The following is a 126,250-nucleotide window of genomic DNA, read 5'->3' as shown; positions in this document are numbered from 1 at the left end:
TTGTCCTTCTCTCCCTTTCTGTCCTCTGTCTCTCTCACACCCTTTCTGCATCCCTCTATCTCTGTGTGTCTGTCTCTCCTTGTCTCTATCTCTTTCTGTGATGTCTTTCTCTGTTGTTTTTTTCTCTCCCTCCTTTGCTCTATTTTCTTGTCTCTCTCTCCTTCCCCCACCTCATTCTCCCTCTCATTCCTCCTTTCTCTCTCCCTCTCTCTCCCTTCCTCTCTCTCTCAGCCTTCCCGTTTAAAAGTTGCCTCCCACATCTGCCTTCTGCCAAGGCCTGGGCTCTGACCTGCCATCTGAATGCCTTACTCCAACCACACATCTGTGGGGTAATTGTCTCCTACGACCACAAGGTACTGAGGCAAATTATAGTTATGGGGTGGGGGCCTCCATGTGGGCGAACTGCGTCCACTGGGCTGGGCTCTGCAGGCCTCAGCTGAGTGAGATGGCCAGGGTGTGGCCCTGCTCAAGCCGTGGACATTCATGTCCAGTCGTTTTCCCCCAACAGACCACCCCACAGACCACCCTCTTGCCAGACCTGCATCTTTTATGCCAAAATGAAAATGTATTTTGTGAAAATCAGCAGGGAACTCCAATGTTTGCAAAACCTTGACTCATTCTTCATTCATTCATTCACCCATTCATTCATGGTGTATTACTAAACACATACTCTGTGCCAGGTGCTGTTCCAGGCACTGAGGCCATTCAAAGCAGCAAATGAGACAGACACAAAGCTGAAATGAGACAGACAGCTCCCTCCTGAAGCTGACACTCCACTGGAGGAGACAGGCAAGAAATAGGTACTGGTGACAGGTGCTTTGAAGAAAAATAAAACAATAAAATTGGAAGAACAATTTTAAATAAGGAGAGGACATCTGAGGCAAGACTTGAAGAAGACATGGGACAGAGCTGGGTAGATGTACAGCTCCCTGTAGACTGGCTGTGTGACACTGGACAAGTCACTTACCCTCTCTGAGCTTTAGTTTCTTCCTCTGTAAATGGAGATAATGTCACAGATAATAATAATCACAGCTCAGACCTCATATATCACAATGCAAATTTCTAACCCATAAGAAAATCCCAAATAAATGAATCATAGCTATATCATAGGGGTGAGTTCTATTTACTATGTGTCCATAGGCTCCTAACTGAACTTCTCTGAGACTCAATTTCCCTGTCTGTGAAAGAGGAACAATCAAGATATTGCTCTTGTATTGCACTTGGGAGGACTGCGGTGATAATGTGCTGGGCACTTAGTAGGTACTTGATAAACCATTGCTGTTGGCTGGGTGCCTGTAGCTCAATGGTTAGAGTGCTGCCCCATGCATTGGGGGTGGTGGGTTCGAACCCGGCCAGGGCCTGCTAAACAAACAACCACAACAACAAAAAAAACATTGCTGAGGCAGCGCCTATAGCTCAGTGGGTAGGGCGCCAGCCCCATATACTGACGGTGGCAGGTTCAAACCCGGCCCCAGCCAAACTGCAACAAAAAATAGCTGGGTGTTGTGGTGGGCACCTGTGGTCCCAGCTACTTGGGAGGCGGAGGCAGGAGAATCGCCTAGGCCCAGGAGTTGGAGGTTGCTGTGAGCTGTGATGCTACAAGCACTCTACCAAGAGCGACAAAGTGAGACTCTGTCTCAAAAAAAAAAAAAAAAAAAAAAAACCCACTGCTGCTAATATCAATGATTCAAATAATAGGGTCCAGCCTCCACACTTGCCCTTTATCAATGATCATTGGAGACTATTATGTGCATGGCATAGTCCTGGGTGATGCTGGGGTCCTGGTGAAGGCTCAGACCTAGGTCCTGCCCTCTAGGAGTCCCCAGGCTGGGGGAGGCCAAGCTGGACACAAACACTGTCAATTGCATGTGGTTAGGGCTAGGACCTGTGGCTGGGGGGATGGGGGCATCTTTCTGCCTAGGAAAATGTGGCTGAAAATTCAGGCTTCTCAGGGCAGAAGTTCAGAGTGTGTGATCCAGACAGTGGTGGGGCGTGGCTGGGTGTCTGGCCTTCCTCTCCAATTCCCTCTCTTTCTCACTATCTCTGTCTCTCTAGATCTGTCCCTGTACTTGTCTCCATATCTGTCTCCCTCTGTTTCTGTTTATCTAACTCTTGTTCTCACTCTCAGTAGGGGAAGGAATAGCAGGGTGGAGTTTTGATGGATGCACAAGAGTCCCCAGGTGATGAAAAGAGGACAGGCATACCAGGCAGAGGGCACAGCGCAAGCAAAGGCCCAGAGTTGTGGAAGAATGTGGCGCCATCAGGAATTGATGGTGTAGTGGGGAGATGAGTGGGTGAGTCAGGCCTGGTCCCTATGAGAACTTCTTCTTGGGGGCCATGAAGAGGAGGAAAGGAGGAACCAGTCAGAGCTGTTTAGGGGGCTGGGGGTTGAGCAGAAGCCACACTGTCTCCACCTTCAACTCCAAAAGAATGAACCTTTGGCCTCATTCACATCTATATCTGGTGCTCACTCTCTCCACTTCCCCCCATCCACTCTAAGTAGACAGGATCCAATGCCAGACAGAAAAGCAGAGACCAGAGAATTTCTGGTTAGAGCCTGTCACTGCCATTTCAGAGCTAATGGGCAGTACTTCCCTAGAGAAGTTCTTCTTGTGGTCTATCTTTAGTACTTCCTGTTGTTGGTATGCAGCCAGAACATCCAGCCTGTGCAGACCCATGACCAGCCCCTTCTTATATAGCTTGGGCACACACTCAGCACTCCATAAATGCACAGCGATAATGAGATTGTGAAATGAAAGAACCCCTCACTCCCTGCAGCTTTTTTCTGCTCAGAGGTTGGGGAAAGGAAGGAATAAATGAAATCAAGACATCCCCTTCAGTAGGTTTTGCATCTTATCCCACCCTGGCTTTCATGAGTATTTGCCATTTTCAAGAGAGGGAGACCAGAGAGGACTGGTAATTTTTCCAAGATCACACAGCCAGAACCCATCACCAGTTTTCACCAAAATTATTCCAAATCTAGGGTCTTGCACCCCACCCTTTTCCAGCACACAGAAAGCACATTTCTCATCTCAGCTCTCAGAACCTACCCAGCTGAGGTCAGAGCCCTGCCTGAAGCTAACAGAGGCTTTGGGAGCATGTCCATGAATGGTGGGTGGGCGAAAGGGTTCAGGCGCTGCACATCCCGCCTCCCTCCCTCCCACCCCAGGCAGCCAGGCCCTGCGAGTCTTCCCTAATGGAGGTGGTGGCTGGTGGGTGCAGGGCATGCTGGGCCAGGCTGGAGAAGCCACACTCCTTCCGGATGCTGGGGGTGGGGGGATATTCCCAATCAGAGGCTGAGCCCCATTCACAAATCCATGGCTTGGTCTGCTGATTGCACAAACAGCTGCCACACGTGTGCGCGCGCACACACACACTGCCTGTGACAGCCTCCTCGGGCTGTGGGTGGCCACTTGGTTGAGACTGGCCTAGTGTGTCTCAGATTAACACATCCTTTCCCTTCTCTCTCTCTCTCTGTCTATGCTATCCGGTGCTAAGTGTCCTGGGCACCCTCTTCTGACTCCCCAGAGAAAACTCCCTTGTGTGGCACCATGGAAGCCAGACGCCCTGACCTCCCCCGGAGGTGGCCCGCCCAGCCTAAACTTCGGTCTGAATAAGGCAACCCGGGGCCGCCCTCGCTGGCCGTGCAAGCATGGAGGTGCCGGGGCCCCCGGTGTCCAGCAAGCCCGGAGAGACCTCGATAAAATGGCAACTCTGCTATGACATGACGGCCAAGATGTGGTGGATGGTGAGTGCAGAGGCGCCCGTTGTGGCCCAGGGGCTGGGGCAGAAGGGGGCAGCTGGCAGAGGGGGCTTTTTTCCTGGCCTCTTCAACATGTGGACACCTGAGCATTCCTGCTGAGGGGACCTGCATGGTTTTTGGTGGTGGTGAACTCTCTATAAAGTGGAGAAACATGTTTGGAGATGGTAAAGCCGAGCACAGACAATGCAGAGAAGACCAATTCCGTCATCTCCCTCCTGAGAACGGTCCGAGGCTGCACAGATGCAGCTGAGGGCCTAAATGTTTATAAGGGCCCATGAGGGCACCACAGTGGCTGTTCCCTTGGAAAGTTGTGGAGACGGTTAGCCAGGCCTGGAGACCCTCACGCTGGCCCAGGGGGCCTGTGATGGGCAGGTCTTGGGGGGTTCAGGATCACCCAGGTTAGCTGTCAGGGAGAGTTTGGGCTCCTGTGTGATGCCAGCCAAGGCCCTGCCTGCGACCCCAGAAAGGGGGTGGGCATTCATCTTTCTCACTCCAGCTGGGTGTGGGCTGAGGGCTGTCACCTGGCTCCACTCAGGGAAGTACTACAGCATCACCCTAGGACTGGGTACCCTTCTAGAAGCTTCCATCCCCTGGAGCTGGGATCCACCTGGAGAGGGTGAGAAGAGATTCTAGGGCAGCCCTGGGTGCAAGATGGGGCAAGCAGGTGTGGAGTATGGCTAAAGTCCAATGTCCAGGGCTCTTGAGGTCATCATGAGACCAACATACTTTCTGCCTTTCTGTCTATCCATCCATCCAACCCTCTGAGAGGTGGTCTGCAATTCATAGTTGAATTCTGAAGCCCAGCAATTCATAGTTGAATTCTGAAGCCCACCAACATGGTTCAAGATCACACAGAGCCAGGTTTGAAGCTAAGCTTGCTATGTGACCTTGGGACAATGGCTTACCCTCTCTGGCCTTCAGGGTCTCCTATCAAGGAAATGGTTGGGGCTTGGAGTTCTTGGGGGGATGGTTGTGGCTGGCATTCTCTGGGTCTAAAAGGGGAGCTGAGCCTCAGGCCAGGATATGGCCCCTGGGAAACCGCCTCTCGGGTTCATCTGCCTCAGGTGGGCTGGGGGTGCTGAGATTATTTCTCTGGTCTCTGAGCACCAAGGTCTCAAGGCTCACAAAGACAGGGACCTTTCCAGCATCCCTGGGGAGCATCACGCATTGGTTTCACTTTTCATTCTTCCTTCGGACATTTATTGAGCTCCTTACTGTGTTCTAGGCCCCCCTTCTCCATACAGGGGATACAGCAGTGACCCAAACAGACAACGGTCCTTGCCCTCTTGGAGCAGATGTTCAAGGGTGGGTGGAGAGACAAAGAATTAAAATATCAGTGTTTAAAGTAGGAGTTAATGATGGTCCGGTCGTAGAAGGAAGGGGTGATGAGATGCCGGGGGGCCTGAGAGAGCCAAGGCAACCCGAGAGAAGATGACGTCTGAGCTGAGATCTAGTGGATGACAAGATCCATTAGGAGAAGAGAAAGGGGAAGAGAGCTTCAGGTGGAGGGCACAGCCCATGCAAAGGCCCTGAGGCAGGACTGTGGCCAGAGTGTTGGAAGCACAGTGAGGAGGCCCGTGTGGCTGAAAGAGAGTGAGGTGCGGGAGAGAGTGAGGAGGATAGGGCAGGGAGGGGATGAGGTAGGTCATACAGGGCCTGGTGGGCCTCAGGCCTTGACCCTGAGGGAGGTGGGAGCCATAGAGTGCTGTGGGCAGAGGAGTGATGGATGCTATTTTACATTTTTTGAAACTTCCTTGGGCTTCTGCGGGAAGAAGAGATAGTTGGGGGCTGACGTGGCAACCAGAAATGGTGGGGAGGCCAGGGTGGTGTCCAGGCAAGCAACAATGAGGACCTCCTGGAAGTGGAGGGAAGTGTGCGAGTTTCAGATGGAGAAGGGCTGGGATTTGGCAGTTAAACCGGAATGCTTGAGAAGTAGAGTGACTCGTCCAAAGTCACATAGTGAATGAAACATAGAGCTGCAAGTGGGAGAAGCAGCCTGAGACCAGAGGTCAGAGGTCAGAGGCAAGGGTACCCCAACTCCCATCTCCAGGGTCCTGAGGGAGTCAAGCAAAACTGGCAATTGGAGAAAATATCATTGTTGTGCATCCTTGACATTGTATCAATAGAAGTAGAAACCTCAATACAGGGGAGGTTGTGGACCTAGTAATCAAACAAGGGCAGGTGTCACACTGGAGTATGTCCAGAGGAGGAAAGTGGATGGGATGGGGCTCAGCAGCCTTCAGGGGTAAGATGAAGATTCAGGGCTTCAACACAAGAAAAGAAGATGCTTGGCAGAGGAAGGAATTCAGTTTGATTTACTGAACTCTCTCTGACCCTGAAAGCTGAGTCACCTGGGTCCCCAGTGCAGGATTGTCTCCAGGCTCCCCCCACCAAGGAGCCCCCAAACACAAGAGCTTCAACAGCAGGACCCAAGATGGGTCTTAAGTTCCCTCAGGTGGGGCTGCCTTTGGACAGAGGAAGCTGATGAGGGCACACCACAGCATCCCTAGGGGTTAGTTCCACCTCAGCAAGGACTTGCCCCTTATTGGCTGAGAGAATGAGGGAGGCATTCCTTGCAGAGGGCATCCAAGCCTCCGTGGATGGGAATTCCATCCTCTTAAGTAGAGTAGAGCAGGAGACTTTCAAAAGATACCTTCACACTTGGAGCCTCGAAAGTTCCAAGATGGGTGAAGGGTCCAGGAGGGGTCGGGTGGGCAGAGTGGAGATGGGCAAAGATTTCAGCCTCTGTCCCCAAGCCCCAAGGCAGAGTTAATATCTCCTATAGCTATGGAAGGACTGGTGCCCACGACTCAGGACTCATTCAGGGCCCACAGAAATATTTCAACTTTGATTTCCTTTAAAATCAGAAGAAAATGAGGAAATATAATAATGAATGTATAGTAATGAATTCAGCCTGGATCATATCCATCCGTGTATCAATGCAGCCTAAAAGATCATTTTTAATAATCCTATTTTTTAATAGAGGAAGGTGTCCATTAAGGCAAAAGTACTTGGGCCTATGAATGTCATAATGCAGCTAAATTCATTCATTCATCTGTCCATTCATTCAAAGAACAAATTATGTTACCTCTCTATGCCTCAGTTTTCTCATCTGTAAAAGGACAGTGGGGCGTGCATAATAGAGCCTACTCCCAGTAGGGTCTTTGTGGGTTACTGGATGGTCTAATGACCAGGGAGATGTATTGCAAACTTTAGCATTAAGGACTCTGCCCAGGTGAAGAACTGTGTAATGTTCACAAAGATAAAGCAGGAGAGATTGTGATTAATTCCAGAAGGACTTCCGTGGTTGCTCCATCTATTCCATGAGTGCCTGTTACATGTCCGTGGTGAACCAGAGACTCAACCCTGCCCTTCCTGAGCTCACAGCCCATCAGGAGAAACAGAGAGAAAATGAATAAATGTATCAGATAATCTCAAATTTGGAGGAAGACTGTAAAGAAATTAGAAGAGGAAGCTGGCAGGCAGGAAAGGCATCTCTAAGAAGATGATGCTGCAACCTGAGTGATTTCAAGGGACCAAAGGTCTGAGGGCAGAGGACATAGCCCATCTAAAGGCCCTGGGACAGGACTGTCCCTGGTGTGTTGGAGGCACAGGGAGGAGGCCTGTGCTGGAGCAGAGTGAGGTGGGGGAGAGAGGGAAAAGGGAAATGTAGGGAGGGAACTGGGCAGTTTGTGCAGGGCCTGGTGGGCTGCAGAGAGGATTTGGTGTTTGGAACCATAAGCTCTAGGGAGCCATGGAAGGTTCTAAGCAGGGAGGGCCTCCCCCATCTGCTCAAGTGGTTCCCTGTGCCCGTCTGCAAATGCCATCTGCCACCTCCCCCACAGTGTGCCAGGCACTGGAGTGGGGGTCGGGGGGTGCTCTGTCTCCCCAGCCCCCGGCCTATGCCCGCCCAGCCGCCGCCCACTCTGCCCACATCTGAGGCGTCGAGGAGCCGGACAGTCTGCTGCAAACCACGGAATGTTTCCCGGAGCGCCTGGGCTGGGAATGTCGGCGGTGAGGAGGGGAAGGGCGGGGAGCCCCAGAGAGTCGGGGAGACAGAGAGCAGGGCTGGGGCAGTGGGCACGGCTAGGAAAAGGCCACAAACTTGTCATCACTCTTGACCCAAGAGGAAGGGTGTCACAATGCCCCCACTTTACACATAAGGAAACTGAGTCACAGAGTGATGAGACTTGTCTATATCCATAGAGCTGGAGACAGGCAGAACTGGGACTTGAACCCAGACCACCTAGCTACAGAATGCACGAGCTTAACTACCACTCCCCTCCTCACCACCGGCATTCCCCGGCCAGGTGCTCTGGGAAAAGTTCTGCTGAAGGGGTCAGCAGAATTCCCTCAGTGAATGAATGGATTATGTGAGTGAACCTCCCACATCAGCTTGAAACTAACCAGATCATTGATGAAACACATCTGCCCCCATTCTTCAGTTCTCCTCCCACCATCTGGAAGTCCTTCCTCAATATCAGACCTAGGTCTTTTTTTTTTTTTTTTTTTTTTGAGACACAGTCTTACTTTATCGCCCTCAGCTCCGTAGAGTGCTGTGGTGTCACAGTTCACAGCAACCTCCAACTCCCTGGGCTTAGGCGATTCTCTTGCCTCAGCCTCCCGAGTAGCAGGGACTACAGGCGCCCGCCACAATGTCCAACTATATCTTTGTTGCAGTTTGGCCAGGGCCAGGTTCGAACCCACCACTCTCAGTATATGGGGCCAGCGCCATACCCACTGAGCTATAGGCACCACCCCAGACCTAGGTCTTTCTTTGCTCTTTTCTTCTCCAGGGCAGATAAAGGACAAGGCATTGGTGAGGAGCTTGCTGAGGCTGCCCCTCCAGGAGAAGGGTGGAATCTTGCTCATTCCAGAAATCATCAGAGAAGAGAAAACCACAGCTCAGAGTGGGGCAGCCTCTTCCCTAAGGTCACACACAGCAAACTGCTGTAGACTCAGAGCCCTGAGCATGACCTTGAGATAACGGCTAATTGGAGGCAGAGCCACTATAACAGCCTCCTGTTGTTACATCTCTTTTAATCCTCCCAAGAAGCCTGTGAAGAAGAAACCATTATCATCACAATTTTATGGATGGGGAAACTGAGGCCCAGTGAGGGGCAGCTGCTACAGGAAGTTGCTGGGGAGTGGCCAGGGTAACATGATAGTTCAGAGTTCACCCTCTGGGTCAGACTGATCAGAGGGACACCTGGGAAAGCAGCGATGTGAAACCATGGCTGCTAGGAGTCACATCACCCACCCTGGCCACACACTCGTGTCCACCTTTGCACCTGGTGGTCTGCAAGGCTCCAAGAGCTCCTACCAGGGTTGAGGCACACAGTCCTTTAATAGAAAGCCAGGAGGCATGAAGCAGCCACCAGTTGGGGACTGGGGGCTTTTGGGATAGGTCTGGAAGGATACTCAACACAAAGAGGTAGCAGGGAGGACATTCCTAGCAAAAGGAATTGGTCAGACAAGGGGTACTGGTGGGGATGAGCTAGGTGTAACAGAACTAAAACAGGGGGGTGAAGGAAGATGACAGAGATGTAAGAAGCCAGGTAAAGATGGGCCTCAAATGCTGGGTGGGGAGATGGAACTTTCTCTCCATGGCAACAGGGAGCCATGGGAGGTGTTTGAGCAGCGTGAGACCATGGGGACAAATGGGAGTGAGGAGTTGTTTTTTTTTTATTGTTGGAGAATCATTAAGGGTACAAAGAACCAGGTTACACTACTTGAATTTGTTAGATAAAGTCCCTCTTATAATTGTGCACTAATGGGAGTGGGGATTTAAGGAGAGACAGGCCATGGGGAGGCAGGAAGAGGGAGGCGATGAGGCCAATGCATGGATCCCTACCTCTTGGATGGGGAATGATGGTGGAATTGTCCCTGAGATGGGGACACGGGAGGAGGAGTGGGTTTGAGGAAGAAGATGCTGAGTCTAAGGACCCTGAGAGGTATTCTAGGAAGGTGCTGAGTAAGGTAGAGAGATCTTACACTGAACATCTGTGTTCAGCATCTGCTTGTCAATGGAATGGAAGGAGGGGATGGATGAATGGGGGATGGAAGGATGGCTGGGAGAATGGATGGGTGAGTGAATGAATGGGTGGATGGATGAATGGATGGATGAGTGGATAAATTGCATGGATGGAGGAGGGTAGATGGATGAGTGGGTGGAGGGATGGATGAGAAGATGGGTGGATGGATAAGTGGATGGATAGATAAATGAATGTGTGGATGGATGGATTGATAGAGATGGATGCATGCATGGATGGATGGATGGACGGAGAGATGGATGCATGGATGGTTGGGTGGGTAAATGCATGGATGGAGAGAGAGATTAGGGGATGGTTGAATGGATGGGTGGATGGACAGATAAATGGATAAAGGTATGAAGGGAGAGGTGAGTGGATGATTAGACGAGTAGATGAGTGACTAGGTGGTGGATAGATGAGTGGGTGGAGCCTGAACACAGAAGTGGCTGTCCTGAGTGTGAAGGCAAAGAGCCCAGTGCAGCCCTGGGGAAGTCCCCACATCAGGGCCGACAGAGTGGATTAGGGGGGCAGAGTGCATTCTAGTGGCCCCCATAGCTGCCTCTCAGTGAGGGACTCTCAGTGAGTCCCCTCCTCGCCCCTCCTTCCCTATAAATGACTTTGGGATTTGATGTTCCTCCCCCCGCCACTCCCCACACACAAGGCTCGGCTCTGGGGGGCCCACCGCAGACAAATCAGTGGAAAATTAAAATAGTGCCTGTGTGCTGGTTATCGGCGGCCTTAGCTGGACCACTTAATGACCCCTTTGTGGGGATTGTTACCAGCTGGAGGTGACTGGGGGAAGGGTCCACAGCAGCCTCTCAAGAGAAGATACAGCTGAGGAAGTTGGGCGGTGGCAAGGCTGGTGGGGGTCGGGAGGAATAGGCAGGAACTGTTATGGCCATGGGCACTGGGGTTAGACCCACTGGGGCCCTTGCACCCATGTGGCTCCTTCCTCAGCTCTTTGCCCATGTGATTCCTCCTACCGGGGTGTTTTTTCTCCCCTGATTTGGTTAGATGACTCCAACTCATCTTTTAAATCTCAACTCCAGTGTCACCACCTCCAGGAAGCCCTCCTGGACTAGGTCAAGTCCTCTGAGAAGCACCTGCCCACCCTTATCTATAATCTTACCTAACCCCTTATCATGCACAGGGGTTAAGAGCAAGAGTTGGTACTTTGCCAATCAGCAGCTGTGAGTCCTTGGGCAGGTCAGTTTCCTGCTCTTTGCCTCATTTTCCTCATTAGTAAAATGTGAATAATAACAACACTTCCTCATAAGGTTGCTGGGAGAATTAAATGAGCCATTGAGGGTAAACTGGTATTTACTAATTGTTTACTATATGCCAGACACAGGGCTGAGGTTGATTGCTGAATCCTTGCAATGAGCCTGTGATACTGGCAAGATGTTCATCCTCACTTTAGGGATGAGGTTCCTAGGAGTTAGATAAATGGACCCAATACCATCCTTTTGTGCCTGGACCCTGGTCCCCTGAGCCCTGATCCCAAACGCCAGCCCTCGCACTCTATGGTCTATCCTCCCTACAGCAGCCACCAGAGGGCAGCTGTGAGCACCTGAGTCAGGGCCTGTCCCTCCCTTGCCCATAGCCCTCCATGGCTCCCATCTCCCTCCAGGTCAAAAAGCAAGTCTATCCAATATCCTGTCAGGCCCTGCACAACCTGCCTTGTCCCCTGCCTGCTGTCCTCTCCTTTCTCTCTCTCCCTCCTCACTCTGCTTCAACCATATGGGCCTTCTTTCTGTGCCTCCACCATGCCAGCCCTCATCCTGTCCCAGGGCCTTTGCACTGGCTGTTCCCTCTACCCAAGATGCTCTTCCATCTTCCCTTGGACAAACTGTCTTTGTTTCATCTGTCTGGCCTCAACTCAAATGTCATCTAGGAAACCACTCCCCCAACTTTTAAGTCTCAGCTCCAGTGTCACCACCTCCTGCCATAGGTCCTTTTGTTTAATTCTGCCCTGCCTCTACTCTTCTCATGAATGCAACAAGCACACGTTGCCATTATACTCTGTGTGATTCTGTGGGTACCTCTATACCTGACTTGACTGTAGGAGACCAAAGATTTTGTTCCACCCTTCTCTGGGCCTCCAGTTCTCAGCATCATAGGGCATGGTGCATAATCAGCATGGAATAAATGTTTGTTGAATAAATGAACACATGAATGAATGAACTACCACACAAATAACACACACTGACATGGCTGCATGAACTCTAATCTCTCCAAAGTCAGTTCCTTAATTTTCCCACTGCACTGGCTGACTCAATGATTATTTTTAAATAGTAATTCATAGATTCCACTCTCTTTTTAAAAACTTTCTATTTTAAAGAATTGGTTATATTACTAGACAAGATGGGTTCACAGGACAGAAATAGACTATAACACATTTGAGTGCTTTTCCAGTTAGTGGAGAAATGTCAGATTCTGTAATAAATTTTGGTGAAATAGCTTTAAGAAAAAACTTTACTTTGGGGGGCAGCGCCTGTGGCTCAGTGAGTATGGTGCCAGCCCCATATACCAAGGGTGATGGGTTCAAACCCAGCCCCGGCCAAACTGCAACAACAACAACAACAACAACAAAAAATAGCTGGGCGTTGTGATGGGCACCTGTAGTCCCAGCTACTTGGGAGGTTGAGACAAGAGAATTGCCTAAGCCCAAGAGCTGGAGGTTGCTGTGAACTGTGATGCCATAGCACTCTACCAAGGGCGACAAAATGAGACTCTGTCACTAAAAAAAAAAAACAACTTTACTTTCGAATAATTTTAGATTTAGGGAAAAGTTGCAAAGATAATACAGAGAATCCCTATACACCTTTCATCCAGCTTCTCCTAATATTAACATCCTTCCTAAGAAATTAACAATAGCGTTATTCCATTAACTGAACTCCAGGCTTTGTTTCAACAATTTTTCAATAACATCCTCTCTCTGGTCCATAATCCCACATGGCATTTGGTCATCCTATCTCCTTAGGCTCCTCTGAGATGTGACAGTTTCTCTGCCTGTCTTTGTTTTTGATAACCTTGACAGTCGTGAGGACTGGCTGAATATAATGTAGGATTTCTCCCAATCTGAGTTTCTTTATTGTTTTCCCATAATCGGACTGAGGCTAAGGCACTCCTCACATCCAGTCAGGGATAGATGACACATCCATATCATCCCCTGTAATGTTAATCTTCGCCACGAAGGTGGGGTCCTCAATTTTCCCACAGCCAATTACTATCTTCTTCACCCCGGGTCTCTGGAAGCTTAGTCATTAAGTCCAGCCCACCCTGGAGGAGAGAATTAAGCCACATCTTCAAGAGGAGCAAGTATTTGAAATTCTTCTGTAAGGAATATTTTTCAGTTCTCCATTTATTTATTTGATAATTTATTATTATCAGTATGGATTTATATATATATGTATATATGTGTACATATATATATATACATATATATATAAATTTTTTTTTGCAGTTTTTGGCCGTGGCAGGGTTTGGACCTGCCACCTCCGGCATATGGGGCTGGCGCCCTGCTCCATTGAGCCACAGGTGCCGACCCGGATTTATATATATTAATGTTATACTTGCTTGTCATTGGGTTTTTTTGGTTTATAATCATTGGTTTATAATCCAATATTACATTAGTCATTGTTTTCTCTAATCTTCCCAGCTTTGGAGCTCTGTCAGTTGTCCTCTGTAGGTGAGACAAATTTTTAGGCATCCGAGAAAAGCTTAAATTGCTTCTCAGTGCCATAATTTTCACCAATATACATTACAAAGATATCATTACAAATAACTAAAGATCAAACATAATAGTACTGGAACAAAATATGGGGAAAAATTATAATATTAGAGTGAGGAGGCCTTTCTAAGCAAACACAAAGCCCAGAGACTATAAAAGAAGATTGATAATTTTCATTACATAAAAATTAAAATTTTCTGCATGCAGAAAGGCCAAAAAAACCCAATGACAAGCATTAGAAAAATATTTGCAACATATTTGCAAAAGATTTTTATTAGGCAACAAATATGTAAAGAGTGCCTACAAATAAGAAGAGACCAACCAAAAAATATGCAGAAGACATGAACAGCATCATAGAAAAGACTCAAAAGAAATAAAAAGGATTTAAAATCTATAAGATGTTCAATCTTATTCCTGAGAAATTTAAACTAAAATTGCAGTGAGATTGATATCTACCATCTAGATTGTTAAAGAGCAAAAAATTTCTTCTACACTGTGTTGAATAAGTATATGCCACTTGTTCTCAAGCAGAAGTGATTTTGACTCTCAGAGGTCACTCAGTGATGCCTGGACATACTGTTGATTGTTAAGACTTGTGGAAGGAGGGCTGGGTGCCTGTAGCTAAGTGGTTAAGGTGCCAGCCCATATGCTCCGGGGCTGGAGTGGTTCGAACCCGGCCCCAGCCTCAGCCTGCTAAAAAGAAAAAAAAAAATAGCCGGGCATTGTGGCGGGCACCTGTAGTCCCAGCTACTAGGGAGGCTGAGGCAAAAAAATTGCTTGAGCCCAAGAGTTTAAGGTTGCTGTGAGCTATGACGCCATAGTACTCTACCGAGGGTAACAAAGTTAGAGTCTGTCTCAATTAAAAAAAAAAAAAAAAAAAAAAAAGACTTGTGGAAGGAGTTGCTCCTGGTATGGAGTGGGTGGAGGCCAGGGACGCTGCTCAGCACCCTGCAGTGGCAGTGCCCAGGACAGCCCCACCCCAGAGAATGATCCTCCCAAACATGTCAGTAGGAAAGTAAGCTCTTTGACTTACTATTTGTGACAACCTTAGTCAGTGCACTATCTTTTAGAGGCATTTGGTAACATCCTCCAAAATTTAAATTGCAAATACCTTTAACACAACAATTTCACTTCTCAGAATCTATCCTACACATTTATAAACATATGTGTCTGAATATTCAATGCAGAGCCAGGTGCAGTGGCTCACGCCTGTAATCCCAGCACTTGGGAGGTCGAGGCGGGTGGATTGCCTGAGCTCACCTGAGCTCGCCAGTTTGAGACCTAAGCAAGAGCGAGACCCTGTCTGTAAAAAATAGCTGGGCGAAGGGCCGTGTCTGTGGCTTAAAGGAGTAGGGTGCTGGCCCCATACGCCGGAGGTGGCAGGTTCAAACCCAGCCCTGGCCAAAAACTGCAAAAAATAAATAAATAAGATAAAAATAGCTGGGCATTTTGGCGGGCGCCTGTAGTCCCAGGTACTTGGTAGGCTGAGGAAGAGAACTGCTGGAGCCCAAGAGTTTGAGATTGCTGTGAGCTATGAAGCCACGGCACTCTACCGAGGGCGACAAACTTAGACTCTGTCTCAAACAAAGAAATAAGCATCAAGAAGGACTAATTATTTTTAATGGTACATCAGTGCCATCCATTACTGCAGCGTTTCAAGCTTCAGTGTCAGCTATTCTGATGTGCAAACCATCTCTGAGATACAGCAAATGATAAAGGGCTGCGATGCTTTTAGGTCCCGCTAGAGGGAAGCACATACCCGGGAGACGCTCAATGCTTTGGTCCCGCTGCTTTCAAAATCCTCCAAGGTTTTCTTTCTCCTGTTCCCTCCTTTTTTCTTTTATTTACCTACGTACCTATGTACTTCTATCTCTTTTCCCCATTACCAGAGGCAAACATCTCAACTGTTCAATGTGTGTCTTTATTTATATGCGTTCTTGAAAGACGTATTTGGCACATATACGTCATATATCTCAAAAGGTATTGTGCTTTTGTTTCTTACTTTTTTCACTCATACCTATGGTGTTTGTTTTCTAAGAGATAGAGTCTCACTCTGTTGCCCAGGCTAGAATGCAGTGGCGTCATCACTGCTCAGTGAAGCCTGGAACTCCTGGCTTGAAGCAATCCTCTTGACTCAGCCTCCCACGTAGCTGGGACTACAGGCATGCCTGATTAACTTCTTTTATTTTTGTAGAGAGGGCATCTGGCTGTATTGCCCAGGCCCGGGTCCAGCTACTGGCCTCAAGCAGTCCTCCTGCCTCAGCCTCTCAAAGTGCTTGAATTACAGATGTGAGCCACTGCATCTGTCCACTCATACCTAGGACTTTAACTTTTTTTTTTTTTTGGTAACTGACAAATAATGACTGTCCCTATTCATAAGGCACATGATGATATTTTGATACATATAATGTATAGTGATCAAATCGTGGTAATTAGCATATCAATCAACTCAAACATTTATGTATTTGTGTGGGGAACATTCAATATTCTCCTTCTAGCTATTTGAAACTATGTATTATTGTCAACTAGGGGCACCTTACACTGCTGTAGAACTCTAGGACTTATTCCTTGTCTCTTTAGCTGTAATTTGTATTCTTTAACAAGTTTCTTCCATATGAATTAACTTTCACTAGACATAGTGTACATAGAGGAAAGGGAGTCCAGCATAAATGTAAAGCTTGAAGAATTAGCACAAACCAAACACATTTGTGATCTGAGTAATCAGCAACCCCCCCCAAGAAAAATATTTCTGCTTCCTCCACCTCCTCCAAAGGCACCCTCATCCTCTGCCCTGGTCTCTAGCACTGATCTTATTTCTCTCATCACAAATTAGAATTATTTGCTGTGAACTACATAGAAATGAAATCTCACAAAGTCTGGCTTTTTTAGAAAAATTTCTTTTTCATTTTTCTTCTTTTACAGAGTGACACCGGCAACACAAACCATGATGTCTGGGGGCTTTGTTTTTGTTCTTGTCTTTGTTTGAGACAGTGTCTCACTCTGTCACCTGGGCTAGAGTGCCACAGCCTCAGCCTAGCTCAAAGCAACCTCAGACTCCCGGGTTCAAGCAATCCTCCTGCCTTAGCCTTCTGAATAGCTGGGAGTACAGGTGCCCACCACAATGCTCAGCTAATTTTCTATTTTTAGTAGAGACAAGGGTTTGGCTTTTGCTCGGGCCGGTCTTGAACTCCTGGCTTCAAGCAATCCTCCTGCCTTGGCCTCCCCAAGTGCTAAGATTACATGCCTGGCTCATATATTCTTGTGTTTGACATAAAGTTGGTGAGATTAATCTACTTGGTTGAGTTTTTTTGTAGATTGGCAGTAAGCAAACTTGTTCCGTAAAGGGCTAGATAGTGAATATCGTAGTCTTTACAGGCCAATCTCTGTTGAGACTACTCAAGTTTGCCATTGTAGTGAGAAGGCAACCATAGACAATATGTAAATGAGTGGTGTGGCTGTGTATACCAATAAACCTTTATTATAAAAATAGATGATGAGGCTTGGTGCCTGTGGCTCAAGTGGCTAAGGCGCCAGCCACATACACCTGAGCTGGTGGGTTTGAATCCAGCTCAGGCCCAACTAACAACAATGACAACTACAACCAAAAACATAGCCAGGCGTTGTGGCTGCACCTGTAGTCCCAGATACTTGGGAGGCAGAGGGAGGAGAATTGCTTGAGCCCAGGAGTTGGAAGTTGCTGTGATGCCACAGGACTCTACCCAGCTTGAGGCTCTGTCTCAAAAAAAAAAAATATATATATATATAGTCAAATTAAGCCCCATCTCTGAATAGAAATAGATCAAAATCAAATTAAATAAATTCTAAAACTAGAAAAAAAATAGATGATGAGCTGTGTAATAGAATAAAGAAGGAGTGTGTGTGTGTGTGTGCGTGTGTGTGTGTGTGAGAGAGAAAGCACACACTTACAAAGGAAAGATTGATTTTAAGGAATTGGCTCACTTGATGTGGGACAGACCAGTAGTCTTGTTATGCAGGTAAAAGTCCAAGTTGCAGTCTTGGATCTAAAATCCTTAGGACAGTCCAGGCAGACTGGAAATTGGGCAGAATTTTTATGCTCCAGTCTTGAAGGAAATTTTCTTCTTCTTTGGAAAATCTTGGGTTTGGCTTTTAAGGCTTTCAACTGACTGGATGAGGCGCAGCCTTATTGTGAAGGGTCATCTCCGTTACTTAAGTCAACAGATTGTAGATTACCTTTACAGCAACCTATAGGCGAATGTTTATCCAAATAACTAGGCACATAGCCTCACCAAGTGGACACATTTTTACATGAGTGATAGTTTGACAGTTCTGGTGTGCAGATGCTCCTCAGCTTACAATAGGGTTATGTCTTGACAAACCCAGTGGAAGGGTTTAACACATCCTTTCTCATATTGTTAAGTCAAAAACACATTTAAGGCTGGGCATAGTGCCTCATGGCTATAATCGCAGTATTCTGGGAGGCTGATGCAGGTAGATCACTTGAGCTCTGGAGTTTGAGACCATCCTGAGCAAGAGTAGAGTGAGACCCCATCTCTACTAAAAATAGAAAAAACCTAGCTGGGTGTTGTGGCAGATGGCTCTAATCCCAGCTACTAGGGAGGATGAGGTAAGAGGATTGCTCAAGCCCAAGAGTTTGAGGTTTCTGTGAGCTATGATGCCATGGCACTCTACCCAGGACAACAGAGTGAGACTGTCTCAAAAAAAAAAAAAATACATTTAACACATCTAACCTAGCAAATCTCATAGCTTAGCCTCACTTACCTTAAAAGTCCTCAGAGCACTTACATTTGTCTACAATTGGGCAAAATCACGTAACACAAAGCCTATGTTATAATAAAGTATTGAAGGTTCTATAGACTTGGTCGAATACTAGATTGACAGTGAAAATCAGAATGATTGAATTTGAAATACAGTTTTTACCTAATGCCTTTTACTTTCCCACCATCATAAAGTCGAAAAATTGTAAGTTGGAGACCATCTGTATTAGTTTCCCTTGCTATAACAAAGTGCCACATTGGGCAGCTTAAACAACAGAAATCTATTTTCTCACAGTTCTGGGTGTTGGGAGCCAAATTCAAGGTGTTTTCAGGGTTGATACTTTCTTGAAGACTGTGAGGGAGAATCTGATCCAGGTCTGTCTCCTTTGTTTTTAGGTGGCATTTTCATGTTCGCATGGTGTTCTCCCTGTATGCGTGCCTGTACCTGAATTTCCTCCCATTTAAAAAGTTTTATTTAATTTTTTCAGAGATAGAGTCTTGCTCTGTTGCCCATGCTGAGTGCAGTGATGCAGTCATAGCTCACTGCAGCCTCAAACTCCCAGGCTCAAGCAATCCTCCTGTGTCAGCCTCCTGAGTAGCTGGGACTACAGGTGCTATACCATTGCACCTCAATAACTTTTGTAGACATGGGGTCTTTGTATGTTGCTCAGGCAGCATACAAATTCCTAGCCTCAAGTAATCCTCTAGCCTCAGCCTCCCATAGTTCTGGGATTACAAGCAAGTGCCACCACACCTGGCCATCCCCCTATTTTTATCAGGATACTAGTCATAGTGGATTAGGACCCACTCTGATAACCTCATTTTAATTTGTTTACCTCTGTAAAGGCTATCTCCAAATAAGGTCATGTTTTGAGGTCCTATGAGTTAGGACTTCAATATATGAATTTGGGGTGATACAATTCAACTCATAGTACCCTATTAAAGATGCAAACACTCTTTTTCATTGCTGCATCATACTTCATTATTGCCTCTGATAGATTTAAAGTGATACCTCGCTATCGTGTTAATTTTCCTTGCAGATAGAGCTGAGCATTGCTTGCCATGCCTGGTGGTCTTCGGGCTTTCTTCCTTTGCAAATCGCCTGTTCATGCACATGTCCACTTTGCTCTAGGGGTGCAATATATCTTTTTGTGTTGGTTTTAAGGATTAGGATCACCCTATCGCACACCTTTGAGGCAAACATTCTCATTACAAGCCGGACCGCCTGGAACTCAATTAGACTAGAATGAGAATGACACCATCCACTGTATTCAATGCAGTACCCTGGTTGGGAGCTCCTGTATATCAGCCCTGCTTTTTCTTCTTCCATCTGTCATCTCTCTATTCCCTCTGTTCATGGGTCCTTCACTGGACAGAAATCCTTAATTTTGAGGTAATTGAATTATTCACCTTATGTCTTATGACTTGCACTTTGGAAGTTTTGTTTAACATATCCTTTCTCAACTCCAGGCCACAAAATACTTCTACATTTTCTTCCATTATCTCTCCAAATTTATCCTTCACATTTTTAACAGGTCTTTAATTCAGTTGGCATCCACTTTTGTGCTGATGGTGGGGGGGAAATAACCAGAAGGAGCTAGCCAGTGGGTTCAGTTACTCTCAAGGGTATGGGTTCTGAAGGCTGGGGACAGGTGGCCAACATGGGAGGGAGTGGACTTGGGATGGACCAATACAGGGGCACCTCATGAGACAGTTTCAGGCATACCTGAGGTCAGGGAGCTGCAGGCACCTTACTGGGAACAGAGGGCTTCTGGGTCAGGAGTTGTAGGGGGATGGGAATTCCAGCCATTCGCTTGCCCAGTCCAGCTACAGCTGCTGGCCAAGGCCATGACCTTTCTCCCGGATCTTGGACCTGAGTAATAGTTACCAGAAAAATAAGTCAGCCAAGTGGGTGGCCACAGTCCCATCCCTTCTCCTGGGGGGCTCAGGCTTGGTCTCCAGACCGATTGTGAGAGATGAGGGTGGCAGGGATGGCCATCTGATGGCAATAGTACCATGGCCCCCCATTGGGCCAGACTAAGTCCCTCCCCTCTGCCTCCCTCCACCCCTCCTATGCTATACTTCCCCCTGTACAGGGGCCTGAAGTGCATGCTCACTCCCACACCCTGGCTCCCAGGAAGACCTGACTGGTAAGTGGAGACTCAGTGGCTGCATATTTCCTTGGGCCCTGCTCTCAGAGATACTAAAAGCAATTTGGCAACTCAGCCAGAAAGGAGGCTTTGACAGCAAGGAGGGCTGTGTTCATATCTGAACTCTCACTTTTGTGCAGGGTGACCCAAAGTGGATCATGCCCCTTTCTGAGCCTCAGTTTCCCCCTACTCCCTGCATGGGAAAAAGGGAATAATGAAACACCCTCCTTCCTAGTTTTGTGAGGCTCCAATGAGATACTGCAGTGCTGAGCACACAGCATGGTCCTTACCCAGTGCTCAGCACATGCACGCAGCTCAATTCTCCGTCCTTATAATACAAGCAGGGCACCCGCTGTGGGCCAGGCCCAGTCTTAGGCACTGGAGATACAGCATCAAAACACCAAACAAACAAAAACCCCCAAAGAACCCTGACCTTGAGGAACGGGAAAGAAGACAGATAATAAACAAAAAGCAGCATACAATGTTGAGGAGTAATGAGTATCATAAAGAGAAATGAAACCATCATTAGAGTTTATTAGTGTGGTAACTGCTGCTGTTGCTACCCAGGTGATAGTGTTCATAGCCCTGATTCTGGCTTCCTCAGCCATCCATGGCATGTAATTATTGAGTGCCAACTGCGTACCAGGCTCCAAATTCTAAATACATAACCGTGCAAACTCACTTCCCAGAAGAGAAATTGAGTTCTCAGATTTGTCCAAGGTTGTGAGCTGGTTAGGCAGGCAGAGCCTAGGATTGGACCTGCCAGGTGGCAAGATTCCTGGGCTGTTCCCTCCTCCCCAGTGGAGCTTGGCATGCTCCCAGCTGGACCAGGCCTCACTCCGAGCTTTCTCAACTAGGGATCCAGTAGAGCCAGGCCCCAGGGGGGAGGAAGGTAGTCAGGGCAGCCTTTGGGACAGAGCAAAGAGGGAGCAGGGTGTCCACCACCAACCCCCATGGCTGCTGCCTGAGAAACGCCGAGGCCTAATCCTGGCTCAAGAGGACACGTTGTACCAAAGATTATATAAACCGACCTCTCCCTTTGTTTGTTTAATTCCTTCAGGCTTTTCCCTTCATTTTTCACTCTTTAATTGCCTTGTTCATGGACTGGGGGTGGGGCACTCCCAGCCAGGGATTTTCCAGGAGGGGGGGGTCTGCAGGCCATACCCCGCATATCCCTGCCCATGCCTGCCCCCCTCCTCTCTATTCTGTGCTACACACACCAGGTCCAGCCTGTGGCAGGAGTGCCGGGAGGGACAGGTTAAGGCCCAGGTCACTGGGTTCAGGTTCTGACCCCCATATGACCCCAGAAATGTCACTTCTACACTCTGTGCCTCAGTTTCCGCCCCCCAAAAGTGGGACCCCTGTGGGCTCAACCTCCAAGTTGTTGGAAGATGCCCACACAAGGAGCTGCTACCCCTGAACTAGGCCATGGGTGTTTCCTTCTGTGTTATGGGGAAGCCGACCCAAACCACCCTACCATCTAGGCCTCAGGGCAATCCCCCGTCCCCAGAGAGGCCTGAGTTCAAATCCTGACCCTTCTTTTCTTTACCAGCTATGCCACCCTGCACACTTCATGGCTCCACTCTTCAGTTTTCCCATCTGTAACGTGGGGATTATCATAGAATCCCCCTTCTCCAGAGCCCCAGAGAGGGTTAATCATTGTAATTCTTATGAAGCATTTTGAACAGTATGTACACAATAACATACAAGTGTCTGCAAAATCAAACCAAGTGAAAATGACAACATTGCAAACAAGTAAATAAATAAACTAGGCCCATTGCTCAGATGGGCAAATTGAGGTTGGTGCTCACGAAACATGTCAGAGGCAGGCTTGGGAGTTCAGAAACGAAGTTGGCACCTCCACGGAGTTCAGGAAGGAGGAGGTTGGGGCAATGGAAAAATGGGGTCAGAGTGCCCTGGCCCCAGCAGGCCCAGATTCAAATCCCTGCAGGATGGGCAACCATCCCACTCCGTGCCTGTGTCTCCCTGCTCTGTAAGAGGGGACCAGGTGGCTCAGGATGGGTGGGGATGTTGAGGTGCCCAGCCGCTCCCAGCCCTTGACATAGCCCACAGCAGGGCAGGAAATCTAAGTGCCAACAACTCCCTCCCTCAGTAACCGACTGCCTCCCTCTATAACTGACTTCCTGCCGTTACCCTCCCACCTTGGGTACCAGCCACCCGCTCCCCACCCCTGTCCCTGGGCCCACAGTGGCACAAGGGTCCCATCACTTACCCTGGGGTTTCCTGCCCAAGGAAGGCCCCCCATCTCCACAGGAGGCCCTGTTGTGTGACCTTGGGTTGGCGTCTAGACAGTTCTTGCCTCAGTTTCCCCATCTTGATGTGTCCCTGGTCTGCTGACTGGCTTCTTTCTGCCACTGGCTGAGAGATTGCTTGCTGCTTGCCCTCTACCTGAGGCTGGAGGTCAGAGAGCAAGGGGCAGAGGTCAGGGATCCTCCTTTTCAGATTGAGAGAAGCAGGTGTTCCCCTTATCTTATGACAGGGAAACCTCCAATTTGGCAGAATTTTTCAAAGCAGTGGGCAGGGGCAGACAAGGGGCTGGCCTCAGATCAGCTCTGGAAGAGAATATGGGGAGGAATTTGGGGGAGGGCTCTGGGGAAGCCAGCAAATAATGATGGCCACAATCATGACATGACTGTTCCCATTTCATAGATGGGGAAACTGAAGCACTAAGCAAGGTTGCCACCAGCTGACAGCCACGTGGTCTGTAAGCAGCAGAGCCAGGATTTGAACCTCTGAAGTCCTGGCTGCCACAGTGTTGGAGGAATGCTCAGGGAAGGAGGCTTTATAAGGCTTAGCAGGGAATCACAGGCAATCACAGTGTCTGCAGAGAGGTGGACAATTTTCCCTTCCATGCAATGACCCCTGCCGGGCAGGTTAGCAAGTTTCCTTTGGACAGATGGAGAACCTGACGCCCAGAAAACAGAAGCCACTTGTCCAAGTTCACAAGGATAATGTTCTGGGAAATAGTCTCAGTTGAGTAGCCATGTGGGCAATGTCTCTACATCCCACATCTTTATCGTCCACTCTGAGTGATACTGACAATGTATCTGAAACTCATGTTTCTCCATGTTCAGGGACAAATGCCAGAGGGATGTGAGTAGAACCTTGGAGGCTGCTCCCTGGGGCCCTGCCAGGCCAGGCACAGGAGCCAGCATGTGTGGGCAGGTGCTGGGGTGTCAGGCAATGCCCGTGCGCACACCAGAGTGCCTGTGCCAGGCCTGCTGGGCAGAGGAGCTGGGGTGGAGGGCTGTGAATGACTCTGCTGTCACTCACCACTGTCTTCTTTCTCTCCCGGGCTGGTCAGGCTTGATCCCATGTCCAGACCTTTGCCCAAGTCATGTAGCAAAACCAGGATTGCAACCCAGTTTAGCTATACTCCAAAACCAAGATCTTTCTGCAATTTCTGGAGGGTTACAAAGTATTCAAAGCACCAGCTGAGCAGCCAGGGGTCCCACTGCCCAGCACCTTCCTGAGCCTTAGTTTCCCTGTCTCCTCCATAAGGGCCATCACCCACCTGCTTTTTGCTCTACTCCACTTTCAAGAACATGAAATATGCCCAGAGAAGGATAAAACGTAGGTAAATTTCCTGCTCCACAGAGTTCTGAACCCAAGAAGTACTGCCAGTTGTCTCTCCCTAGTCCCTCTTGCTGCCTTGCTCCCCATTCTCAGCTGCTTGGAAGACTGAGAGAGGAAGGATCCTAGGGCTAGGGATGAGCCTGATGAGGCCCTGAGCCACATTCTGAGCAAGTCTCTCTTCCTGGGAGGATTGGGGTGAGGGGTTGGAGAGTGTGACTCAGCAGAGATACAAACTGTAACCTCTATGCATGAGATTTGGGTCCCACCATGGTCCTGTGCAAGGCCTGGGTACCTGTGTGTTGCATGTGGTCACAAAGCCCTGGAATAGACTTGCTCCTTTCCAGGTCCCAGTTTCCCTATGTGTAAAACGGGACAGTAAAGGCTACCCTTCCACAGACCTACTGTGAGGATCTATGCATCCAAGTGCACCAGGTCTGGCACCCAGCAGGTGCATGATATTGGCTACTGAAATTATTATAATGCAAGTGAGTGAGTCCGTCTACACCACATGCATATGTTGCCCAAAGCATTAAACAATCACCAGAGCCCAGGCTGAATAATGACAATAACACTGTCTGTGGATGCTGGGAATGGGACTCAAGATGTTCAAATGGGTGGCAGTCCATCCCAGGCCAGCAATGGGAAGGGGGTGCTGGACCAAACAACACAGCACAGGGATTCAGTTGCTATCAGGGTTACTCTGCAGAAGACAAGGAGCCCAGGGTCAGGATGGGGGCGTTGAAGTGGAAGGAGCCTGAGTCAACCTTGAACTCAGTATGTGAGCTGGGCCTCAGTTTACACATCTGTAAAATGGGTAAGAAGTTATTGCATTGGAAATCATGAGATGAGACCCACACGTGGAAGTGCAGGTGGTGCCCAGCATGTAGCAGGTGTACAAGCCTGTCATTGTCCCCACCACCCCCCAATGCTATCGTGAGGGTAATTGAAGCTGTCTCTATAACAGCCTGGCCTATGGTAGCAGGTCACTAAATGTTTGAGTAAGTAATAATTAAGCAGTTCCTTCCTTGGAATGATGTCTTCTACTTTGCAAAACTGCCAGATTTCTGTAGCACAGTTTCTCAGCCACACACTGTGGACATCTGGGCAGGCATCCTTGTATTTGGGGATATTGAGCAACACCTCTGGTCTCCACCCACTTGTGCCAGGAGCAAGTCCCCCAACCCCCTGCCCCAAGTGTGACAACCCAAAACTTTCCCAGACTTAGCCAACTGTACCTTGGGGCAGGAGGTGAGAGCAGTACAGAATGACAGAATTGTTCCACTGAGCCTCATTACCACTGGACGTTCCTGTTTAGCAGAAGAGAGAATGAAGACTCAGAGAGGGGCAGGGACTTGCCCAGGGTCACACAGGACATGGAGGCAGAACTAGCAGCTGCTACTGCCTTAGGCACCCACACCAGGCACACCTGCATACCCCCAGCCATACCAGGGTTCCAGGAACTGGCAGAAGGGGCCCAGGGCATGCCACAGTTGCAAAATCAGAGGGAGGCATGCTGGCATGCCTGGGCAGTTGCCACTGCCTGGGCCCTGGGGGTATCGCCAAGAAAGAAAAAGCAACTCGGAACTGGGCACCAGGACAAATGATGGAATCCCAGGCATGAGCTGGAAGGAAGGGCCCAATCAGACACAGTGCCTTGCTGTGTGCAACCTCCTAGAAGGTGGCTGAACATGTTCTAGCCAATAACTGCAACCAAAAAATAGCCGGGCGTTGTGGTGGGTGTCTGTAGTCCCAGCTGCTCGGGGGGGCTGAGGCAGGAGAATCGCAGAAGCCCAAGAGCTAGAGGTTGCTGTGAGTCCTGTGACATCATGGCACTCTACCGAAGGTGGTAAAGTGAGACTCTGTCTCTACAAAAAAAAAAAAAAGAATGTTCCAATGAGGAAGGTCCCACCCTCAAGTGAAGCCCATTGGCTTCAGTGAAAGGGATTAGGGTGGGATCCCTTGGTCCCCAAACTCCAGCACTCTTTGTTGGTTACAGGTGTATTTCTGCTAGTGCCTCCTGATATGGGGATGCTGAAGCCTAATTTGGGAGAGCCTTGGGCTCAGATATGTGTCCCTGGACTGTTCTTGCCTTGAGAGCCAGAATTATCCTTAAAAGTTCAATGAGTCACTCATTAAATATTTATTAAACACCTACCATATCCAGGCGCTGGGAATGTGAAGATGAACAAGGCAGATATAGAGAAAAAGCCACATGGGAGGAAGGGGGTTCCAAGCAGAGGGCACAGCCCATACAAAGACCCTGTGAAAGGACCATGCCTGGAGGGAGGCACAGTGAGGAGGCCTGTGTGGCTGGAGCAGAGAGAGGAGGGGAAGAAAGTGAGGGCAGGGAGGGGACAAGGCAGGTTCTGCAGGGCCCCATGGGACCCCAGGAGGACTTAGGCATTTGGAGGGCAACAGGGAGCCAGAGAGAGCTTTAGACAATGGACAGATGTGCCACCTAAAGACTGTGGGACTTGAGGCAAGGTCCTTTCCCTCTCTGAGCTTCAATCTCCGTATTCATCAAATAGGGAAGTGGAAGTGCCCACCTGGGAGCTGGTGAAAGGTGAATAGAAGGCCCAGCATGGTGTCAGGCACTAAGCAGGTACACAGCTTGCACCAAGGGACAGCTCTACCATCTCCTGCCTATGCTGTTGTAGTCATCTTTGCCTTGGTCCTGCAGCTCTGGCCCATGCTACTCATGGACCGTCCCCACCACCCCACAGCAGACAGAGGGCACCTGTCGTTCCTCTGAGTCAGAACCCATCATTCCTCTGCCCACAGCCCTCCACGGCTCCCACCTTCCTCAGGGTGAAAACCCAAATCTGTCCCTTGGAAGGACTTTTATTTATTTCTTTTTTTTTTTTGAGACAGAGTCTCAAGCTGTCACCCTGGGTAGAGTGCCGTGGTGTCACAGCTCATAGCAACCTTAAACTCTTGGGCTTAAGTGATTCTCTTGCCTCAGCCTCCCAAGTATCTGGGACTATAGGTGCCTGCCACAATGCCTGGCTATTTTTTGGTTGTAGTTGTCATTGTTTGGCAGGCCTGGGCTGGATTTGAACCCGCCAGCTCCGGTGTACATGGCTGGTGCCCTAGCCGCTGAGCTACAGGCGCCAAGCCAGGACTTTTATTTCTGTATTTTACCCTGTCTTCCCCACCAGTTTTCAGCTCCATGAGGACAGGAACTTTGTTTTGTTCCTTGCAGCAGCCGCAGAGCCCAGAGCAGAGCCTGGCATACATGCAGGTTCTCAGTGAATGTTGATGCATAAATTAATGACAGGTGGCTGTAATTATCTTTTTCTCCCTCCATGCTCCAGCTCAGTCCCTGTCTTACTTTCTTAACTTCCAGCCCCCCTCAAGCCCAAGGGTGGTAGTGGCAAACCCCAGGGGTCCACTGAGCTGGAAGAGAGAGAAGCCAGTGAGGCACGACACTTCCAGTGACTGCCAGCCCCCTTGCCACGTTAATAGCCATTTATGTGTTCAAATGATTTGCTTCTCAAATCAGGGTAGGGGCGTTAAACAGGGTATGTTTGTGTTTGTGGGAAAGTTTGAGAGTCCAAGCAAGCCCTTGCCACTCAGGTGGGTTCCTGTGCCTCAGTTCTGGCTGGGGGTCATTCCACAGGGGAGTCTCTTTCTCGGAGATGGCAAGGGTCTACATAGGTGGGTCCCCATCCCACGTAGGGGATGGCTCAGGCCATCTGGGTTGGGGAGGGGGCATAAGGCCCGGTGAGCTCCCTCCCCCCACTTCTGGCCTTGAGTCCTGACTTTAGACTTAGACTCTTTGCCAAGGGATACCCAGCACCTCCAAGGTTTTCAGTGATGAACAGATGATCTCAGGTAGCAGGAGGTTGGGAAATGCTGAGCCTTGGAGGGTCGAGGGTCTCTTCGACAGTCCTGCTATCTGGATCTGAAATAGGATCCCCTCCATGCCCCCGAGCCTGGTCATGGCCATCATCAGAAGGTCCCCAGTTTGGCCATGCCATACTTGGCAAGGACAGCAGGGACCTGGGCTTTCGGCCATGTCAAATTCCTCCTAGTAGCGATGGGGGCAGACAGAGAGTAGTTGCGTGTATGTACACACGCGTGTGCGCAAACACACACACATACACACACCACTCCTCCAACAGAATCAAAAGGAGGGGAGAGTTGTTGGCAGGAGCAGGCATTGGAGCCAAGCCTTGGCTGGGCATGCTCCTGGCTATACTTGGCAGCTGGAGGTGGGAGTGTGGGAGAGGAGAACAGAGGCTTTTCCACCCCCATCCCTGCATTTTGCAGAAGACCAAAGGGGGTGGCCCCTTTACAGGGTATCAGACAGGCCCTGGAGTCCCCGTCAGGCTACTGCAGGCTACTCCACTTAGGCCGTTCCTTCCTCCCAGAACACCCTTCCCATCCGTCTCAGCATCTTCTTGGGCAACCTTGGATCCGGTATTGGGCTCCACTGGACCTATAGGAGGGCCATGTTGGCACATAAGACCAAAAATAACAAACAAAAATATCAGGCCAAGCACAGTGGCTGGCACCTGCAATCCTAGTCTTTGGGAAGCCAAGGCAAAGGATCTCTGGGAGTTCAAGACCAGTCTGAGCAACATAGCAAGACTCCATAAATACAAAAGATAGAAAAATTAGCCAGGTGTGATGGTGCACTTCTGTATTCTCAGCTACTTGGGAGGCTGAGGTTGGAGGATCGCTTGAGCACAGGAGTTTGAGGTTGGAGTGACCTAGGATCTTGCCACTGCATTCTAGCCCGAGTGTCAGAACAAGATTCTGTCTCTATAAAAACAAAATAAAACACAAGGGAGGCATACAACAGTCAAGGAGGGGCGGCGCCTGTGGCTCAGTTGGTAAGGTGCCGGCCCCATATACCGAGGGTGGCGGGTTCAAACCTGGCCCCAGCTGAACTGCAACCAAAAAATAGCCGGGCGTTGTTGGGGGCGCCTGTAGTCCCAGCTACTGGGGAGGCTGAGGCAAGAGAATCGCTGAAGCCCAGGAGTTGGAGGTTGCTGTGAGCTGTGTGATGTCATGGCACCCTACCGAGGGCCATAAAGTGAGACTCTGTCTCTACAAAAAAAAAAAAACAGTCAAGGAATATGCAAATTGGAACTCAGACCCCAAGCCCTGGAGAGAGTCCCCAAACAGGTGAGATCAGAAGCCATGACGGAGGGACCCCCAGGCATGATGAAGTCCAACTGGGCACATCTAACCCTTTTATTGGTCTTTGCTCTGGAAACTTCTGCCTTGAGTTCTCAGGGAATGGCAGGGAGCCTGAGTTCCTCCTAATCCTGGAGCCCACATCTGGGGGCATGACCCCAGCTAATCAAGCCACACAAGCTTGCCTACTCTGTGACCCCAGACAAGTAATTTCCTTCATCTGAGGCCTCTTCTATCAAAAGAGCTAATGAAGCCTCTTCTGCCACCCTCAGGGCTGTTGGTGCATCAAATGGGATAATAGCCGGAAACTGCTGCTTGCACTGTGTAAGCAGTTATTATGGCTTCAGGGCCACCTGTGGGCCTCAATTTCCACATCCATAAAATGGGTTTAATGATACCTGCTCCTAATCACCTCCCAGGACTTCTCAGCATCAAGGGATGATTGAGTGTGCTTTGCAAAGGAAATTTGTGAAGGCTGAACAAACTGCAAAGTTGGGCATAGTAGCTTTTGTTGTGAAGTCTCATGTTGGCCATTGACCTCTTTCCTTCTGGTCTCTTCCCTCCCACCAGTCTTCTTTGCATTCCTGACCTTTTTGTAGAGGGTGGAAGCATCTGGGCACTAAGAAGATGGGTTTTATGAGTCAACTTTCCCAAATTCAAATCCCAGGCTTACCACTTACATAGGTCACCACCAAAGTTTGGAGACAGACCGTGATAATCGTCCATTATTATGCTTAAGAAACTAGTTGAAACTAGTTAAGAAACTAGTTGGCAGCATCCATTCTGATTCACTTGTACAAGTTTCAACTTGCTTGGCTCATTGGTGTTGCTGGGAAGGATTCATTTGTTTCTATCTGCATGCATTTTACTTTTCTTGAGTTTTAGGTATCTCAAAACTTTCATAATGACCCATGCATTGGCTGTGTGACATTGGGCAAGTCCCTCAACCTCTCTGTGCTTCACTTTTCTATCCTGCAAAATGGGCATGATGCTATTACCTTCCACACCCTGAAGGCTGTGGCAACAAGTGAATGCAGAGGGCTGGGTGCCCGTAGCTCAGTGGTTAGGGCCCTGGCCACATGCTCTGGGGCTTGTGGGTTTGAACCTGGCCTGGGCCTGCTAAACAACAACAAAAATAGCCAGGTGTTGTTGGCAGGCACCTGCAGTCCCAGCTACTAGGGAGAATCACTTGAGGTGGAGGTTGCTGTGAGCTATGATGCCATGATACTCTACCGAGGGTGACAAAGTGAGACTCTGTCTCAATTTAAAAAAAGAAAAAAAGTGAATGCAGGGGTCTGCAAACTGCAACCCAAGGGCCACATTTTTTTGTATAATACATGAGTACATTGCAATTGTCTTTACACTTTTAAGTGATTGAAAGAAATCAAAAGGCTACTTTGTGACATGTGTTAAGTATGTGTGGGCGGTGCCTGTGGCTCAGTGGGTAGGGCACTGGCCCCATATACCAAGGGTGGAGGGTTCAAACCTGGCCCAGGCCAAACTGCAACAAAAAAATAGCCAAAGTGAGACTGAATTGCCTAAGCCCAAGAGTTGGAGGTTGGTGTGAGGTGTGACATCGTGGCACTCTACCGAGGGTGACAAGGTGAGATTCTGTCTCAAAAAAAAAAAAAGAAAGAAAAGAAAAGTATGTGTGCCTCCTATTTCAGTGTTTGTAAATAGTTTTATTGCCACACAGCCACACCCATTCATGGACATGCTGTCTATGGTGACTTTGGTGCTACCAGGGCAGAGCTGAATAGGTACAATAGGGATTGTATGGCCCACAAAGCAGAAAATGTTTACTCTCTCTTTACAGAAAAAGTTTGCAGACCCCTGATTTAATTTTAAACAGAGCTGGGCATAAAATATGTTCGTGATTATTATTAAAAGTATGGTTCATATAAGAATCCTAGTTTGGCAGCACCTATGGCTCAAAAGTGTAGGGCGCCGGCCCCATATGCCGGAGGTGTTGGGTTCAAACCCAGCCCCGGCCAAAAACTGCAAAAAGAAAAAAAGAATCCTAGTTTGTCCCCTATAAAGATCATATCGCCAGCGTGTGTCCCACACTACTGACAGTTTTTGGAAGCCTGCCTTCCTTTGTCATCCTGTAAAATTTCCTCAATAATCCTCTGCTGTTGGGCACTGAGGTTGTTTCTAGTTGCTAGGGCAGAGCTGCAGTGGACAGCCTAAGTTCATCTCCATGTAAACACTCTCTTCTATATACACTACTACTACTGTGTGTTAGGTCCTATTTCTAGGCTCTTTGCATATATCAACTTATTTCATCCTCACTACTATTTCCGTGATCCTCCACCCCCATTTAACAAATGGACAAACTGAGCCTCAACAGGTGGAGTGACTTGCCCAAGGTCACACTGCCAAGATGTGAACCCAGGCTGGGCAGCTTCTGTCTGTGTCTTGAGCTTGAGCTGCTCTCCTCATTCTTTAAAGTAGACATGCAGAAGTTGAAACCCTGTGTCAAAGGGGAACAGGGATGGGAAGACTCCAGCTGTCCCCTGGCAATCTGGCCCCACTGGATACATATGGAGACCACTTAGGACAATACAGGGCTTGACGTTAGAGATCCAGTTATAGTGAGGTGGCTCACACCTTATAATCCCAGCACTTTGGGAGGCCAAGGTAGAAGGATCACTTGAAGTCAGGAGTTTGAGACCAATCTAGGCAAAATAGCAAGATCTCTTCTCTACAAAATTTAAAATAAAAGAAAAAAGCTGAGTGTGGTGGCACACACCTGTAGTCCCAGATACTCAGGAGGCTGAGGAGGGAGGATCATTTAAGCCCAAGAGTTTGAGGCTGTAGCAAGCTGTGATAGCATCACCGCACTCTAGCCTAGGCAACAGAGCCAGACAGTGTCTCAAGAAAAAAAAAAAAAAAGTGACAGCATCCTGAGGGCACGGCCTCAACTCTGGGTACTGGCCACCCTGCTAAGTCAGGGAAGTGACAATGCCAGTGGTCTGGAGAAGAGAGGGAGGTCTGGATGTTCTACAACCAAACCTTCCAGAGTCCTAGACAATTTTAGGCAAGGCCTTGCCCTTTTTGGTCTCAGTGTCACAATAAAAACATCCAAGTTGCCCTGTGGTTCTCCCAGGGTTCATTGCAATAAAATTCAAACTCCTGCTACATTTAACCCTCAGCAGGACTGCTCCCTCACCCCCACTGCCATCTGATCAGCCATATCCCCTCACTCTTGGGAGGGGGGATCCAATATTATGCATCTGCTTGTCTCTGTGTTCGATCTCTGCCACCAGGTGCAGAGCAATTGGAGCACTCAGTCCCCTGCCGGTGGGCATGAAAACGGTGGAACCACTTTGGAAAAGAGTCTGACTGTTTCTTAAAACGTTAAACACACACATACAACCATTTTACTCCTAGGTGTTTACCCACGAAAAAATGAAAGCGTATGGTCATACAGAGACTTTTAAAGCAATGCATTCCCTGTATACCTATCTTATTCCCAGACATTTGCCCAAGAGGAACAAAAGCAAATGTTCTTACAAAGCCTTAAACCCGAAGTTTCCTAGTGGCTTTGCCTGTGATAGTCCAGAAATGGAAACTCCTCAGATATCCATCAGCAGGTGAATGGGTAGACAGATGAAAACATAGCCATGCAATGGAGTAGCAGTCAGCAATAAAGGAATGGACGATGGGTACACCACTACATGGATGAACCTCGCAATAATTATGCTGAGTGAAAGAAGCTAGACACAAAAGAATGCTACTGGCACATAGCCATGCCCATTTGTTTATGTATTGCCTATGGTTTCTCTTGTGCTATGGTGGCAGAGTTGTGTAGTAAGTCACTTTGGATAGTTAGAAAGTGACTCTTCAGGCCTCAGTTCTTCAACATGGAACTAAGTATACTCCCTATCTCACAAGGGAGACATCTGTAGTTATAGTGCTATGTGGCTTTGCTTATATTTTTCTTACATAAATGTTACAAGCATGTCTTTATCATTTAGTGATTGGATTTTTTTTTAATTTCTTTTTTAGAGACAGTCTCAGCCGGGCACGGTGGCTCACACCTGTAATCCTAGCACTCTGGGAGGCTGAGGCAGGTGGATCCCTTGAGCTCAGGAGTTCAACCACCCTGAGCAAGAGTGAGACCCCGTCTCTAAAACTAGACCGGATCTTGTGGCAGGTGCCTATAGTCCCAGCTACTTGGGAAGCTGAGGCAAGAGGATCGCTTGAGCCCCCCAGTTTGAGGTTCTGTGAGCTATGATGCCAGAGGCACTCTACCCAGGGTGACAGAGTAAGACTTTGTCTCAAAAACAAACAAATAAACAAACAAACAAAAACACAAAGAGCGTCTCATTCTTTCACCCAGGCTAAAGTGAGATGGCATCATTCCAGCTCACTGCAGCCTCCAACTCCTGGACTCAAGCGATCTTCCTGCCTCTCAGTCTCCTGATTAGCTGGGACCACAGGGGCATGCCACTATGCTTGGCTAATTTTAAAAATTTTTGAGGGTCTTGCTGTGTAGCCCAAGCTTGTCTCAAACTCCTGGCATCAAGCAATCCCCTGCCTTAGCCTCCCAGAGTGCTGGGATTACAGGCATGAACCACTGTTCTTAGGCTTTAAAAAACAAATTATACTCCATAGCAAAATATCCTGGAGATTGGTCCATATCAGTATTGTAGTAGACAAACGCTGATGTATGTGTAAGTGTATATGATTCTTTTAAATATGAAATAGACATATTTTATATAAATATATTATGTATACTATATAATGCATAGTATATATTTAATAGATACATAGTCACAAATATGATTCTTTTAAAATGAGATTTTATAAGGCTTTTGGCCCCTCTGAGACTTTCATATTTATTCAACAAGTATTTATTGAGTACCTACTATGTACCAAGCCCTGTTCTCAGTGGCACAGTGAAAAATTGTTCTCAGTGGAAAACAAACTCCTACTCTATATAGGGCTCCAGTTGACTCTCAGTCTGTTCTTATTTTGAGTTAGTTATTTACCTATTTACCTGGGTGTTAGATGATGAAATGAGTCTCATCTCAGTCTCATTATTTATTCTCATCATTTTTCTATTTATTAATAAATGTATACATTTGCTATTAAATACCTGCCAACTCAACCCCACCAGGATAAATAGAACTTTCACAGTAACCCACACCCCAAAATGTATCTTCCCCATTCTGCTCACTGGGCCCTTCCCCGCAAAGTTTTCCACACTCTTGAATCTGGTATTTGGCCTTTTTCTTGATTAAAAATAATTGTACCTTGGCGGGTGCCTGTAGCTCAGTGAGTAAGGGTGCCAGCCACATACACCGAGGCTGGCAGGTTCAAGCCCATCTGGGTCTGCTAAAAAACAACAATGACAACTCCAACCGAAAAAAAAAAATAGCTGGGCAGCACCTGTGGCTGAAATTAGGGTGCTGGCCCCATATGCTGGAGGTGGTGGGTTCAAACCCAGACCCGGCCAAAAACTGCAAAAAAAAAAAAAAAAAATAGCTGGGCATGTGACTGGCACCTATAGTCCCAGCTAAGCAAGAGAATTGCTTAAACCCAAGAGTTTGAGGTTGCTGTGAGCTGTGACACCACGGCACTCTACCAAGGGTGACACAGTGAGACTCTGTCTCAAAAAAAAAAAATAATTGTACTCAAAAAGAATGCCATTTCATTTTAGCTACTAGAACTTCATCAAGAGGATATGGGGGCTTCTCCACTTGATATTATATCACTAGGTTGGCCCATGTTGTTTGACTGTGGTTGGAGAATGTGACTGCTGACTAATAAGCCATTGGGTGAATTTCCCACAGTGCATTTCCCCATTCTTTCAGAGATGGGCATTTGTGTTGTTTCTGGGGTTTTGCATTTCACAGTACAGTGATGAACATTCTAGGGCATGTTTCCTGTGGCAGTGAGCAAGAGCTTCTTGTGAACTTTGTATCTGGGAGAGCAAAGGCCATGTTATGTGGCACATGAATGTTCAGTGCTGTGGTTAATGTCAGTTTGCTTTCTAAATAGTTTGCAGTGTAGAAGAATCTTGTGTGTCCACAGCTTCTGGCACATTTTATTGCTGGACACTTTCAATTTGGTGGCAACAGAATGGGGGATAAAATAGGTCTCACTATGACCTTATATACATTCCACTGATCCCTAATGAAACTGAACATCTTTTTTTTTTTTTTTTTTTTTTTGTAGAGACAGAGTCTCACTGTACCGCCCTCGGGTAGAGTGCTGTGGCGTCACACGGCTCACAGCAACCTCCAACTCTTGGGCTTACGCGATTCTCTTGCCTCAGCCTCCCGAGCAGCTGGGACTACAGGCGCCCACCACAACGCCCGGCTATTTTTTTTTTTTTTGTTGCAGTTTGGCCAGGGCTGGGTTTGAACCCGCCACCCTTGGCATATGGGGCCGGCGCCCTACTCACTGAGCCACAGGCGCCGCCCCATCTTTTTTTTTATTGTTGGGGATTCACTGAGGGTATAATAAGCCAGGTTACACTGATTGCATTTGTTAGGTAAAGTTCCTCTTGCAATCATGTCTAGTCCCCAGAAGGTGTGGCACACACCAAGGCCCCACCCCTCTCCCTCCTTCCTTCTCTCTGCTTTTCCTCCCCCCACCGAACTTAATTGTCATTAATTGTCCTCATATCAAAGTTGAGTACATAGGATTCATGCTTCTCCATTCTTGTGATGCTTTAGTAAGAATAATGTCTTCCACTTCCATCCAGGTTAATACGAAGGATGTAAAGTCTCCATTTTTTTTTAATAGCTGAATAGTATTCCATGGTGTACATATACCACAGCTTGTTAATCCATTCCTGGGTTGGTGGGCATTTAGGCTGTTTCCACATTTTGGCAATTATAAATTGAGCTGCAATAAACAGTCTAGTACAAGTGTCCTTATGATAAAAGGATTTTTTTTCCTTCTGGATAGATGCCCAGTAATGGGATTGCTGGATCAAATGGGAGGTCTAGCTTGAGTGCTTTGAGGTTTCTCCATACTTCCTTCCAGAAAGGTTGTATTAGTTTGCAGTCCCACCAGCAATGTAAAAGTGTTCCGTTCTCTCCACATCCACACCAGCATCTGCAGTTTTGAGATTTTGTGATGTGGGCCATTCTCGCTAGGGTTAGATGGTATCTCAGGGTGGTTTTGATTTGCATTTCTCTAATATATAGGGATGATGAACATTTTTTCATGTTTGTTAGCCATTCGTCTGTCTTCTTTCGTCTGTCTTCTATTCATGTCTCTTGCCCATTGATATATGGGATTGTTGGCTTTTTTCACGTGGATTAATTTGAGTTCTCTATAGATCCTAGTCATCAAGCTTTTGTCTGATTGAAAATATGCAAATATCCTTTCCCATTGTGTAGGTTGTCTCTTTGCTTTGGTTGTTGTCTCCTTGGCTGTACAGAAGCTTTTCAGTTTAATGAAGTCCCATTTGTTTATTTTTGTTGTTGTTGCAATTGCCATGGCAGTCTTCTTCATGAAGTCTTTCCCCAGGCCAATATCTTTCAGTGTTTTTCCTATGCTTTCTTTGAGGATTTTTATTGTTTCATGCCTTAAATTTAAGTCCTTTATCCATCTTGAATCAATTTTTGTGAGTAGGGAAAGGTGTGGGTGAAACTGGACATCTTTTTATGTACTTGTTGGCCACCCATGTTTTGTCTTTTGTTATGTTCTTATTGTTTGGTTACTTTTTCTTTTGTCTTAGGAAAGCTAAACCTTTTAAACATGTTTGCTAATCAGTCTGTCTTTTGGTAATGTTCTACAGCAGAAAAATGACAAGTCAACACATAAAGAGGAAAGAGGATCCTTGTTATATATGGGCAGAAACATAGCAGAGTTGTATCCTATAGTTATGTGGAAAGCAGAATTTGATAACCAATGAACTTGGACATTTAGACAAAATGAACTTCCAGCAAAGTGTTGAAAGTGCAACCTTGTTCTCTTCTCGCTGCTTATTATAAAATGTGAAAGGAAATAGATTGAGAGAAGAAATGTTAAGCAAAAAGGAACCATGATTTGATGGTGTGAGAAATTCTTTTTTTACAATAATAGTCACAGTACTTTTATTCACAATGGGTAAAAACTGTAAATAAACTATTTTTTGAGACAGTCTCACTATTTCATTTTGGTAGAGTGCTGTGGCATCACAGCTCACAGCAACCTCAAACTCTTGGGCTTAAGCGATTCTCTTGCCTCAGCCTCCCAGGTAGCTGGGACTACAGGCGCCCGCCACAATGCCCGGCTATTTTTTGTTGCAGTTGTCATTATGGTTTAGCTGGCCCAGGCCAGGATCGAACCCACCACCCTTGGTGTATGTGGCTGGTGCTGTAACCCCTGTGCTATGGGTGCCAAGCCTGGAAATAAACTTAATGTCCATAAATAAGTGAAGGGAACAACAATTGTGGTATATTCATATAATGAATAATATTCAGCAATGGAAAGAATAAACTGCTATACTGCACCAATATGAATTAATCTCAAAAATGTTATGTTGAATAAAAGTAATCAGATACAAGAGTGCATATTGTATGATTCCACTATTCCACTATAAAATTCAAAAGCAAGCAAAACTAATCTATGGGCCTAAAAATTATAACAGCAACTTCTTCTGTTTATATGCTAACTACTATTTTGGCTTTATGCTTGATAATGTGGGAAATTCTAAGTCTATTCAGATTACAAAAGATATTAAAATTAGGTGCTCTGACCATCACCACTTACCAGCCAGGTGACACTGGGTAAGTGTCTGAACCTCTCTGAGACTTAGTTTTCTCCTTTAGGAAGTGGGGATGAAGGGAATAGCACCCACCTCAAAGCACATCAGCAAGGTGCAAATGAGTAGGCTCCTGTAAAGCACTTAGCCATATGCAAACAGTCTAGGTTTGAATCCCAGGAAGGGAAGTTAGCCTTAGCCTTAGGGGTAGAGTTAGGCTTTGGGGTGGAGCTAGGCAGGGTTAGGGGCGGGGCTAGGCAGGTGCAGTGACGGCTTCTTGGGGGAAAAAGACACTAAACTGAGCCCTGGGCTCAGCACCTCTGTGCCCTCCATTAACTGCCCTGTGGACCCCAATCCCTGCCTCTCTATCAAACCATCCCTCCCCTCCACCATGTACCTAATTCCTGAGGCTGGGGAGGGAATGGGGATTGGAGCTGGGAATTAACAGTGGCAGATTAGAGATGGCTGGGTGTGTGTGTGTGTCTTTTGCCTGTTAACCCTTCCCTTGCCCTTGCCAGTACCTCCTTCAAATCAGTGGGAAGGGAGGAGGCCTCCAGAAACCTCCCTGCCTGCCACCCCCTAGAGAACCCTGAAAGAAAGAGTTAGAGACTTTTAGGCTTGTGGCTGACCTCAGGAAGGTGAGTTCCCCTCTCTAAATCTCACTTGTTTCTTCTGCAATATGGAAAGAGGAATGTGTAAAGGGATAAGAAAACCCAGCGTCTAAAGAGAGATGCTCCTGAGATGGCTGAGAGACATAGCATGTGCCTAACACTTACTGGGCACCTACTTAGTAGGCAGAGCCCTTGTTATCACCCTAACCCTGGTGTCCTCCCTGGAGAAGCAGGTAACTCCCAAAGGGGAAATCCTGGATAACGCAAACTCCCTTCACCCGCTGGGCCTCCCAAACTCCCCCAACAACCCCAACCTCCCCAGCTGCGCCAGACGCAGAGCTGGAGGGTAGGGGGCGGCGCCTACTCTGCGGCTGTCAAAGGAGGGGAGACTGCGGGAGCGCGCTAGGGGTGGAGAGGGGGCGCGCTGCAGCAACCCGTCCCAACCAGCAGCGGCTCCCGAGGCAGGGGCGGGGGCACTGACCCCCCTCGGCCCGGGCCCTCCCGCGTTGCGGAGGCCTGGCCATTAATCCCGACCCGGGTAGGGGGCGCCTACTCTCCACCGCCAGGGGCTGTTCTAGGTCTGTCGTCCTCGGTGTCGGAGTCTGTGTTCCAGTCTGTCCTGTCTCCACGCTGTGCGTGTGTGTAACTGCGTGTATCCATGACACCTGCAGTCATGGGCCAGGACAGCTGGCGGAGGGGTCCTGGGGGTCTATGAATGGGTCAGTCCGAGGTATCTTTCTGTGACAGTCAGTCTGTGTGAGTCTCTGGGTGACACCCCGCAGATTGTGAATGTGCGTCTGTGCTAGCCCCCTGTAGGAGGTGTGTGTTTGAAACACCCCATCGGCCGTAAGTGTGGGTCCTCGTGTGTCTCGGTAACACCCACAGGTTGTGTGTTAACGGCGCGCTTCAGGCGCCGAGTGTGGGTCTGCGCGCGTCAGTGTGCGGTGTGTGTCCGCGTGTGTAGTCGAGGAGGCCTGGACCTCCTGTGTCCCCGAGTCGCTTGCGTGTGTGTGTGTGTGTGTGTGTGTGTGTGTGTGTGTGTGAGAGCGAGCGCGCGCGCGCCGCGGCGAAGGTGGATCTGCTCCCTCCGCAGCCAGCGGGGCCAGGGCCCGACGACCCGCAGCCGCCGGAGCCGCTGGCCCAGCCTCCCCTCGCGCGGGCCAGGCCGGGGATGGAGCCGCAGCCGGAGCCGCCGCAGCGGGAGCGGCGGCTCGGAGCAGCCTGAGGCGCGGGCGGCGCGCGGGACTGGGGGGGAGGGCGGGCCGAGGGGAGGGTCCTGCGGGCCGGGGGGGGCGGGCGCGGCGCGCCCCCTCCCTCGCGCGCTCCCTCCCTCCCCCGCGCGCCCTCCCTCGCCGCCTCCACCCGCCGCCTCCGGCCCCCCCTCACCGGGGACCGAGCGCGCTCGCTCCGGCGCCGGCCTCGCCTCCTCGCAGCAGCGCCATGGTACGTCGCCGCCCCCACTTTCGTTTTCGCCCGGGGACTTTTTGGGGTGGTACGTGGGCTCCAGGCGAAAGTTGCGACGTCTGGGGGGCAAGAGGCGGGGGCCGTCTGGAGGAGGGGCTAGATACACGGACCCCCCCTCGCCCATCGCCGCGGGACCCCCACCCACGATCCCCCCCTCTGGCTGGGGGCGGAGCTGGTGCGCTGGCTCAGAGGGAGACCCCAAGTGGGGGGCCCCTCGCGGGTTCTGCGGAGTTAGCGGGGAGGGCGGGGCTCCCAGGAGAAGGCCCCCCATAACCGGGTCCCCCGCCCCCTCCCCGGGCCAGACCCGAAGCGGCGGGAGGGCGCGGTCCCGGGCGCAGGACCCCCGAGCGCGCAGCCCGCTGGGGAGCCCGAGCCAAGATGGGGGCGTCCTGCGGGACTGTGAGGGGCAGGGTTCGCAGCGGCCCCCGTGGGGTTCCCCAGCCCGGGCTAGCTCGGCGCGCCAGCTAGCGGAAAATGGCCGCTGCGGAGAGGGGCGGAGAGCGTGCCGCGGCCGCCGCCGGGCGCCTTGAACTTGGAGCCGGGCGGGCGGCGGAGCTCGGCGCGGCGCAGGGGCACCCGCCCTGCCTGCCCTCCGCTCAAGCGGTCCCGGTCCCGCCCCCCGGCCGACCCCAGCTCCCTCGCGGCTCGCTCCGGGTCCTAGCCTGGAGGGATCACCGGGTCTCCGCCCGGCGCGTCTCAGGCCCGTCAGCTGCAGTGGTTACACTTGGGGGTTCCGGTGTCCGCTCTGCTGGCGGCAGTGTCGTCCGCATCTAGAGGGGTGCGTGTGGGTCACCTGTGGTCCCAAAAGGGGCAGCACCGGAATCTGCGGGAGCGTCCGCGGTCGGTGCGGCTGGGTGGTCCGGTACCTGTCCGTGGGTCCTGGCGCGTCGTGTCCTCTCCTTTATTTGTCTGTGTCTGCGCATCCACGTGCTTGTGTGTGTTGTGTGTGCGTTAGAGCACTGTGTGGCTGTGGAACAAGTGTTGTCTGTTTTGGATAACTGGGAGACTTTGCCGTGCGTCCCTGCAGGGTGGTGTTGTGAAACTGTGCGTCTGTGTTTTGGGTCTCCGGGGCGTGTGTCCCTGGGTGACCGTGGAATGTCCCCGTGTGAGTGTGTGGCTGTAGGGGGATTGCCAAGGAGTAGAGAACTGTGTCGGTTCTCCATGGGACGGTTGGGTGTCGCTATGTGCGTGTGACTCTAGCGCTGAGTGTCCCTGGGGATGGGTCTGCATTCCACCCCTACCCTTTGCCTGGCTTTGCCCCCGCTTTCCTTTTTTTCCTGTTACCCTAGCTGCTGTCTGGGGGTCAGGCACTTTCTCTACCTTTGCAAAGCTGTCTCTTCGTCTCATCCCCCTGTTCCCCAGCCCTTCCACTTCCCCACCTTCGGGGTCCCGCATCCGCGCGGCCCGAGGTGGTCCGGGCTTGAGGTTCAGGCGCGAGGTGGCGCCGGGATGCGATCACTGGCGGAGACGTTGCTAGCCAGAGGCTGCGCTTGCGCGGGGACCTGCCCCAGGGGGCGGGGCAGCGGGGGTCCTCCCTCCTTCCGCGGCCGTGGAAGTCCCGAGGAGTAAGTGGTTGCAGAAGCACAGGTCAGGACTGGGGGGTGGCCAAGGACCAGAGGGGCATCTGGACCCGTCCACAGCCCTACCCCTGCACTTGCCACGGAATGGACGAACCAGTCGGGGCGGGCCCAGAGTTGTTTTCTCTTCTCCAGGGGAATCCCCGCGGCAACCCCCCCCTCCCCGTTTGATATAATTTTATAAATATGAAAACTCCAAGGACAACCTGGAGTCTACTTTTTTCTTGAAACCCCCATCCCATTTGAGGGGGCTGTTTGGGAAGGGATGAAGAACCAGTCCCCACAGTGACACATAACACAAAACACTGGGAGTCACACTGGAGTTATGGCCACCCTCTGCACCTGCTTTCAGCCTCACTTTACACACTCCCACTGCATTCCTGGGCAGTGGACTGTCCTGGCCTTGGGGACACAGCCCCCCTCCACCCCTGCCTGTGCACAGCAGGACAAGTGCATATAGTTAGGCTCAAGGCATCCACCCCAACACCCTCATGTACAGGTGTCTGCATAACTGCACAGACAGGTGCACACACAGCCACACACAGATGCCCACTGATGCACAGACCCAGGCAGACACAGGCATCTGCACCACATCCTCCCCCCTTTCCATGTCCTTGCCATGTCCTTGCAGGGCATGTGGGGGAAAGAGCCCAGCTCTGGGGAGGGTTGGTGGAGACAGCTGTGATGAAGGAGCATGGTGTGTGTGCCTGTGTGTGGATGCTGTGAGGGTCCCACTTGTAGGTGTGGGTGTGTTTGTAAGTGTGTGTGGTTGTTCAAAAGGGTGGATGTAGTGGTGGATGAGTCTGTGTATTCATACCTGTGTGTGCACTTGTGTGATGGCAGTTGTGTCACATGTGCTTATGAAGAGGCATCTTTTGGGGAACTGTGAGAGTGTTGTGTTTGTGGCTATGTGTCCGTATAACTAAGTTCATATGTCTGTGTGATGTGTGTGTGTGGGAGGGGTGTTTGTTTGAGCCTGTGTGTTCATGTGTTATTTGAGGCCAAGTCTCTGTGTATGTGTGAATCTGTTTTTATGTGAGTCTCTGTGTGTGTCTGTGTCTCTATATATGTGTCTAACTGTGTTTGTGTGTCATGTAGGGTCTCTGTATCTGTTTCAGTCTGTGTGATGTATGTATATATGTCTCTGTTGCAGTGTGTGTCTGTGTGATGTGTGTATCTCTGCGTGGTGTGTGTATCTCTACCAGCCCCAGTGTCATAGCTAACCTTTACCTCTCTTGCCCCTTCTAGAGCCTCAGTTTCTCATTTGTAAAATGGAGACCAAACAAGACCTTCTGCAAGGGCTGCAGGGAGGTGGTGGCATTGTCACCACCATCCATGTACTAGGGGCTTAGTACACACTGCACTGGCCCAGTGCACACTGCACTCTGTGTAAATGTTTCCCTACATCGTTGTGTCCTTTTTTCTCTGGGTGCAGTAGCTTTGGTGTTACTGTGAGGGGAGGGAGACCTAGCCTCCCTGCCTGAGCTGCTGTGTGAATTGCACTCACTTTTCAGAAGTTTCCTTTTAATTACATGAGCCATTGGTGAACATATCCCCAGGAAAAAATTGTACCCCACTCCAGGGTTGTTACCATCTGGAGTATTTTTTTTTTTTTTTGCAGTTTTTTGGCCGGGGCTGGGTTTGAACCCACCGCCTCCAGCATATGGGGCCAGTGCCCTACTCCTTTGAGCCACAGGCGCTGCCCATCATCCAGAGCTTTGTCAGAGCATTTGCACAAGTAACAGATACATATCTGTTTAGAGAATACTTGTATGTTCTTACAAAGGATACAGTATCTGTGTATTTTCATAAAGGATCCAGGTATATTTTCATAAATACTTGTGTACTCTTTTAAAAATTCCAAATGAAGTCTTGAGTTTCCTTGCAGAGTCTACAACAGTGTGTTTCAACCAGGAGTGATTCTGTCCCCAGGGAATGCCTGACAGTGTCTAAAGACATTTGTAGTTGTCATGACTGGGGAGGTGGAGGAACTCCTGACATGAAGTAGGTAGAGGCCAGGGACGCTGCTCAGCACCCTGCAGTGCCCAGGATGGCCCTACCTGGAAAATGATCTGTTTCCAGATGTCCACAGTGCCAAGCGTGGGAAGCTTGCTTTCCCCTTGGTTGTCTCTTGGAGCCCCCTTCACTTGGAAGTCTCTTGTTTTATCCACCTGCATTGTATTCCAGCCTGTGCCCATGCCAGAATTACTGCATTGGCCCCTCACAGGTGGACATGGTAGATGCTTCCAAATAGTTGGCATTAATGTTATTGGGTAGTGGTCAACCCTTTTGTATCTGGGACAATTATAGCGGAGCCTAAGTGTGAATCAATTGTAGGGAAGATACATGTTTATTTTGTAACAGATGAGCCAGATCGTGCTCCAAATGCCAGGAGCTGAATCACACACACACCTTCTGGGCTCTACACACATGTACGCACACATGCATGCACATACACACACAGAGATCCAAATCCACCAACTGTTTTTAAAAGAAACTACTATGCACAGGGCACTGCTATGGTTATTTTCACTCACAACCCAGAGGGTTTCCACCTGCCATCATCTTTTTTTTTTTTTTTTTTGAGGCAGAGTCTCACTTTGTTGCCCTCAGTAGAGTGCCCTGGTGTCATAACTCACAGCAACCTCAAACTCTTGGACTCAAGCAATCCTCCTGCCTCCCGAATAGCTGGGAGTACAGGCACCCACCATAATGCCTGGCTATTTTTAGAGATGGGGTTTCACTATAGCTCAGGCTGGTCTGGAACTCCTGAGCTCAGGAAATCCACCCACCTTGGCCTCCCAAAGTGCTACATTATGAGGGGAAAAGTGTTGGCATTGTGTGGTTAAACTGATGGCCAGTGGAGACAGAGCCAGCAGCAGCCCTGCATCACAACTGCCCTGCTCTGTGCATTTAGTGCACCTTCTGTGTATGCTGCGAGGCCCCCTCCTACCCCAACTGGGATAGTTGTCTCTGCACATGCCCTTGCAGAAGGGTCTATCAGCTGCCACCACCACCAGTAATATTAACATACCCTGCATACATGCTGTCTAAAGGACTCCAATCTTCCCAGTCTTCCAAGGTGCTTTCTATAGTCATTACCATTTTTACATATGAGAAAACTAAGGTTCCTAGAGAGACAATCTGTGCTGTCTCAAGTTTACCTTTAAAAGGAATCCTAGTGTGAAAGGATCCTAAACTGCCCATTGAAGGTTACAGGCAATGGGGGTGGGCATGGAATCTGGGGTGGGGGCGGGTTTCAGCAGGCTAGGAGAATGGCCTGAAGTCAAGTTCAACTTTTAAATGTTTTAAATGTGAATTTTAGATTTTACCTTACATGTGTTCATAGCATGTTTTAATAAAATACTGCTTTATATTATGTTGGCATTCAGATACCCAGACATCCTCCTACTTATTCATCCTGGGGATTTATTTATGTATTTATTTATTTACTTATTTAAACAGAATCTCACTCTGATGCCCAGACTAGAGAGCCATAACTTAAGCCTAGTTCACAGCAACCTCAGATTCCTGGATTCAGGGAATCCTCCTGCCTCAGCCTCCTGAGTAGCTGGAACTATAGGCACCTGCCACAATGCCCAGCTTATTTTTTCTGTTTTTAGTAGAAACGGGGTCTTGAACTGCTAAGCGCAAATGATCCTTCACCTCTGCCTCCCAGAATGCTAGGATTACAGGCTCATCCTGGGGCTATAAATGCCCCCCACTGGTGCACAGTGGGTTAAAAAAAATATTCATGGAGTGCTCATGATTTGCTAAGCACTGTCACCCCTATGCAGCAGGGAGCTAGCAGGGCCCAGGGACATGCGCTCTGTGAATCCTGCCACTCCTAGCCCAGGTGACACACCTGGGAAAGTGTGTCTGTTTTCTGGGCCTCAGTTTCCTCTGCTGTAACGCAGGATAACAGGGCTACAGGCATCTTGCATGTCCTCTGGGTGCGGGGAGCTACCCCAGTTGGTGAGAGTGTACCATTTGACCTCAGGACACTCATAGCAATGACTCAAAAAGGCCAAGCTTTCTAAGAATGTTTTAGTGAACATTGACTCTACTAAGGGTCATTATGCTTTTAACAACTGACCCCATGAGGTGGGCACTGTTTGGGCCACTTTATTGGGAAGGATACCTGAGGTGGGAATGAGAGATATGGAAGCCTCTGAGTTAAGTGGGAGGATTCCGAAGTGATTGTTGGGTTGAGGCTCCTGTCATCAGATGCCCTAGGGGCTCAGACTCTGGGGAGGCCAAGTCTGTGCCCTGTTATTCTAGAGGGAGAACAGCAGAGCTTTGAGAATTTGGGCACCACAGCCAGATAGGCTGGCTCCAAGCCACAATTACCCTCCCTCAGTTTCTGGATCTGTAAAATGGGCACACTGCAGGGCCTGGTGGGAATTACTGGACACTTGGTAAGAGGTTGCAAGGGCTTGTTTGGCCAGCTGGAAATGCTTCCTGGACGCCATCCTGGGATGCTGTGGAAATTGAGGGTGCAAGGGTGCTAGGCCAACCTGCCCCTTCCCCTTTGGCAGCAGCTGGAAACTGCAGATTGCTGGAGTGTCCTGTGTTATTCTCAGGCCTTTCTAGCCAGGAGAGGGACGCCGGACCCAAGTCCCTCTCTCTGGGGAGCAGTAGCCCCTGTATGGCTCTGGTGGGAGAAAGTAGAGAAAGTGCTCTGGGATATCCCCCGCAAGGCACCCCTGGGTGTACATCTTTAAGGGGAAAGCCGCGCGCCGGCGCCGGCCTCTGCGCACGTCACTTCTTCATTCTTTCCCTCCCCCCCCTTGGCTCGTTTCTCCAACTTCCCGGCCAGCTCCGGGCGAGGGGTGGGGGTGCGCTTAAAAATCCACCTCTGGCCCCTAAACGTCCAGCAACCGTCCAGTGCCCCCTTCCCCGCTAGGGGAACTGCTGTGGTCCTGGCGTCCGCAGCGCGTTGGTCCGGGTCTGATGCCCGACCCCGGCAGCAGGCGACTGGAAATTCTGGCGTTAGTGGTGGGGGCCCGAGAGACGTGGAGGGGGGGAGGCTTTCCTTCCTCGCTGGCGCCCTTTTTTCCCTCGTTTCTTTGAAAGTTGGATGTTGAGAAGTGGGAGGTTCAGGGTGGGAGGGGAGAAAATTGGGGGAGGGAGGGAAGAGGTTGTCAGAGGGTGGAGAGACGTAGAGAGAGACAGAGACTGAGGAGGAGAGAGAGACCCAGAGAGAGACCTAGACCGGGAGAGGAGAGCGAGAAGAGAGAGAGAGAGAGAGAGAGAGAGGCGGGCCCAGGAGAGGGAGACGGGAGGGAGGGAGGAGGGAGACCGAGGGAGGAGGCGGCGGGGAGAGCGCGCCGGCCTCGGCCGCGGGGGGTGGGGGGGGTTGGAAAAATGACTCAGTAAGTTCAGTGCGCCCGCTCCGGCCGGCCCGCGCCTCCCGCCGCGCCCGGGATGTATTCGTCCCCGCTCTGCCTGACTCAGGTACGGCCCGCGCCCGCGCCCCCAGCGCCCCAGCCCCACGCCCCCAGCATCCCGGGCCCGGAGTTTTGAAGCCCAAGGAGGCGGGACAAAAAAGGCGCGCGTCCCTCCCGCCACTCGGGCCAGGATGCCCCCTCCAAGGGCTGGGGTCTAGTGGGGGATGGGTCTGGCTAAGAACCCCTACCCTGGACCCCCCACCCCACCCGAGACTCCTGCTCTGTCCCCTCCACCACTCCCCACCCTTCGACTCTCAGGACCTCTCTCTCTACCCCTCCCGGACGTGGGGGCTCGTTCTGCAGACTTGCCCTCCCCCCACTCGGGACGCGCTCCCCCTCCACTTCGAGAATATCAGTGAGGGGGCGCCTCCGGCGACCCGAAGGCAGGGCTGTGCGTAAGGCGCCCAGCCTGCCCATGATTGCAATCTGAGCAGTCGTGGATGGACCCTGGGCCTCTTGAGAAGAGGACCCGTCCGCCGTGTCCCCGGATCCTCCACCCACCAAGGCTGTGCGGGTCCACCCGGCCCTCGGCCGCCTGTCCCCCAGTTATTGGCCCACGTGTGCGTGGATAGGGGGAGGGGGCGCTCGAAGTTGGACGCGCCAGGAGCGGGGGAAGGGTGCTCCACGTTCCAGCTTGGTGTCCCCTGTCCCCTCTTCCTCCTCCCGAACCCACCACCACCTCCCCAACACCGTCCTGGTATTTTCGCCGCATGAATTCTGGATTCTGGAGCCGCTACTGAGAGGAGCCGGGAGGCGGGCGTTCTGGGGTCTGGCCCTGGCACTGCGGCGCTGCAGACGCCCTCGCCAGCCCGGCACCTGCCCCTGCCGGCTCCTGCAGCCTCTCACCCCTGGCCATGCTCCCAGAAAGTCCCAGCTGAGCCTTGTGCAATGACCACAGGGGTGTAAGGGAAAGGGGCAGTTGTCCCTGCCCCAGGCTGCTCCCCCAGGGGACGCCTTCTGGCTTCCAACTCCCTCGGAGACCCCCAAGACTGCAAGTTCTACTTTCCAGATCTGTCCCCCACCCCCATTTTACTGTGTGTCTTTAGGCTGGTGAGATCTGGCCTCAGTTTCCCCAGAGGGCAACATGGCTAAGGCTGGCTCTGAAGAGGGGGCAGTGGTGTAAAGTTCAGGCGCTGGGAGGTGCGGTTCCAGCCAAGAGCCAGGGGTCCTAAGCAGCACTGTGTGGGGAGTGTGTGGATGCTGAGGCTTTAGGTACCCTACCCCATGTGTGACCCTGGGGTCCCCATTTGTGGCAGAATCCTTCTCATTGGCCCCACCAGCTGTCACTGAGAGTCCTTGCCTTCCCACAGGGAATGTGGGGGCCGGTGCTGAGGGGTCTCAAGCCTATCTTCCCCGTGATCCCCTGAGTGACCTTGGACAATTATCTGCCTCTCTTCAGGCCTCAGTTTCCCTTTCTGAGCAACTTTTGGGGGGATTCTCCCAAATAGGCATATCCTAAGATATAATAGGCTTCCCAAGAACAACCAGGGTTCATCCTTGCCTTGCTGTGTGACCTTGGGAAGACTTCGCAGTCTCTGGGCTTATGGGATGGGATGGGCACCTCCAAGGTGCCCCCCACCCTTCCCACACTAGCTCAAGAGAGCCAGGCAAGAGGGCTGAGCAGAGGCATCAGTCTGCCCTGGAATTCCCCTGTGGGAACTGGTCAGAGATGCCTCCATGCAGGTTGCCTGGGGAGGGGGTGGTAAGATCTGGAGCCCTGACTTTGCCCCCAGAGAACTTGCTGGCTCTGCCTCAGTTTCCCCAGGAACAGGGCAAAGATCGACCAAAAGGAGGGCTTGGGGTGGAAATAAAACAATGGAGAAACTAAAAATTATTCAGAGTTGCTGTATGCAAGAGACAGAGAGACAAGGAGGCAGAGACAGGCTGAGAGACAGGAGAGAGAGAAGGCTCAGGTATCTCCTGCCCTTAGATTCTCCCACTTACTCCCACCCCTCACCCCAGAGGGGTGCCCTGAGACTACTTAGCTTTGGAATCCCCACTGCTCCTCCAAGGCCAAGCCTGGTCTAGGGTCCCTAGTGGGGGGCTTAGAAGGACCCTGACTGCTGCGTGCAGGACCCCCAACTCCTGGCTATCTGTCTCAATCTTCTGAATCACATGCCCCCAGTTTCTCTCATCTTGGTCTCTGTGTGTGTGTGCCTGTTTCTCCCTGTCTCTGACTCTCTCATAGTTACAATCTCTTTCTATCTCTCTATCTCATTCTCCCTGTCTCTCTGTCTCTCCAGTGGGTCTCTGTCTCTTGCAATCTCTTTTCCCTCTCTTTGTCTCTGTGTGTCTCTCCCCTTGTCTCTCTCCCTGTCTCTGTCTCTGGGCCTCCTTCTTCCCCCATCCCCAGCTAATTTTACAACCTGAGCCCAACCTAAAATAGCTCCCTTTTAGCTGATCCGACCCGGATCCTCCTCAGGCCGGCGGGGGTAGGGGGGGTGCCTCCAGTGCCAGCCCGCCCTGTGCCACCTGGGCCCTGCCCACGAGGAGGGAGCTGCATGGCCCTGGAGCATTCTGGGAGCCTGGTCCCAGTCTCAGTGTGACTCAAATGCTTTTTCACTTTTACTCTTAAGAGGAACTGTGCGGAGCTGGCTGCCTTTGCTTCCATAAATCCTGCCGGCGGGAAGGCTGCTCACCGGTGCTGGGCCTCCTTCCCTGCCGCCCTCCTGCTTGCTGCCACCACCACGTTAGTTAGTTATTCCAGGTTTGGGGCCAAATCCCTCTTGGCTGCAGGTGCTGAGGATTCCCCAGGCCAGGCATCAGGCTGAGCCTGGGCAGAGGCCACCTCCTCCCACGGCTGTCTGGGCCCCTCCTTCATTCATTCATTCTCTCCTTCATTTCTTTACCTCATTCTATGTGAAAGCTGCACTTTTTACTGCCATTTCTCTAGTGGGGAAACTGAGACAGGGAGTGGTCCTCCCCCAGTCCTCACTTTGGTTTAATAGATCTTTATTTGGCCCAGGTGGTAGGTGGGGGTTGGGGAGGCAGAGGCAGCAGGTTCCGGATCCAGTGTGGATTTTGGAATGGGGGAAGGGTGTTCTGCCAGGGCTGGGGGTGGTGCCCTCCAGCCTCTTAGGAATGGGAGAGGGGCTAAGACTCAGAGAGGCCAGAGAGTACCCCAGATGGCACAGCAAGGCTGGCAGGGCCGTGATTTGGGGTTACTTCTCATCTGGCAGTTTGTCCAGACCTGGACAGATGGGCATTCCCTGTGCCCTGGCCCTACCACCGTGATCTGCTGGCTTCTAATTTGCTCCCCTAAAAGATACCATCTCTCTCCCTGTGTCTCTCCCTTTCTCTGTTTCTCCCTCCTCCCCTCTCTGCGGTGGAGGTGCCTCAGCCCGCCAGGGCCAGGCGCCCTGTAAATCACGGAAAGCTAGGATTCTGGCCGAGTCAGCGTTCTCTCTTCTCTTCTCTTCTCTTCTCTCTCTCTCTCTCCCTCGCTCTCTCTCTCCTGATCTCTCCTGCTCTCTCTGTCTGAGCTGTCCTCCCTCCCTGTCTCATGCCAAATGGATGGGAAACGCTGCTCCATGAAGCAGCAGCAGCAGCACCACCACCACCACCACCACCACGTGTGCACATGTTCATGCCAACTGCACACATAGGCTGCCCCCTCATCTGGGTGCATGTCTGTGACCATATGTGGCACACAGGCGTGCACACTCCCTGACACCCATACTGATGGGAACACAGCACTGCAGTTCAAGTTCTCTCTCCCAGCCATGTGACTCTGGGCAAGTAACCTATCCATCTTCCCAGCCTCACCTTGAAATGAATTACCTCCTCAGGCTAAGGATTCAGGAAGGCAGGACACTGCTGAGGTGCTTAGTGCACGGTCTGACATAGTAGGTGCTCAATAAATGCTAGTTGCATCATGAATGAATGAATGATTCCATTGGTTGAGAGAAGGGATTTAGGTCTTCCTGAGCCTCCATTTCTCTCCCCTCATAAAAATGGGGGACATAATCATGCTTTCCTTGGATACTTCACCCTGGTATACAGTAGGTGCCAGATAAGTGCTGCTGTGATTGTGGCTATTGCTACATTAATAATTGTGTTAAACATCACATGGGCATTTTCTAATTTATATTCTCTTTGTTCTGTCACTATTTGTTCAGTGTGAACCAGGCCTTGGACCAGGCAATAGGGACAGTTGGTGACTGACCTGTGTGCAGACCCCCTGGTGCTTTTCTGTTAGTCTTTTCTCTCTTGCCAGGCCATGTCTAGTGTCTCCCTAGGTTTGACCAGACCTGGGTGGACACCAGCATTCTTTGTATCTTGTGTGTAGGGGGTGAATGGTGGTAGCTTAGCCAGAGGGTGGGATTGTTTCATTGATGATCTAGTGCCTTGACTGCCTTGGCTGCTTTCTTGGTGCAGCAGTGAACAAGGCAGATAAAATCCATGCTCTGACAGTTCAGGCAGGGGGGTTGGCAAGAAACAAGGTGACAGGGCAGGACCTGGCTGCTGCTTTGGCTGGAGCTAGCCTCCCTGAGGACATAGCAAGTGTGTGACTAAGTAAGGAACAGGGAGCCACATGGGATTCAAAGAGAGCATGGGAGGTGCAGAGGGGGTGCTGCTGCAAGCTCTAGACCCAGACCATGGGCTCAAGGGCCCAAGAGTGGGGCCAGGGGCTCAGGAGGCCCAAGGACAAGTTCCAGATCAGCTCCTTCCTGTGACTTTGGGTAAATGACTTCAGGGCTTGGTGCCTTAGTATCTTCCTCTGGACAGTGAGTGTGAGGACAGTTCACGTTTTGTAGAGTTGATAGCTTAACACTTAGCCTCTAAAAGTTACAGTCTCACTCTGTCACTCTCCCCTACCTCCCAGGCTCTCTGACTCAGTTCTCATTATCCTCCATGGACACCAAGGCACAGAGATGGAAATCAGGAGCTCCACGGCTCAGTCTGCTGACTCACTGGTCCCTCTGGCAGGGAGTGGCCACTCTCTGGACTCAGTTTACCCAAATTCCTCACTCGAGCTCACAAGGCCCTGCATGACCTGCCCTATCTCCTTCTGTCCTCCCCTTCTCCTTCTCTCCCTACCTCACTCTGCTTCTGCCACATGGGCTTCCTCACTGTGCCTCCAATATACCTGGTCCCACCCTGGGGCCTTTGCATGGGCTATTTTCTGCATTTGGAAACCTCCTACCCTGAATCGTCATCTTTCACATCTTCATTCAAGTGTCTCCTCCTGCAAGAGACCTTCCTGGACCACTTTCAGCTAAAGAACAACCCTCCCTCAGGGATTCCCTGGCCCCCTAATTCTTTAAATTTCCTCAGAGCACTTTGCTCAACCGACATTTTAGTACATATTTGTTGACTTATTGACACATGCCTCAGATCAAGATCTAGGTGAGGGTTGAGCCCAGGCCAGTGCCAAGTCCTCAGTACAGTGCATGGGGCTTGCACACAGTAGGCACTCAGTATTTGTTGAACAACCAAATAAATCCTTCCTTCATAGGGTTAGATAAGAGCTGTTCACAAGCTCTGATGCTCTGAGCTTGGGGAAAGGAGTTACCCAAGGTTAGGAGCCCTGACACTGGTGCCAGATGGGCCTAGAGTTGAATATGAGCTCTGCCGCTTGATAGCCATGTGACCTTGGACAAGTCACCCAACCCAGGAAGGCAGGGCTTTGAAGGATGCATAGGAGTTTAGAATAAGTGGTTAGGTAGTAGATGAGATACATTCTCATTAAGGATTGTTGAATCACTTTCATCTGGAAAACTTTTAATTGGAGTTTTATGTCCTAGTTTGCTGGCCTGGACTTTCAGAGTGGGAGGACCATAAGAACTCTTGAGAAAGGGACATAGCCTCTCTCAGTGCACAGTTGCCTGACAAGGGCTTGGACCCAAATGTTTACCTTTCAGCTGTTGCTGCCCTCTTTGGACAAGGAACCCCAGCAGGCCAAACTGGGGTTTCTGGGAAAGGCCTGGCCTTGTTTCTCCTGTCCCTTTCCATCTCTGGTTATGAGGGCAAAGAATAAGTCCCCCAGTCTCCGTAAGACTCCAATGTTCCTTTCTGTCCGTTGAACAGAATGAGAAACTAAGTCTGGGTCATACAGACAGTGAAAAGGAAACTAATGTCCTCCTTTCTCCTTCCTTGGCAGTGGGTGCCTCAAACCCTGGGCCTCAGGGTTGGAGAGCTGGACTCAGTTTATGGTTCAGGCTATGTCTGCAGGAACCTTGGGGAAAGGCTGCTTGAAGGAAGGGATACTGGAGACAGGGCATTGAGGGATGTATAGGAGTTTGGGAGTATTCTCAGCATTTAGTCTGCCTTGGCTGCCTACTTTGCCCGTTCAGCCTTTGAGGGCATTGGGAGATACCTGGGGAAGAGGCTCTGATTGTCACAGATCTTATAGGACAAAGAGTGGCAGGCCCTGTCTCTTACCTGGTCTGACCTCCAGGGAAGAATGAGGGAGGATGGGGCATCAGGTCTTTGACCCAGTTACAGGCTGTTTGTCTTCTTGCCACAGGTCACCAGTGACGTGGGCTCCCACCTCTGCCTGCCTCTCTGGCACCTGTCCCCAGAAAGGGCATAGAGAGGGGTGGGAGCCTCAGAACCAAGAGATGCACAGACTGAGAGAAGGAATTCAGGGGAAGAGGAAGTCAGAGAGATAAGGGGGTTCAGAGAGAGGTGGAATCTGGGGGCCAGTTGTCCCTGCCCCCCTCACTGACGCCTCTGTCCAGCCACCTCTTGTCATAGCCCCACCTTGACACCGTTGTCCTGCCCACCTGGCACCCCCTCTGTGGGCAGTGACCTGTGCCTCTATTGATCCCTCCACCCCCATCCTACCACCACCCTGCTGCTGACTTCTATGACCAGATGGCCTGGGCTCTGGTCCCAGCTCTGCTGACCAGCTGTGTGACCCTGGACAAATTGCTCCAGGTCTCTGGGTCTTGAATGTCGATCAGCATCCAGAGACAGGAAAGGACGAGGTTGGCTGGGCACTGGGATGCCCTCCCCCACATCCTCTGTCCGTATTAGCAGGTCAGCTTAGGGCTGGGGGGACCAGTAGAAAAGGGCTCCCAGGTCCACTCCCCGCTGCAGCTGTTATGATGACTCATGCTTTGGGGGACATTGGGGTGGGGGAGCTGGGCTGGCACAAATTGAGCCCCGTCCTGCCTCACCCTGGTCTCACCAGGTGGGAGGCTATTTTCAGAGCCTCAGTAATAGGTGAAATCTGATGTTCCGGCTCCCGCCCTGTGGCACCCCATGGCCAGAGGTGGCCCAAGGGGAAATGGAGCACAGAGCAGGGGGGGTGTTCAGGGGCAGATGTGCTGTGTGTGCCCAGCTAGAAGATAGGCTGGGGTCAAGAATAGCTATTTCTTTCTCCAGAAGCCCCCAGTGTTGGGAGAACAGGCTGTGCTGAGAGCAGGGCTGATGGCCTTCAGGGCAATAAGGGTTCTGGTTCTTATCCTCACACAGGCACTGAGACCCCATGAGACATTGGCTGGGTCTCTGCCCCTCTTTGAGCCTCAGTTTCCCCACTACACAGCAGGTAATAGTAGGTTCTCAGGCCTTTTTCTGCATCCTGGCAGATTGTGGGCAATGGAAGTAATCCTAACAGCAATACTTCAGTAGTAAGAAAAGTAATAATAGCAATGCAAATAATAATAACAATAATTGTAGTAGCAGTAATAATACAGCCTTTTGAGAGCAGGAGGAGGATAACGGTCTGTGTGCAGGAAGGAGATATCACCCCATCTAGAAGCCCAGCCCAGCCCAGCCCAGCCAAGGGCAGGGGGGTGGGAAGGAAGTTTTTCTTCTCTGTCTTCTTTCTCCTCGCATTTCTCCCACCTTGAGGCTGAGAAATCAGGTCCCAGGTGTTCTGCAGATTCAGTCTGCCTTGCTGAACAATGTGGAGGTGGGACCAGTCCCCCGCATCCTACACAGACAGGACAGGGTCCTGGCTACTGCCCTTCTATTGCTCTCTGAGGGGCCTGACTGAGGTTGCTGCTGTTTTTGAGGTGAAGTCAGACGAGTATATATGTTCTAGACCCACCTCTGCCCCTCATAGCTGGGTTCCTTCTTGGGGCCTCAGTTTCCTCATCCATAAAATGGGTTTTATGGCCATCCTTAGCCATCAGTCAGTCATAATGGGAGTGGGTGGCCCAGCTCTGGCCAGGTCTCAGAGCCTCCCTGGGCCTCAGTTTTTCCAACTCTTCCTGCATTCATTGAGTGACAGTGTCTGCTCAGCCCTGCTCTAGGCATTTGAGGATGTGACAGCTCACACTCCACCACAAGGGGTTTGCAAACTACAGCCTGGGGCTGAATGCTTGACAGGTTTTTGCAAATAAAGTTTTATTGGTACATGGCCACACATCACTGACATCTCCTCTATGGCTAATTTTGCACTATTATGAAGAGCTGAATAGTTGCTGACAGACTGGATGTCTCACAAAACTTAATCACTGTCAGGTTCTTTAGAGTAAAAGTAAAAGTTCTATAGGCAAAGAATGGGTCCATGACATCCCCATTCTCCCAAACTCAGTTTTCCCCATCTGAACAATGGGTTCTCCATTAGCCTACCTGGGACCCTTAGGTTCCTCTTTCTGTATACTGGACTTCAAGATGGTTCTCCATAAACTTCTGCTTTGGCCTGTACCTTCCACACAGTCCAAGCCTCAGTTTCCTCAGCTAGGCAATGGGTTTTTACAGGTTCCCCACTGCTGAGTCACCTCTGGCTTCAGTTTTCCCCAGTGGGGTGGATGGGTGTGCTGTGGCCCCCTGCCCACATCTGCCAAGCACTACTCTGCATTTGATGGGTTTGTCCAGGCCCCTTCTGGCCTCAGTCTTTTCAGGCAGGGCAGTAAGTCCCCACCTCCTGCTGACCTCTCGCCTCTCTGCTGACAGGATGAGTTCCACCCGTTCATCGAGGCCCTGCTGCCTCACGTCCGCGCCTTCGCCTATACCTGGTTCAACCTGCAGGCGCGAAAGCGCAAGTACTTCAAGAAACACGAGAAGCGGATGTCGAAGGACGAGGAACGGGCAGTAAAGGATGAGCTGCTGGGCGAGAAGCCCGAGGTCAAGCAGAAGTGGGCGTCAAGGTTGCTGGCCAAGCTGCGCAAAGACATCCGGCCCGAGTGCCGTGAGGACTTCGTGCTGGCCATCACTGGCAAGAAGGCGCCAGGCTGCGTGCTCTCCAACCCTGACCAGAAGGGCAAGATGCGGCGCATCGACTGCCTGCGACAGGCCGACAAGGTGTGGCGGCTGGACCTTGTCATGGTCATCCTCTTCAAGGGCATCCCTCTGGAGAGCACCGACGGCGAGCGCCTGGTCAAGGCAGCGCAGTGTGGCCACCCAGTACTCTGCGTGCAGCCACATCACATTGGTGTGGCAGTCAAGGAGCTGGACCTCTACCTGGCCTACTTTGTGCGTGAGAGAGGTGAGAACCACGGGGTTAAGGCGCCATGTGGGGCAGGAGAGAGTCTTAGGGGGGAGGCAGGTGGCCTGTGAGGATCTGAAGGCAGAGGCAGGATCGCACCTCCATGTCCAATGGAGGCGGCAGGTCCTTGAAGTTTCAGGGGATGAGTGAAGACTGTCGAAGAGGGTCTGAGGGGTAGGATAGGGCACTGTTGGGGGCAGAGATGAGGAAAAGAAAGATGAAAATCTTAGCCTTCTGAGGAAAGCTGAGGGATTCTTGGGGTTGCATTCTGTGAATGCTTGTTGATTGATTTTCAGACCATGCCAGTAGTTAGGTCTTGTGGGTCTGGCCCTTCTAGCCAGGTGTTGCTGGTAGTCAAATGCCTGATCTTGAGACCAGCAGGGTTTGTGCAGGGTGGGAGGGATCCATGGTGGCTTCCCAGAGGAGGGGGCACAGCTGAGCTCAGCTCAGGATGACTAGGCAGCAGCAGACATGGGGGTATCACCAATGACAGGGCAGCCTGGCCTCTCAAGGTCCCAGGTCCTTGTGCCAAGGTTGAGAGGGCAGTGGGGTTTGTTGCCTTGCCAATTCCTGGCTGTGTGGTCCAATCAGGCCTCAGTCTCCCCCACCTGGAGGTTATCAGAGTTCCAAGCTTGCTGGGGCTATTAAGCTATGATGACGTCATGGGCTGGAATACCAGCCTTTCATGAGGAGAGCATCTGCTGGGACTATCTTCATGTGGACAGAATCAAGTCCCCCCAGAGACCTGAATGGGCACACACCACTCCCCAGACACGCCCACTCAGGCCAGGGTTGGCACATGCTCCGGGAGCGTGTCAGATGGTGCCCCTAACACAGACACACACAAGCTGCAAACTCAGCCCTGGTCCCACACCCTGGCAGCCCCCACATGAACACAGGTGGTTTCCTAGCCTGGGAGGAAAGGGCATGTGCAGGAACTGGGGGCAGGGCAGGACCCTGGGGCCAGACTGTCCAAGCTCCAGATGTAGCCCTGTTCTCCCTTTTGCTATGCCTCGGTTTCCTCCTTGGTACAGCAGGAATAACATAGCTGCAGTGTTGGTCTAGTGTTGATTAGACAAGGTCAAGGACTCCCCATCTCCAGTCTGTGTGGGAGGGAAGGAGACCAGGGCAGAGCCTTACCCAGTCTTGAACTTCAATCGTTGACCCTGACCTTATCATCTACCCCCTCCCCTATCACCACCAGGAGCAACAAACCCCACCAGGGCCTGGAAGTGAAGCAGCATTTAGGGTCACAGTGGAGGCAGAGAGGTGTACAAGGTGACAGTCTGTCATAGGGAGGGCAGCCCTGCAGCTCTGGTTGCCATGCAGGTCCAGGTCTCCCTCTCCCACTTCATCCATTCGCTGCTCCCAGCCCCACCCCCACCTCCTCCACGCTGAGCTGATAAAATTTTGAAGCTGCTTTCTGCTGCAGTCAGCACAATCTCCAGGCACCTCCCCTCCCCCAGCCAACCCCCTCCCCCTCAGCTCAGCAGGCCAGCCAGGCCTGTGGGCCTTCTAGATAGGAGGTGTCCACACCTTTGCCTTTGCATCCTCCCTCCCTTCCAGTCCAGCCTACTCCATCATTCCCCAGGGACGTCCCTGTCCCAACTAATGCCAGTGGACCACACTTTTCACCCCACCAGATCCCCATCCTGGGTGCACCCCGGTTCCCTGGGCATGAGGGTCAGGGTGAGAGCTGCTTGCTGACTGGGTGATGTGGGGCAAATTACTTACCCTCTCTGTGCCTCATTTCCTTCTCTATAAAATGGGAACTTGAGAATGGCCACCTTACAGGGAATATTGGGTGTCCTTGAAAAGTGCTCAACAGATAACCCTCATGGGTTATCAGCACCAGGCAGAAAGCTGAGGTCCTCCCCCTTATGATTAAGGATTCCCATTGCCAGGCCTTTTTGTCTATGCTTGGAATGCCTTTCCCATATGGAAAACTCCTGCTCATGCTTCAAACCCCCAGATCCTAGTCCCACTTTCTCTCTGTCAGATGTTTTCCCAAGGGCTTAGCAATTCTTTTCCATTGCTCAAAGGAGTCCTGCAAAGCAGGGATCATTGTTGTACCCATTTCACCAGATGAGGAAACAGAGGCCCAGGGAAATGATCTGACCTGCCTGAGGCCACACAGCTGAGGGCAGAGATAAGATTTGGACTCAAGGCAGCTTCTGCCTCAGCTGTGTTACTAACATTCCCTTACCCAGTCTGCTGTCGATGTTGTAGAAGAGAATGGGGATAAATCATGGTGTGTAAAATATGTATCCAGTTGGCGTGGCTTGGCCACCTCCCAGCTGGGTCCCATGTTCCTGGACCCCTGCTTAACTGCTAGTAGTTGTTAGTAAGACAGCAAGGAGGATTGGCCACCACACCCCTCCTCCATCTGTCAAGTCCCCAGGGGGCAAGGTGGATAATGAAGAGAGACAACCCCTCTGATGTCAGAATTGAGACAGATAATTGTGACCTAAGGTGGGATCTCAGAGCCAACAGAAATATACAAACACAGAGACACAGACAGAGACTGTGAAAGACAGGGAGACATGGAGAGATGTACACACAGGTCCTCCCTGTCCTCAGACAAGGCCTGGCTCCCCACTTGCCCTCACCCCAGTTCTTAGGCTCCCTGTCTCTCCTGGGGATGTTAGGTGGATCGAGTGGGGCTACAGGAGAGGCCCAGGCCTCCATCTTTGAGTTTATTTTGCAGGACGGAGGAGTAGGGAGAAGCCCTGATAAGGTCCCTTCAGCTCTGGGGCTGCCAGTGGTCAGAATTCAGGGCATCTCCTAGGACAGAATTTGGCTACTCCCACATCCATCTGGCACCTTTGTGGCCACAGGAGGGCCTGAACTGTGGTGTTTGCCCTGGGGGTGACCTAGGGAAGAGCTTTGGGGCCCGTGATAGAGGGACGTGATCTCTACTTAAGGGCATCAGTGGAGGCCTGCACTTTGGTGGAGGCCATGTGTAATTGAGTGGGACATGAGAACATAACATGTCAGGTGGTGACAGGAAAATAGAGCAAGGGAGAGATGTGGAGAAGAGCTGAGGGGCTGCTTTGGGTGGGGAGAGTCCCTCAGAGGAGGGGACTTCAGAAATGAAGTCTGGAGGTGCAAAGAGTGGAGTGAGGGTGCACCAGGCAGGGAGTACAGCCAGTGCAAAGGCCCTGAGGCTGCAATGGGCTGGGGGCAGAGTGTGGAGCCTGCAGGGAGTGCTGGAGGGCATGAATGGAGCTAAGGTAGGGGGCCTTGTTCTGAGAAGGAGCCTGGAGGAACCAGGGCCCAGAGAGGGAAACCGCGCCTGTTCAGGGCCTGTAGCCCAGCCGGGCCTCCCCACCCTTTCTGATGGCCTGAGAAACCTGAGGCGTGGGCAGGCACTGTGCCAGGGCCAGGCAGGGGAGGGGCTGCCAGGCCCGCCCGCCCCAGCAGCTGCCAGCCTCTCCTGAGCCGCCAGCCCAGATGGTGCCCATCTGCTGATGCCGCCACCATGGGGCCAGCCTCTCATTCCCGCCTTGTGTGGTGCCAACCACTCGTCCACAGTGCAGGGCAGGGGCCGGCCTAGGAAGCTTGCAGCTGCTAAAGGGGTTGCCTGTGGTAGGGGCGTCCTAAAGAGGGTGGCCAGAGAAGGGGGAGAGGGGAGGTCCCCAACCCCTCCTGGATGAAATTGGAAGGAAATAATACCAATAGTGGTAATAGTAATAGCAAACACTATTGAACACTCTCTGCTTGCCAGGCTTAGGGCTTGCTGTGCATCTTAACCAGTTTAATTCTCTCCACCACCCCAGGAGGAAGGGGCTCTTACCTCCTCCCATGTTTCAGATAAGGAAGCAGAGGCCCAGAGATAGGCAATCACTTGCCCAAGGTCACATAGCTCTTAAGAAGCAGAACTGGAATGAGAATTCAGGGACCTTCAAAAAGAAAAAGGATTGAAAATTCTTCAACAAAATAAACAACAAAAACAAAAAAAAACCAAATGTAGAGTATAAATGTCTTAACACAATAACTAAGAAAATGCCATGAAGGCTATGTTAACCAGTTTGATGAAACTATTTCAAATTGTATATAAAAACAACGCATGGTACCCCATGATTGCATTAATGTACACAGCTATGATTTAATAAAAAAAAAATACCCATTGAGGTTCTCTGATGGAAGCTACACCCTCCAAGCCATGCAAATCATAAAAGCGGGCCGTGAGAGCACAGTAACTGAAAGAATGGACAGGGGTGAGCTGTGCTCAAGCACCTATTGTGCCCAAGTCCTGGGCCTGGGTGTCCATAAAGCATGCCTGGGACTTGATGGCAGGAGAAATAGGCTTAGCCTGGGAAGCCTTAGCAAGGCCTCCCTACGTCCTCTGATTTCAGTGGTCTTCACCCCAGCACCTGTGGCCTGCTGAAGAGACAAAGTGTGACCATGGAGACATGTGGCAGGGCCCATTTGTGTGATGGACACAACTTGCGTGATGGACACGACTTTGAGCCTCAGTTTTTCTATGTGTGGAATGGGGAGAATGCGAACTATACCCATGACATTGAAGATTGGAGTCAATGGTCCCTAAAAAGCATACAGGAGGCACTCCATAAATGATCATTTCTGTCCTTGATCTTCTTTCCAGCCCCAGGAGGGAGGTAGGAATGCCCTGGTTCTGCTCTGAGACCCTGGCCACCTCTCCATGTATCTGGGCAGCAGAGGGATGAGGGGCTCCTTGCAGCAGCCTGGCATTCCTCCTGGGGCTGAGCGACCAGGTGTACCCATGTCTGTCTATGCAGGGAAGGTGGCTGCGGGGTGAGAGGCACAGATGCCAGCTGATGGTGTATTTATAGCAACATCAGGAGGTCTTTAGGCTCACAGACAGTGGTGAAGAGGGCCAGACAGGTGGGGATTCCACAAACATAGCAGGTGAGGAGTCTGTGAAGGCCAACCAGGGAGCTGGGCAGTGTCGGGAAGAGTTTGGTGCACATTCTGTGGCCAAATGGGGTCCGGCTTCAGATCTCTCCATTCAGGTGCTGCACGACCTTTGGCAAATGGCTCCACTGCTCTGGGCCTCAGTTTCCTTTCTTGTAAAGTGGGATGATTCTAACAATAGCCACCTGACAAGGCTGTACAAGGTTAAATCAGTATGAAAACAGCGTGAGAACAGGGTCTGGTATACACTCAGTGCTCAAAGAGGATGTGTTGCCTGAAAAAGGAACAAGTCTCTGATGCAGACTAGAGCATGAATGAACCCTCAGGACAGGATGCTCAGTGACAAAAGCAGATGCAGGACACATCCTGTGTGATTCCACTCACAGGAGGTTCCTCAGAGTTACAGAGACAGGAAGTAGAATGCTGGTGCCAGGGCCTGGGAAGGGGGTAGGAGTTGGTATTTCATGGGGACAGAGTTTCAGTTTGGGAAAATGAGAAAGTTCTGGAGATAGAGGATGGTGACAGCTGCACAGCAATCAATGTGAATGTGCTTGATGCCACTGAACTGTGCTCTTAAAAATGATTAAGATTTATAAATTTTATGTTACATATATATATATATATATATTTTTTTTTTTTTTTTTTTTGGAGACAGAGTAGAGCTATCACCCTGGGTAGAGTGCAGTGGCATCACAGCTCACAGCAACCTCCAACTCCTGGGCTTAAGCGATTCTCTTGCCTCAGTCTCCCAAGTAGCTGGGACTACAGGAGCCTGCCACAATGCCCAGCTATTTTTTGGATGTAGTTGTCATTATTGGCAGGCCTGGGCTGGATTCGAACTCTCCAGCTCCAGTGTACGTGGCAGGCATCTTAGTCACTTGAGCTACAGGTGCTGAGCCATGTTACCTATATTTTACCATAATTTTTCAAAATTATTTTTGTTGATAATGTTATACATCATAGTGTAATCATAAATAATAAACAATAGTTACATTTAATTGTGTTAACAATGAGTAGTAAAAAATAGTATCCGTGGTGACAATATAATAGTTGTTATTATTGGCTCGGCGCCTGTAGCTCAGCAGCTAGGGCACCAGCCACATAAACTGGAGCTGGTGGGTTCAAATCCAGGCCAGGCCTACCAAACAACAATGACAACTACAACCAGAAAGTAGCCGGGCATTATGACAGGCGCCTGTAGTCCCAGCTACTTGGGAGGCTGAAGCAAGAGAATCACTTAAGCCCACAAGCATCCACAAGAGTTTGAGGTTGCTGTGAGCTGTGATGCCATAGCACTCTACCCAGGGTGGCAGCTTGAGACTCTGTCTCAAAAAAAAAAAATAGTTGTTATTATTATCATCATTACTGTCAGCATTACTGTGGTTCTCATCCCAGCTCTGCCTTGTAGCCAGCTGTGCAACCTTGGACAAGTTAGCTCACATCTCTGTGCCTTTATTATCTCCTCTGCGGAGTGAGCCTGATCAATATAGATAAGCAATTCAAATAAGACAATACCTATGAAAAAGGCCAAGCTTTTAGCAAGTGGTGAGTGCTAGAAATGGTGGGCTCTTCTGTGAGTCGATCTCCTCACCCTTTGCAGATGCCCCTGCCCCAGGTCCCTGTGTGACTTATCTACATGCATGAATGCAGGCGTGTGGATGCTTGTGGGCAGTCCCTTAGCGTGTCCTTGTCCATGCAGGTGGGCCCCAGCCCTCTGAGGAGCCAGCAGAAGGGGCAGGCATTTCTTTGCACCTGCGGCTGCCACCCCTTCTGCTAGGGCTGCAGTTGCCACCCTGGCCCAGTGCCCAGGAGCCTGAGGGGAGGCTGAGGGCAGCTAGGGACATCTCCATGTCCCCCCTGCAGTCAGCTGCCAGGCCAGCCCCTCTCCCTCCAGTAGAGCTTGGGCAGGAAGTCACAGATGGTCAGAGTTGGTGAGGGGTGAACAAGGGAGCACTTGGGGACACTGGATGTCTTTTTCAAATGGGGCGAGTGAGGCCCGGAGAAGAATGGGGCATTGCCCAGAGTACCTGGGAAGGGATCTTCCTCCACTTCCTTCTGTCTCATCTTTATGTCCTTCTCAGTGTTCCAGGGCAACTTAGAGGAGTGGTAGGACAGACAAAGGAGGGAGCCTGGTATCTCAGGGTAGCAAGTGGTAAGGGAGAATGTGGTTTCCAAGGAAGGCATGCTCTAGAATCCCAAAGCTGAGCTGACTTCTAGATCCTCCAGGGGACGTGTCCTAAAATTCCCAAGGCCTAAGCTCTAGAATTTCTTCACCTGGCGTTCTGATCACCCAGGTGATTCTAGAATTCTCCTAGGTGGGATCCAGAATAGCCTGGTCCAGTAGAAACAGAATTCAAACTACATTGGTAATTTATTTTTTTTCTGGTATCCACACTTAAATGTATAAACATACAGGGGAAATTAATTTTAGCAACATATTTTATTTAACCCAGGGCTTCCAAAATATTGTCAATGCAACACATAAGCAATATGAAAGTATTGAGATATTTTATATTCTTTTCTTTTTTTTTTTTGAGCTAAGTCTTTTGAAATCTGGTGTATGTTGTAGACTTACATCCAAATTTGGACAGGCCACATGTCAAGCACTGGGGACTGCTATAATGGACAGCACAATGCTAGAACATCTAAATTCTAGAGAATTTGGAAGCAGGTCTCTAATCTCCCAAGTTGGATTCTTGAAAATGTGAGGGAAGATTCTAGAACTCCCAAACTAGTTGCTTGAAAATCCAGGAGTAGGAGTAGGTTCTAGAAGGACTTTGGGATTCTAGAATGTACAAAGATGGAGTTTCTCCCCCTCTGCACTGTGGGTATTTGGAGCCAGATCATTCTCTAAGGTGGGAGCATCCTGGGTACTACAGAGTGCTGAGCAGTGTCCCTGGCCTCCATGCACTCCATATATAGGGAGCATCCTCCAGTTGTAACAACTACAGATGTCCCCAGACATCACCCACTATCCCCTGGAGGCAGAATCACTCTTGGTTGAGAACTGTACTAAGGGAAACCTAAGAATTCTTTGAAGTTAGTTATTTTAACCATCTAAGAAATAGTTCTAGGATACTCCAGGCTGGTTCCTTAATATGGAATTTATCAAGTATATTTTTGACCACAGTGGAGCAGGAGCCAGAATTTCTTGATTTGGATATCTGAGTGTCCAGAAGCAAGTTCCAGACTTTTTTCCCATTAGGTTTTTGCTTACTGAAGGAATTCCCTGAATTGAGTTCTAGAGCATACTAGGTGGGTTCTAGCACTCTTCAAGGTGAGGTTTTGCAGCATCTGGGAACAGATCTCCAATCTCCTAATTTGGGGGTATTGATAATATGAGATTCTAAAACCTATTCTTTTTTTTTTTGGCCGGGGCTAGGTTTGAACCCGCCACCTCTGGTGTATGGGGCTGGCGCCCTACTCCTTTGAGCCACAGGTGCTGCCCCTAAAACCTATTCTTAATTAGCCAATCAATTTTTGGTTTCATCAATATCCAAGAAATTCCTTTTTTTTTTTTTGAGACAGAGTCTTACTTTTTTGCCCCCAGTAGTGCCGCGGCATCATAGCTCACAGCAACCTCAAACTCTTGAGCTGAAGTGATCCTCTTGCCTCGGTCTCCCAATGGGGGGCTGATGGGTCCCTCCCGATGGGACTAAATGTCCAAGAAATTCTTAAGCATGTTCTTGGCCACTGACCACAGGTTCTAGATTTTTTTTTTTTTTAGACAGGGACAGGGTCTCACTCTATTGTCCAGGCTGGAGTGCAGTGGCATCCTTATAGCTCACTGCAGCCTCCAACTCCTGGGCTCAAGTGATCCTCTTGCCTCAGCCTCTTGAATAGCTAGGAATACAGGCATGTGGCACCATGCTGAGTTAGTTATTCTATTTTTTTGTAGACAGAGTCTTGCTATGTTGTCCAGGCTGGTTTCAAACTCTTGGCCTCAAGTGATCCTCCTGCCTCAGTCTCCTGAGTAGCTGAAACTATAGGTGCCTGCCATCCCGCTTGGCTCCTTTTTCTACTTTTTTTTTTTTTTGGTTTTTGGCCGGGGCTAGGTTTGAACCCGCCACCTCTGGCATATGGGACCGGTGCCCTACTCCTTGCGCCACAGGCGCTGCCCATTTTTAATGTTTTTTTTTTGTGTGTGTGTGTGGTTTTTGGCCGGGGCTGGGCTTGAACCTGCCACCTCTGGCATATGGGACCGGCGCCCTACCCCTTTGAGCCACAGCCGCCGCCCTCCTTTTTCTACTTTTAATAGAGACTGGGATCTCACTGTTGCTCAGACTGGTCTTGAACTCCTAACCTCAAGTGATCCTCCCACCTCAGGCTACCAGAGTGCTGGGTTTACAAGCATGAGCCACTGTGCCCAGCCCAGGTTCTAGAATTTTCAACATTGAGTTTTTACACGCACAAGTGCAGGTTCTAGAGTTTTCTGAGCTGGGTTCTAGAATATTCAGGGGCAGGGTCTAGAATTCTCTGGCTCAGATCCAGAAAGCTCTGATCAGTGTTGAGTAAGCTTGTCCTCAGGCAGCAGTTGACTGAGCAGGAGAATATTCTAGAAAAGATGCAGAAGAAGAGTGACGGGAGGAGAAAGGAGATAGGTTTTGGTTTCTTTAAAGTTTTTCCATACTAGTTGGGGCTGGATTGGGGGCTCTGATGTGATGTGAGGTCTTTAGGCCCAAGGAGAGCAGTTTATGGGAATCCACTGCTGTGAGACCCTGGAACCAGGTGGGGCCAGGAGTATGGAGACTTTGTTTAAACCCTGGTTAATGTCCGTTGTTTATTGGATGCGGGGCCATGGGAGCCCAGTACACATGTGTTTCCAGGAGGCTGTTATGGGGCCACCACAACCACATCTGGATCCCAGTAGGTCTGCCTCTTCCCAGCTGTGTAATCTCAGGCTCAGGAGGACCAGGGCCACTCCCAGGCCACAGCTGGCAGAACTTCAGGAGAAGGCAGCAACTGTGCTTGTCAATTGTTGGTTGTGTTACCTAGTGGGAGATGGGCATGTTTGGGGTGTTGGGGTGCATTTACGGGAGAGCTACAGGTATACTAAGAGTTTGCTAAGGGCCCGGCTCATCTAAGCCGGATTTATTGTCACTGCCTGCATTTAACAGATGGGTAAAATGAGGCCCAGAGAGGAAAAGTCACTAAGGTCTCAGCTAAGGGGCAGTCAGGATTCAAACCTGGGTCTGGGAGACCCCAGCACCCCCAACAGGCCTGGAGAGGGGCCTGTATGTGAGGGACTTCTCCAGAATGTCACAGGATCCTGCCTTTGGGCTTTAGTGCTGGTGAATGGGCAACAGGTTCAACTGGATCAAGGAACATCTTTGGGGGCTGCATCCTAGCTGGGGGCATGGGCAGACCTCAAACCAGGGAGGTGGGATATGCAGCCAAGGCCAAGTGTCTGTCTGTCTCTGTCTCTGGGGCTCTCTGTCTCTATCTCTCAGCCTATCTCTGTTCCCACCATACCCCCCTCCCCAGTCTCTCCTAGCCTTGCCAGTCTCCACCCTGCCCCCCAGCCCACCCCGTGGGCTGCCCGGAGGTGGCAGCAGGCAGCTGAATGGGCCTCTTGTTCCTGGCCACACCCGCCCCTTGGGGTCACCCTGGGACATGCCCAGGCAGCATGATGCCTTAAAGGGCCAGCACCCAGAGAAAAGGGGAGGAGGGGAGCTGCCTCCACTGCCAAACTCCAAAGAAGTGTGGGTTGGGAGGTCTAAACCCTGCCACCCCAACCCCACGTGGTCAAAAGGATGGACTTGGGGCCAGGGGAGGGCTTCCTGGAGAAGGAGATGTGATAGGGCTTAGGTTCCTCCTTGGATAAATCTTTTCTCCCTCAGCCTCAGTTTCCTGTCTATTTTAGGGGAAACTGTGCCCACCTACCCCATGAGTCCTTGGGCAGACCAAATATTACCCTTCCCCAGGCCAGGATTTGGTACACAGTCAGCGCTCTTCCTGGGCCCACTGCGCAATGATGGAGCCCTGCTGTTTCCGTGTTGCATTCATCTGATGTGTGGACTAGGGCAATTATTCCTCACCTTTCTCTGTGCCTCAGTTTTCCTCACATGCAGAACAAGGCAATAGCTGACCCTTCTTTACAGAGAGCTCTGCAAGGATTGAGTTAATAGAATCCAGAGGGTATCAGGGCAGGGCCCACTGCCCAGTGTTTCCTTCATGATTGCATTTACTGAACTCCGGCTGCATACCAGATCTTGCTGAGAAAGCCCGTTTACGGAGAGGGGAGCTGAGAGATTTACCACACCCCAGATTTCACTCCAGCATCATCCCCTTCTCCCTCTTTTCAGGGCTGTGCAGCTTCAGGCTGCTGACTTGCCCTCTCTGGGCTTAAGTTTCACCTTCAGAATTTCACCTTCAGAGCAATGGGACCAGCCCTATCCATTCAGACTAGAAATCACCTTCTCCTGCCTGGGTTGGGGGGCACTGTCTCTGGGGATTTGGGGAGTCCCTCAGGCAGGAGTTGATCCAGAGGGCCTTGAACCTAAACCTGAGTTATATCTGGTGGCCGCTATGGGTGCCCTCAGTGCTCTTGTGCCCCAGGCCAGCCCCACAGACAGCCCAGGACAGGTTGCTGCCGGATGGACAAGCCTGTTCCCTTGCTTCCTTATGTAACCAGTTTATGCAAGGGCAGCTGGCCCGCTTACATAAGGGGAGGCCGGGCCAGCGCCCAGCTGGGGAGGGGGAGGCTCTTAAAGGGGCCGGTGTACCCCACATCTCCCCTCCACAGTCCCTGGCGCGAACTCATTTGGGAGCCGTATAAATCCTGGTAACTCTATGCCCACCAATGCCGTTGCTGCCATCATTATGATTATTGTTGTTGATGTTATTTCTCATCACTGTATTCTTTCCCAGGTACAGGGGGTCAGCCAAGCAGGGCACAATGCCCCTCTGTGTGAGGCCAGAGGTTTGAGCTATGATGCTGGTTCTACACGTGACATTCAGTTGGTCCCTTCTCACTCTGAGCCTGTTTCCCCATCTGGGCAATGGGGGATGTCAGTGAAAGAAAGCAGAGAGGTATCATGAGGTCCTGCCTCTACAATCTGGTCACTGTGTGACCTCAGGCAAGTGGCATCCCATCTTTGGGCCTCAGTTTCCCAATTTGTAAAATAGTGCCTGCCCTGTGGGGTTATGAGGGAGATTTAAGTCCGGACATGTAAAATGTTTAGGGCAGCACATAGCACACACACCACCAGCACTCAGCCCAGTAGTATTACTTTATAGTCGTTACACATTTAGGAAGTGCCTACTATGTGCCAGGCACTGTTGTAGGCCCTGGAGACAGCACAGTGAGTAAGACAGACAAATTCAGCCCTGATGGCGCTCACAGTCCAATGGGGGTGATGGACAGAGCACAAGAAATAAGTGTCAGCATTGTACCCCATGATTACATTAATGTACTCAGCTATGATTTAATAAAAAAAAAAAGAAGTATCAGTCAGTGACAGAACTATCTAGAAACATCAAGAAAGGGAAAGAGAGGCATGGGGCTGTTTTAGGGAGATCCAAGAATGTCTGAGGATTCAACATTTGAGTTGAGACCTAAAGGGTGAGGAGGAGCCAGGTTTGTGAAGAACTGGAGAAGGTGTTTGAGGCAGAAGGCATAGCCTGTGCAAAGGCCCTGGGGCAGTACCGTGCTTGGCATGTTTGTGGCACAGTGAAAAGGCCTATGTGGCTGGAGCAGAGTGAGGAGGGGGAGAAAGGGAACAGATGAGGCAGGTCATGCAGGACCTTGTGGTCATGCCAGGAGGATTTGGTTCCCTCACCTTTCACAGGAGGCGAGGCAGGAGCCATGGAGGGCTGTGGGCAGAGGAGGGATGGCCCTGATTCAGCTGCTCACAGGCGCCCTCTGGCTGCTGCAAGGACAGCAGACTAGTGGGGCAAGGGTGGGAGCTGGGGACCAAGACACAGGCAACTGCATAGGTACAAGCAGGCAATAATGGGGCCAAGGCAGAGACAGAGGAGGGGCAATTCCAGGTTGATTCCAGGAGTGTGAGAAGTCAATGTCTGGTCACCTGGATTATAGACACCCTGTTTGAGGCTGCCACCTACCTTCTCTACCCCATTCCTCCTCCCTGCAGTGGTATTTGCCTGGGCACATGCAGGGAGGGAGCAGTGATACAGGCCAGGCCACCCCAGGCACACCCAGGAATCTACAACTATTCAGAGCTTTGGTGAGCAGCCAGCACACAGTAGGTGCTGATTCCATGATAACAGCAATGAGGCAGGAGGCTCAGGAGGGAGGAGTTCCCAGTGTGAGAGGTGTGCAGATGGAAAACCGGGACACTTGCTGCGATAGGCCATGGGGCAAATGACTGCTCCTCTCAGCTGAGCCTCAATTTTATTACTGCAAAACAGAAATTGCAGATATAGAATCTCTGTAGTATGTGAGTGAATTCCAGCATAGAAAGGTGTTTGGACCTATGGTACACTATCCCAGATCCATCTGACAGCTGAGGAAACTGAGGCCCAAGGAGAACTGCTGGGGGACTGACCTGGAGTCACACGGCCAACCAGAATCAAAGAAGGCCATCAGTGGTCGCACCATGTGGCTCTGACTCCCCTGGGACAGACCTGGTGTGGGTAATCAATGCCACCTTTGATCCTTGCTGCACACCCGATGTTCACCTGCTGGGCCCAGACGCATTGATTGAGGTAGCAGGCTGCTGTGGGTAAGACTCTGAATCCAAATCCTGGCTGTGTGCCCTCAGACCAATTACCTAACCTCTCCCGGCCTCATCTGCCTTCCATAAATCTGTATTTAGCTCCTGGAATTGAATAGTCCCTGGCACATAGTAAGAATTCAATATGGAATACAGAATGATGGTGATTACTTTCCCATGCTATGCTCCCTTCACACAAATCCCTGATGTGCCTAACAAACTCCTACTCATACACCAAAGGCCCCAGCTCTAATATTTCCTCCTCTAGGGAGCCCTCCTGGCCTTAAGCTCCTCCTGCCATAGGTTCCTCCCTCTGATATCCAGGACTTGGAACAGTTGGGGAAGCTTTTCAGTGGTGACAGGGCTTTGGCCAACCCTCAAAGGACTAAGGAGCCTGAGGTGGGCAAAGCTTGAGCACTGTTCCCTGAGCCTATTGTCAAAAATCCCTCAGGTTACCCTTGCGAAGTTTCTGGAACCATTCAGCCTCCCTGCCACGCCTATTCTGGCCCTTCCAATGTGGATGCCCCACCCACTTGCATCTGTTTCCTTCCTCCCTCCTTGCCTTCTTTCCTTCCCTCCTTCCTTCCTTCTTCTCCTCAATGTATGGTCTCTATTGTTGTTTCTCTTGTATCTCTCACCTTCATCCCTCTCTCTCTCCTTTCTCTCTTTCTACAAATATGTATCGAGTACCTGCTGTGTACCAGGCCCTATTCTAGGTGCTGGGGGCCTGGTACACAACAGTGATTAAGAGGAAGTGGCTTTTCACTGGGGGAGATAAGCAAATAAAATACATATACAATCACTAACTTTCTCTGAAAGAAATAAAACAGAGGGCTATGGTTGACAGTGGCCTCAAACTCCTTGAGGTAAAGGGGTTCAGGGGAGGCCTTGTGAGGCGGGGATAGTTGACCTGAGATCTGGGAAGATCTGGAAAGAGAGAAGTTAGCTGTGCAGGCAGAAGGAACAGCCCATACAAAGGGCCTAGAGTGTTGAAAGCATGGCAAAGAGGTCCATTTGGCTGGAGCAGAGTGAGGAGTGGGAGAGAGGGAGGAAGGAGGACAAGGAGCTTATGCATCAGGTCATGCAGGGCCGCTGGTCCTGGTACTCCATTCTGAATACCCCCCAATTTTACAACTATTCTTCAGATTCCTTTGACAGGTATTTATTTTGTACCGCCTATATACTAGGCTTTATCACGATAACCCCAATTATTCATGCAATAAGCATGTATTGGGTACCTACTGTGTACCAAGCTCTGGTGGAATAAACACATTTATGTATATTTTTCTGCATTTATCAAGTGCCAGCTGTGCCAGTACTCTAGCAAATATTGGGTACTGACTGTGTGCAAGGCTCTCGGGCAGCACTTTTCAACCTATGGGTCGCAACCCACAGGAACTGTATTAAAGGGTTTCAGCATTAGGAAGGTTGAGAACCACTGCTCTAGGGAGAGGGGCCATAGGAAAGCATGGAAAGGAGAAAAATTTCCCCCACCCCTCTCTTCAGGTTTGTTCCCTCCCATTTCCAACCTCTTCCCACGTTAGAGGCAACATGTTAATTAAACCTGTGGGTCACTAGGCTCAAATCCCCTTGTCCACTGGCTGATTGTGAGACCTAGGGCAAGCCCTTTCTCCTCTCTGATCCAGAGTTTCAACCTCTATAAAGTGAAAAACTCATCAGAAATGTTTGCAACTCAACATCTACTTTCTTCAGCAAGGGAAAATGAGGCACAGTGAGGGGCCGAGAAGTATCTGTACCTCCTCTCTCTCCTCCCAATCAAGAGTAGGACAGACTACGGTGCATTTTACAAGAGTACATGTTAAATTTACTAAATGTAGAATATAAATGTCTTAACACAATACCTAAGAAATTGCTGTGAAGGCTTGATGAAACCAGTTTGATGAAAAAATTTCAAATTGTATATAAAACCAGCACATTGTACCTCATGATTGCATTAATGTACACAGCTATGATTTAATTTAAAAAAAAGAGAGACCCATTCTCCAGACTCCACTCCAAAGCCCACAGCCTCCTCTTGCCCAGCCCCAGAGAGGATAGGGATTGCCTGAAGCCACACAGCACAACAGGAGCCTGCCCCACCTCCAGAGCCCTCTGGATGGTGGCAAGTCCTCCCCTTTGCGCTTGGGCTCCCCTGTCTCCCTCCTGCGTCCTCCCTTGGCCAGGCTGCCAGCCTTTGCTCCTCCCGACTCTCCCCAGGCTGCCAAGTTGGTGACGCGGCCCAAGAAACATCAGACGGAAGGGGAAGCAGGGAGGGCCCCCGTCTTGCCTGGCTGCCCCCACCCTGTGCCCAGTGCTGGCAGAGGGCGTCCTCCAGCGCTTCCGCCTGGCTCTGCCCACCATGTGGCCACAGATGGCTTCCGGGCTTGCCCGTTCCTCTACATGTGGGTGCGCGTGTGTGCTGGGGCTGTGGGCACATGTAGCTCCAGAGCTCCCCCAGCCCCTGCCCTGCAGCCTCTGAGCTGGGCCTGCCAGGGGAGGAGGAGGTGGAGCGGGGAGGCCTTGGCTTGGCTGCTGGAGAAGCCAAGAATTTGCTCCAAATGTAAACAGCAAGTTATTTTAAGTCTGCCCCCCAGCCCGGGTGGTGTTGACACATTTGACATTGGAGGGGACCCGGTGGGGGGTGCAGCTTGTGCATGTGGGTATTTATAACCTCGTTCCTCATATCCTTGGAGCTGCCCGGGGCTCCGTGGGTGCCAAGTGGCGATGATAGTGGGTGCTCCAGCTGGCCGTGCCTTCTTGTTGGCACACGTATATTTAACCCCTTGGAGGCCACAGGGCAGCCTGAGCAGGGGGAGGCAGTGTCCCTCCAGGCAGAAGCCCACCCAATACCCCTGGCCTGCGTCTCCCCATTCATCCCATCCCTGAGGGAAGGGCCCGGCACCGGAGGTCCCCCATGCCAGCCCAGCCCGCTCCTCCTGGGTGCACAAAATGGCCGCCAAGGCCAGGAGAAGCATCTGGAACAGGGGCAGGGAGAGGCGAGAAAATGGCCGCCGGAGCGATGATGTCATGGGGCTGCGTGGCCTCCAAAGGCATCCTGGGGTGGGACGCCCCGGTCTGCAGGCCTCCAAGTGGGCCCTGAGGCCTATGGGGGCCTCCACACCTGTATTCCAGGCTGGATACCCTGAAACAACAACCTGAAATTCCCCTTAGGGTCCCTAGGTGCCCAAGAGGGCAGTGAGTCCAGCCCAACGACTCCTGTTGGAGTGGTCCAGGCCTGGCACTGGGGACAGTGGGAGGGATGGTGGTGGCCACCAGCCTGACTGACCCTCAGGCCTGAGGTGTCCACGAGTGCCTGGTAGGGCCCGTAGCCAGACCGTGGAGCAGACAAGAGCGAGAGCCTTGCCGGGTGGGAAGAAAAAAAGAAACTTTTCTTTGAAAGTGATTCCGAAGCAGGTTGGCTCCAGCCCAGGCGGCCGCGGCAGGGGAGAGGGAGAATGGAAAGTCTGGCCCAGACTCGGGGAACTAGGAAGGACACAACGGGGGAGGCCGGGAGCAGAGGCCGGTGGCCAGGAGGTCACTCTTTCCACACCACAGCCTCTCGGGTCCCACACATCCAACCCAGATGTCCTGGTGCTGTGCCCAGGGGGCCAATGAGTACCATGAACATACATTTGAGGTCTTGCTTTTTCTCCTTTGATTTGTCCAGCCAACCCCAGGAGAAGAGTTGGGTAAGGGTTTTGTACTACTAAGGCATAGAGGCTCAGAGAGGTAAAGTGATTTTTCTGAGGTTACACAGCATTGGCAAGACTGACTGCTGGTTCTCTCCTTTGGGGGTGTTGGGACGTATAGGCTAGAGCCCAGGGAAGAACAAGGTATTCTTCAGAGAGGATCAGGATTTGTACTAGGATTCCTGGAAGCCCAGGGTCATTTTGGTTCTAGTCTTCCTGCCACACTACCAGGAAAATCTATCTCCTGTCTAGCATGCAGCCTTCATGCTGTAACTCAATCCCTGGTCCTCCGCAGTATGACTGGGAGGAAACCCAGAGATGTGAACTTCATAGAACTGAGATTTGTGTCTGTTTTGTTCACGGATGTGTCTCCAGTGCCTAGGACAGGGCCTGGTACGCATTAGGTGCTAAAGACATATATGTTGGGTCAGCTCCCGTCGGTCAGTGGTTAGGGTGCTTGCCATATGCCCCAAGGCTGGTGGGTTTCAACCCAGCCCTGGGCCTGCTAAACAAAACAAACAAACAAAAAAGACATACATGTTGAATGAAAGAATCATAGTTTCTCCTTCTGCTTCAGTTTGCACAGACAGAAGTACCGGATGGGGTTGGAGGTGCAGGGAACGCACAGCAGGTTGACATAGCTAGATATACGCAGGAGCTCTGCTCAATGCTTCTTAGGAAGGACTTGAAGAGGTGAAATCCCAAACTTCCCTCACTTTAAGCCCAGATGCTGCCTAGAGTCTATGAGCAGATAGAATGCATTTAAACAGAGGCCTGGATAAAGCCAGGGAGTGAACGAGGCAGGCCTTTGCAGGGAGAGTGTTCCAGGTGGAGGGCATAGCCTAAGCCCTAGGGCAGGACTGTGCCTGGCATGTTGGAGGCACAGCAAGGAGACCTGTGTGGCTGGAGCAGACTGAGGAGGGGGAGAGAGGAAGGAGGGGAGAGCAGGGAAGGGATGGGGTAGGTTGTGCAGGGCCTCATGGGCCTTGGGGAAGACTTTGAACTTTTATATATAGGGTGTCCACAAAGTTCATGTGCAATTTAACATAGACAACTCTTTTTAAATGCACTCAAACTTTATGGACACCCTGTATTTATAAACCCAGACTCAGTGCACTGTGGTGAAGACTGGGACACAGGTTTAGACAAAGGGCCAAGAGAGGTGTTACAGAGAAAGAAATGTCAGAGCTTGATTGGGAAGAATGTTGGAGTTTTCCCAAGAGAGACAGGGGCAGAGAAGATGGCAAGGGCAGGAGTGTGGAGGACCCAGGCTGGGCTCATGTGTACGGCACTGGCTTCTAGGACAAAGAAAGTTGAACCTTAGCTGGCTAACATTTAAAAATGGCCAATGACACCCAGTAGCTGGGAATTCCAGGGCCTGGCTTTGGTTCTGTCTTTAGCTGGCTGGTGTTGGGAGGCGGACGTGGCGGCTGGCAGAGCCAGCTACATTTGGAAGGCAGCTAAGGTTGGAAAATAAACCAGGCAATCTCACTGTGGTAGCCAATGTTGGCATCCAGCGATTCGATAGGTCCAGCACATACACTGCTGGGGCCCAAGTAGAAATTCTAGGCTCTTCCATAGCCTGCCAGGTTTTAAATAAGTACAATTATGGTTTCTGCAGTTCCTAACCTTTCAACATCCGAAAGATAAATATGACGGCTCTGTCCGCTCCCAGACCACCACCCTGACCAAGGTGTTGTCTTCCTTTAGTCCTGCCCCCCCCCCCACAGGCCTCCTGACATCTATGAGTCCAACAGTCACTCAACAACCAGAGAATTAAAAAAAAAATTTAATTGTAGTAAGATGCACATAACATAAAATTGACCATTTTAACCATTTTAAGTACGCAGCTCAGTGGCATCAAGCATACTCACATTGCTGTGCAGCCTTCACCATCCTCTGTCTCCAGAACTTTCTCATCTTCCCAAATTGAAATTCCATCCCCATGAAACACTAATTCCCCATTCCTCTCCAGCCCCCAGCAGCCACCTTTCTACTTTCTGTCTCTGTGAATGTGAAGTCACAAGGGACCTCCTATCAGTGGAATCACATAGGATTTGTCTTTTTGTGACTGCCTTCTCTCACGGAGCACACCAGATCCATCCACATTGTAGCTTGTGCAGAGTCTCCTTCCTTTTCATGGCTGAGTGATATTCCACTGTATGCACTGACCTCATCCTGTTAGTCCACACATCTGTTGATGGACACTTCAGATGCTTCCACCTTGTGGCTGTTTTGAATCCTGCTGTTGCAAATGTTTGTGTCCCAGTATCTGTTTGAGTCGTTACCTTCCATCCTTTTGGGTAGAAACCCAGGGGTAGAATTGCTGGGTTTTATGGTAAACTCTGTTTAACTCTTTTTTTGAGGAACTTCCAGACTGTTTTTCCACTTTGCATGCCCTCCAACAAGTAGCACACATGTCTTCTGATTTCTCCACATCCTGACAGCCAAAGACTTTTCAAATATAAAATAGACAGGGCGGCTCCTGTGGCTCAGTAAGAAGGGCGCCAGCCCCATATACTGAGGGTGGCGGGTTCAAATCTGGTCCTGGCCAAACTGCAACAAAAATAAATAAATAAATAAAAATTAAAAAAATATATATATATAAAATAGACTGAGTGGTATCACTCCTCGCCACACTGTCCAGTAGAATAAGAGCTGAGCTTCACACAAGGTCCTGAGTGGTTCAGCTTCTCTCACCATCTCTCCTTCCCACCCTGCTCACCATGATCTGGGCATATAGACTCTCTTTGCTCTTCACACTTTTGTCCCAGGGACTTTGCCCGTGTTGCACCATCTGCCTGGAATACCTTCACCTACCTTTCCTCTTGGCGGGGCTCCTTCTCATTCTTAAAGCCTCTACAGAGAGAGGTTCCACCTAACTCCTGTCTAAAGTCACCCAAAAGACATTCACTGTCCCTTCACTCTGTGTTATCACCTCAGTAGAACTTAGAACCATATGGGATTATCTCAGGCTTCTTCTGTTTCCTGTCTTCCCTCACTTGGTTCTCTGCCATCTCCCCAGTGCCTGGCAAGTAGTAGATTGTCAGTAAACATCTGTCTGATGAATGCTGGGTGGTGAATTGACCTCCCTGTTATCGATGGTGGAAACTTTAGCCACCAGGATGAAGGAAGTTGTCCTGTGCAAAGGGGGTGAGTGCTCCTGGACAGAAGGGTGGGACTGGAGGCCAAGCGGCGCCTTTGTCATGAGCAAGGACAGACCAAATTTGGGCTCATGGCCACAGACAGGAAAGAACATTCTGTACACTCTGTTGTCACCCGTTGTGATGTGTTTGAGCAAAGGCTCCAGGGGGCAGTGACATTCCTGGCTGCACATGAACACCCCATGGACCTAGGAAGCTGAGAGAATTGGCACTTGGCCAGATGGGGGCACCACTCGAAATACAGCTGCTATTGAGGACCAGGGTCTCACTTACCCTAGTATGTGTGTGGTTATCTACACTGTCTGCATGGTGCTTAAAGATGATTGTGTTTCTTTCTGAAAAGGAAATGTTTGAGGAGAATCCTGAATCAGGGGAGAGAATGGGACATGTAGATATTTGAGGGAAGAGTGTTCCAGGCAGAGGGAACAGCCCATGCAAAGGCCCGGGTCAGGACATGTTGGAGGCACAATGAGGAGGTTCATGTGGCTGGAGCAGAGTTGGAGGGGGGAAAGGAGGAAGGGAGGAGAAGGAGGGGATGGGACAGATTGTGCAGGGGCTGTGCATATGGGGAGGACTTGGGCTTTTACCCACAGCTTCAAAGGTGGGAACCATGGAGGGCTGTGGGCTGAGAAGGGACAATGTTCATTTAACTCTTAAGTTTGGCAAGATGCTGTTATCAAAACAGTATTTACCCCGTATCTAGGATGAACCTTTCCCTCCCTGAGCTTTTCTAAGCACAGCCATGGACTCAAAAGAAAATGATTGCAAATGCTCACTTTACTGATGGAGAAAACTGAGGCTCCAAGAGGGAAGGGGACTCCATCCCACCTACATTTCAGGGCATGGCCCTCCCTTCCATAAGATGCTCCAAGATCAGTTAAGTCTGGGACCCACTACCTTTTCTTTGAAATCCCCAGTGCTTTTTTTTTTGAGACAGAGTCTTACTATGTCACCCTTGGTAAAGTGCTGTGGTCTCACAGCTCACAGCAACCTCAAACTCTTGGGCTTAAGCGATTCTCTTGCCTCAGCCTCCCAAGCAACTGGGACCTCAGGTGCCCACCATCAATGCCTGGCTATTTTGTTGTTGTTGTTGTTGTTGCTGTTGTCGTTGTTGTTTTTAGCTGGCCCAGGCTGGGTTCAAACCCACCAGCCTTGGTGTATATGGCCAGCACTCTACCCACTGAGCTATGAGTGCACCACTCCTCAGTGCATTTTAAGGGCTCTGAAAAGTCCTGCAATTGTCCTGAGAAATCCTTGGTGATGCCTAAACTTTTTGACCATGGAACCCCAAGCTTGGGTAGAGTCTGTGCACATCTGGCAGCACAGCCATGAGAAATCCCTGGCTTGTCTGTTAAGAGCATGAAATTTGGTTCACCCGCTCCTGGGCCCTGCTTTCTTTCTGACATAGGAAGATGTGTCCAGATTTCCTTGTGCAATCAAGAATTATATTCGGGGGCTTGGTACCTGTAGCTCAGCAGCTAGGACACTGGCCACGTACACCAGGGCTGGAGGGTTCAAACCCAGCCGGAGTTCAGAAAAAAAAAAATAATAATTATATTTGGAGCTAGGCACAGTGGCTCACACCTATAATCCTGACACTCTGGGAGGCCAAGACAGGCGGATTGCCTGAGCTCAGGAGTTCAAGACCACCCTGAGCAAGAGTGAGACCCCATCTCTAAAAATAGCCAGGTGTTGTGATGGGCACCTGTAGTCCCAAGTAATTGGGAGGCTGAGGGAAGAGGATCACTTGAGCCCAAGAGTTTAAGGTTGCTGTAAGCTATGATGTCACGGCTCTCAACCCCAGGGCGACTGAGTGAGACTCTGTCTCAAAGAAAAAAAAAGGGGGGGGTATATATTTTGACCAGTGCCAGGTGCTGAATTAAAAGCCTGCCCTGGGGGGTGGTGCCTGTGGCTCAAAGGGGTAGGGCGCCGGCCCCATATGCCGTAGGTGGCAGGTTCAAACCCAGCCCTGGCCAAAAACTTCAAAAAACAAACAAACAAAAAAAGCCTGCACTGAACTCAGGTGCAAGAAACAAGGTACCTAAGGGTGTGTCTGTCAGGTCAGGAGAAAATGTACCAATAAGCAAACAACATTTTAAAGATTGTGATAGAGGCCAGGCATGGTAGCTCATGCCTGTAATCCTAGCACTTTGGGGGGCTGAGGTGGGTAATGGCTTGAGCTCAGGAGTTTGAGACCAGCCTGAGCAAGAGTGAGACCCTTTCTCTACTAAAGAAGTTTAAATAAATAGAAAAACTAGTCGGGTGTTGTGGCAGGCACCTGTAATCCCAGCTACTTGGGAGGCTGAAGCAAGAAGACCACTGGAACCCAGGAGTTTAAGGTTGCTGTGACCTAGGACGCCATGGCATTCTACCTAGGGCAACAGAGCTGAGACTGTATCTCCATGAAAGGAAGGAAGGAAGGAAAAAATAAAGCCTGTTATAGACATTGTATAAAATTCAAAAAGATGTTTGTGTGTGTGTTTTTAAGAAAGATGCAGGGCGGCGCCTGTGGCTCAGTTGGTAAGGTGCCGGCCCCATATGCCGAGGGTGGCGGGTTCAAACCCGGCCCCGGCCAAACTGCAACCAAAAAATAGCCGGGCGTTGTGGCGGGCGCCTGTAGTCCCAGCTACGTGGGAGGCTGAGGCAAGAGAATCGCTTAAGCCCAAGAGTTGGAGGTTGCTGTGAGCTGTGTGAGGCCACGGCACTCTACCGAGGGTGGTACAGTGAGACTCTGTCTCTACAAAAAAAAAAAAGAAAGAAAGAAAGATGCAGACAAACCTGGGTTGTGCATTTCACATCCTTCACTGTGTGACCTTGGATAACTAACTTACCCTCTCTGGGTAGCCTGGGGGTTGTCAGCCCCAGACAAAGATTGTTATACGGCATTATATTCAATGATATCAAGGGCATAGCCTGGCATCTGGAGCTTAGGAAGCCATCTATCTGTATATACAACTGCTATGATTGTCATAGTTTTGTTCAATTCCTTTTTTTTTTTTTTTTTGTAGAGACAGAGTCTCACTTTATGGCCCTCGGTAGAGTGCCATGGCCTCACACAGCTCACAGCAACCTCCAACTCCTGGGCTTAAGCGATTCTCTTGCCTCAGCCTCCCGAGTAGCTGGGACTACAGGCGCCCGCCACAACGCCCGGCTATTTTTTGGTTGCAGTTCAGCCGGGGCCGGGTTTGAACCCGCCATCCTCGGTATATGGGGCTGGCGCTCTAGTCCTTTGAGCCACAGGCGCCTGCCTATAGTTTTGTTTTGTTTTGCATTACTTTTGGGACAGGATCTCACTCTCACCCAGGCTGGAATACAATGGTGTCATCAAAGCTCACAGCAACCTCGGTCTCCCGGGCTTAAGCGATCCTCCTGCCTTAGCCTCCTAAGTAGCTAGGACTACAGGTGCCCACCATAACACCTAGCTAATTTTTCTATTTTTGGAAGAAATGGAGTCTCACTCTTGCTCAGGCTGGTCTCAATCTCCTGGCTCAAGTGATCCTCCCGTCTCTGCCTTCCAGAGTACTAGGATTATAGGCATGAGCCACAGCACCCAGTCTGTTGGATGGATAGATAGATAGAGATGATTTTACTCTACACCCCAGCTCCCACCTCAGTGGCCACTATGAAAATTCTCTGGCTTAAAATAGCACTCTAAATTGGTGGGACCACACCTACCGTGCATCTTACAAGGGTACATGTGAAACTTACTAAATGTAGAGTGTAAATGTCTTAATAACTAAGAAAATGCCAGGAAGGCTATGTTAACCAGTGTGATGGAGGTATGTCAGATGGTATATAAAAACCAGTGTATGGTCCCCCATGATTGCATTAATGTGCACTGCTATGATTTAATAGAAAAAAAAAATAGCACTCTAAACCTCACCTCATCAAAAACAAGAAAAGACCAGGCACAGTGGCTCCCACCTGTAACCTCAGCATTTTAGGAGGCCAAGGTCCTAGTGTCTCTTGAAGCCAGGAGTTCAAAACCAGACTGGACAACATAGTGAGACCCCCATCTCTATAAAAATTAAGAAAAATAATCTGGGTGTGGTGTGCACCTATAGTCCTAGCTACTCAGAAGGCTAAGGTAGGAGAATTGCTTGAGCCCAGGAGTTTGGGGCTTCAAAGAACTGTGATTGCACCACTGCAGTATAGCCTGGGCAACAGAGTGAGACCCTGTCTCTAATAAAGCTAAAAATAAAAATGAAAGTATAGGAAGGGCTCAAATGTGAGACCTCAGGATGTCTGGGTATTGATTCCAAGCCTATTGCCAACAGCTGGTGCTGTGTGAATTTGAATCTATTGCTGTCTTTGTACCTCAGTTTCCCCCATCTGGGGATTATTGTCACATGTCCCTCCTGGGGAGAGTTATGAGGATTCATGAATGAATGGAGAAAAACCTTGCAGCCCAACCTGGTCAAAGGAATGACTCACTAAGTATTAACTATTAAAATGTACTATTTCATGAGTGACCTTGTTTAACTCTCCCAAGAGCCTAATTTTCAGCCTCCAATTGCCAGGGGCTGCTTCTCACATCCCCTGGTTGTATGGCCTCCCTAGTACTTTGGACAATCTAAAATTATCCTCTTGATTTATTTGCTTGCTTTTTCTTTTCTTGTTTTTTGAGACAGAGTCTCACTTTGTCACCCTAGGTAAAGTGCTATGGCATCACAGCTCACAGCAACCTCAAACTCTTGGACTTAAGTGATTTCTCTTGCCTCAACCTCCTGAGTAGCTGGGACTACAGGTGCCCGCCATAACACCTGGCTATTTTGGGGGGGGGGGGCGGGGTTTGCAGTTTGGCTGGGGCTGGGTTCGAACCCACCACCCTGGGGCCGGCGCCCTACTCACTGAGCCACAGGCACCGCCCTCGCCCAGCTGTGTTTTTTTTTTTGTAGAGACAGAGTCTCACTGTACCGTCCTCGGGTAGAGTGCCGTGGCGTCACACGGCTCACAGCAACCTCTAACTCTTGGGCTTACGCGATTCTCTTGCCTCAGCCTCCCGAGCAGCTGGGACTACAGGCGCCCGCCACAACGCGCGGCTATCGCCCAGCTGTTTTTATGTTGCAGTTGTCATTGTGGTTTAGATGGCCCGGGCAGGGATCAAACCTGCCACCCTCAGTGTATGTGACTGGCGCCATAACCACTGCTATGGGTGCCGAGCTTATTTGCTTGCTTTTTCGTTGCTGGTGGCTTCCTTGTTAAAAATGCCAGTGCCTTAAAAAAAAAAAAAAAAATGCCAGTGCCTTGAGGAGAAAGGGTCTTTCTCCATCTTGGTCACTGCTGTGTCCCCTAAGTGTGTAGCATCTGGGAGGTGCTCACCAATCCAGTTGCTGAGTGAGCCCAGGAAAGAACTAAATGATAATTCCATTCGGCCCCAATTTATGGATGAGGAAATTGAGAGACCTTGAAGTTTTTGGCTAAAGATGCATAGCCAAACGTCAGCAAACTTTTTTTTTTTTTCAAGTAAAGGGCCAGATAGTAAATAATTCAGGCTTTTGGGCAGGTCACCCACAGTCTTGGTTGCATACACTATTTTTTTTTTTTTTTTGCAGTTTTGGCTGGGGCTGGGCTTGAACCCGCCACCCTAGGTATATGGGGCTGGTGCCCTACTCCGTGAGCCACAGGCACTGCCCTGCATATACTTTATTTTTTTAATAACCCTTTGAAAATGTAAAAGACCTAGCCCAGCGTTGTGGGCGCCTGTAGTCCCAGCTACCTAGGAGGCTAAGGCAAGAGAATCGCTTAAGCTCAACAGTTGGAGGTTTCTGTGAGCTGTGATGCCATGGCACTCTATGGAGGGCAACATAGTGAGACTCTGTCTCAAAAATAAGTAAATAAATAAAATAAAAATGTAAAAGACCATTCTTAGCTGTTGGGCTGTAGTTTGCTAATCTTAATTCCAAAACCCACATTCTGATTCCAGAACCCTGCACTGAGTCTCTAAAATGCCACCCACCGAGGCGGAGGGAGGGCGATTGGTGGGATTACACCTGCGGTGCATCTTACAAGGGTACATGTGAAACTTAGTAAATGTAGAATGTAAATGTCTTAACACAATAACTAAGAAAATGCCAGGAAGGCCATGTTAACCAGTGTGATGAAAATGTGTCAAACGGTCTATCAAACCAGTGTATGGTGCCCCATGATCGCATTAATGTACACAGCTATGATTTAATAAAAAAAAATTTAAAAAAATGCCACCCACCGAACTCTATGATCCCAGGGGTCTAAATGCCAGGTTCTTCCTCTGAATCTACCCCCTTCTCTTCCATACCCTTTGGGTTTGCCACCTCCCCTCTCCACCTTCATTTCCATGTGGGGCTCTAAAGCCCAGAGACAGGCAGTGGTTTAGCCAAGACCACCCAGCAAGAAGGGAAGCTGAGTTATCCAATCTGTAGCCCTCCTAGCCTACATCCATGCACCTACCTCAGCAAACTTGTATTTAAAACTCTGTTACACCAGGGTGGCTGGTGTAACAGGTGGCTCACTCCTGTAATCCTATCATTCTGGAAGGCCAAAGCAGGTGGATTGCTTGAGCTCATGAGTTCAAGACCAGCCCGGGCAACAGTGAGACCCCATCGCTACTAAAAATAGAAAAACTAGGTGGGTAGTATAGTGGGCACAGCTACCTGCGAGGCTGAGGCAAGAGGATCGCTTGCGCCAAAAAAACTGAGGTTGCTTAACACCACAGCATTCTACCCAGGATGATAGAGCCAGACCCTCTCTCAAAACAAAACAAAACTCCTTGTTATAAGGGTGTGGAGCCAAAGAAGCCCTGCTGACTCCTAGGGAATGGCCTCCCTCCCAAGACAGCAAGCTTCCATGAGGCCTTGGGAGAGGTCCTTTAGTAATGCACATTTATCAAGTGCCTACTATAGACCCAGTGTAGGTATAGGATTGAATGGAAGGGTCTTGTCCACTGTACTTTTTCACAATCCTTTTTATTTCATTATAGCCTCCCTTAAAAGAGATATTATAAACATTTTTTTCTTTGTCATTCCTCTTGTGAATTTTTTTTTTTTAATTTTTGAGAAAGAGTCTCACTCTGTTGCCTAGGCTAGAGTGTGATGGCCTCAGCCTACCTCATACCAACTTCAAACTCTAGGGTTCAGGTGATCCTCCTGCCTCAGCCTCCCTAGTAGCTGGGAGTACAGGCACCATGCCTGGCTAATTTTTTTGATTTTTTAGTACAGATGGGATCTCACTTTGCTTACGCTGGTCTTGAGCTCCTGACCTCAAGCAATCCTTCCGCCTCAGCTTGCCATAGTGCTAGGATTACAGGCATGAGCCACTGGGCCTGGCCCCCTATGAAATTTTAATGATGTAAGTATCTTATATATCTATGTCTATACTGTTACTACATGTATTTATCTGTGCATCATACTTTTTTTTTTTTTTTTTTGTAGAGACAGAGTCTCACTTTATGGCCCTCGGTAGAGTGCTGTGGCCTCGCACAGCTCACAGCAACCTCCAACTCCTGGGGCTTAAGCGATTCTCTTGCCTCAGCCTCCTGAGTAGCTGGGACTACAGGCGCCCGCCACAACGCCCAGCCATTTTTTGGTTGCAGTTTGGCCGGGGCCGGCTTTGAACTCGCCACCCTCGGCCGACTGAGCCACAGGCGCCGCCCAGTGCATCATACATTTTTAAAAAATAAAATTCTTGAGCCAATCTCCTGTACCCCCCCAAATCAGTTTTCACCTTGACTGAGAATGGATGAATCTGTACTACAGTCTCTGCCCATCAGCTATAATGTCGTTTGGGGGCCAGACCATTCTCTGGAGTATGATCACCCTGAACACTGCAGGTGCTGAGCAACATTCCTGGCCCCCACCCACTCCATGCCAGGAGCAGCCCCCTGAGTCATGACAACCACAGATGTCCCCAGACATTGCCCAGTGTCCCCTGGGAGCCAGAATCACCATTGTTAAGAACTTCTGAGCTAGGTAGACAACTTTGCTTTGAATTTGATACCAGCTTTGATAAATAGACTGTCTGCACTGGGCCTTGGTTTACCAACCTCACAAATTGAGCAGATTAAATCAGATGGTGCTGTGAAGCACTAATTTAGCACAGCAAATGGAAGCTACTCATTTGGGGTCTGGGGAATCTTGGGGTATTGGCTTTTGGCCAGTGTTTAGACATTATCCATTCTGTTCAGGCCAAAGGAAGGTCCATTTAAGGGCTAGATGTCTAAATATATGGGAGGAGGAGGAATTACCTGTGACTTCTTTTTTTTTGTTTTCTGAGTTTTCGTGGAAACAGCTGGAGCAATAGAATGCAGTAGAATTTTCTTTGATGATGGCAATATTCTTCAATGTTGCCAACTGAACACACCAATTCAGGCACCACCAGTCATGTGTGGCTACTGAGCCCTTGGAATGTGGTTTATGCAACTGAGGGAAGCTGAAATTTTCATTTTATTTCAATTTAGTAAATTTAGGGGCGGCGCCTGTGGCTCAGTGAGTAGGGCGCCGGCCCCATATGCCGAGGGTGGTGGGTTCGAACCCAGCCCCCACCAAACTGCAACAACAACAACAAAAAAAATAGCCGGGCATTGAGGCAGGCTCCTGTAGTCCCAGCTGCTCTGGAGGCTGAGGGAAGAGAATCGCGTAAGCCCAAGAGTTAGAGGTTGCTGTGAGCCGTGTGACGCCACGGCACTCTACCCGAGGGCGGTACAGTGAGACTGTCTCTACAAAAAAAAAAAAAAAAAAAAATTTAGTAAATTTAAAGGTAAATAGTCATATGTGGCTGTGACTCCTGGACAGCAAAAGTGCCTAGAACATGGGCATTTTTCAGGAGCCAAATGATGGATAAGTTGTCAATAGGTGCATGAGAAATAGTCCCAGGTTTTAGAAATTATTAAAAATGAGCAACCAGAGGCTGGGAAGGGTAGTAGAGAGTGGAGGATAAAGTGGGGATGATTCATAGGTTAAAAAAAAAATTTTTTTTTAATGAGATGGCAGAATAAAAAGGAGGGAGGCTGTGACACAGGCTACAACATGGGTGAACCTTGAGGTCATGGTACTCAGAGAAAAGCCAGACGCAGAAGGACACAGTGTGTGTGATTCCACTCGCAGGAGATCCCTAGAGTCGTCAGAGCCACAGAGATAGAAAGTAGAATGGTGGGTGCCAGGGACTTGGGAGGAATGGGGAGTTAGTGTTTCTTGGAGACAGAGTTTCAGTTTGGGTGGATGAGAAAGTTCTGGAGATGGACAGTAGTGACGGTTGCACAACAATGTGCGTGTGCTTACAGCCGCTGACTTGTGCACTTAAATATGGTAAAACAGCAAGTTTTATGTATATTTTACCACAATAAAAATTAAATTAATAATTAAAATGAACAGCCTAAATGCCCACCAACCCAGGAATGGATTAACCAGCTGTGGTTTATGTACACATGGAATACTATTCAGCCATTAAAAAAAATGGAGACTTTACAGCCTTCATAGTAACTTGGATGGAAGTGGAAGACATTATTCTTAGTAAAGCATCACTAGAAAGGAGAAGCATGAATCCTATGTACTCAATTTTTTTTTATTATTAAATCATAACCGTGTACATTAATGCGATCATGGGGCACCATACACTGGTTTTAAGACCATTTGACATATTTTCATCACGCTGGTTAACCTAGCCTTCCTGGCATTTTCTTATTGTGTTAAGACATTTATATTCTACATTTACTAAGTTTCACATGTACCCTTGTAAGATGCACCGCAGGTATAATCCCACCAATCACCCTCCCTCCACCCACCCTCCCCCCTCCCTCTCCCTATGTACTCAATTTTGATATCAGGACAATTAACGACAATTAAGGTCACAGTGGGGGTGGGGGAAGGGGAGAGCAGAGAGAGGGAAGGGGGGGTGGAGCCTTGGTGTGTGCCATACCTTTTGGGGGCAAGACACGATTGCAAGAGGGACTTTACCTAACGTATGCAATTAGTGTAACCTGGCTTATTGTACCCTCAATGAATCCCCAACAATAAAATAAATAAATAAATAAATAATTTAAATGAGATGACATGTATTTAAAGCATAATATTATTTTAAAAGTACATTAATTGGGCGGCGCCTGTGGCTCAGTGAGTAGGGCGCCGGCCCCATGTGCCGAGGGTGGTGGGTTCAAACCCAGCCCTGGCCAAACTGCAACAAAAAAATAGCTGGGCGTTGTGGCGGGCGCCTGTAGTCCCAGCTGCTCGGGAGGCTGAGGCAAGAGAATTGCGTAAGCCCAAGAAGAGGTTGCTGTGAACCGTGTGACGTCATGGCACTCTACCGAGGGCGGTAAAGTAAGACTCTGTCTCTACCAAAAAAAAAAAACTACATTAATTAACTACTTTATATATATATATATTTTTTTTTTTTTTTGAGACAGAGTCTCACTTTCTTGCCCCTGATAGAGTGCTGTGGCGTCACAGCTCACAGCAACCTAAAACTCTTGGGCTCAAGAGATCCTCTTGCCTCAGCCTCCCAAGTAGCTGGGACTACAGGTGCTTGCCACAACACCTGGCTATTTTTTTAGAGACAGGGTCTCACTCTTGCTCAGGCTGGTCTCAAACTCCTGAACTCAAGTGATCCACCTGAGTCAGCCTCCCAGAGTGCTGGGATTGCAGCTGTGAGCCACTGCGCCTGGCACTCCTACCTCTTCTAATTCAACATTGTTCTGTAAATTCTAGCCAGCACTTTATTGTCAATCAAAGACATACAGTTTAGAAAGGAAGAAATAAAATGGTCCCTATTTGCAAATGACATAATGGTCATTTTGAAAATGTCAAGGAATCTGCAAAAAGAAAATCAATGCACAAAAATCAACCACATTTCTAATCGCTAGGAATGAAAAATTAGAACACAAAATTAGAAGCTATCATTTACATTCCTTTCAAAACCTACTATTGAATGTCAGTTTATTGACAACTGCTTTACATTTACCGTTTGATGACTTGATGATGACACAAAAATTCTGGGAGGAGGGTTTTATTATCTTCCCATTTTACAGATGAGAAAACGGAGGCTCGAGTGGCTGGCCTAAGGTCACAGAATAAAGGAGCAGTGGGGCAGGACTGCAGGCTGGGGCTGGCCAAGGCCCAGAGTTATTTGTCTTAACCAATACAAAGTAACAGCATGGAAGACAGTGACAATAGTAATAGACGTTCAATAATAATAGTAATGGGCTTGGCGCCCATAGCACGGTGGTTACGGCGCCAGCCACATACACAGAGGCTGGCAGGTTTGAACCCATCCAGGGCCAGCTAAACAACAATGACAACTGCAATAAAAAATAGCCAGGCAGGGGCGGCACCTGTGGCTCAGTCAGTAAGGCACTGGCCCCATATACCGAGGGTGGCGGGTTCAAACCCGGCCCTGGCTGAACTGCAATCAAAAAATAGCTGGGCGTTGTGGCGGGCGCCTGTAGTCCCAGCTACTCGGGAGGCTGAGGCAAGAGAATCGCTTAAGCCCAGGAGTTGGAGGTTGCTGTGAGCTGTGTGATGCCACGGCACTCTACCAAGGGCCATAAAGTGAGGCTCTGTCTCTACAAAAAAAAAAAAAAAAAAAATAGCCAGGCAGGCATCTGTAGTCCCAGCTACTGGAAGGCTGAGGCAAGAGAATTGTTTAAGACCAAGAGTTTGAGGTTGCTGTGAGCTGTAACGCTACAGCACTCTACCAAGTGTGACATAGTAAGACTCTGTCTCAAAAATAATAATAATAACAATAGTAACAAAGAAAGCCCTACTCCACTAGGTGAAGGGCTTGGTATTCACTAGCCACCATTCTGAATACTTTATTCCACCCATTTTCATCTCATTCCTCATGAACAGCCTGCGATGGAGGTACTGGAGTTGTGTCCATTTCACGGATGGAAAGAGTGAGGCTGGGAGTGAAGGGAGGTGATGTGTCTGAGGCACTGTACCCTGTCTGCCTGATTCCGAAGTGTGTACTGGGAACCACCAGAGGTGGCCCTTACTAGGTGCTCAAGAAACATCCCCCCTTCCTAGGGAAACACCTGGTATCAGCCTGGTGCTGCTGCCTACCAAGTCTGTGTAGGAGCTGGTCCCGTAGAGGGTGCCTGTGGCCTAGAGCCTGGGGCAGCTGGCTGCGTGGGCTGGGCTCCTCCCAACTGAGTGGCCACCCGTGCACAGCCTCAAGGCAATCCAAGCAGGACTGGCCAGCTCTGAGAGGCGGCTGGCTGTCCAGCTTGGGAGCAGCCTCAAGGCTGGAGGCTGAGCTGGGCACACTCCCCTCAGCCGCTACTGGCCCAGTTGGCCACCTAGGGTGGCCCTGCTGGAGGAGAGGATGCTTTCATTTGCTCCTTCATTTCCTGATTGGGAAACTGAGGCTGTTTATGACATCTTTGGTCTTGGCAGCTGTGTGGGTGCCAGATACCCAATGTGTGCAAACCCCTTAGCACAGTGCCAAGCAACTGCCAAAGGCTCCCCATGTCAGGAAGCATCACATCCTTATTATTATTTCACAACAACCTTGAGAGTGGCTTCTATCATCACCCTATTTTGCTGATGAGTAAACTGTGGCCTCCAGAGGGAAAGTGAGCTGGCCAGGACCACGCAGCCTGAGAAATAGGATCTGAACTCAGGCTGTCGGCCAGACATCTGAACACAGCACAAACACATGAACAAAATAACACTGGTGACATAGCATGTCAGGTGGATGGAGTGAGGGCATTTTTTTGTCCTCCTAACCTTTAGTTTTCCTTGTCTATAAAATAGGCATGATGACACAGCCAAGTTTGTGGTTGTCTCGGGATTTAAGAGAACACATAAAGTGAGAATGAAAACAATGCAGATGTGGTCACAAGAATAACAATGAGATAGGCACTATTAAGTATTGACCTGTCAGTGTGCCGTCAAGGGCTTCAGAGTTATTTCCTTGCTACCTCTTGACAATCCAGAGTATCCTGGGTGATACTCATGCCCATTTGGAAGAGAAGAAATGGAGGCTCAGAATAGCTAAGTAACTTCCCTAGGTCACACAGCAAGTGGACCACACTAGGGGTCTGGCAGGTGGGAAGGGCCTACTTCCCCTCCTTTGGCCTTTGATGTAACTGGTGTCACCTGTGCCTTTGACCTGGGGGATAGGTGTGTGGGGCTAGTGGGGACTGCCTTGCCGGACTTGGCCATGTGTCCTCTCCCTGTCAGGGTCAGGGCTTTGGAGGGGGGTCCCTGCCTCATTCTTCATCCTGGCTGCAGCCGATAATGCTGAGCTCAGCGTCTGTCTGCTTCCCCTGTCTGCCAAGGAGCCTGATTATTTTTAGATAGATGGAGGGGATGGTGCTGGGGGGAGGGAGCCCCCAAGCCAAGATGGCTAGGCAAGAGTATGTGGGTATTGCACAAAAAAGGGCTGCCTCTCAGCCCTATCCCTGGGGGACCTGAATAGGCACCCCAGTCCTGCAAGGGCAGGGGCCAGGGCACCAGAAAGCCCCAGGACTTACCTCTCTGGCCTTCAGTTTCCCTGTCTATAAATGAGCGTGTAAAATGAGTGTAGGCAGGAGTACATGAGTTAGCCTCATTTTACAGATGAGGCTCAGAGAGGACAAGTGACTTGCCTAGGGCAACACAGCAAGAAAGTGGCAGAGCTGGGACTGGACTGAACTGAACCCAAGTCTGTTAAGACTCCATGTGTGCTAGTTCTTGCCTGTAACGGAGTGGCCCCTGCAGATGGAGGAGACCATACCCCAGCATGTGGGTACACCAGTGCCAAAGGGTCTGAACCACTGTCTGCAGGGTGCCTTCCCCAACCTGGGGCAGTGGTGTGAACACATCTCCTGGGGTGGAGGCCCTGAGATGTCATCCATGTTTCCTCCCTCTCTTTGCAGATGCGGAGCAGAGCAGCAGTCCCAGGGCAGGGATGGGCTCCGACCAGGAGGACAGCAAGCCCATCACGCTGGGTGAGTCTAGGGTGGTGTGGCAGAATTGGGTAGATAGTACGGCCCTGTCCCCATTTTTTATTTAGCACCATCTATGTGCTTTGTGTGGCCCTGTGTGAGCACTGCACAAATACTGCCTCATTTGTTCCTTGTAACAGTACTTTGGGGTAGGTGCTGCTCTTGTTCCATTTTACAGATGAGCAGACTGAGGCTTAGAGAGGCAACCAGGAAGCTGGGGTTGGAACCTCTGAGCATCTGGACTCTGAGGTGCTCAACGCCTGGGAGACCCTGGAGGGCTCTATAGTCCCATGGGATGTCTATGAGCCAGTTCTATGTTGGGGGATGGGAAGTGGAGAGGCAGGGACTGGGGGATAGCACTGGGCAGTAGGAAAGATTCAGACCACCACCCTGGTCCAGCCCCAGCATCACCCACCTAGACCAGCAAGGTCCCCTCCACCCTGGCTCCCAGATCCCTCCTTTGTCCCTCCCTCATCTGTCCTCTGTGCAGCAGCCAGAGGGCACCTGTGAGCACCGGAGTCTGGGCCTATTCCTCCTCTGTCCAAAGCCCTCCATTGCTCCCACCTCCCTCAGAATCAAAGCCTAAGTCTTCTTAAGGACCACCAGGCCCTGCATGACCTGCCCCATCCCCTCCCTGATATCCACTTCTCACTCTGCTCCAGCTACAAGGGCCTCCTCGCTGGCCTCCAACACGCCAGGCACAGTCCTGCCTGAGGGCCTTTGCATGGGTTATTCCTTCTGCCTGGACAGCTAACTGTACTCTCTCCCTCCCTCCAGAGCTCCCTTGGTCTCAGCTCAAATGTCCCCTTTTCAGAAGTCATCCCTAAGCCCCTTCACCTCAAGCAACCTCTGGCCACTCTCAATCACAGCCTTCTATTTTATTTCCTTCAGAGGAAGTTAGAGATTGTACATGTATTTGCTCATATTCCCCTGGGGAACATCACCTCCTCCAGGGCAGAGGTTTTGTCCATCTTGATCACTGTTGTGCCGCCAGTGCCCAGAATAGGACCTGGTACACAGTAAGTGCTCAATACATATTTGTAGAAAGAAAACAAAGTAAGGAGAGAGGGAGGGATGAAGGAGAAAGATAAAGAACAGAGACAGTACACTGGGGAAAGGAAGGAGGAAGGAAGGAAGGGAGGGAGGAAGGAAGGAAGAAAGGAAGAAAGAGCAAGTTGGATGAGGCACCCCTGTTGGAAGAAGCAGAATAGGCGTGCACAGGGAGGCTGTCCAGGCCACTCCTCACTGGCCCCTGGTGATGCGTCCATCCTGCTGTCTGTGACCCGAGCCCTCCTGGGCCTCTCATGGTTCCCAGGCGCCTCCCTCCAAGCCAGATGTCCAAGGATGGGGGGCAGGGGGGTAGTTTGGGTGTCTGGCAGAGGAAATCACGGCCTCCCAGCTCGCCAGGGAGTCCCCCGGAGATGGAGCTGGGCGGATGCTGCACAAACAGGAAACCCCGGTGGGGGAGGCAGAGGGGGTGTGCTGACAGCAGCTGGCCAGCTGGATCAGCAGGAAATGGCTATGGACACTTCCCCTGTAGCTGGAACTACAGGCACCCACCGAAACACCTGGCTTTATTTTTTAGAGACAAACTCTCCCTCTGGCTCAGGCTGCTTTCGAACTCCTGAGCTGAGGCAATCCACCTTGCCTCGGCCTCCCAGAGTGCTAGGATTACAGGTGTGCACCACTGCGCCCAGCAAGTTTGTTCCTCTTGTCTTCTTTGCCCTTTCCCCCACCATAAAGTTTTTGAGTAAAATAGCCCCCCTCCCCTGCTGCCCCCACACACCCTGCCTTACCACTGTCTGTACACCTCACATTTGATTTAGTGAGTTTTTATTTTTTTTAATTGGTAGTAAAATATGCACAATGTAAAATATATCATTTTAACCATTTTTAATTGTACAAATCAATGGAATTAAGTACATTCACAATGCTGTACAACCATCGCCTCTGAGTCCAGAACATTCTCATCACTCCAAAAGGAAGCCCCATCCACATCAGCAGTCTCCCCGGCCCCTGACACCCACAAATCCACTTCCCGACCCTGTGGATTTGCCTGTTTTGGACATTTCATATAAATGGAATCTCACTCTGTGTGTCTGGCTTCTCTCACTGAACACAATATCCTCAAGGTCCTTCCACATTGTGGCCTGTGTGAGAGCCTCCTTCCTTTTCATGGCTGAGTGATAACTCCCTGTGTGGATGGACCACATAGTGTGTGTTCATCTGTCCATAGACACTTGGTTTGTTTTTTAGGTGGGGCTATGTGAATAATGCTGCTACAAACACACATGGACAAATTTTTTTTTCCTTATTAATCTCATGTGATGTCTGTCACAGTGGATTTGAAAGTCCCATGAGAGCAGCCATTTCTGTCTCATTCTCTGCTTTGTGAGTGCCCAGCTCAGAATCGGACACCGTAGGTGCTCAGTCTGGGGGTGCTCAGTCTTGGGAACAGGCCTGTTCCCAAGCTGTCTAATATTGATCAAGGCCCCTTCCATCTCTGGACCAGCCTCAGTTTCCAAATCCACAAAATGGGTCCAAACCATTCCAGTTCAAAGAATAGGGTTCCCACTCCAGTAACAAAGAAGAGATGTTAGGCAGGAGTGGTTCTGGGAACACTAGGGATTTTAACCGCTGCCTATGGACTCCCTTCCATTAAACCCCTGTTCCTGAGCCCCTGCTGGATGCCAATCTCTGGTCTATGCACTGGGGACACTGCAGGGTCTGGGAAGATAGAATCCCTGCCCACATGGAGTTTCCAGTCCAGAGGGAGAGAGGGACAAGTAACCAGAGGTTGCCAAGGGTGAAGTGATGCATATCCAGCCAGGCAGCCGCTCCTAGGTAGCCTGATTCAGATCTCAACAACCACTCAGAAGACAAGGTTTAGGGTCTCTATTTTCAAGATGAGGGAATATGGAGGCTCAAGGAGGGGAAGTGACTTGCCCAAGATAACAAACCAAGGGGGTGATGGAACCAAGATTTGAACCTGAATCCAGCCTCCTATCTCCACTCTGGAGTGCAGCCTGCCACAGAGTGGCAGAGGCAGGCAAGACAATTATGCCCATGCTGGACATAGGCCCACTATGAGGCCTCCCCAGAAATGGAAGATACTTCCCTATCAGACTGGAAGAGGGCATTGCTGGCCATTCCCCCGCATCAGGGTTACAGAGGTATATGGGGTGAATGTCTGGGCAGGCCTGGTTGCAGCAAAGGGAAACAGGATTGGTTCAGCCTACCACCTGCTGACTTCTCTCCCTGTTCCAGACACAACTGACTTCCAGGAAAGCTTTGTCACCTCTGGCGTGTTCAGTGTCACCGAGCTCATCCAAGTGTCCCGGAGTAAGTATCCCCATCAGCCCTGAGCTAGGAGGGGAAGGGCTTCAGAGAGGAAGAAGGAGCCCACCACCTTCACCCTACATTCCCTTTTTCTCTCCAGATACCCCCATCATCAAGCCCAGGTTCCCAGGAAGGGAGGTGGCCAGGCCTTTCCCCAGAGCCCAGGGTCAGGGTGACATGCCACCTCCCCAGGAAACAGGATCCAGATGTTGGGTGGAGGCTTGCTAAAGAACCTTTCACCCCAGCATCCCTCCTTCCTAGGACCTCTGCCATTCCATCCCACAGGACCCTAGAGGGCCCCACCCCTCCTATTTCCCTGTCTTCCCTGTGGATTTGCTAGGGTCTCAACACATTTCCCTAGGAACCCCCACTTTGCATCCCACACCAAGGAGGTCTGGGTATTGTCTTGACTTAACCCTGACCAGCACCCTTCCTGTCCAGAGCCACAGACTCCACCTCTAGCTCTGGCTACACCTCTGCCTCAGAGTGTGAACTTGGCCTACCTCCATGGCCTTGGACTTCTGATTCCTAGAATAAGGCCAGTTTCAGCCAAATCAGGAACTAGGCCAGTTGGAGGAGTCCCTCTTTGGACTGCCATGATGGCTTTCTCCACCCCTCTAGGACAAACCACAGCCCTGGGCCCTGCTCCCTTCTTCATTCTCCTTTTGTGCCTTCTGCAGCACCTGTGGTAACCGGAACAGGACCTAATTTTTCCCTGGGGGAGCTGCAAGGGCACCTAGCATACGACCTGAATCCAGCCAGCACTGGCATGAGAAGAACGCTACCCAGCACCTCCTCCAGCGGGTATGTGCCCAGGTCCCAATCTCTGGGCATTTCATGACACCACCCACCAACCCACCACCCTCTGGCCTCAGCTGGCTCGTTCTTCTCTCTGCAATACCTGTTACACTTTTCACCTGGTCTGGGAAACTTACTCATCCTTCAAAACCCAGCTCCAAGTGCCTCTTTACCTATCCCTGACAGCCTACCTTGGGACACACGCACCGCCTCCCCTCACACACATGATGCAGACAGTTTTTGCCGAGATAGGCTATAGCAGTGAGCTGGTCATATTGTGTGTGCCTCAGTTTTCCCATCCATAAAATGGGATAATAATCCTACTAGGTTGTTCTGAGGATTACAGTAAGCCAACTGAATAGTCAGGCAGCCAGGGTGTTTTTTGGCCTCCACCCTGCTATCTGGGTGTTTGACCTCCACTTAGCCCAACTCCCCATCTAGCCCCGAGTATTCCTTCCAAGGAAGGGGCAGGTCTGAATAAGTGTCAATCAAGAACAGCCAGAGGCCAGATGCAATGGCTCCAGCCTGTAATCCTAGCACTCTGGGAGGCCACTGTGGGTGGCTTGCTTGAGCTCAGGAGTTCAAGACCAGCCTGAGCAAGAGCGAAACCTGGTCTCCTAAAAATAATTCCGTGGGGTACCGGCCCCATATACCTAGGGTGGCGGGTTCAAACCTGGCCCCAGCCAAACTGCAACAAAAAAATAGCCGGGCGTTGTGGCGGGTGCCTGTAATCTCAGCTACTCGGGAGGCTGAGGCAAGAGAATCAACTAAGCCGAGGAGTTGGAAGTTACTGTCAACTGAGACGTCACGGCACTCTACCGAAGGGATAAAGTGAGACTCTGTCTCTACAAAAAAAAAAAAAGAAGAATTAGAAAGAAAGAAAGAAAAAATAGCTCTGTGGCGGACGCCTGTAGTCCCAGCTACTCGGGAAGCTGAGGCAAGAGGATCACTTGAGCCTAACAGTTTTTGAGTTTGAGGTTGCTATGAGCTATGACGCCATGGCACTCTACTCGGGGCGATAAAGTGAGACTCAGTCTCAAAAAAAAAAAAAGATAATAATAATAATGGGCCGCGCCTGTGGCTCAGTGGGTAGGGCGCGGGCCCTATATACCGAAAGTGGCGGGTTCACACCCCGCCCCGGCCAAACTGCAACCAAAAAATAGCCGGGCGTTGTGGCGAGAGCCTGTAGTCCCAGCTACTCGGGAGGCTAAGGCAAGAGAATCGCTTAAGCCCAGGAGTTGGAGGTTGCTGTGAGCTGTGACGCGACAGCACTCTACCAAGGGCAACAAAGTGAGACTGTCTCAAAAAAAAAAAAAAAAAAAAAAAATTACTGACAGAGCATCTGCGGTTCCCTTGAGGTCTCGCGATAGCACCTCACTCCGCCCCTTAAAACCCGCCGGAAATTGTCAAAGGCAGCCTCCTCCTTGCATCTCCGCCCCCGCGTCTCCATGGTAACCAGCTTCTTCCCTCTCACCTCAGGAGCAAGCGGCACAAATCCGGCTCGATGGAGGAAGACGTGGACACGAGCCCCGGCGGCGATTACTACACGTCACCCAGCTCTCCCACGAGTAGCAGCCGCAACTGGACAGAGGACATGGAAGGAGGTAGGGCTGGCGACCGGGGCGCAGCGAACTTCCGGTTCGGGGGTTGCCGTGGTAAGGACTACGCATTCCGGCAGGCGCTTCGCGGGCGCCGGAGGACAGGAAGTCGGCCTGGAGCCGCGGGGCCTCCTGGGAATTGTAGTCGTAGCTGCGCTTTGCTGGAAGTAAAGTTAGGGCTCACCTTCCCAGGGTTCTTTGTTTCTTCTCATACAAGGAAGGGCGAAGTCTGTCCGCTGCCTGACTTTACCACCCTCCACCTGTTAAGCCCTCATCTCTGCGGGGGTTCCTGAGCTGCGGCATTGACTCAGTAGCAGTTCAGAGAAACAGGGTGCTTCCTCCTGGGGTCTGCTATAGCATCCCTCATCTGCAGGGTCCCTATTTGTACTTTTCACCGCTAGAAGGTCTTTGGATATAGGATCCATTCTCCCTGGGGTTCCTCTTGTAATTCCTTTTTTACGAGGTTCCCATCTCCTTGGGATTTTCCTCTATATGAGTCTAGTTTTGTTTTTCCATATTGTCTCTATTCCCATGGCGTCTTTTTCTAGGGAGATTTTTATCCTGTTGATCTGTCTTCATGGGGTCCTCTCCAGAATATCTTCTCATAGTTTCCTGTTCTTTACAGTCAGCAGCTTTTTTTCTTTTCCCTTCTTTTTTATTTAGTTTTCTTAATAGCCCTCTGTAAGGAAACATAGGATCTTTTTTCTGTTGCATGCTAGCTAGTTACAAGCGTGAACTCTGGAGCCCACCTGCCTGGGTACATAGACCAGCCTTTGTAGCTTCCTAGTGACCCTACCTGTCTGAGTCTCAGTTTCCACTTCTATAAAATAGAAGTGTTAATATCTGCAGTACAACCCTTTTATAGGGTTGTGAGGATTTAAGTGAATTAATATGTCTCGTGCATAAAATACATTTTTGCAAGAAGCACCCAGTAAACATAAGAGTTTTCATTTCCCCTCCTCTTGGCTCTAGTGTCTCTGTATCCATAGGACACACTTTCTTATAAAGATCTGTCTGTACGGAAGGCACCTGTGGCTCAAAGGAGTAGGGTGCCAGCCCCATATGGTGGAGGTGGCGGGTTCAAACCCAGCCCTGGCCAAAAACTGCAAAAAAAAAAGATCTGTCTGTACAATATACCATTCCTGTAGGATTTTCAGGCATCAGAGAGACCTGGGTTTGAGTCCTAGGTTGGCCACTGACTAGCTGTGTAACCTTGTGCAGGTAATTTAATTTCTCTGAGCCTCAGTTTCTTTATCTCCAAAATGAAAATGATGAGAACAATAATTCTTTGGGGGATAAAGGAGGAGCAACCATCTAGCTCATGAAAAATGCCCAGGAAACTGGAGAGTGCATTGTCCATGTCTTTATAAAATTCTCATCTCTTTGATTCAGTCTCTAATGCATCTGGTTGTGAAATGTCAGCTCCTCAAGAGCCTCCTTCTTCGACAATGTGGACTCCCAGAGCAGGTTCATCTCTGAAGGATCCATATCTCTCAAAAGACCTGTCTCTATTTATTAGGTTCTAATTTATGGACCATAGTGTCTCTATGGTTCTGTCACTGTGTGTTAGCTGTCTCAGTCAGATTTGTTTCCATTAAGACCCTCTATTCTGTAAGCTTACTTTTTCTGTGAGAGACAGAAACCCCAAAGGAACAGTGTATTTCTCTCACAGATAAATTTCCAGCCTTGGCAAGTGTGGTGCAAGAGACTTAGGCCCCTGCCTGATGCTCCACTGAGTGTGGTTTTCATTTCCACTTTGTGATCCAAACTGACTGCTGAAGATCCAGCCATCATATCTGCATTCCAACCAACAAGAAAGAAGGCTCAAGTCTGGTCACACCCTCTCCCTTTAAGAATAATTCTCAGGGGCTGTGCCTGTGGCTCAGTGAGTAGGGCGCCAGCCCCATATACCAAGAATGGTGGGTCCAAACCCAGCCCTGGCCAAACTGCAATGGAAAAGAAAAAAAAAGCAGTGCTTTGTGGCAGGCGCCTGTAGTCCCAGCTACTCTGGAGGCTGAGACAAGAGAATCGCCTAAGCCCAAGATCTGGAGGTTGCTGTGAGCTGTGACACCATGGCACTCACCGAGGGCGACATAATGAGACTCTGTCTCTAAAAAAGAAGAAGAAGAATTCTCAGAAGTGGCATCTACTTCTGCTTATTTCTGTACCCAGGAGCTAGTCATTGGCCATGTTTGGCTGCAAAGGGTGCTGAGAAATGTAGTCTTATTCTGGACAATCATGTCCAACTCACAGTCAAGGGTTTTGTTACTGAGGAAGAAGGGGAGAGGAGAGATTAGAATCTTAAAAGCCCTTCTCATTAACTCTGTAATTGAAGAGGCTGTCAAAATAAAAATTGCATACTGTGGTTCGGCGCCTGTGGCTCAAGTGGCTAAGGCGCCAGCCACACACACCTGAGCTGGAGGGTTCGAATCCAGCCTGGGCCCGCCAAACAACAATGAATGGCTGCAACCAAAAAATAGCCAGGCATTGTGGCAGGCGCCTGTAATCCCAGCTACTTGGGAGGCGGAGGCAGGAGAATTGCTTGAGCCCAGGAGTTGGAGGTTGCTGTGAGCTGTGATGTCACAGCTCTCTACCTGGGGTGACGGCTTGAGGCTCTGTCTAAAAAAAAAAAAAATTACATACTATTTAGAGCTGAAAGATGGCTCATGGGATATAGCCAAAGCTCTCCAAGAAGAAAAATAACTTTGAGTCTATTAGAAAAGGAGAACAGGGGCGGCGCCTGTGGCTCAGTGAGTAGGGCGCCAGCCCCATATGCCGAGGGTGGTGGGTTCAAACCCAGCCCCGGCCAAACTGCAACAACAAAAAAATAGCTGGGCATTGTGGCGGGCGCCTGTAGTCCTAGCTGCTCGGGAGGCTGAGGCAAGAGAATCACATAAGCCCAAGAGCTGGAGGTTGCTGTGAGCCGTGTGACGCCACGGCACTCTACCGAGGGCACTAAAGTAAGACTCTGTCTCTACCAAAAAAAAAAAAAAAAGAAAGAAAAGGAGAACAGTCAAAAATAAAGAACCTAGCTTTCAATTCATAAAGCACAAAAAAGAAAAAAAAAATTTTTTTTGAGACAGAGTCTCACTTTGTCACCCTCGGTAGAGTGCCGTGGCATTACAGCTCACAGCAACCTCCAACTCCTGGGCTTAGGCGATACTCTGCCTCAGCCTCCCGAGTAGCTGGGACTACAGACGCCCGCCACAACGCCTGGCTATTTTTTGTTGCATTTTGGCCAGGGCCAGGTTCGAACACACCACCCTCGGTATATGGGGCAGGCCCCACCCAGAAAAACAAATTTTAAGAGAAGGAGCATTACAGCCACTGAGGTTCAGTCTCACCTTCCTGTTTTGGTACTCCCTCTCAATACCCCCAGTGGAGAAAGATGCAGCAGCGGGGCAGGACAAAGATAAAAAACCTACTACATTCTGGTGTGATAGGGAATCACATACCAGAGCTAGAAGGAAATGTCAGAGGTGTGTCCCCCCCTCCAGCTTCCACTTGGTTACTTCAGGTGTTGCACAATCCCTTCTTTCCGAGAGTCCCATCAGTGTAAACCCCTACTGTGTGCTGGCCCTACTTGAGGCCTTGGGGACCCAGACATGAGCCATCCCACCCCTGTCCTTGCCTGCTAGGGACTGGCAGCCTACTTGGGGAGATGGATTGTGTCTAGGTCATTACAGCCCAGAGGAGGAAGCACAGAGGACTTTAAGGGAAATGTAGGAGGACCTCAATACAGCCTGGCAAGAAAAGGGAGGACTTCCTGGAGAAGGGGAATGAAGGAGACAGAGCCGTGAGGTGCTTGGGCAGTGGCTTCTCTGCATCTCCAGCTATGTGACTTTTGGCAAGTTATTCAACCTCTCTGTACCTCAGTTTCCTCTGGTACCTCCTCTGGGAGGAACGAGGACAAAAACACTGGAAGAATCTTATACCCTTGGCCCAGGTCAGGGCACAAAATATACACGTGGGGCATGAGAGTTGGGTTTGTTTTGAAGTCAGAGCTAACCTGCGATCTGGATGACTTAAGTAGATTAATCCCCAGGGGAGATGATGGAAGAGCATTTGCAGGAGTTAGACTGTGGACACTTGGAGCAGATAATTGTTCTGGATCTGTCCTGGGCACGGTAGATGCTGAGCGGTGGCCCCACCCACCTCATGCTAAGAGCACCCCCCAGTGGTCACAAATGAAAAATGCCCTCAGACATTGCCAAATGTCTCTTCAGGACAAAATCCCCCCTGTGAATGATCATTGGTATATGCAAAGGACCTAAAGGGAGAGAGGAGAAGGAGTGTGACCCTAATTCTGGAATCTGCTTGTGGAGCCCAGGGGTGGGCTGCCTTCTCTCTCCAGGAGCCTCTTCCCATCTATTCTAGTCCCACACATCTTTGCCAAGAAGACAGACAGGTACCTTGTTTTGCAGAGGAAAACCCTGAGAAGCCAGGTGTGGTGGCTCACACCTGTAATCCTAGCACTCTGGGAAGCTAAGGCAGGTGGATTGCCTGAGCTCACTGGTTCAAGACCAGCCAGAGCAAGTGTGAGACCCCGTCTCTAAAAAATACACAGGTGTTGTGGCGGGTGCCTGTAGTCCCAGCTACTCAGGAGGCTGAGACAAGAGAATTGCTTGAGCCCAAGAGTTTGAGGTTGCTGTGAGCAATAATGCCATGACACTCTACCAAGAGCGACAAAGTGAGACCTTGTCTCAAAAAAAAAAAAAGGAAAGGAAAACCCTGAGGCTTAGAGAGGCAACATCTCCTGCACCAGGTCACCACAGCGGCAAGCAGATGCACAAGGACATGGAACCTATTGATGGAGCCTGTTGGCCCCTTTGCAGAGGCTTCCTCGGGCCACCTCACTCACTGCCTTTTGTGGGGCTCCTGCAATGTGCTAAGCTACTCACTGACATTCCTTTTCCCAGCAACACTGGGTCTGTGCTTCCCCTGGGGAAACTAAGGCCCAGAGGTCCCATGGCAAGGAAGGGACAAAGCCTAGAGTTTATGCCCAATGCTGCCACCACCTGGGTCCTCCCCCTGTAGACACAGCCGGGGTCTGTGAACATTTTGTAACCACTCAGGTCCCAGGGGAGACCAATCTGAACAGACCTGGCCAATAGACTGGGGCAGAGTCCCTTAGGTTCACAGTAGGGCCCCAGCTGGGCAGGGTCTCCACCCCGAAACTGCCCTTAGCTTCTGGCCACACTCCCAAGATGCTCCTCCTCCTTCTCCTCCTCCTCTTCCTCTTTTTCCTCCTCTTTCTCCTGTCAGCCCAGCTGCTCCAGCTTCCTGTCTAGACAGCCCCCAATTAGCCACTCATTAGCAGGGTTAAGCTGATTAGAGCAGCTCTTCTCTCCTCTGCAGTTCCCAGGCCAGGCATTTCTCCTGGGCAGCACTCAGCTAGCCCCCCCAGCTCTCTGCAGCCACACGCCAGTGCCCAGCAAGGACAGAGGCCTAGGGTGCTCGTGCCAACCCCATGCAAGGCAAGACCCCCACAGCCATAACTCTTAGGCCCCATGCACCAGCCTCCAAGCCTCCAGGCCTTTGCCTGCCCCTTGTACCTCCTCTGGGGCCTTGCCTGACCACCCACCTGCACGGGGCAGAAGGAGGGCACCCTCGGCGCAGCTGTCGTGTGTTCTGTTCTTGCTGTTTCTATAGCCCTCTACCCCTGCACAGCGGACACAGGCCTCACAACCAAGACGGCTATCATACAGGGTGACACAGGCCAAGGGCTTCTCCCACACCTTTTTTCACTTAGGGCTGGGAGGGATAGTGGAGCATAGCCCAGGTAATGAGAGGGGAGTTCCAGGATCAGCCCCATCTCTTCTTGGCACTTTGTCTTGGATGGATGATTCTCCCATCAGGCCTCAGTTTCTGCGTCTGTGAAATGCAGAGGAAAACCCTGAGAGGCCAGCCTCCAGTTCCTTCAGGCTCTGCATGGGGCACCCAGGAGGCACACCACATGAGAGGAGGGCCATGTCCTCACAGGAGGGTCCTCATGCTGAGCAATTTGGCCCTCTGGTTATGCTGGGCAACATCTGGGGACATGGGACATTTCTGGTTGTCACAGGGTAAGGTGTGGAGCTCCTGGCACAAGGTGGGTAGAGGCAGGGATACTGCTCAGCACAAGGACAGCCCTACCCCAGAGAACCATCAACCCCAAGGTTCACAGTGTGCCCTGGCCTGGATATTGGGCCATGAGGGAAGCTAAATCTATAAAATATAAAAATCATTTCTAAAAACCTGGCTTACCAGGCCACACTTGCCTGAGATTCTAATTCCAGGAATGGGGCAGGGCCCAGGGCTCTACATTTTGTGTAGGTAAGATTTAATCCTTAGCTCTCACTTGAAAAGGCTTCCCAGGAGAGGATGCTGGCAGGGTAGGGGGTGGGGAGAGGAGAGCTGAGAACAGCTAGTTTTTCCACACACCCAGCACTGGGTGGTCCGTCTTCAGCCTGATAATGCTGGGGGCTCCTTGAGCGTGCTCATCCCATGCTAGGGGCTCTGTGAAGTCAGCATATGCCTGTTTTACAGATGAACAGGCCAAGGCACCCCCCAGAAAGGCCCAGCCACTCTGACTCCATAGTCACAAGTCCAAGCCAGACTCCCGGAAATCCCTCACATGTTACTCATGGGGCCCCTGTGTTCTAGCTTCATTTTCAAGGTAGGGGATGCAAGTGTCAAGGGTCCTCATAGTCCCCCCGCTCACCCCAAATAGCAGCAGCAGTGGCAGCTCCTGCAATAACAGTGTTCCTCATTATACCTCAGGGCAGCTGACTTTTCCTCAGAAAATTAGGACCAAAGACATCATTGGAAAAATGTCCCTGTGTCCAAGGATCCTGGACAGCAGTGGCTTGTTCCTGCAGGAACAGACCAGAGCAAATCCTTAGTCCTCACAGTTGCCATCCCCAAACAGCTCCCAGTGAGGTCTAGAATTTTGAGAGATTTGTGTTTTATGGAAAAGTGGCTGCTGCTGCCTACTCCTCCCCCCAGGTCATACAGCTTCCTGGGTTTAAACTCCAGTCTGGCTGCCTGCCCCATACCCTGGGGCTTTCCGAGTGGGAGAGAGAAACTAGCCTTCAGTGGTTGGGCAGCCTTGGGGGTACCCACCTAAGTCCTTGCATCCAGTTCTTCATTCATTCATTTATTCATTCACTGAAGGAGGTGCAAGGAGCTGAGCCAAAGCTGTTGGGTTCCCAAGGGCGGTAGTGAGGCTCCTGTCTGTGTAGTGGTGCCAGCAGGAATTACCAAGGGCTGATGTATCTCCTTGAAGCATGAGGAAGGCTTCATTCCTCCCCACTGGCATGGCCTCAGGAACACAACCCCAGTCACTTAGTGGGTGTCCATATGTACTTAGCTGGTCAGGGCCTAACCAGGCTTTGAACCTGACCTTTGCACCCATCCCTACCAGAGAAGGGGGGCAGCCCTGAGCCATGCAATTTCTCTGGAAGGAGAGAAGGTGAGGGGCGCAGCTTTGAGGTCTAGAGGCCTTCATTGGCATCTCACTCTTCATCCTGCTGGTTGTGCAACCATGGGAAGCCCCTGTCTCTGCCCTGAGCCTCAGTTTGTTCCTCCATGCAATGGGCTCCCAGCATGGCACTTTCAGTATTCTAGCAGAAGGGGCCGGATGTGGTGGCTCACGCCTGTAATCCTAGCACTCTGGAAGGCCAAGATGGGTGGATTGCCTGAGCTCAGGAGTTTGAGACTAGCCTGAGCCAGAGCGAGACTGCATTTCTAAAAATAGCCAGGTGTTGTGGCGGGCTTCTGTAATCTCAGCTACTTGGGAAGCTGAGGGAAGAGAATCACTTGAGCCCAAGAGTTTGAGGTTGCTGTGAGCTGTGACAGCACAGCACTCTACCGAGGGCAACAAAGTGAGAATGTCTCAAAAAAAAAAAGGGATTCTGAAGTATTCTAGTAGAAGATGAGACAGGGGAGATGATGCTAACCCTTTGGATGCTGGCTCTCTGGGACATCCGGGAGCCCTGGGGTGTGACCAGCCTGTGACTCGCTAATCCCACTGCCTCCACAGGCATCTCGTCCCCAGTGAAGAAGACAGAGATGGACAAGTCACCATTCAACAGCCCATCCCCCCAGGACTCTCCTCGCCTCTCCAGCTTCACCCAGCACCACCGGCCCGTCATCGCCGTACACAGCGGTGAGCTCCAAGAACCCCAGGCAAGGAGGGCAGCAGGCCCTCTGATCATATGACCAGGGAAGTCCCACCAGATGTTTGACTGCGAGTCCTATTGCTGTAGCCTTCTAGCCATGCAAAAAAAAAAATATATATATAGAGAGAGAGAGAGAGAGAGGTTGCCATGATAGAAAGTGCCCAGGGCCTGGTCCCTGCATCCCTGCCATGGATGCAACTCAGCCTCTTTGGGCCTCAGTTTCCCCTTCTGTATAAGAAGATGCCAAAGCCTGCATTCCACCCCAGACACTGACCGACAGGCAGAATCGGAAGGTGCCATCAAGGCCATGGCTCTGCTGAGCCATGAGGAATCAGGCTGCTCCCCTCTGCCTACTTCATAGGCCACATGGCCAAGGCTCAGACTGAGGGCAGGGCCTGCCTGGAGTCAGTCACAACCCCATAGGCAAGGGGACCCTATGAAGTTACATGCAAGAGACCCACAGATGGACCACTGGTCATAGTCACAGAAAGATGTAGATACTGGGCAGCCTCAGGTCTGGAGCTGAGTCAGTTACTGTACGCTTGGCCCTCCCTTTGCTCACCTGTCAACTGAGGCTAATAAATGTCCTCACCTCCCAAGGTTGTCATTAGGTGTGCATCATGGGACGCCTTAGATATTGGTTGTTAACCCCACATTATAATAGTTAATTACTCAGTTCCATACAAAGGCACAGACACGTACACAGGGAGGTGGCACAAATCAAAACATTGAGTGATTTGAGCTAGGGGTGAGCAAATTACAGCCCATGGGTCCCAATTCATATAAATGAAGTTTAATTGACACATGGCCATGACTACCCGTTCATGTGTCTGCCTGGCTGCTACACTGCAGGAGTAAAATATAGACCATAATGGCCACAAAGCCAGAAGTATTTACTGCCTGGCCAGGGCTGGGGGAGAGGGTGGGAGTTGACTGCTAATAGGGAAAAGGCTTTCTTTTGGGGCAATGACAATGTTCTAGAATTAGTGGCATTGATTGCACAGCTTTGTGCAAATACTGAAAACTAGTAATTTGGGTACTTTAGCTGGGTGAATTTTATCTTGGTTTTTTAAATAATATTCATTCTCCAGCTCTTTATGGAAAGAGTTTGCTGACCTCAAATTTAAAGTGTAGAGCATGAGGCCAGATGCTTGGGTTCAAGTCCCAGATCTGCCACCTGCTTGTTATTTGACCTCAGGCCAGTGTGTTTCCTCTGAGGGGTACACGTCATCTTCTCTTTGGAAAAAAACCATGGCCAGGCTTAGTGGCTCACACCTGTAATCTTAACACTCTGGAAGGCCAAGGTGGTAGATTGCTTGAAGCCAGGAGTTTGAGACCAGCCTGAGCAAGAATGAGACCCCATCTCTACTAAAAATAGAAAAACTTGAGCCCAGGAGTTTGCTCTAGTCTGGGTGACAGAGTAAGAGCCCATCTCAAAAAACAAACAAAAGAAAACAGGAATGATACTAGAACCTGATGAGGTGACTGCAAGTCAGGGCCCAAATGACATCTGGGCCCAGCCTGTAGTCAGGCTGTTTGTTTTTTTTGTTGTTGTTGTTGTTAGTAAATGCACCAAGAGGCAGGCCCACACCCCCAGACACACAATGTCATGGTCCTAGAGCAGACGACCCCCAAATGACTGCCACCTCCTACTGTTTCCACAGGGATTGCCCGGAGTCCCCACCCGTCCTCAGCCCTGCATTTCCCCACAACGTCGATCTTGCCCCAGACCGCATCCACCTACTTCCCCCACACGGCCATCCGATACCCACCTCATCTCAACCCCCAGGACCCGCTCAAAGATCTCGTCTCATTGGCCTGCGACCCGGCCAGCCAGCAGCCCGGACCGGTGAGTAGGATGAGCACAGGCCTGTCCTGGTAGCAGCAGGTGACCTCCTGAGGGCCACAAGCTCAAATTCAACTTCTATTTTAAATGGTTTTGAAGAATAGGTACCAGGTCCCTTCATCTGCATAGCACTAGGCATCAGCTGTCAGGGGTTGGAATTCAGACTCTTCCAAATATGAGGGTTTCTGGCACACATGTGACATTGTACCCTGAGGGACCCAGGCCAGCGGCTGCGGCAAACCCTGTGCACAAGGGCTTGAGGTGCTCCAGGCAGGTAGACACCATCTGGAAAACACACCAGGATCAATGCAGGCCAATTCCTACCATGTCTCCACAGAACACTTTAGCACTCAGAGCTTTACAAAGTTCGAAACCTCGGGCAAGGTCTCATACCACTGTGTACTCCTAGGAAATTAGGAAGAATGTCCAGAGGAAGTTAGGAGGAGGTGGCATCATTTGGAAAGAAGGTGAGTTGGTATACAGGTGGCTTAAGGAATAGATATAGGGAGTGTGACCCCATCAGTGCCAGGGACTCAGGTGATGTCAATTAGAAGGCATCTCCAGGGACCCCTCCCCCCACCTCTGGCCGTTCTCAGACCCACCAAACTCATCATGGCCACCCCAGCTGCGCCGTGGACAGAGCTGGGGGCGTCTGGCACCAGCAGCTCAAGGCAGAGGGGGCCCCTGCCCCCTTAACCACGTGTCTCTCTGTTCCCCCCAGTTAAATGGAAGTGGTCAGCTCAAAATGTCCAGCCACTGCCTTTCCACCCAGATGCTGGCGCCTCCGCCCCCGGGGCTGTCTCGGCTGGCGCTCCCCCCTGCCACCAAACCCACCGCCACCTCCGAGGGAGGAGCCACGTCACAGACCTCACCCAGTAAGCACGCGGGAAGTGGTGCCCCCGGTGGGGCGGACGTCCCCAGGGCCCCCTTACCCTTCCCAGCCCGATTTCTGGGCTCAGAGGTCAGGCCTGGCCAGGCAGGTCCTGGTGACTTTGGTGGGTCTACAGAGAACAGCGTGGGGACCATGTGGTCAGGCTGGCATGGAATCAAGGCAGCCTCAGGGGATGGCAGCACTGAGCCACAGTCCAGGGTGAGAAGCCAGGGTCTGCGCCCTTTGCTCAGTGGCCTGGAGGCCCCAGGTGACCACTGTGGGCTTCTGAAAGCCCCCTATGTTGAGCACCTGGCAATAGACTAAGATTTCCAACTAGTGGCCTGACAGCCAGTCCCAGCCCCCAGATGTGTTTTGTTTGTGGAAAATAAGAATTTGTTGTTATTGTTTTGAAATCAGGATGTTTCACATAAAAATTTCCAGAGTTCTAGCTTCTGGGGATGGAGAACAAGCCACACTGGGCCCCAAGTTCCTTCAGGTGACCTGGGCTGGGGCTAGGACCATCCCTTCCTACCCACCTGATCCTGGAGGGAGGAAGATTGGCAGCGCCCCACCTTCTAGATGTTTCTGCCCCTATGTGTAGTTCCAGGTTACAGACTGCTGACCCCTCACCCACTGTCCAATTTGGGGCAGCTTCAGTCTGGGAAGCAACTCCCAGGATGCCCATCCTGAGGTCCACTGGTGCCTCTGCCCCCAGAATTTCTGCAATGCCCATGCAGGCTTGGGTATGCCATCCACCCTCCTTCACGCTGCCTGAGCTAAGTGGCCTCTCCTGTCAGTGGTGCTTCCCCTGAGCACCAGCCCCAGTGGCCATGCTGTAGTCAGCCCCAAAGATGCCTCTGCAGCTCACGTCCTGTGTAACCTCAGACAAACATCCTCCCCTCTCTGAGCCTCAGTTTTCTCAGCAGCTGCGAATGGGTCGGTCCCGAGCACACATGTGGCAGGGCTGTGGGAAGCAAGCCAGGGACATGGGCCAGGGAGGCTGTGGGAGGACATTTCACATGGCACCAGGTACAGAAGAAAGTCAGCACAGAGCACTGCCAGCTCTTGCTGACCTCCTCACTTGCTCAGCTATGAAATGGGAGTAATAATAGTGCTTCCTGGGTAGGGTCCACTGAGGGGAAGTGGGCTTATACCCAGTGCCTCGTGTGCAATAGACACATAATAGGCGCAGAATAAACATGGTTCCCTCCTCCTCCCCTGGACTGGGGCTCTTAACTGCAAATCCATCCTGATTAACCCCCAAGAACTCGCTGCTTCCCACTTACCTCCATGCTGGCCAAGAACAGTAGGGACATGCCTGTGACTGCCTCCCTCCCAGCCTTGGGTCCCAGCCTGTTTGAGGCTCCTGACCGCCTGGCAGAACATAATTAGTGAGATGAAAAGCTCTGTATATATGTGTGTGCAAATACCCAGGCCATTCTATGCCCTCTCCAAGAGGAAAATTAATAAATAAAGTGCCCTCAATAATTCATGGCATACTGTGCGGGATGCAGGCCGCAGCAGCAGGATGGAGCAGGCAGTGGAACACCCTGAATAATTCACAGGCGGTTTTTGAATTATGAATCTTTCATCCTCTGTCCCCCCCAACTCCCACCTCAGGGAGCTCAGCTGTGACCCTGGCTCCCCTCAAGTCAGGATCCCTATCCCCCCAACCAAGCACCTCAGGCTTTTGGGGGGCCCGGTTCAGCCGGGAGAGGGTGGCAGGCTCAGAGGCCCTGGGTGCTAGGTACATAGGCCTGGCTGTGTGCCACTGGGCAGTGGTCATCCTCTCTGGGCCCAGCCCAGGGATGCCTCTGCTCCTTTGTGCCCCTTGCTAACGGGCTCTCGGTCTCTCTCCTCCCCGCAGCCTACTCTACGCCCGACACGTCCCCTGCAAACCGTTCCTTTGTGGGATTAGGACCAAGGGATCCTGCGGGCATTTATCAGGCACAGGTAGGGGCCAAGAGGCCGGCTGGGGTGTGGGAGGGCAGGGCAGAGGGGCCGGCCTGGGGGGCGTAGGGAGAGGCAGGCCTGCTGCCTGGGCCTAGAGCCCCCGCCTGGCTTCTCCTTGAGGCCCGAGGACCCGGCATGGCTGGATTTCCCCCCACCTTTCCCAGGACATGTGGTTCGGCCCCATGCCCCGCCTGCCACTTCCTTAGGGCATCTCCCAGGAGATATCCCTTGAGAGGCCAAGTTATTAAAGCCAGGATTCCATTTGTACAGATGGGGAAACTGAGGCCCAGAGATGCAAGGGAATCTACCTAGGATCACACAGCATGTCAGCTGGAACTCTCTACCCCCTCACCAGCCTTCATCCCCTTCTGTGCCACTGGGCCAGCAGGATGGGGGGGTGGCCACCCACAGCAGGGGGCCTCTCAGGATAGCATCTGAGCCCCAACCCAGTAGGGTGGGGCAGGGACAGTACTCACTCTGCTACTGCAGATTAGCCTGCACAGGAAGGAAGGACCAGAGGAGGCTCAGAGAGGGGACGTGAATTGTCTGAGGCTCACTGCAGTGGAAGGCAGAGTCCTGTGGATCTAAACTAGGGCCTATACCCAGCTTTCTCAGCCCTACTGAAGTGTCCCCAATACCCACCACCTGTTCAGGAGTTCTTATTATGTCATGTGTGGGCCAGGAGTATGTTAATAGCCTGTGTCTGTAGGTGGTGGCTGGACTCCAGAGCCTCTGCCTCTGGGTTATGTTGGAGATGGGGCCCAAGCCACCTGGAGGAACCAGCTAGGGGCCACCCAGTGGCTCCAGAACCATGTGAAGCATAAAGAATAGGTGTCCCCTGGGGCTGTGTTCTGGGCTCGGGGGGACATCTGTGTCCCCATGGAAGCTCTACCATGCCTCAGCCTCCTAGGACTCTACATGGTTGGCCTGGTTCTTCCTGGGACTCAGGTAAGACCAGAGTGTTGGAGGAAGATGTGATGTTCCCTATCCCTCCCTGTCTAGGCACCAGCTGGGCCCCCAAGGAGCCTCAGGCCTGTGGGCAGCTCCTCCATTTCCTCCCAGCTCCACTTGGCCCTGGTCCTACTATTCCACAAAACGAGCCAGAGGACACAGGAGGCCTTGAGCTGCTTCTCCTAGGTTCAGGGAAGACCTGTATGTTGGAGGCAGCATCCTGGGATCAGGAGACTAGGGCTCCAGCCCAGTGCTGCCTCACCCACCCTGAACCTAAGTCTGTTCCTCTGGCCTTGGGCAACTCTTCCCCAGAGCCTTCAAAGGGCATAGGAGGACAGGCTTCATCCAGAAATGGCAACAAAAGGTCAAGACCTCCCCATATACATCACACATGAAGCATCCTGCCTTGCACTGGCACAGCCTTGGGAGACCAGGGAGGGGCATCACCCAGCAAACCAGGGAGGGTCCTGGGCCAGCCCTTTCTTTAGGCTTTGAGACCCCCATGGCCACCCTCTCTCCCCTAGTGCTGATGGAGCCAGGCACCTCCCTTCCTGCCCCCACCCCATGTCTTTCCCTGCAGGAGGCTGGGAATGTCCTAATTGCTTCAGAAGCCAAAGCTAATAAAAAGTCCTGGAGGAAATGCCAGCTTCAGTTTTCCCAGCTTCCTGACCTGACCCTCCCACCAGGGCCTGGGGATTCCAGTCCAGCCTGCAACCTCACCCCACAGAGCTAGAGAGGAGGGAAACCAAGGCAGGCAATGGCAGCACCTTGGGTCCTAACACTTCTTGGCATCCCTTTCTTGGCCAGCCAGACCCCTCTGAGAACTCAGGGTAGGATAAGGGCTGGCAGAGCCTGGGGTAGGTGGGCAGCAGAGTTGGTTGGCAAAGACTGGCTCAGTGGAGAAGGGAGCAGGGTGTTCAGGCAGGGGACTCAGCACAGGCAGAGGTGTGTGGGGACAGTGGGATAGCCCCAATGGCAAGCTGGCAGACTGACAGCTCAGGCTCCCCCCACCAAGTCAGGGAGTGGGGAGCCATGGAAGGGTGAGAGTGAGGGAGGGGCACAGCCAGGTCTGGTACTTCAACTCTCTGGGGTACCAAAGGGAAGTGACATATTGCTAAGAGACTCTCAAGGGAGCATGGAGGGGGCAAGGTCCCCAGGCTGGATGTCATCAGGGTGTGCAGATCTGAGGGAGGGCCCTGCTGGTGCTGCCCAGGCTGGGCCACAGGCCTCTGGAATGGCAGCCCCCAGAGTGAGACCAGACACTGAAGAAGAGATGGGGAGAGGGAGGAGGAAACACTGAGACACAGCACCCCCACCCCAGCCCCTACTCCAAGCCCTGAGGATTATGGCCAGTCAGCACTTCTGCCCCCACCTTCCTGGTTCCTGGTGGTTTGCTTCCCTCTGCCCCTCCTCCCTGTTGAGCAAGAGCTTCTCTATCTCCTGACTCCCCATCCAGCAGTCCCACCCCCAGTCAATATCCTGTCCCCACATCGTTCTCAATTGATCCTCCCCTAGTCAGTCACTTGTGCATCCTACCCTTCCCTTCACACCTTTCCTTTCCAGTCCCCCCAGAGAGAACTTGGTCCCAGCCTCACCCGCTATGATTCACCAGATAAATCACATGCCCAGAGCCACTCTGGCAGCTGCAGGCAGCACTGCCTTGATCTCCCGATCTCCCAGTCTCCCTGACACAAGTGAGAGGGTGCTCCCCCACCCCCCCACTACTGGGGCCAGAGCCAGGCAGACGCTGGAGGGGGGGCGGGGCAAGAGGGGCTGAGGGGAGCAGTCCACCACGGGGGAGGATGGAGGGTCACGCCCAGAGTCTGTCTGGTTGCCAGCAGAAACCAGACATGAGGTAATGGCCAAGATGAACTTGAACTTGGCTGGAGGTAGGGGGCTGGGAACCACTGCGGCGCCAGTGAGATGGTATGACCCAGTGGCTGCCTGGTTGGAGGGGGCTCAATTGATCGATTTCCTACAGGGGTAGAGGACAGCCCTGTGTGGAGTGCCCCTCCCCTACCCACAGCCCAGACTAGATGCCCCAGAATTGGGGTTTGTATTTTTGGGATGGAGGTCTGCACAGCCACTTCTCTGCTAAGACTAAGTCTGGAGCTATCCCTAAGTCACATGTCCCTGCAGTGCAGCCCCATGAACACCTCCCCTTACCAAGCCTCAGTTTCCCCTTCTGTAAAATGGGAGGCAAGGGAAAAACACCGATGACTGGACTGAAATCCATGCTTAACTCCTTTTGCTGTCCTTAAGCTTCTGTGACAGAGCAGGGCCCAGACAGTGCTGAGAGGGCCTGAGAGGCTAGCCCCAAGCAGAAGCAGAAATGTGACCTAGAGCCAAGAGCCCTGAGTTAGAGTTCCCACTCTGCCACTTTCCCACATTGGAAACCTTGGGCAAGTGATGTAACTTCTCTAAGCCCCACTTTCTTTACTGCAGAACACAGTGGCAAGAAGAGACCTAGTCCCTCCATGGGGTTTCTGGTGGGGGGAACATTAAGTGGGAAAAAGTATACTTTACAGAAGTAAACAATCCTGTTCACTGTGCCCAGGGAGCGTTGTGCTCCATAAAAGCTCACTCATTTGCCTCCATGTCTTGGGGTATGGGGACACCAAGCAGAAACATACCTTCCTTCCCCACCAAAACTTCCCCTCACCCTCATTTTATAGTCAAGGCAAATGGCTCAGAGGTTAGGTTGCCAAGTTTAGCAAATAAAAATACAGGCTAGTGAGTTAAATTTGAATTCTAGATCAACAGGAGTATAAGTGTATCCCCAGATTTTCATGGGCTAGACTTATGCCATATAAGTATAACCCCAACATTGGATGGGATAGACTTTTATACTAAAAAAATTCTGAGGCCAGAGGCCAGCCAGGTGGCTCACACCTGTAATCCTAGCACACTGGGATGGGGGTGGGGCTGAGGTAGGATTGATTGAAGCCAGGAGTTTGAGAACAGCCTGAGCAAGAGTAAGACCCCTACCTCTAGAAAATAGAAAAATTAGCTGAGCGTGATGGTGGGCACCTGTAGTCCCAGCTACTTGGGAGGCTGAGGTAGGAGGATCACTTAAGCCCATGAGTAAGGGGAAAAAAAACCCAGACCTGCCCAACCAAGTAAATACTACTGCACTCTAGCTTGGGTGACAAAGTAAAACCCTATCTCCAAAAAAAAAAAAAAAAAATTCTGGGTGATTTACCTAGAATTCAGATTTCACTGGGCACCCTGTATTTTATCTGGCAGCCTTTTCAGAGGCAGAATCACTTGCCAAGGGTCACCTAGCAGATATGTAATGACAGCTGGGATAGGGGGAAACTAAGGTCATGGGGTTGCAGGAGTTAGGTGGGTGGGTGTGGGAAAAGGCAAGGTCAGTGGCAGAGCCAGACACCTCAATTTCTCTTTCTGTTTCTCTTTCTCTCCCCCCTCACCCCATTGGGCCACCCAGTCCTGGTATCTGGGATAACACAGGTCTTCTTCCCACGCCCCGTCTCCATCATCCCAAGAATCCCAGGGGCCTGCACGGCCCCCACATTTTCAGTGGAAAATTAGAGTGAGCGAGAACACCCCCGCCGACTCTCAGCCTGGCAAAAAGAAAAAAAACATACAGATGCATACACCACGAAGGAAGAAAAGGAAAACAAAAAGACAAACAGGAAAAAAAAACACAAACCCACCCAACCAAGAAGATAAAAGGTAAAGACGTTTCCAGCTCTCTTGGGATGCCAAGGCCGCAGAACTGGAGGGCCAGGCCCTGCCACCCAATGGGAGACCACACGACGGGGCGTCTTCCTAAGTTATTCATCTCTTGTCCACCCGCTGCTCCAGGACAGATGCGCAACTCTGCCCAGAGACCAGGTGAGCACAGCCTGGCATCCACACCCAGGCCCAACGGGTGGGACACCCAGAAAGACCACCTCTCCCTGGGCACCCCCTGCTGGGACATGGACCAGCCCCCCTGTGGATCAGTCACTGGTGGAGACCAGGAGAGACCCAGGACCCTGGCTGGCCATGGGCAGCAGAGACCTTGGTGGCAGGTTGGCAGGTGGTGAGGGCACAGGAGGGTGTGTGGCACGACGGATGCACAGATGGATGTGTGACAGGCGCCTTCTGCCCCTCGAGAGGGTCCTGCCGTTTGGCCTCCCCCTTCCATGCCCCTGCAAAATGCTCAGTGGACTGGCTCTCTCTCGCTGGGGACTTGGTCTCTCAGCCCTCACGCCTGCCCCGTTTGGGAGGAGAAGTCTCTATGCAATTGACCCCAGCCATACCCCCAGGATAGGAGGCCACCCCCTCACCCACTCCCAGCCCAGCTTGGCACCCCCCAGGGGAGGGATCCACGTTGCACACACTGTAAGAAATGCACTTTCCAAGGAAGGGGATGGGGGGAGCTGGGAGACCCAGAACTACCTGAGAAATGGGGGTGCTCCCATGAGAGGGGGGGGTTGCCCCAGTCTAGAGTGTCTGGCATGGGAGGAGCCTCCCCCCAAGTAGCCCCTGGAGGTGGGAGGTGAGAGCGAGTGGTTTAAGTGCCTGATCTCCAACACCCGCCCCCTCCTTGTCCAGCTGGGATGTGGGGGGCCGCGGACATCCCTCCCCCTCCACCCCATCTCTGCCACCTCCCATCGTGAACACCTCATTGCCATGTCCCCTTCAGAGCTAGAGAGAGCTGGGCATCCCCCAAGCACCCCGCCCTGCGGGGGGCACGGGGGTGGGTTCTGGGGAAGCCAGAGTGCCCCCACACCCCCTCTGCCAGTGCCTTACATCCTGGAGTGACACCCCCCCCCATTCCTCCCAGCAAGAAGTGGGACCACCTGTTTGCACTTTCACCTCCCCCAACAAGTGAATCAAAGCAGGACACAGCGGGGAGGTATATCATCACCAGGCCCCCTGGAAGGAGAAGAGAGAAGGCTGGGTGGACAGGTGGGAGGTGCCCGCTCAGAGCCTGGGCGAGGAAGGCTCTGGCTGGGGGAGGTTGTCAGCACCGGCATCTTGGGGCCCCCTATAGCCATGTAGGGGCCTCCCATCTGCTAAGCATTTTCCGTTGAGCCGCTCCAAAAACACTAAGCTGGGGATGCCAGCTCCCTGGCCCCTTCCACGCCCCTGCCCCCAACTCTACCCTGGGATTGCCATTTTGAGGGGGAGGCCTGGGAGGAGTATTAGATGTTTTTAGGGCCACCAAGCCCAAACATAGGGACCCCTCCCTGGGCCATCCATCTCAGCCCCAACTGACCTCCTTCATGCCTGGCACTAGGGAATGTCTGCTATCCTCCAGCACAGCTCCCTACCCCCCACCCAGGCCAAAGCCATTGTCTAGGGCGGGGCCTCCCAGTGTCACCCATTCCCAGCCTGATCCCAGCTCCCTGGAAACCAGACTTTTCTCCCAAACTAGACTCTTCTACCCTGGGGCTTGGCAAACCCACTGGATCCTAAAGAGAAAGACCCCAGACAGACCCTTCCCCACCAACCCCCACCCTGTGCCCAAAGAGGTTCCCCTATCCTCTGGCCTTGATCCCTTGGTTCATCCGTCCGTCCTCAGGGCCCCTCCACAGGGTGTGCACTTGGGGACAACAGCAAGGGCCGCTCTCCAGGAGGGCGGGAGGGTCATGTGGTCAGGGGTATCCAGAAGCTTCTCAGCCAGGGTGGGGGGGATTGGTGGGTGGGAGAGGGGCCGTGCTGCGATAGGCGCGAGGAGAACCGACTCTTTACCTAACTTTGCATGGTGCTTAGTCAAGGACTTCTGTGACCTGGCTCCTGATGTCAGCTCGCGGCAGCTGACACATGCATGGCAGATTATACCTGGCTCTATCCTCCCTTCTCCCCCTTTCCCTCCAAACCCCACCTCCTCTTTGAAAACAAAACAAAACAAAACAAAAACCAAAAAAAAAAAAAAAAAAAAAAGTACAAAAAATATAAAAAAATTCCATGTTTCCTAATTTGCACGAAATTTTCTACCACATGATGTGCCTTGCCTTCCGAGAATAAGTATTACCTTTAAACAATATCAGCGCACACAGATAGCTGCATGTACTGCTCGTGTAGTTAAAAACAAAACAAAAAAGAGACAAAACAATGACATGAAATAAAAAATGAAAATTGAAAAGGGATGTATTTCTATTTGTAAAAATAAAAAAAAAAAAGAAAATGAGAATTAAAGGAAAAATGACACTAAAAAAGCAAGCTACAAAACAATTGCCCCCATGGTCTGCCCCCACCGCCCTTCCTTGGTTCTGACTCCACGTCTCCTGATGTATTTTGGGGTGCTCTATGGTGCTTACCTTCTGCTACCCCCCAGCCCTGCTCCTGGGCTCCAGAGGGGTCATTTCAGAATCCCCTGCCCAAAGGACAGACCTCAGGGGTGCACCCAGGTCGCAGGCGAGGGCTTCTCCTTGCCAGGTGGTCACAAGGCCAGCCCCCAGATGCCATGCACCCCCCACCCCAGGCAGTCCCTTCACCATAGGGTAGCCACCCTGCCACAGCCAGACTCCCCGATCCTGGCCATCTATGCAGGCTGGCATCCCCTGGCTCAGGGTCAAATTGCTGTCCCACTCCTAACCCAGAAGTATCTCCTCTCCCCTACCTTTTTTGCCAAAGGACTTTGTCCCTGTCTTGGGGACCAGCCTGGGGTGGCATTCCCTCCTGCCCCCTCCCATGCCCCTAACTGACTCCCTGTTCTCTGTCTTCCAGCCATGAATAGGAAGGGCATCCAGTAGGAAACAAAGAAAAAAACCTGATATATGCAATATCTGTCTGTCTGTACCCAGGGACCCAGCTCAACCATGGGAGGGGTGTGGGGACAGCCAGGGGACGTCAAGTCACAGGCCCTGGTCCTGGTGGTACACTATGCTGTTGTCTTGTCCTCGGTTTTATTTTGTCTTATTTCTTTTCTTTTGTTTTTAATTCTAATTTCCTTTACTTTTTACTTGACCAAAGCTAAGACAATAGCCAGATGGTTAGTGGGGTAGCCAGACGGGGAGGACAGGGGGCAGGACTCTCCAGCCTTAGGCTGTCCCCTCACCCCACACCACCTCCAGTGCCCACCTGTGCCCCATGAAGATGGTCAGGACCCCAGGCAGATGACCCCTATTCATTCACCCATTGCCCCCCAGGATTTATGATTGTTTCAAGAGCCACGATCTTACACTCATGCCATGTTTTCATCCAAAAGACACCTCAGCAAGCCCCATGGGACAGAGAGATCCCAGACCACCTCAGTCGGCCAGAACACTGGCCTTCAGCTCTGCCCCTTGACTAGAGAGCCCAATGTATTCATGTGGCAATTCTTGGTTCTCATTTTTTCCCTCCAGAGGGAACCTGTGTTCCCTGGAGCAGGTGACCCCATCCCTGCACCCCATGGCACCAGGGGGTGCCCAGAACACCCTAGAAGGAAGGCCAGGTGCCTCCCGCCCCCCCCCCCCCAGCTTGCATTCTCATTTCACCCAGGACCTCTGCTGAGTACACTAGGCAAGTCCATGCCAGGCAGCATGTTGCCTGGGGGTGTTTGGTTTTTCCTGCTTTTTCTCAGAGATGCTGCAGAGTTCCCATAGGACAAAGTTCTTGTAGACCCCTCACTGCAGGCAGAATAAGGTAGAAATACCAGGATCCAGGATCCATGTCCATCTCTGTAGTTCTGGTTCACAGAGTGGATGCTGTCATCCTTAAGGGTGTTGGTTCTGGGTTTTTTATTAACATTTATGAAACTGACATTTCAAAAGCCCCCCCATCACCCACCTACCCACCCATCCTCTACCCCCCATAAGAGGCTTGGTCCCACCAGCTACACCCATGCAAAGCCCCCCATCCTCCCAGCCTAACCCTGAGGTCCATCCCATGCTGTGGGAAAGAATAGGGAGGCTTCCTAAATATGCACAGATTGCCTCATCCTTTTGCCCAGCCAGGTAGAGATGGGGCTTGGAAGGACATAAAGACCCAGCCCTTTTTGGCCAGATTTCTGGGGGCCCCCTTGCCCAGATCTGGAGCACAGAAACCCACCCTGGGCTAGACAATCAGATCCCAAAGGAACACCCCATGGGACTGGGTTGGGTGGGCCCCTCTGTCTGCAGCTCCCCAAGAAGCAAACGGTTCTAGCCTCAGCTCCACCAATCTCCCTCCCTGCTCTGGAACTTTCTGTCTGTCCCCAGCATCCCAAGGACAGGCAGACTTGCCCACACCACAGTGTCCCTTAAAAGACAGAGGCCAGGAGCAACCGTCCAGCCCTCCAGAAGAGACAGCACTCAGGCCCCCTCTGCCTCTGACTTCTCCAATGGTACTTTGACCTCCAGCGTAGGGCTATACTATACACACACACATATATATATAAATATATAATTTTGAATTTTTTTCCTCATAATCCAGAATATACAGTGGCTACTTTTTATGTTGGCCTGGATTCTCTCTCCAAGACCCTGAGTTTTACTTCTTTTTTGAAGGGTGTTGGAAGATCCTTCTTCAAATTCAGCTTCTTCCACATCCTTCCATCTTTCTCCCTTTCCACCCCTCCAGGCACTTCCTGAGAGTCTAACCTCCAAACTGACACCACCACCACCATCCCATCCATCCTAGACGTTTCAGAGGGTGTGGGGTCAGGTCCAGCACCCCTGGCCCCCCAACCCCGGTGAGGTGGGAGGCAGATCCAAAGCAATACCAGCAGGACTTGTTGCCAGTGATACCAAAACAGACTTTTCCCACGCAGTGCCTCACATGTCTACTGGTGTGGCTTTGGGGTCCTCTCTGCATCCCCGGCAGCACCCCCCAGGCCTCACTCAAACACGAGACAGGAATGTGGAGGGAGGACCTAACAGGAATAAGGGCTCCAAAGAGGAAGGATGTCATACACCCCCAAGCTACCACCCTCACCTTCAACCTTCCATGAACACCTCCTGGCTGTATGGGGACACTCTGCAAAGGGCAGACAGGCTGCCCTAGCCCCTTCCCAGCAAACAGCCCACTCCCAAAATGCATCAACCTCCCATCTTCTCATCTTGGGTCACAGCCAGGCACCGCCCAAAATCCAAAGCTTCCTCAAGTCTAGGGGTCCCAGTTCATGCCCCCAGCTTCTTACCCACCCTGCCCTCAGCACCCCTACTTGGGGAGAGGAAAAGGAAAGGGACAGGATGGGGCGCATGGTATGGAGGGGCAGCAGGGACAAGGAAGAGAGATGTTTTCCTCTGAATTTTTCCCCCTTTTCCTCCTTTCTTCCCCCCCCTCCTTAAGTTTTGGGGTGGTGGTGGTCTTCCTTTCCTTTTCTCTCTGAGATTTCTTTTTTTGAGATTTTTTTGTTTGTTTCCATTTTGTATTTTACTGATATTACCAGGATAGTTTACTCTCTTTCTTGCTTTCTGCTTGCCGCACACACCGGATCTCACACACACACACACACACACACCTATGCTTATGAACCCAGTGGGGAGAAGGTTCCACCTGGGTCCACCACTCTCCTCCTGCTCCTGTTCCCCCTCCTCCTCCTCCCTGAGGCTGGGATGGGAAAGGAGACAAGAGGATATGATCTGGGCAGACCTAGCGGCTTTCTCCCTCTACCCCTGACCCCGCTTCCCCCCACATCATACTCGGATCATAACCTTGTATATTACACAGTCATTTTGGTTTTCGCCGATGCGCCTAAGTACCATTTACAGAAAGTGACTCTGGCTGTTATTTTCTTTGTTGTTTCCCTATGCAAAAAAAAAAAAAAAAAAAAAATGAAAAAAGGGGGGTTCCATAAAAGATTCAATAAAAGACAAGAAAAAAATGTATAAAAATTAAACAAGCTATGCTTCGACTCTTCCTGGCTGTCTCCCGTCCTCCTTTCTGCGTTTCATGTTCTGTTGTGAAGTGAGAGGTAGAGGCTGGAGGGGGACCAGGGACCCCAAGGCCCTTGGATGGACAGGCAGGGGTTCTGGTACCTTCAGATCAAATGTTCCCTAGGGGACACTGAGCATTTCCGGGGTGAGCATTTCTTGTCAAGTTGGGGTGTGCCCCTGACATGGAGTGGGGGGAGACTAGAGATGCTGCTCAGCTTCTTGTGGTGCTCAGGATGGCCCCACACAGAATGATCTGGCTTCAGTGTTCGCAGGGCCCAGTGGGAGAGATTCTGGTTTAGACCTGCTGTAGTGACTTTCAGTGGATTCTGGGTCCAGACCCACCCAGCTATGCCCCCCGTGGCTGCAACCTTCCCTTGTAGGATGGGCCATGTTACACCCTGGGCCTTTGCTCCAGCCATCCCCTCTACATGTTGCTGTCTCTTCCTCCAGGAAGACTTCCAGGCTTTCCCCAGCCTGGCTTCCTTCCCCACTAGTCTCTGAGCTACCCAGGACCTTCCATCAGTAATTTCCACTGGCATCTGTGGAGCACCTGCTGCATGCCAGGCACAGGGGATTCCACCTTCCACCTTTGACTACTACAAGGACAGAGCTTGGCACACAGTCAATGCTCCACAAATGCACAAAATGCATTCTCTCTCTCATGCCACCTGGTAAACTCCCAATCATTCAGCAAAGATTTCCTGAGCATCTGCTGAGTACCAAGCCCTGGGACAGAGCCCTTCTCTCCCATCCACAAGACTACAAGGCAGGAAGGAGTCTATCCATTTTTATAGATGGGGAAACTGAGGCATAGAGCAGGGTAGCCAGAAGCATTGCGAGGGCCCCAGGCACAGCGAGTCTATAGTGACACGCAGATACTCAGCCCCAAGACGCCGCCCGGTGACAGGCACGGCGGTGGGAAACTCCTTTCCAAGCTCCACCCCAACTCGGGTGGGCGCCTTTACCCTAAGCAGCAGGGTTCTGGCGCCCTCTGGTGGGCATGTTGGGGACTCCAACCGGAAAGCCAGGTTCCCGAAGGAGGGGCCCGCTTGCTGCTCCCGCATCTCCTCCGCGATCTCTACAGCCGGTGTGCCCTGCGCTGCAAGAAATAGGGGCTCCAGCGGGAACCTCTTCTACAGGGTGGGGGTTGAGCTGGGGTGGGGGCTCAGCAAGGTGGGGGATTCAGCCTGGGCCGAGGGCTCAGCTAGGGTGGAGGTGGTAGTCTCAGCTGGGACTGCGGGAGGCTCAACGGGAGTTGAGGTCTCGGGGTGGGGTGAGCTGGAGTTAAGGGGATTCCGCCGGGCTGGAGGTCTCAGCCGGACTTAGTATTTTAGCCGGGGTGAGGGGAAGTCTCAGCCGAGATTGGGACCTCAGGGATGGGGGTTAGGGCCCAACTGGGGTGGGGGCGCTCTCAGTAGGGTCGGGGCTCAGCTGGGGTAAGGGGTCTCAGCCGGGAACTGGATCTCGGCTGGGGTGGGGAGTCGAAGGTTCAGGCAGGGTGGAGATTCAGCCAGGTAGGGGCTCAGCCTATGGTTGGATAGCAAGGAAAGCTTCAGTGGTCTTCAGCCATTGGTCCCTGGATGGTGCAATTGTGGGCTGTGGGAGGCCATCATCGCTGCAGGCTGATTGCCCTCCCTGACCACTTCCATAAAATGGGGTCACACTTGTTACCACCCAAAATACCTCCTAGCAAACAATGTCGACCTGCTCCCTAGTAACGAAGTCCCGCCCCCTGCGGGAAGGGAGGAAGAGTCCAGATAAGCCCGACCTCCTCTTTTCCCTCCAATCCCCAGCCCCCCAGCCCCCAGGAAACACCCAGACTTCCCACTGTGGAGACGAGAGGAAGAAAACTCCTGCGCTCCCCGAGCTGTGGCCTAAAAACACACCCTCTGACCTTAAAGATCCTTCGAGTCTGAAGGTGGAGGCTTGTTCTATACCGTTCAACCATTTTGTTGAAATGTTTCCCATTTCAACAAAAGCTGACATTTATAAGATACTTCTGGGTTCTGCAGTCCCATTGCTCAGGACCGTTGTACAAATTATTTCACTTAATCCTCATGGCAGTTTATGAAGGACCCTCCTTTAACAGGGCAGGTCGCTGAGGCACAGAGAGGTTAAAGAACTGGCCTGGGGATACACAGCAAGGAAGTTGGGATTCTGCCTTCTTCATGGAGCCACTTCCAGGAAATGTAGGACAGAAAAGGGGGATGATGTTGTGAAGCCTTGCCTACACCCCAGCCCCTGAGAGTTGTAGCTTCCATAACAACCTGAAACTCAGCACACAGTGGGAGGGGGTGGGAAGGGCTCATTGGGGTGGGGAACTCCTTGCCCAAGGGTGCCACCCAAGCTCAAGAATTATGGGTGGGGACAAAGCTTGGGAAAGGGATTTATAAGAGGGTGGTGGGTCCCGAGTCCTCTTCATCCGGGAACACTTTTTCCTGAACCCCAGATAAAGTCATTTTGCTGAACCCAGGACCAGGTCATTTCTTATAGGACATGGAAGGGGCATTGGAGCAACTCTGGTGGGCTGCCTGGAGGAAGCAGTCTTAACCTAGGAAGCTCTCCATTCTTTCAAGGCTTGGAGGCCACTCTCCCTCCTCCAGCTTCAGGCCCTAGTTACCATCTTTATCCTTCTCCTTTGGGGGTCTCTTCTTCCTTCTCTTTATTGCTGTCAAAACAAGAAGAACCCAGATTAAAAACAACAACAACACCAATCTAATTTCATAAGGACCAACAGTGTTCCAAAGTATTACAATTCTCACAAAACTTCCAATAAGTCCTGAGTCCTCCTTGTTCCCATTTTACAGAAGAGGACACTTGAGACTCAGAGAGCTCAGATCAATATATTTGCCTTGATTTGAACAAGGAGGAAGTGGTGGAGGCCACCCTTGAGTACATGAGCCAACCCTCATTCTTGACCTGTAAACCTCTCTGATTTCCTGAATCTCAAAACACTATGGATTACCCTCATATTAATCTGAAATTTAAGGGTGGTGCCTGTGGCTCGGTGAGTGGGGTGCTGGCCCCATACACTGAGGGCGGTGAGTTCCGACCAAGCCCTGGCCAAACTGCAACAATAAAAAAAATTAAAAAAAATAATTTAAAAAGAATGAAAAAATAAAATCTTCTCTAATGATTAAAAAGAAAAAGCAGTATTGGGACGGCACCTACTCCTCAAAGGATAGGGCACTGGCCCCATATGCCGGAGCTGGCAAGTTCAAACCCAGCCTCTGCCAAAAACTGCAAAATAAAAAGAAAAGGTATGGGGAGGCACCTGTAGCTCAGTCGGTAGGGCGCCAGCCCCATATACCGAGGGTGGCGAGTTCAAACCCGGCCCCGGCCAAACTGCAACCAAAAAATAGCCAGGCGTTGTGGCGGGCACCTGTAGTCCCAGCTATTCGGGAGGCTGAGGCAAGAGAATCACTTAAGCCCAGGAGTTGGACGTTGCTGTGAGCTGTGTGATGCCACGGCACTCTACCGAGGGCCATAAAGTGAGACTCTGTCTCTACAAAAAAAAAAGGTATGACCCAGCCATGGTGGCTCACACCTGTAGCACTGTAGCACCGTGGGAGGCAAAGGTGGGTTGATTACTTGAGCTCAGGAGTTCGAGACCAGCCTGAGCAAGAGTTAGACCTCATCTCTAAAAATAGCCAGGCATGGCTCGGGGCCCATACACAGTGGTTATGGTGCCGGCCACATGCACTGAGGCTGGCAGGTTTGAACTCAGCCTAGGCCAGCTAAACAATGACAACTGCAACAACAAAAAAATAGCTGGACGTTGTGGCAGGCGCCTGTAGTTCCAGCTACTTGGGAGGCTGAGGCAAGAGAATCTCTTAAGCCCAAGAATTTGAGGTTGCTGTGAGCTGTGATGCCAAGGCACTCTACCAAGGGTGACATAGGGAGACTCTGTCTGAAAAAAAAAAAAAAGCTGGGCATTGTGGGTGCCTGTAGTCCCAGCTACTTGGGAGGCTGAGGCAAAAGGATCTCTTGAGCCCAGGAAATTGAGATTGCTGTGAGCTATCATGACACCGTGGCACTCTACCCAGGGCAACAGAGACTCTGTCTCAAACAAACAAACCAGTGTGGATGAGTAGGCAGACAAAGAGACAGGCGGATTGGTGGGTGGATGGGTTAATGAGGGGATGGGGTAGATGGATGGATAATGAATGGATGAGTGGGTGGATGGATGGATAAGTGAAAGGATGGAGGGGTGAATGGATAATCAGATGGTTGGATGAGCGGATGGATGGATAGGTGTATGGATGGAGGAGAGATGGGTAGAATAATGGATGTCAGAAAGATGGAGCGGGATGGAGGGAAGAATAGGCAGATGGCTAAATGGATAAATGGATGGGAATGGGGCCACGAAGACTTCGCAGATGCCGTTGAAAAACATATTAGGGGATAGGGGTAGTCAGGAGGGAGGTCAGTGAGGCCCTGTTAATTCTGAATCTAAGAATTACTTCCAGCCCCGAGCTCCTCACCCTCCCTCAACTCTCTCCCTGTAGGACGTTATTGGGCCACAAGGCTTCCAGAAGGAGGCGAGAGGGCTGGGGAGGAGGTGAAGCTTCAACAAGAGGACTCCGAGAGGGCAGGGCTTGGATGGGGGAAAGTCGGAGAGGGGCGGGGCTAAATGGGCGGGGCGCGGGAGTCCCAACCCACTACCTCCGCCACTGCAGGCAAAGGGGCCAGGGCTGGGGCGGTGGCCTGGGCAGTGAGATTGAGGCCCGAGTCCGCTCCCCACCCCGCTGTCCCTCGGACTAAGGCCTTACAGGATTCAGCCTGAGCCAGCTGCAGGGCTAGAGTTACGAGAAGAGTAAATCGGCCTTATGAAAGAAAGGGGGTCTTCCAGGATCTGACCCTCCCGATCAGTCTATCCTCGCTCCTGACCAACAAATTATGGGATGCAATCCCAGGCCAGAGGAGAAAGTGGGGCACCTCTCGGTAGGGCGTGACCTGCGCTGTAGAAGTGGGATGTTGGGCCCTCTTCCAGGCTTTCTGGGCACTCTGGGGAGGAACTGAGCATTCCAGAACCCTGTCTCTCTGAGGCCCCCTCTGACCCCCACTCCCCAGTCAGTAAAGGTGGAGACTCATTTCCTGAGCACCTAGGAAGCTCCGGGCCTGGCAATGACTCGATAAGCCCCGGCACCTGCTCCAAACTTCTCAAGTCTCAAGTTTCAGATAGTCAGAACTCTTCTCTTCCCCTTCAGTAGGGAAGCCAACTTGAGGCTCAGAGGTCAGGCCACCTTCTCAGGGTCACACAGCATTCCAGAGCTGCAAAGTTTTTGGTCTCCCTGTCGGGAACCACAGCCAGGGAAGAACACTCCCCACACACTCCCTATCCTACCATAAGACTCTCCAAATGCTTCATTCTGGAAGAAGCCTGGGATCCTGGCCCTCTCTTTCCATCAGCCAGTGAGACCTGCCTTTATGACTTCCCTCTTTTTTTTTTTTTTAATGATTATTTATTTATTTTTTGCAGTTTATGGCTGGGGCTGGGTTTGAACCCATCGCCTCCGGTATATGGGGCCGGCACCCTACTCCTTTGAGCCACAGGCACTGCCCGATGACTTCCCTCTTTCTAAACCTCAGCTGGTATTTTCAGCTGGAAAATGGGACTAATTTTTTTGTTATTGGAGAATGAGAAAGGATCAAGATACGAGCATTCAGTGGGAGCCTCTATTATTGTAGTTAGTTATTTTGGTTTTTGTCCCCTGGTGGACCATCCTGGAGGTGTTCTTAGAGAGAACCTCCCAGGCTCTGGGGTGGGCCCCAAACAGAGCCCTAAACCCAGCCTTTATCAAGATCCTCATTAAGAAATGGTTAATGAAAAAAAAAAAAAAAAAAAGAAATGGTTAATGTCCAGGGCAATGTCCAGGGTCCAGAGAAAGTGAAGGGAAGAGGAAAAACAGAAAAGAGAAAGTACTCCTCTCTTGCCAAGATACTGCAGGGTCCTGGGGCACCCTGCCCTCCAAAACTCAGCTCCCAGAACAAGTCACGAGCCCCAAAATATGGAAGGGAGGGAGCAAAGGTTTCCCAGGAGATGGTGCTCAGGGCTCAAAGTCCATTGCTCAAGTCAGCAAAAACAAGATTGCAGAGGGAGTCTTTAATTTGCCCAGGGTATCTATCTGTGCATCTGTGCAGCATGGTCCTCCATGCACTAGGCCCCCAAAGCAGTCTCCCTCCCCCAGGAGTAAACTAATGCCCAAGAGATGACAGGACCCCTTCTAAAGGGGC

General features: G+C 50.8%; 2 protein-coding genes across 7 annotated transcripts in view; one reads left to right on the top strand and one right to left on the bottom strand.

The window, feature by feature from the left end:
- The first annotated feature begins 39,566 nt into the window (after positions 1-39,566).
- Positions 39,567-119,953, top strand: NFIC (nuclear factor I C). 6 transcript variants are annotated; one of them, XM_053580343.1, is made up of 11 exons: positions 39,567-39,941; positions 55,840-56,371; positions 90,630-90,701; positions 93,966-94,040; positions 94,718-94,841; positions 96,315-96,439; positions 104,457-104,582; positions 106,260-106,444; positions 107,163-107,316; positions 109,180-109,265; positions 113,665-119,953. In XM_053580343.1, the coding sequence occupies exons 1-11, from the start codon at positions 39,939-39,941 to the stop codon at positions 113,680-113,682; spliced, it is 1,500 nt and encodes a 499-aa protein (XP_053436318.1). In that variant the 5' UTR covers positions 39,567-39,938; the 3' UTR covers positions 113,683-119,953. The 6 variants fall into 6 exon arrangements, with proteins under 6 accessions (XP_053436318.1, XP_053436304.1, XP_053436311.1 ...); XM_053580329.1 differs by lacking the exon at positions 39,567-39,941 and adding an exon at positions 46,857-46,996; XM_053580336.1 differs by lacking the exons at positions 39,567-39,941; positions 109,180-109,265 and adding an exon at positions 46,857-46,996.
- Positions 119,954-125,474: 5,521 nt separating this feature from the next.
- SMIM44 (small integral membrane protein 44) overlaps positions 125,475-126,250 on the bottom strand; it is an 8,067-nt gene continuing 7,291 nt past the window's right edge. Inside the window, exon 6 of the mRNA XM_053580316.1 lies at positions 125,475-126,250. This exon is cut by the window's right edge and continues 524 nt beyond it. The gene's annotated coding sequence lies outside the window, so the exon portion shown is untranslated.

Source organism: Nycticebus coucang, chromosome 2, assembly GCF_027406575.1.
Source record: "Nycticebus coucang isolate mNycCou1 chromosome 2, mNycCou1.pri, whole genome shotgun sequence".
Classification (NCBI taxonomy): Eukaryota; Metazoa; Chordata; class Mammalia; order Primates; family Lorisidae; genus Nycticebus; species Nycticebus coucang.
The sequence above is the reverse complement of the archived record's forward strand: the minus strand, read 5'-3'. Positions and strand labels throughout refer to the sequence as shown.

Coding starts and splice junctions, on each gene's coding strand:
- NFIC (XM_053580336.1), top strand. CDS start 46,967: ATGTATTCGTCCCCGCTCTGCCTGACTCAG. Junction 94,842..96,314: donor CCCAGCACCTCCTCCAGCGG/GTATGTGCCCAG, acceptor CTCTCACCTCAG/GAGCAAGCGGCACAAATCCG. Junction 104,583..106,259: donor CGTCATCGCCGTACACAGCG/GTGAGCTCCAAG, acceptor CTGTTTCCACAG/GGATTGCCCGGAGTCCCCAC.